Consider the following 142345-nt stretch of genomic DNA (forward strand, 5'->3'; position numbering starts at 1 on the left):
GCCAACCCAACAGTAGAGTGAATTTAGCCCACAGGACGTGATGGTACGTTTAGAGCAAGGAAAACGAAGCTAGTAAATGTTTATAGTTTCACTCCAGAAAAGATAGGCAGTGTTTACAAAAATATAAAAAGATGTTACAAACGAGACAATTACAATATATACAGGCAATTACAAAATAGCATGGATTAAAAGAAGGAACTTGCATATCTCAGTCAATGGCACGCCATGTGGGAGAGGGGGAGGGGAGTTACCAAGAATCAGGATTCAGTCCACAGCAGGGATGGTATATGCTGACTCCCCAGGTCTGAACATCAGCCTGAATGAGTCTTCTAGCTTTATAATTTTCCCTGGGTGACCTCACTGGGTGGGCGGGGCTCTGGAATGTACTCCCTTTTTCAAAAGTTACTAAAAACTCATAAGCGCTATAACTCTGGCTGCGAGGCTCATAAGATGACAGCAGGACTATCATTTTTCTTATTACGAAATTAGCTTTCTATTGATACCAAACGAGAACTATCTGCCAGCTAGGGGATGGCAGGAACCCTTTTCTCAGTTTCTGGTGAGCGTAGAAGTCACAAATCGTTGTGGTGAATAGCTTAATGGATGTAGATTCCAAAAATATAGGTTTCCTGCATATATGAATAATCCGTCCTATTATATTCAAGTTTGCAGGAACAAAGATTTCCAAAACCATGTGCTCTTGCACACGGCTGAGTAAACTGATCACCCGAGGGAGGGGGAAAGAGTGAGATAGAATTACACAGTGCTGGCAGGGAGAGAAAGAGGGGGTTGGATGCTGCAGCTTGTGTGTGTCCGGTACAAACCTAATGTGGGGGGGAAGGGCAGCGTGTGTGTCCCAGTAAATGCAGCGGAAGGTCCTGGAAGTGTACTCGAACCCCTGGAAAATGGTTCATATTCTCATGACACTGCAAATAAATGTGGATCTCATTTTTGCCTGTTATTGCCATTTGACTAATGCATTTCATTGCCAGGTACAATAGGTAACGTAGAATGGAAATAAAGAGTGAAAAAATACCATATGGTTTTTGTGGGTTCAATTTAGAAAATAAAAGGATTGGTGTTCAATCGTACGTCACCCAAATAAATGCTAGACGTGCAATATTCTTACTTATATTTGGCTGGTAAAGTCAATGGACTGGCTGCCTTATATGTTGGGAAGCGTTTCTGGTTACAAGGTCGAATTTACACATCAAGGTGTCATGGACTGTAGTTTATGGAGTGTGAACCTCCCGACCCAAACCCAGTCACGAGACCCTCAGTCAGTCTGTACATTGAGGTCATTACTCAGACTGTGGCATACGCATGTGTGAGTCTGACAGTAGGAAGGTCTACCTCAGAAGGACCAAGACCACCAACAGTACCGGAAAGATGTGTCCAAGTCTGTGATTGGTTCCAAGCGGAGTTCACAGAAATCGTGGAGCCAGACTAGGATTACACAAGAGTCAGAGATAGTTAAAATAAACCTTTAATGAACCAGAAGCATCGACTATTGGTCCGGCCTTACAGAATAGAGATACATTTCTTAATCTGTTGCAGCGCTCTTTGTACATCCTTATTTCTCAGACTGTATATCAAAGGGTTTAACATGGGGGTAACAACTGTGTAGAAGACAGACACCAGCTTGTCGGTTACCTCTGGGGATGAATACCTGGGCTTCATGTACATGAATGTAGCTGTCCCGTAGAAGATGACGACCACGGTAATGTGTGACACACACGTGGAGATGGCCTTGTGCTTTCGAGAACCGATTTTAACAAGAACTACGAAAATCTGCACGTAAGAAAAAAGAATAAGACATACGGGAATGATGAGTAAGATGGAGCTTCCTACCAAGGTTACGATGTTATTAACGGAGATGTCGCTGCAGGACAACTGGAGCAATGATGGAGCTTCACAGAAGAAGTGGTCGATGGTGACGGGGCCACAGAATCTCAACTGATACATAAAGTATATATCCGAGGAGGAGATGATACAACCCACGACCCAGGAGACACAGGTCATCCTGACACAAGACATCGTGTTCATAATCACGTTGTAATGTAAGGGGTGACAGATGGCAACATATCGGTCGTAAGCCATGAAGGCCAACAGGATGCACTCAGTTTCGCCCATAAACAGGTAGAAATAAACCTGAAGAAGGCAACCGGCGAAGGAGATGTTTTTGGAAGACGAGGCAATGTTCACCAACATCTTTGGAACGATAATTGAGGTGTAACAGATGTCCAGGATGGAAAGATTTGAAAGAAAGAAGTACATGGAGTGGTGAAGACGACGGTCTATTCTCACCGCCACAACGAGGAGGAAATTCCCAAGAACAGTCGACACGTAGAACAGTAAAAATAAGTGGAACAAAAGCACTTGTATCTCTGGATTTTCTGACAGTCCAAGGAGGATGAATTCATCGGTCCTGGTCTGGTTGACAATCTCCATACCAGTTAATGTCAGAAATGGAATGAAACACTTGAGAGATCAGAACCATGCAAGGACTGAGGTCTTTATTTTTTAAATTTATTTTTTTCCATCTTTATTTCCCAGATGACGACTCACCAACAGATCAAATTTCCCAACAATGGTCCAAGTTTTTTTTTTTTTTTTCAAAACAACGAAATCAAAATGATTTATTCCTACAATGTGGAACTGTGGAACATTTACAAGTAAGCTTGTTTTAAGAATTCCAAATTACAAAAAAAAAAAAAAAAACACAAAACAAGAAGAGCAGCAGGTTACATCCCCGATAGACGAAGTCATCGTTACACAACTCATCCTACGTACTGATTCAACTTTTCATCATGCCAATTAAAAAAAATGTAGATTTTTTTTAATGTTTTTGCTCAGTTTATAATTGTGGTCATTGGCTCCTTCTCTATTTTTAGACTTTCCCTTAATATATTGAAGCTATACTAAGAACCTGCATTTTTGGTAGATTGAAACCTCAAAGATTTAGGAAGGTTACATTGTGCTGAAGTTATAATAAAATTCCCCGAGGTTCACGAGCATCACTGCTCATAGTGAGATATGAGGCATTACGATTAAAAAGATTTTAGATGGGTGGAAAAAAATGCTCGGAAATAAAAATTCTTTGAAAAATAGAAGTTTTGATAGTTTATTAATATCAATTAACAAAATGCAAAGTGAATGAACAAAAGAGAAATCCAAGTTCCATCAACATTTAGCGACGCCTCGTCGACTCCATCGTTTATTCTCAGTCACTGGATCATAGTTTTTGAAGGAACTCGGCTGAAGATTGTGCCAAACATCTTGGAGACCGGACCCCAGATCTTCTGTGTATGAGGCTTGTGCAGATCCATCTGTCTCTTCATGAGATCCCAGACGGGATGATGCGAGATCAGGGATTCGGGGCTGGATGCCTCGTTAGTAATGACGTTGGCTGGATGTTGGGGGTCGTTGTCCGGCTGCAGAATAAATTTGGAGCTAATAAGACAACCCATGATGGTATGATATGACGGGTACAGTAAGTGTCACCAGGATTTCGCAGCATTGAGGAAAACAACAGAATGGCAGTCTTGAGGACCATACATGCAGTGGTTGGCCAAGGAAACTTAGTGTGGCAGATGAAGGACACGTCACTTCCTTTTCGAAATCAGACAATGTCCATCAATGCCATCTTCTCAGAACTGTCAGCAACAAGTGGGACCAGCTACATCTATGTATTGTTCTGAAAAGCCTTGCCAGAAGTGGTCAAACACCATAGTTTCAACAAGAAAACAAGACCATGAAGAGACAGAAGGATCCTCACAAGCCTCATTCACAGAAGATCTCCCAAGATGTTTGGCACAACCTCCTGCTGAGATCCTTTAAAAAGTAACAGAGAAGACGGATGATGGAGGCAACCGGTGCTCACCAGATATTGATAATGGAGCCGACGGACCTCACCAGATACTGATGATGGAGGCAACCGATGCTCACCAGATATTGATAATGCAGCCGACAGGACCTCACCAGATACTGATGATGGAGGCAACTGGTGCTCACCAGATATTGATAATGGAGCCGACGGACCTCACCAGATACTGATGATGGAGGCAACCGATGCGCTCACCAGATATTGATAATGGAGCCGACGGGACCTCACCAGATACTGATGATGGAGGCAACCGGTGCTCACCAGATATTGATAATGGAGCCGACGGGACCTCACCAGATACTGATGATGGAGGTAACCGATGCGCTCACCAGATATTGATAATGGAGCCGACGGGACCTCACCAGATACTGATGATGGAGGCAACCGATGCGCTCACAGATATTGATAATGGAGCCGACGAGACCTCACCAGATACTGATGATGGAGGCAACCGGTGCTCAGCAGATATTGATAATGGAGCCGACGAGACCTCACCAGATACTGATGATGGAGGTAACCGATGCGCTCACCAGATATTGATAATGGAGCCGACGGGACCTCACCAGATACTGATGATGGAGGCAACCGATGCGCTCACCAGATATTGATAATGGAGCCGACGGGACCTCACCAGATACTGATGATGGAGGCAACCGATGCGCTCACCAGATATTGATAATGGAGCCGACGAGACCTCACCAGATACTGATGATGGAGGCAACCGATGCGCTCACCAGATATTGATAATGGAGCCGACGGGACCTCACCAGATACTGATGATGGAGGCAACCGGTGCTCACCAGATATTGATAATGGAGCCGACGGGACCTCACCAGATACTGATGATGGAGGTAACCAATGCGCTCACCAGATATTGATAATGGAGCCGACGAGAGCTCACAGATACTGATGATGGAGGCAACCGGTGCTCACCAGATATTGATAATGGAGCCGACGAGACCTCACCAGATACTGATGATGGAGGTAACCGATGCGCTCACCAGATATTGATAATGGAGCCGACGAGACCTCACAGATACTGATGATGGAGGCAACCGGTGCTCAGCAGATTTTGATAATGGAACCGACGGGACCTCACCAGATACTGATGATGGAGGTAACCGATGCTCACCAGATACTGATGATGGAGGCAACCGATGCTCACCAGATATTGATAAAGGAACTGACGGGACATCACCAGATACTGATGATGGAGGCAACCGGTGCTCACCAGATACTGATGATGGAGGCAACCGATGCTCACCAGATATTGATAATGGAGCCGACGGGACCTCACCAGATACTGATGATGGAGGCAACCGGTGCTCACCAGATACTGATGATGGAGGCAACCGGTGCTCACCAGATACTGATGATGGAGGCAACCGGTGCTCACCAGATACTGATGATGGAAGCAACCGGTGCTCACCAGATATTGATGATGGAGGCAACCGGTGCTCACCAGATACTGATGATGGAGGCAACCGGTGCTCACCAGATACTGATGATGGAAGCAACCGATGCTCACCAGATATTGATAATGGAGCCGACGGGACCTCACCAGATACTGATGATGGAGGCAACCGATGCGCTCACCAGATATTGATAATGGAGCCGACGGGACCTCACCAGATACTGATGATGGAGGCAACCGGTGCTCACCAGATATTGATAATGGAGCCGACGAGACCTCACCAGATACTGATGATGGAGGTAACCGATGCGCTCACCAGATATTGATAATGGAGCCGACGAGACCTCACAGATACTGATGATGGAGGCAACCGGTGCTCAGCAGATTTTGATAATGGAACCGACGGGACCTCACCAGATACTGATGATGGAGGTAACCGATGCTCACCAGATACTGATGATGGAGGCAACCGATGCTCACCAGATATTGATAAAGGAACTGACGGGACATCACCAGATACTGATGATGGAGGCAACCGGTGCTCACCAGATACTGATGATGGAGGCAACCGATGCTCACCAGATATTGATAATGGAGCCGACGGGACCTCACCAGATACTGATGATGGAGGCAACCGGTGCTCACCAGATACTGATGATGGAGGCAACCGGTGCTCACCAGATACTGATGATGGAAGCAACCGGTGCTCACCAGATACTGATGATGGAGGCAACCGGTGCTCACCAGATACTGATGATGGAGGCAACCGGTGCTCACCAGATACTGATGATGGAAGCAACCGATGCTCACCAGATATTGATAATGGAGCCGACGGGACCTCACCAGATACTGATGATGGAGGCAATCGGTGCTCATCAGATACTGATGGGATTTACATTTCTCATTTGTTCATTCACTATGAAAATATTCTCACTTTGCAGCTTATTTCTCCACCTGGCTAAAACTTTTGCACAGCACTGTATACGCAGAACTCTTATTCTGACGAGTTACAAAAGAAATGGAGAAATGTCAGTACAAGGAATTAAAGAATCCACATACGAGAGACAACGTGCACAAATGAACAGTTACGATAGAATAAAATACCGGTCTTTTGTTTCTTGCAGAGACACATGGACCGGCTGAAGTTTGGGACAAGCCCTGGGTCACTAGTCACGAGTTTTATGTGGTATAGCTTCACTTTGAGCATTTATTATATATACTAACCATTTATCTTTAGGAGGTGATCGATCTTATATGTGCACTTTACTGACACCACCGACCCGATATAAACCCGCCAAAATTCAGATCAGTCGATTATCCTTTTTACAAGACTTACCATAATTTTACTACCTCACTTAATACTTGTTACAAAACAATATTTAATAATTCAAAATTTTTCCAAATTTCATTTTTTTTTTTGTATTTTTGAAAATAAAAGGTAAATAAAAAAAAAACCAAAAAGCCGCCTTTTAAATTCAAAGTTTAATGATGAAAATATTCACAATTTCCTTACTAATAAAAATCAGTAACAGGGTCATTCTTAATTATAAAAATTGCCATTTATTTAGAAATGGATGTTCTATAATAAATATGCTATATTTAAAAAAAAAAAAAAACAACAAAACTAATTCGAATATCAAAAATTTAAATGCTAAATGATGTAAGAATATATGCATTTTTCATATCAGCACCATTATATTTCTTTTTGATTACTATAACACTTAACATTTTTAGTGTAAAATGTCCCAATCTTTCACTACTTATTTAAAGTTTTCTAAATCCGTGAAAAAAAAAAATGTCAAAACCAAATTTTTTAAGTTTGCCATTGTAGATCTTAAAAATAACGAATGGTAAATATAAGAAAATAACAACGTTAGATGGCGGAGACTTGACTCACAGACTGCGTAGAATTTCCTGCAACTCCTCCAATGGGAAATTCTGTCCCTGTGTTTGGGGATTTTCTCCAGTAAACCGCGTCTTATATTACCTTTCTACCGACTGCACAAACATCCAGATTATTGCTGCAATTCCCAATATGGAAGAAAATGAGTTTCCAGAGATTTCGTTAAAAAAAATAAGCAAATAAGAAACAAGATCCCAGAAGAATTGTGAACGGAGATGGTTCCTAAAGGGCAGAAGACTCGCGCGAAAAGTTCTATTTGTTATCAAATATTTGTATTTGAACATACAAATTTTCAATTTTTTGAAGAAAAAAAAAACCCTCTTCCGGATCGTCTCTCAGCTACTTTAATGTCTCATCAGACAGATCATAAAAGTAAGATACCAAATCAACCTCTGCATCGCCCAATATTGGCCCATGAGGTGCATCAGACCTCTGTATCCCCCAATATTGGTACACAAAGTGCACCAAACCTCTGTGTCTACTTTGCTGCATGTACAGATTACTTCAGGGGTCTCCTTACCTGCATGTGCCCATCTCTTCAGGGGTCTCCTTTCTTGCATGTGCCCATCTCATCTGGGATCTTCTTTCTTGCATGTGCCCATCTCTTCAGGGGTCTCCTTACCTGTATGTGCCCATCTCTTCAGGGGTCTCCTTTCTTGTGTCGGGGTCGTAAACGACAATGAATCCTCATTCACCAGTCATTCCAAATCATTGTGCGAGCGCAAAACATCTGGTACCGATTAAGAATGACTCAGACACGCAGCTGATTCAGTCTAAGGCCTGTTTCACACTTCCGTTTTTGTGTCCGCCAAACGGATCCGTTTCCGTTTTTTTGACGGAAACTGATGCAAACGGATCCGTTTTTTTGACGGATCCGCGGTAACCGTAATGGAAGTCTATGGGACAAAAAAAACGGATCCTGCAAAAAATGGCGGATCCGTTTTTTTACGGAAAACAACGGATTTTGACGGATTTGAAAAAACGGAAGTGTGAAACAGGCCTTAGCTAATGTCCTGCATCCACACCTGTCAGGAGCAGTACAACAACTGGCTTTTATTTACAAATACACAATACTATATTGAGTGTTAGGGGAAGGCGTGCATTAGGCGGGGTTTATGCAGTATACATCTAGTGTCCAGTCTCTCTCTGATTCGTCAAAACGTCTCCCGATGGTTACTTCTTCTTCACATTCCTGAGTTATCTTTTTTAGGAGAAATGAAACTTAACTCTTTAGACACTGAATTTAAGTGAAAGTGAACACTGGCAGCCATCTTTAATAGTTACATTTGCATTAGCAAGCAATTAGGAAAAACTTATTGTTTCACAGTATAAAAATATAAAAGTTATATAAGAAAATATATTTTCACCTTGACAATCCCCCCTAAACACTAAGTTTTTCCCTTAATGAAAGATCCTTCGAGACTGTCCATGCGATGGGAAAAGGGGAGGTGGATTTCTTCATCCAGACACCTCAGAAGCTCTCCCCTAGCGAGAGGCCTCCAGGCAGCTGAACCCTTCACTAACCTCACATGGAGTTCTCCCGCTGTCCCTAAACTAAGTCTCTTAACATCATCTGAGAATGGGGGGTTTTGTCTACTCTCTTGAGGGGAATATACTTAGGGATCTCCCCTAGATCAGTACCATCGTACTCTGGTGGGTCTACTTCTTGATTGAGGAAGGTGCCAGTCGGAGTTGCTTTGGCAATAACCTTTTTATACAAGGGAATAACACAACAAAGAGTTATCGATCCAATTACAAGGAGGGCAATCAGTACTATACAAGCTTGTTGAAGGAATCCCTTGAGTCCACCCAACCAGCCGGAAAAGAAAGATGTGTCTACTCCAGCATTAGTTTTCAATTCTGCTGCTAACCCAGTTATCTTTTTAAGGGCTATCATGGTTTTTCCATTCACTCCAGAGTTCTGAGGGATATAGGTACAACACTCCTCTCCCACCATCCCACAAACTCCTCCTTTCTCAGCTAATATCATATCAAGGGCTAGTCGATTTTGGAGTGTCATTCTAGTGTTAGGGCCCAATTCTTCAACTATACCTTGGAAGGCATCTTGGCTGAAATTGACAAACCTTTGTTCACTGTAATATATGTAATTGATCCATTCAACATTTTTATTAATCTGCACCTGTGGGATTATAGAAGCAAAGCCAGCATAGATCTGGTTCTGGGCTTTAAATTGGTCAGGCACCCCCCTTGGCACTCCAGTAGCATCGATATATACTAGTGGATCTTCTTCATAACTCATATGGAGCTGATCGAGGCTTCTCCTTTTCCTGGTAGGTTCATCAGGTATCTTTGGATCCCAGGGTAGAATCTTGAACTGCATAGCTAGTTTAACAAGGGTGCATTGGCCTGTCCAGGCATTTGGCAACCTAGGACGGAGCTTACCATCTCCACATAACCAATAAATGTCATACATATATTGTGTATGTTTGATTAACAAGTCAGTATCTAGAGAACTATTCTCTTTGCAGAAACCTGTCTCGAAGATCCCTACTGGTGTACCTGTGGTGTCGTGGGAATTATAGCAGGTGTAATTGTCAGCTAATACAGTTACTTCTCCTGGGACCTTTAGTTTGGGTTCCTTATGAATTAGTGGGACGTAATCTGGGCAATCAGTGGGCTTCAAACCTTTCAACAAATTCATGACACAGGCAGTGGTGTTGTCATCAGGGAAAAGCAATGCATGTGTGTATAGGTGTGTATTCGCAGCAGCACAAGCAATACATCCTACAGAGATATTCTGGACTTTTACATTGTACCTCACCCATTCTAACCACAAATTTTTCCTTGGGGCTGTCTGTGTTTCTATGGAGAAAACCTCTTGCCAACTGAGACCTGGAATGGGGATCACTTCATTAACTACATTTTGCAAACGCTCACCTGGGCCTATTTTAGGTGTACTGGTAACGGGGGCCTTGGTTGGTCTGAAGCTAATATCCTGAAGCCGTATATGGCCTAAATACGCATAAGGTCCAGCACTAAATACATAATTATAATGCCTTCCTAGTACGAACGTCTGCAGATCAGCAGATTGAGGGCTTTCAAGATTTAGGAGAAGGCGGTGACAGCTTCTACCCCATTTACAGCCCCTAAATGGTTGCAGAAGGGCTGTTAGATGCATTCTCTCACGAAGACTCCTACCCGTCCCATCCTTGGGGAACATGGCTTCGCTAGGTTTATATCCCCAATCATTCCCCGTACTCCAGGCAGCATCTGTCCAATAATGACAATTATTGTTGTCTTGTCTGGTAACACACATATAGAACTGGATGATCCCCTCTACCACCCGTTCAGTCTCAAGGCACTTGACTACATCACAGAAATCAAATCGCCAGATATTCACCGGGGCTGTCAGGTTTACCCAGAGAATAAAGGGACCAGAATTCTTATTTACAATAGGGGCCGAAGAGGTAGGGGCGAGGATGGCCCCCAGTCCCAAGGTCAAAAACAACAGCAACATTTCCCTTCAGTCACTACTGTGACTAAACACTGGTTCGGTCTCTTTTACAGTGTGAAGCATGAATCCAGGTGCTCTTTCCTTCAAGTTTTACTGCAGTGGGGGTGACCAGGATCACCGTGTAGGGTCCTTCAAATCTCGGCTGGAGACAATCTCTGCGCACAAACTTTTTCACATACACCAGGTCTCCTGGCACAAAGTCATGGACCACGTCACCTGTGGATTCTGGAAGAGAAGCAGAAACTGTAGAGTGGGTGTTAGACAGTTCCTTAGACAATGCAATCACAAATTGTACAACTTTATCATTTGTCTCAGACAACTCTTGTGGCCTAATGTCTCCTATTTTAGGTGGAGCACCAAAAAGAATCTCAAAGGGAGTCAGGCCGTGTTTTCCCTGTGGGGTGTGTCTGATATGGTATAGGACCACGGGGAGCAAATCTGGCCATGGGAGTGGGTAGTCCTGGCTCATTTTAAGCAACTGGGTCTTAATTGTGGAGTTCATTCTCTCAACTTTGGCTGAACTGGAGGGGTGATAGGGGGTGTGCAGACCCAAATCTGTCCCTAACATGTGCCACAATTCCTCGTAGACATTGGCAGTGAAGGCTGGGCCTTGATCTGATTCAACAACTTCGGGAATTCCAAATCTGCACGAAATTTCAGTGATGAGCTTCTTTGCTGTAGTTTTGGCAGTCATGTTGGTCACTGAGTAGGCTTCGGGCCATCCTGAGAACATATCCACAGCCAGTAGGACGTACTCATACTTTCCTGACTTGGGCATCTGAATATGATCAACCTGGATTCTCTGCCAAGGGTAGTCTGGTTTGGCAAGATGCTGAAGTGGAACCTTGGCGGTGGCTGTTGGGTTACAGATGGCACAGACTGGGCAGGCTCTTGAGTAGGCTGTGACAGTGGTAGAGATTCCTGGGGCCCAGTAGAGCTTCTTGATACAGGCCAGAGCTTGGTTCTTTCCTCGATGAGTTGATCCATGAGCCCATGCTGCAACGGCTGGATACATTCTTTTGGGTAGACAGGGTTTCCCATCCACCTTATAGAGTCTAGGAAATTGGTATTGTCCGGCAGAACTACGATTCCCATGAATGGCTCCTGCAGCTTCCCACTGCTTCTTTTCTTCTTTAGAGGTCAACTTTTGTTCTTCCCACAATCTCTCTTCAGGTGGTCGGGCTGGCTTCCAGACAGATCCGGTGGCAGGGTATTCCATTTCCATGTCTTCTATCAACTCCCTCTTCTTTCTTCGGGCTTCGGACTTCTCAAAGTCTCGTTCTTCTTCGGCTTGGGTAGCTTCTTTGGTTGCCTGTTCTCTTGTTTGTGCTCTGGTAAGCACAGGCATCACAGGTGTATCAGTGCCTTCCCAACAGGGTTTTTCTGGTGCTGTTTCTTCTTCTTCCCACTTTGCTGAGACATTCTTTATGGCAGCAGCTTTGGCAGCTTGATCTGCTAAATGGTTTCCTCTAGTCTCCTTCGAATTGACTTTCCCGTGAGCTTTGACCTTGATCACCGCAATTTGTACAGGTAGCTCCAATGCCTTCATCAGGGCTTTAATCCTTAGTGCATGTTTAACAGGGGTTCCTGTAGCTGTAATGAACCCTCGGGACTTCCACAGGAATCCAAAATCGTGACAGATTCCATAGCCGTATCTTGAGTCAGTGTAGACATTGGCCGTCTTCCCTTCTGCTAGATAACATGCTTGTTGTAGGGCCACAAGTTTGGCTTCTTGAGCCGAAAGGTGAGGTGGCAAGGCTTCAGCCAGAAGGACTTCTGTTTCAGTGGTGACCGCATATCCAGTGTGGAACTTGCCATAAGAGTCTGCAAATCGAGATCCATCAGTCCATAGTTGCAAATCAGGGTTGAGAAGTTCTTGAGTTACCACATTTTGTGGTGCAGAGGCTTCTTGTTCCAGTGCTTTTATACAGTCATGCGGGTCATCAGGTGACCTCCCGTCTGGTAAGTCCTTATACCCGTCAGGGAACTCCCCCCTAGAATGTGGAAGCAAAGCGGCTGGGTTGATGGTAGTACATTTCTGGAAGGTGATGTTGGAGGGCAGAAGTAGAGAGCACTGAAGTCTGAGATGTCTTTGGCTCGTTAGATGCTTAGGAGATGTTTGTTGGAGGACAGCAGAGAGATCATGTCCAGCTTGAATGACCAAGTCATGACCAAGTGCTATGTCAGCAGACTTATCCAGAAGAATATGGGCTGCATGCACAGCCTTGAGACAGGAAGGAGCAGTTCTGGCAACAGGGTCTAGCCTGGCTGAGTAGTAGGCCAGAGGACGGAAACGATCAGCATGTTTCTGTGCCAGCACACCAGAGGCATGTCCTTCAGATTCTGAAACAAAGAGATGAAACGGCTGAGTGTAGTCAGGGAGACCCAGAGCAGGGGCGCTGACAACAGCTTCCTTGAGAGCCAGGAAACAGTCCTTTTGCTGAGCATAGATATACGGATTTTCAGCATGATCCCAGTCCGGTCCTCCAGTCTTGAGGCAATCATACAAAGGTTGCATGAGTCTTGAAGCATCCGGAATGCACTGTCTGCAGTAGGTAATGAGTCCTAAGAAAGACTGCATAGCAGAGTATGTCTTTGGATAAGGGATATCCTCGATTGCATGTTTTCTATCCTCGGTGAGGTGTCTCGAGCCTTGAGAGATGCAGTGTCCGAGGAAGACGACTTTCTCTTTGCACCACTGGACCTTGGCCTTTGAGACTTTGCAGTTGGCAGAATGAAGAAAAAGGAGCAAGGACTCAGAAGCAGCAAACAGATTCTCTTCAGTTCCACAGAGGAGTAGGTCATCAACATACTGGAGAAGCGTGACATGAAGATTCTGTAACACCCTCGGATCCAGGGTCATCTTCATAGCATGAGTGAACTGGTTAGGGGAGTTCTGGGCACCCTGTGGTGTCCTGGTCCAGGTCAGCTGAGATCCTTGAAACGTGAAGGCAAATAAAAACTGTGAGTCTTCATGAAGCGGGACACTGAAGAAAGCATTAGCCAGGTCAATAACGGTGAAGAGTGTTGCTGAAGTAGGCACTTGAGAAAGCAAGGTGTTTGGGTTGGGTACCACAGGAGTTTCCAAGATGGTGGCTGAATTGACTGCTCTGAGGTCCTGTACAAGTCTGTACTTCGGAGGGTCTCCAGGAGCTGTCTTCTTCTTCACTGGAAACAGGGGTGTGTTACAGGGTGAAACACATCTGATTAGCACTCCAGAATGTAAGAGGGAGGTAATCTGAACTCCAAGGCTCCGCTCTTGGGCAGCCTTAAGCGGATACTGAGGTAGTCTGGGGTATGGGTGCCCAGGTTTGAGGTGGACTTTTACTGGAGGCACTTTGAGCAGACCCACATCCTCAGGTCCAGTTGACCACAGAGTGGTAGGTAGATTGGGCAAATCCGGGGAAGGTGTCGTTTGCAGAGTCATCATCATCAGAGGGAAAGCCTTAAGGACACAACGATCTTCAGTGCCTTGTTGTGAGGCAGGATCTTGTAATTGCAATTCCATCCCTTGATCACCGAAGATGATGGTAGCGTGAAGCCTTTGAAGGAGGTCAGCTCCTAGAAGGTTGACGGGGCAGGTTTCAGACACCAGAAATTTGGCAAAGACACCAGAGAATGGGCCAGCTGGGACGGGAACAGTGAGTGGTGATGAGGTTTGTTGACCTTCAACTCCAATACATGTGAGGAAATCTGAAGACAGGGAGATTGTAGGAGGCAGCTGAGATGAAGAGATAACAGAGGTGGCCGCCCCAGTGTCCACTAAGAACTTGAGAGGTTGATTGTCCACTTCCAGGGTCACTGTACCACAAGACGAGGAAGTACAGGTGGCGGGAAAAGTGGGCACCGGTTGGCCTGAACTTCATGAGTGTGGAGGAGGAAGAGGTCTCTGAGGGTGCCCCCTGCGAGGACAACTTCTTCTCATATGACCAGGGCTGGCACACTCCCAACACAGAGGTCTCCCTTGGTCATCACGAACTGGTCTGTCCCTGTAGTTTTGGCCCTGGGACCCTCTCGGCCTCAAGCGTGGTGATCCATACCGATCCTGAGCCTGATACACCATAACAGGTACTTCTGAGGCTTCTGCCATATACATGGCTGGTTTCTTCTTGCCTTTGTCCTTCTGTGCTTCCTTCTCTGCTTCCTTTTCTGCTTCTTTTTCTTCCCTTTGAAGCATTTTCTGATAACTCTTCACAACAGTGAGGGCCTGTTTTAGGGGACCTTCAGGTAATTCGGGACGAAGCTTCATGACCTTATCCTTCAGTGGATCTTCCAGACCATCAATAAAAGCACGGACCAACAAGGCTGCCTGCGTCTTCACATGAGTTGAATAACCCAAGTCTTCAAACTGCATAGTTAGTCTGGCAGCGTATTTCTCCACAGCTTCACCAGATTCTTGTTGTATATCCTGTATTGATCCTGCTTCGTCACAGAGACGATCCTGGGCCCACTTTGTGAGTTGAGCGATAAACTCCTTTCCAGACTTGAACTTGTTGAGAGGTCCTGCTTTAGTGGGGTTCAATTCCTTCATGATGGTGGGGAGAAAATATTCGGAGGCTTTGATTGAGGTGATGCCTGATAGATCAGACCATGTAGCCCCGTAGATGCTCCTAGTCTGTTCCAGTTTCCTTACATACTGCATGGGAAATTTGTCCGGGTCAGGTAACTTGTTAACAATAGCATCAATTTGTACCGGAGTGAAGGGTTTGTATTTCAGCTTCAGCCCTTCTTCTTCTTCGTCATGTGTCACTGCCTCATCCTTCGGGGCAGTTGGGGGTGCTGTGGGTATTACCTCATCCAGGGGCTTTATACCTGTGTGCATCAGTGGTATCATGTATTCAGCTACCAAGGGCATGATGCCCTCTAATCCGGATTCATGGTAACAGACGATCCTAACTTCTTGTAAATCGAGATCTGGGGTTGATTGGAGACAATTCTTGATGACTTCAACGTGTTCCTTCATACAGGGGCCCAGTGGGTATCCAAAGAGTCCTGAAGATATCAATGGTATAGCCAAAGTTCTACGAGGAAGTGTATCTCTCCCTAGCCGTCCTGCAAAGATAAGCACTGTCTGTAAGGCGGTCTGCAATATTGTACGGCAATGCTCGGGTGTCCTGTAATCATATATAGGGCCTGCAGTGTGTAACACTATATCACAGGGCAAATTCCCTCCCTGGGTGGACATAGCGTCTCCTGGATGCAAGGGGCCATAATTGGTAAGGTAGGCCTGACACTCTTGGGTTATGGCTGGGCCTCCCTTTTTAGCTATCTGTTGGGCCAAACCACCTCTATGCGACATGGTAGAGTTAGCTGGGTTCACTATGGCTCCTACCTGGTGGGTAACTATGTCCCCATACCCCACTGAGAAAAGAACCTGGGAGCCCTGAGGTGTGATGTAATAGCGTGAATGACAGGGGAACCAGATTTCAGGGTCATGGGGCAACCTAGAGGATTTGTTGAGAGGGGTAGGTAGTGGGCTCCTTCCGGGCCGGGGGGATTCGAACGGACCTAATAGCAGTGGTGGGGCAGGGGGAATTGTAGCAACCTGATTGTCAGAATCTTCTGATCCCTCATCATCTCCGATAGCTTGGCGCCTCATACGCATTACGGACCGGAAAGCCGTACTGCCGGTCAGGGCATCAAGAGTGAAGGGACCTTGACCAGGTGTATTTACAAATATCACAGTGGGTTGCACCGGGAGACTAGGCCCAGAGGCCGGAACAGAAACAGGAACATTAGAGGTGGGAACAGCATCGGTCGGTGCCGGAGGTTTCTCAGGAAGTGGTGGTCCCTGATAGTACTCGCCGGAAAGTGTTACCAGCGGACATAGTGGCTGGGGAGGAATTCCGGGTGCACCAAGATGGCTGCCGGTGGAGGCGTGGCATGCCCCACTTCCGTCCATGGTCTGGGCAGAACCCCAAGGACGGCCCGCCCCACACACACGGCAGGTTTCCACCCAGGTTGGATTCTGCACGCCACAAACAGGACACACCCACGCTTCTGGAGAGCTCGTCTTGTCGCCATTATAGGGCGGTGGTTGGGACTGCATTTTCATCATCAGTGGCACGGCGGCCATTTTACAATCTATAAGATCACAGTTCAAAGGCATTTTATAACCAAACACAGGTTCCGCATTGTCTGATCCTCCTTCCCCATCAATCTCTTTCCATCCTTCATTCTTCAAGCCTCGCGCAACTCGCAGATGAGCTTGTGCTTGTTCTAACAATCCTTTATCTTTCAACATGCCTCGTTTGTTCTCTATGAGATTATGCCACATAGCCGGCTGTAATCTCCCTGACGAGGGCAATCCTACATGCTTATACAATCTCTCAACATTCTTGACTGCCTTCTTGCCTTCCCGTGACGCTACTATTGCCTTGACCTCCACAGCATCCTCATCTAACTTGTGGGGCACAGACTTCTTCTGCTTTAAGATACGCAGCATGACTCTTACAGAATACTATGGTTCTCTGCAGAAAAACCACTGGCAGCGATATCAACACTGATGTTCCACAGTACGGAGCCTCACGTTCGACGTACTAGGAAAAGAGCCTCGCGCTCAATATTTCCTTTCCCTAACCTTGAACAGCAGTGATTAACAGATTATCCTGCCACGATATTCCAACAGTCGGGAGGCGGTCTCCTAGTGAGAGCCCTCCACAGAAATACAGGTGGTCCCTTCTCGGGACGTCTTAATTACCTAGCTGGTACAATATCACAGAGGCTGCGTCTCCTATCCCTTCCTCTAGGTTGCCCCACAATCTGCAACTAGCTCAATTTATCACTCCACTTCACTACTAGACAATAGTCACGGGTAGGGTGGTTGAATGGAGTACAATGACCGGTGGAGGAGGTGTGGTGTACACGAGGACGCGCAGAATGCGACGTCTCTCAGTTGCTGGTTCAGAGCGTGGCACAGGATCGCACTCAGTCTCACCACTCGACCGGTCACCCCTCAGACCCAAGGAGACCACAGACAAACCAATAACGGCTGAGACACTAGCAAGTGTGACACATACAGTGTATATGATCTCACTTACCGTGTTTTGGAGGGTGATCAGTCCTCGAGGTCAGCCACTACAGGTATCATCCACAGACATCCAGGCATGGGTCCAGAGGAGCCTCGGATCACTGTCCACGCCCCACGTTGGGCGCCAAATTGTCGGGGTCGTAAACGACAATGAATCCTCATTCACCAGTCATTCCAAATCATTGTGCGAGCGCAAAACATCTGGTACCGATTAAGAATGACTCAGACACGCAGCTGATTCAGTCTTAGCTAATGTCCTGCATCCACACCTGTCAGGAGCAGTACAACAACTGGCTTTTATTTACAAATACACAATACTATATTGAGTTTTAGGGGAAGGCGTGCATTAGGCGGGGTTTATGCAGTATACATCTAGTGTCCAGTCTCTCTCTGATTCGTCAAAACGTCTCCTGATGGTTACTTCTTCTTCACATTCCTGAGTTATCTTTTTTAGGAGAAATGAAACTTAACTTAACTCTTTAGACACTGAATTTAAGTGAAAGTGAACACTGGCAGCCATCTTTAATACAGTTACATTTGCATTAGCAAGCAATTAGGAAAAACTTATTGTTTCACAGTATAAAAATATAAAAGTTATATAAGAAAATATATTTTCACCTTGACACTTGCATGTGCCCATCTCATCTGGGATCTTCTTTCTTGCATGTGCCCATCTCTTCAGGGGTCTCCTTACCTGCATGTGCCCATCTCTTCAGGGGTCTCCTTACCTGCATGTGCCCATCTCATCTGGGATCTTCTTTCTTGCATGTGCCCATCTCTTCAGTGGTCTCCTTACCTGCATGTGCCCATCTCTTCAGGGGTCTCCTTTCTTGCATGTACCCATCTCTTCAGGGGTCTCCTTACCTGCATGTGCCCATCTGTTCAGTGGTCTCCTTACCTGCATGTGCCCATCTCTTCAGGGGTCTCCTTTCTTGCATGTGCCCATCTCATCTGGGATCTCCTTACCTGCATGTGCCCATCTCTTCAGGGGTCTCCTTACCTGCATGTGCCCATCTCTTCAGGGCTCTCCTTACCTGCATGTGCCCATCTCTTCAGGGCTCTCCTTACCTGCATGTGCCCATCTCTTCAGGGGTCTCCTTACCTGCATGTGCCCATCTCTTCAGGGGTCTCCTTACCTGCATGTGCCCATCTCTTCAGGGGTCTCCTTACCTGCATGTGCCCATCTCTTCAGGGGTCTCCTTACCTGCATGTGCCCATCTCTTCAGGGGTCTCCTTACCTGCATGTGCCCATCTCTTCAGGGGTCTCCTTACCTGCATGTGCCCATCTCTTCAGGGGTCTCCTTACCTGCATGTGCCCATCTCTTCAGGGGTCTCCTTACCTGCATGTGCCCATCTCTTCAGGGCTCTCCTTACCTGCATGTGCCCATCTCTTCAGGGGTCTCCTTACCTGCATGTGCCCATCTCTTCAGGGGTCTCCTTACCTGCATGTGCCCATCTCTTCAGGGGTCTCCTTACCTGCATGTGCCCATCTCTTCAGGGGTCTCCTTACCTGCATGTGCCCATCTCTTCAGGGGTCTCCTTCAGGGCTGTGGAGTCGGAGTCGGAGTCGTGGAGTCGGAGTCGGTGCTCATTTTGGTGGAGTCGGAGTCGGAGTTGGAGTCGGTATAAAATGGACCGACTCCGACTCCTAAAATATATAATAAATTGGGTACAGTAATTCAATGCAGGATGTGCTGAATATTTTTTCATAGGAGTTTGGGAAAGTTATGAAATGTCCTATAAATGGCTGTTCTATTCCTGATCTAAGGCTACATTCACACACAGCGTTTTTCCTGTGTTTTTTGAGGATACGTTTTTCAGCTGCAAAAGCTGATCATCTATTTAAAAAACCGCATCACCTGAAAGGTTTTTGAGCTCATAGATAATGTTTTCAATAGCAAAAGCAGATTAGAAATCTGCTCTATCCATTTATCCATATCTGTCTATCCATATCGTATCTGTACCAAAAAGAATGAAAACCGGGTAGTACACCAATATATATTCTGTTCTATCTAAATATCTTGATTATTGGATCATAAAAATGATTAAATGTCTGAGGTTCACATTGTACTACAATAAATTTTTCACTTAAATATAAGCAATATGTGTGGGAGTCGGAGTCGTGGAGTCGGAGTTGGAGTCGGTGTAAGGGAAATTGAGGAGTCGGAGTCGCAGGTTTGGCTTACCGACTCCACAGCCCTGGTCTCCTTACCTGCATGTGCCCATCTCTTCAGGGGTCTCCTTACCTGCATGTGCCCATCTCTTCAGGGGTCTCCTTACCTGCATGTGCCCATCTCTTCAGGGGTCTCCTTACCTGCATGTGCCCATCTCTTCAGGGGTCTCCTTACCTGCATGTGCCCATCTCTTCAGGGCTCTCCTTACCTGCATGTGCCCATCTCTTCAGGGGTCTCCTTGCCTGCATGTGCCCATCTCTTCAGGGGTCTCCTTACCTGCATGTGCCCATCTCTTCAGGGGTCTCCTTACCTGCATGTGCCCATCTCTTCAGGGGTCTCCTTTCTTGCATGTGCCCATTTATTTAGGGGTCTTCTTACCTGCATGTGTCCATCTCTTCAGGGGTCTGTAAAACACCTGGCTCCTGTTCTCTCTGAACACTCATATGTCCCCTTTGTGTTCACAAATGGTGGCTTCTGCTTTGCGAATCCTTTAGAAAATAGGGAACTTCCACAATCAAGCGGAACAGAATGAGAAGCTACTCAGGAACCTCATTAGATCCTCCCATAAGATCTCACAATTTCGGCTTTTGAACGACACCATTGGTTTTAACATATCTTGTACTGGAAAACGGGAAAAACATTGAAAGTGCGGTGAAATTGCAAAAAAAAAATGCAATTCCAAAGATGTTTTTTGACTAAATGCTGAAACTGCCCTGCCATTATGATTCTCCATGTCATTTCGTGTTCATAGACACCAAACATGTCTAGCTTCTTTTTTTATGTAAGTGGTGAAAAAAAAATCCAAACTTTGCTAAAAAAAATAAATAAAATTGCGCCACTTTCCGAGACCCGTAGCGTCTCTATTTTTCGTGGTCTGGGGTCGGGTCAGGGCTTATTTTTTGCACCCCGAGCTGGCGTTTTTAATGATATCAATTTTGTGCAGATACATTCTTTTGATCGCCCGGTATTGCATTTTAATGACCAAAAAATCGTAATTCTGACATTTTGACTTTTTCTTGTTACGCCATTGAACGACCAGAATAATCCTTTTTTATTGATCGTTCGGGTGATTCTGAACTCGGCGATACCAATAGGTCTATGTTTGATTTTTTTTTTATTGTTTTATTTTGAATGGGGCGAATGGGGGGTGATTTGAACTTATATTATTTTTATATTTTTAAAAACCTTTTTTTTTTTTACTTTTGGCATGCTTCAAAAGTCTCCATGGGAGCCTAGAAGCTGCCATAACCTGATCTGCTCTGCTACATACAGGCGATGATCAGATCGCCTGTATGTAGCAGAATTGCTGACTTGCTGCGCACGGGGTGGCGCTCATAGCAATCTGGCAGTGAGAACCAGAGATTTCCAGGAGACTTCTGGCTGTCATGCCAACTTATCAGTGACCCACAATCACGTGACTGAGGCCTCCGATGGGTGGGTTTCTGGCCCTATGGCCGGAAGCGCGAGTTAAATGCTGCTGTCAGAGTTTGACAGCAACATTTAACAGGTTAATAGCCGCGGGTGGATCGCGATTCCTCCCGCGGCTGTTAGCGGCACATGTCAGCTGTTCAAAACAACTGACATGTACCAGGAAAGATGTGGACTCGCCACCAGAGCCCACATCAAAAGGAGAGAGTCAAACATCAGTGTAAATTTACGCCCGATGTCGGAAAGGGGTCACAGTGCCTCAATAAAATACATTTTTAAGAATTTATCCATGAAAGATGAAGCTAGATATCTGTAATATATGGTTCAAGACGACAAATGGCGGACCTTTTGTTTATATACCTCATTATTGAGTCCTAGATCCATCTTCTTTTGTCTCTACATGGCCCCTACAGGACTAGGAGCAGATTAGGCTTTCATTACAATCTCTGTACAAAGTATAATTCTCGTGTTAACACCCCCACACTGCGAGAAAACACCGATATTACCTGCCCCGATACTAGCGCCGAACACCCTTTTTCCATTGGCTGCCGCACTTTGCTATAATCCATGCCGGATTTTTATAGCAACTCTACAAACTCCTTTTGACCTAACCACCCAAGGTCTAGTAAGTCTCTTCCTCAGGCGGTTGTGTCGTAGGACTATTCAGTAAGCTTTGCATCTGTCACCTTGTGATTTCCAGTTGGCTTCATCCTCCATTTTCTCCCAGTTGATTAATTATCTCTTCAGCAAACTCCTGCCTGTTTACCATATTGTAACGGGGATGGTGTATCCTCTGTGCCGTGGTACAAGGAGAGCCTGGAGGGACGTAACTACAGTGCCTTGCAAAAGTATACGGCCCCCTGGAACTTTTCAACCTTTTCCCACATATCTGATATACAAAAAACCACCCCGGCTAGATCAGCACTCTGGTATGAACTGGAAGCAAAGCAAAAGATACTAACATAACAGGGGACTGAACAAACTGCCACAAGCTGTAACATATGAGTGGGGCCCAGCGCTGCCCCCAGCAGGGAGTGCGCTGAACCCTTGCAACAAAGAAGAAAGCAAAAAAAGGCACAACCAAATTAGATACAAAGGATTAGCAAAAGAATGACTTAACTGAACCATGCAGATCAGGCCGGAGACAGAAGAACTCCAAATGCACAAGGAGAAAATCACCAGCAACTAACAAGGGCAGCCTGCTCAATTATATGCTCCCAGCCAGTAATCCCAGGTTCCCAATTATCGTCGTCAGGTGGGAAACCTCCGTCAACCCGGCCAGCTCCACCACTCCCAGTAACCACCAGAGGGAGCAGGGAGAGCTTCGGCTCAGAAGTCTGAGCAAGGGAATTCACAACAGCTCCCTCTGGTGGTCACTGCAGGTAGTGGAGCTGGCCGGGTTGAAAGTCTGCCACCTGATGATGATTGGAAATCAGGGATCACTGACTGACTGGATATAAGTGAGCAGGCTTCCCTCAGTGGGTGCTGGTGATTAGTTCTTCTTGTGCATCTTGAGGTCTGCTGTTTCCTGCCTGGTCCTGCATTTTTCAGCTAAGTTGTTCTTTTGCTAATCCTTTGCATCTGATCTGTTTTTGCTTCTTTCTGCATTGCTTGAGGGTTCAGCTTGCTCCCTGCTGGGGCTGTGCTGGACCCCACTCCATATGTTGCAGCTTGTGTCAGTTTGTTCAGTCCCCTATTATATTAGTCTCTTTTGCTTTGCTGCCAGTTCACACCAGAATGCTGATATAGTGGGGGAGAGGTCGTGAGACCTCAGTGTTTTTTGTACAATCAGATGTGTTGGATTTTTTAGGGTTTTTGCGTGATTGCAGACAGTGTTTTTTGTACATCAGACATGTTGCAGCAGGTTAAAATTGTCATCTCCCTGCTGCGCGGCGATCCCCAGGATTGGGCCTTTTCTCTGACACCTGGAAATCCTATTCTGGCTAATGTGGATCCGCTTTTTTAAGCCCTGGGGTTGTTGTATGATGAACCTAATGCTATTGATCAAGCTGAGAAAACCTTATTGGCATTAAACCAGGGTCAGGATTCTGCAGAGTTTTGTAAAAAAATTCTGAAAGTGGGCGGTCCTTACTAAATGGAATGATGCCCTAGCAGCTCTCTTTCGGAAAGGACTGGCAGCAACCGTAAAGGATGTTATGGTGGGATTTCCTGTCCCCTCTGGTCTTAACGACTCCATGTCATTGGCTATTCAAATTGATCGACGTTTACATGAACGTAAAACTACACGAGAGGCGGTGCTGCCTTTCGAACAAACTTCTGAACCCATGCAATGTGATAGGATATTGTCTAGGGCGCAACATCAGGAGTTTAGAAGGCATAATAAGTTGTGTTTTTTCTGAGGAGATGCCTCTCATACTACTTCTGTCTGCCCTAAACAAGAAAAACATTTTGCTCACTCATTTGCGGTGGACAGTGTACAACCTAATTTCCTTTTGGCGATTACCTTGATCTGCTCCTTGTCTACATTTTTCGCTAAGGCTTTTGTGGATTCAGGAGCAGCTTTGAATCGGATGGATTTTGACTTTGTGGTTTTCCTATGGTGCCCCTGTGGACTCCTATTCCATTAAGGGGTATTGATGCTACTCCTTTGGCGGAGAATAAACCCGTTTTGGACCCAGGTGATAATGCGGGTCGCCCCGGACCACCAAGAGAATTGCAAATTTTTGGTGTTGCACAATTTGCATGATACTATTGTTCTGGGTTTTCCTTGGTTGCAAACTCATAATCCTGTTTTGGATTGGAAATCTGTGTCTGTGGTGAGTTGGGGTTGTCAATGTGTTCTTAGTGACCCTCCACCTCTCCCCAGTCTCATGATATTCCTGACTATTTGGCTGATTTTTCTGATGTATTTAGTGAGAGTAAGTCTGCGTCTTTGCCTCCTCATAGGAGTTATGACTGTGCAATTGAGTTAATGCCCGGTTGTAAATTTCCCAAGGGTCGGCTTTTCAACTTATTGGTACCTGAACATGATGCTATGCGATCTTATATCAAGGAGTCGTTGGAGAAGGGTCATATCAGACCATCCTCTTCACCTTTAGGTGCTGTTTTTTTGTGGCCAAGAAAGATGGCTCATTAAGGCCTTGTTTTGACTATTGTTCCCTTAACAAAATCACTGTTAAATATCAGTACCAGTTACCCCTGATTTCTGATTTATTTTTAAGAGTTAAAAGTGCCTGCTGGTTTACCAAGCTTGACCTCAGAGGGCATATAATCTTATTCGCATCAAGCACGGGGATGAATGGAAGATGGCGTTTAATACCCCGAAGGGACATTTTGAGTACCTGGTGATTCCTTTTGGGCTCACTAACGCCCCTTCCGTCTTCCAATCTTTTATGAACGATATTTTCCGGGACTTTGTGGATAAGTTTTTGATCATCTATCTGGATGATATTTTGATCTTTTCCAGTGATTGGGATTCTCATGTGGAACATGTCCGGACTGTGTTCTGGATTTTGAGGGAAAATACTCTGTATGTTAAGGGGTCAAAATGTCTTTTTGGGGTACAGAGGATTTCGTTTTTGGGATTCATTTTGTCCCCGTCTACTATTGAAATGGACCCGGCCAAGGTATAGGCCATTTATGATTGGGTTCAGCCCACTCCTCTGAAGGCTCTCCAGAAGTTTTTGGGGTTTGGTAATTTCTACCGTAAATTTATAAGTAATTTTTCTGGTATTGTTAAACCACAGACGGATTTGACCAAAAAGGGCGCTGATGTGGTGAATTGGCCTCCAGAGGCTGTGTCAGCATTTCAGGAGCTTAAGCGGAGATTCACTTCTTCTCCGGTTCTACGGCAACCTGATGTTTCACTTCCATTTCAGGTGGAGATAGATGCTTCTGAGATTAATGCAGGAGCCGTTTTGTCGCAAAGAGATCCGGTAACCTCTAAGATGAATCCCTGTGCCTTCTTTTCTCTAACATTTTCCACATCTGAAAGTTACTATGACGTGGGGAATCGGGAATTGTTGGCCATGAAGTGGGAATTTGAGGAGTGGAGACATTGGTTGGAGGGAGCTAGACATCGTTGTGGTCCTCTGGGTGATCTGTAACAGATTGTCTAAGATGGTCCATCTTGTACCACTCCCAAAGTTGCCATTTTCTTCTGAGTTGGTGCCCTTGTTTTTACAACAGGTGGTTCGCTTGCATGGGATGCCTGAGAATATTGTGTCAGACAGAGGAGTCCAGTTTGTTTCCAGATTTTGGAAAGCTTTTTGTTCCAAACTGGGAATTCAGTTGTCATTCTCCTCTGCATTTCATCCTCAGACCAATGGGCAGACTGAGAGGACAAACCAGACTTTGGAATCCTATTTGAGATGTTTCATATCTGCTGATCAAGATGACTGGGTCTCATTTTTGCCCTTGGCCGAAATCGCGCTAAATAATAGGGTTAGTTCTGCCACTTTGATGTCTCCTTTTTTCTGTAATTTTGGGTTTCATCCTCGATTTTCTTCGGGGCAGGTGGAAGCTTCGGCCTGCCCAAGCGTGGGTTCTGTGGTCGAGAGAATGCAGCAGATTTGGGACCAAGTAGTGGATAAGTTGTCCCACTCAGGTAAAGACCCAACGATTTTCCAACCGGCATAGGACCATTGGTCGCCGGTTTTTAAGTGGGTGATATGGTTTGGTTGTCCTCAAAAAATATTCCTATGAGGGTTGCGTCTCCAAAATTCAAGCCAAGGTTCATTGGACCTTATAAGATTTTGGAAATCCTTAACCATGTTTCTTTCCGTTTGGCTCTTCCAGTTACGTTTAAGATTCATAACATTTTTCATAAATCTTTGTTGAAAAGGTTTGTGGAGCCAGTAGTTCCCATGGCGGCGCCCCCTGACCCGGTATTAGTTAAGGGTAATTTGGAGTATTAAGTAGAGAAGATATTGGATTCTCGTCTGGCTAGGAGACTCCAGTACTTAGTCAAGTGGAAGGGTTATGACCAGGAGGATAATTCTTGGGTCCCTGCTTCTGACATTGATGCCGAGAGATTGATTCGTGCTTTTTACCGGGCCCATCCTGATCGGCCTGGTGGCGTGGATGAGTGTTCGGTGACCCCTCCTCAAGGGGGGGTACTGTTGTGAACTCTCTGGATCTAATGTCTGAGTCAGGGCTCCCTCTGGTGGTCACTGCGGGTAGTGGAGCTGGCCGGGTTGAATGTCTGCCACCTGATGACGATTGGAAATCAGGGATCACTGACTGGCTGGATATAAGTGAGCATGCTTCCCTCAGTGGGTGCTGGTGATTAGTTCTTCTTGTGCATCTTGAGGTCTGCTGTTTCCTGCCTGGTCCTGCATTTTTCAGCTAAGTTGTTCTTTTGCTAATCCTTTGGACCTGATGTTTTTGCTTCTTTCTGCATTGTATGACAGTTTAGATTGCTCCCTGCTGGGGCTGTGCTGGACCCCGCTCCATATGTTGCAGCTTGTGTCAGTTTGTTCAGTCCCCTGTTATATTAGTCTCTTTTGCTTTGCTGCCAGTTCACACCAGAATGCGGATATAGTGGGGGAGAGGCCGCGAGACCTCAGTGTTTTTTGTACAATCAGATGTGTTGGATTTTTTAGGGTTTTTGCGTGATTGCAGACAGTGTCTTGTCTTTCCTGTCCTATGCAGACAGTTTGGGCCCCATCTCATTTGCTCAGTCTATTTTCTGCCTGTGTCCGTACTTCATCTTGTCTTACTGACAATATATGTTTGGGGGCTATTTCTTTGGGGTTCTACTCCGGGGCAGTTAGATTTCACCTTTCTTGCTTTAGGCTTAGTTCTCCAGCTGTGCCGAGGCGTCTAGGGCATCGTAGGTACGCTCCACGGCTATTGTTAGTGGTGTTGTTAGGACTAGGGGTCTGCAATCTGCTCAGTGACCAACCTTTCTGGTTTCCTGGTGGCCGCGCCTATTTTTGCCATCCTCCTCGGTGACCTATCCATAACACAAGAGGCCCATGATCACTCTGGATGAACTGCAGAGATCTACAGCTGAGGTGGAACAGTCTGTCTATTGGACAACAATCAGTTGTACACTGCACAAATCTGGCCTTTATGGAAGAGTGGCAAGAAGAAAGCCATTTCTCAAAGATATCCATAAAAAGTGTAATTTAAAGTTTGCAACAAGCCACCTGGGAGACACACCAAACATGTGGAAGAAGGTGCTCTGGTTAGATGAAACCAAAATCAAACTTTTTGGCAACAATGCCAAACTATATGTTTGGCGTAAAGGCAACACAGCTCATCACCCTGAACACACCATCCCCACTGTCAAACATGGTGGTGGCAGCATCATGGTTTGGTCTTGCTTTTCTTCAGCAGGGACAGGGAAGATGGCAAAATTGATGGGAAGATGGATGGAGCCAAATACAGGACTATTCTTGAAGAAAACCTGTTGGAGTCTGCAAAAAACCTGAGACTGACTGAGATTTGTTTTCCAACAAGACAATGATCCCAAACATAAAGCAAAATCTACAATGGAATGGTTCACAAACAAACGTATCCAGGTGTTAGAATGGCCAAGTCACAGTCCAGACCTGAATCCAATCGAGAATCTGTGGAAAGAGCTGAAAACTGCTGTTCACAAACGATCTCCATCCAACCTCACTGAGCTCGAGCTGTTTGCCAAGGAAGAATGGGCAAGAATTTCAGTCTCTCGATGTACAAAACTGATAGAGACATACCCCAAGCGACTTGCAGCTGTAATCGCACCAAAAGGTGGCGCAACAAAGTATTAAGTTAAAGAGGACAAATAATATTGCACGCCCCACTTTTCAGTTTTGGAATTTCCACAAAAATTTAAAATCACCAATAAATTTTGTTCAACTTCACAATTGTGTCCCACTTGTTGTTGATTCATCACCAAAAATTTATACTTGGCATCTTTATGTTTGAAGCATGATATGTGGGAAAAGGATGAAAAGTTCCAGGGGGCCGAATGCTTTCGCAAGGCACTGTAGGTGAGCACCTGACTCTTCACTAGAGCCCCTGATGGTGAGGTTAGGCTTGACTCCCGATGAATGCCAGATGCTATTCCAGGACAGGACACAGATGCACGACAGCTGACCCCAAGGGTACAGCTGATACAGGCAGGCATGGCAGGAACACAGAGACCACGAATGCGGGCTGGCATGCAGATGAACACTGGCAGGTGCAGAGTGGACTGGCTGGAATACAGTTTAGCATAGCAGGTGCAGAGTGTACCGGCTGGTATACATATGAGCACTGGCAGGTGTGGAGTCGACTGGATGGTATGCAGATGAGCACTGGCGGGTGCGGGCTGGTCAGCTGGAATGCAGATGAGCACCGGCAGGTGCAGAGTGGACTGGATGGTATGCAGATGAGCACTGGCAAGTGCGGGCTGGACCAGCTGGTATGCAAATGAGCACTTGCAAGTGAAGGCTGGTATGGCTAAAATACAGATAGGCAAGCAAGTCTAGGGAGACATGTACTGGACAGGTAGACTGACAGCTGGGTACTAGGGAACCTGACAACTAGCAACCATGCTAAGGACAGACTAATCACATTGCTCAGGCACCTCCAAGCTGGAATAGATACCTTAAATAGTAAGTGTCCCCCAGCTATTGGCTGAGGACACTAAGATGGCGTGCATGATCTCTTTATGAGTGCACATGAGCCCTAAGCACAGTGCCTGGGGATCTGCGCTATGTGTGCATGCCCAGGGTATCTGCCGCTAAGAAAGGAGGAAGTGCAGGAAGGGGGCTGCAGCGGTGAGTGGGCCGGCATCCCTGCTGGGGAAGAGAAGCACACAGGGATGCATCAACCATTCATCTGCTGGAAGCATAATCTGTTTTAAGATAATAGCATAAAACCCAGCACTTAACCATTTGAATGTTTCAGGTCATAGACTGACTATAGATTTGCATTTCCTCCATATATCCACACTCACAACTCTGTCTTTTGACATTTTCTGCTCCGCCTGTCTACCTGTCATCTTGCCTGTTCTGCTACTCTGGTCCTCACTGATCCATGTTCCATCCGTCAAGTTCTGCCTGCTGTGCCATCGTTTTTGATTCGTGTCGCTTTACCTGACCTGTGGCTTAGAGAATCCATCGCACTAGGTAAGCCCTCAGATCAGTCGTTCCTTTTTATGGTTTTTCTTCAGTAATGGTTTCTTCGTTGGCCTTTGCCCATAAAGCTCTGCTTGGTTTAATGTGCGGTGTATGGTACTTGTTGAGACCATGACCCCATACTGTTTCAGGTTGCCATTCAGATCTTTGGATGTTCAACGTGTTTTTGCCACCATTCGCACCAACCTTTGAAGACATCTCATCGATTGTCCTCTTTCCCCAAAGTCCAGGGAGGTTCTTGATGGTTTGATGCTTGGAAAACTTCTTAATAACATTGCGCACTTTTGAAACTGGGATACCAAGGTCTTTGGAGATGGCCTTATATCTTCGGAAGACTTGTGTTTGCTAATAGCCGTTCTGATGTCCTCAGACAGCTCCTTTGTCTTCACCATTGTGACAAAGGAACAGGACCTACCATGTGGCCTTATAAAACACTGAAGTCATCATTCATTGGCTAATTCATGTCACATGGGCTCCGACGATCACAGGTGATTCTCATTTGTGGATTACCACGGGCGAGCCAAAACGTGTTTCCATACCAGTTAAAGGGGCCGATACCAGCGTCACAGCACGCTGTGGGGTTTTTTCTATTTTTCCTTCCCATTGTATTTTGTATTAGATTGTTATCATTTGCTCTTTTGTATTTAACACGAGTGCTCGATACAAAAAGAATCTGTTTCACTTGATTCATTTTTTTCCCTTGATTCATCTATCTCCATAAATATAGTCTCCCTTCTGCCACTGATCTAACACTAACATAACTCCACTATCTAATCCTTCCACTCCTGTCTTCAAGACTTCTCTTGTGCTGCATCCGTTCCCTGGGATGCGCTACCCCAGGCAATCATATTAAATTTTATCGTCCATAGGTTTAGACATTAACTAAAATCAATTCTTTGTTAGGCAGACCCATCACCTTCACCAATCTTTTGGTTTTCCCCTTTCTATAGGAATCTGATTTATTCTTTCGATTTGTTTTCATATTATATTTAGGATGGCAGAAAACATCTCCATGTAAAATTGTTCTTCGACTCCCAAGTTCTCTAGTGTGGACGTGTAATTATTTGGATTCGTAGATGGGAATAAAGAAAAAAAGGTTGCCATAAAAATTGTAGAAAAATTGCCGGTGTCTGAATTACAAGCAAGAACTGAAAAACCCCAAACTTCCTTATAGACAGAAGTTACGGCCAGATTCAGACGAGTTCTCTGCAAGCAAGAGTCGACCCCTGTAATGTAATATTCCTTGAATTCAGCATCCAGTAGCTCACAACTCCATGAAACCTAAGCCTCATCACAAGCATCAGCATCCCAAACAAGGGCAACTTCTGCCACTGCTTCTAGGTTGTCAGGCCTTCACCGGATGCGGCCAATATGTGGATACAACCTAAAATAATGCACTAACATTGCAATCTTTGGTTCCATCTACGGGACTTTTGCAAATCTTATATGATGGATTGGATATAATACATGTATGTCGGCACAAAAGCTCCTTTCCGAACCTCAGCTTGGACAGCTGTAACCAGTATGTGATGGGGATTCTGGAAATACTGGGGCTTACTGGTTTTATAGTAAAAGTCCAGTTTTTTTTTTCGCCTTCCTTTGATCCATTGTTAGTTCTTCTTATAGACTCATTGTCGTGTTTCCTTTCTTCTACTCCTCTAATAATCATTATTACTGTCCAATTTTAATTGTCAGTCCGGTCTTCTGCTCCAATAGTTCTCCTATTACATTTCAAGATGTTCAGAAAGACTTTCTAATTCCTCTTTTTATCGTCTGTTTTAGCCCCTTTACAATTCTCCTTAAAGTTTTTCCCCTCTCTCTAATCCCGAAGTCTTCTGCGGTCATGATAATTTAATGATGCTTGAAAAAAAAAAAAACTGGGGAAAAGAGCCGACACTTCAACCTACATTGAATTAGGACCTCTTGCAGTGACCAGGTAATTACAGCAGCTCTTCACTCAGAATCAGACACCAAGGCTGGGATGTTTACCCCGAGGAGGAAAACTCCACTTCCAAGGCAAGAGCTTCCTCTGATGAAAGCACTGATCGCAGACCAGCTGGGGCCAGTAGCCAGTGATGAATATTGGGGTTTACATCAATCCAATCTTTATGGGAGATACATTTTTGGCATCGTAGCGAAAGGACGAAAATAATGCATTCACTCACATCGCCATAAAGCCAGCCAAACACATCCATCTTAATACTGATCTGATGGATGATGCTATCCATGCCATGTTTTTTCATCTCTATAAAAAGGCAAAACCTTAAACTTCTAAAACTTCTCCATTTCTGGAAGACCTAGTTTGCTGTGAGACTGTTCCATAAAGACAATGTTATGAGCAATCGCAGAGAGACCCAGCAAGATTTGCACCAAACCACAGCTGCCCCAGTTAGGCGAGCCTTAAAGGGCCAGGATACTTTTCACCCACCTCTCAGTAAAAATGGAGGGGGACTTGGGCAGAGCTCTTCCCAGGTCCGCTGTCGCTGGGCAGCTGGTGACACAGCTAAAGCCTAGCTGAGATCAGGTAGATAAGCTCTGCGAGAAACTCTGGGACTGTAGTACGAAGGGAAAGCAAAACGAACACTAAGATGAATCCTGAAAGAGAGCAACCGGGCTGGGGCAAGGTTATATGGCCGTCTGATGCTGGAGGAACTGATCAGGTGATGACTACCGCTTCCTGATAACAGGGTAAGGTTGACAGAGTACCCTCTGATGGCCAGCAGGACAAAGGTGGCGTTAAAGTAGTGTCCACCATGTTCCCTTTGTGTACATTTGGTTTTCATCCAGATTTCAAGGTGTCTTTCAGAATCTGATGTATTTTTCCTTTGGACCCTCTTGTTTCCTCCACATCTGAAAAAAACATATTTAGTGATACATTTACACCCTTACGCCCTATAAAATGGTTTCCAATATGTTCATACCATCGGCCAAATGGGCCAAGTATTCAGAATAAAATGGAGTCCATTTAATATCTGGAAAAGGAATTCAAATAAACTTGGAACAAAAGGAAGCACATACAGCTCACAAGAAGTTATCTTTTATTGATTTTTTTTTGTTTTTTTCATTGCTTACAAATACTTTCTAAAATAAAGAATATGTAGCGTGTATAAATTTTCATACACATCTATGTACAGGACATTCCAAAGCCTTACAATGATTTTTTTTTTTAAATTTGATTTTTGTAAAATTTTACATAAATGACTTATTCTTATTGTCTGAAAAAATAGGATTTATTCTATAAAAAAAAAAAAAAAAAATTTCCTGCCTCCTCCTCCTGCGCTGAATCCTATCATCTGATTACAACAGTCCCTTTATACAGAAAATGTCACTTTAAAAACATTCACAAAAAAGAAAAAAAAAAAAGAAAAAATAATAAAAAAAAAGGCCAATAAATCACAGCGGGTCGGATCTTCCCTGACAAATCCCATTCTTATTGCATTTGCGTAAAATAATAACATTTTTCAAAACCATCTATCTTCTTTGCCGTGCTAACAGCATACCCTGTATATAAACTATAGAATCTCATATCCGTGTATATATATTACTTCAAATATATTATTTGATTTTTTTTTCCATTTTTGTATCCATATACATAGTGCGAATCTAAAAAAATCCAACTGGATTACCAACAGCCATTGAAAAATTGGAGGCTTCCAATGTAATTAGAGCCGATGCCCCTCCCCCCGAGCGCCAATCTCGAGCCGGTCTTGATCAATTGGTGGTCGAACCCATCGATGAACACTTACCCTGAGTATCATCTCGCCATATAAGAGCCCCAGTGGGCACGGCTGTTGGCCGGTATCTACATGGTAATATGGACGTGATCGTCCCCAAAGATTGAGAGCAGATCACATTGGAGGTTTAGGCTTTCCCCAGTTTTCGGCAAGATGTCAACGATCCAACGGTAAAGTCTTCGCTACCGGCAAAATGATGCAACCATCTCCCCAGACACGATAACCAGCTATGCACGAACATCATTTGCGTTATCTGGAATATTTACGTAAAAAGCTAAAAAGTTGTTAAAATTAAAAAAAAAAACAAAACTGACGTTGAGTCATCGGGGTGGTATTAATGAAGCGCAGGTAACGCTACTGGCAGGGGAGTGGGCTAGAGAGGTTTTATGCCTTCAGCTCATTATTCATCAGATACTGTGACCAATCGTTACCTACACAAGAAAGTTATCAATTCTGGAAGAAAAAAAATCTAAAGTGCAAAAAGTCCCCCCCCCCCCTAAGATTCTGGGTTGTGCAAATTATCTCTGGAGACTCTCAGATAGGAAATGTTTAAGTAACCTTTGACAGAAACGTACAGGACAGTGTTACGAATTCTCCAGCAAGAACCCAATAATTGCCTAAAAAAGATTTAAAAAAATGGCAAAAGTCTCCCAAAAAAGACATATTCCGACAGGAGCCCAATCATGTTCCTCCTCAGGACGCTCTATACATCCTATATGATGATCCTGCTGACACAGGATAAGTGGGGATTTTACTAAGAGGGGTATCTTCTATGCCATCCTTAAAACAGAAACTCGCTGGACAATGAAAACGAAATGCATTAAATGACTCAATTTGGGGCATCCACTTTCTCCGAACCACAAATTGAAAAACGATGCCAGCTGCCACAAAACCACCATTTTCTGGCATAACGTTATATCTGATTGAGACTAATAAGTAAAAAACAAAATCCAATTTTGACCAAGACCAAGCATTTTCACCACTATTGCTACTTTTGTTTCTGTAAAAAACTGTGGAAACAGCTTACTAATGCTCTCATAAAAACTTTAAAATGAGCCCCGTATGCCAATACTTTCATCCCAGATCCCATTGCAAAATTTCCTGCTTAAATCTGGTACGAAACTTTACTTTGACCTGCAAATCATGCAGCTCACAGTAAAAGCTTTATCAACCTAAAACAATTACTGTGGCCAGCCGGATATAACTCTCAGGCCTAAAGCTAGAACCAAAAAACAAAATCTCAAGCCAATAAATATAAAGGGCTACTGATGGCATAGATTAATTTCATATAGAATACCATATAGGTATTCTATATGAGGCGCCTGACGAAACCAAGGACAGTGAAACGCACGTCGGGGCTTCATCGCATCCCACGGGCGACTCTGCATATATCCAGGATCATGTAACAAGGTACTTATCCTTACATATATCAGACTCTCTGACGCCATTAGCTCATGCCTTGTATTGATGTATATAGCAATTAGTTAGATGCAATCTGATAACTGTTTATAACTTTATTCTTAAATCACAGGTCCTGTTCAGGGCATGCTTAGATACCACTGTTTATTAAGATTGACCATCCAATAACATTTTGGCCCTTATATCTTTTTGGGATCTTTTTATCTGATGCTTGGTCCATTTTACAATTAGGCTAAGGCTGTGTTCACACAGTGTTTTTTTCGCGGATTTACCAAAAAATCCACTAAAAAAAAAGCTTCCCATTCATTTTAATGCATTCGTGCATATTGATGCATTTTTTACCGCGAAAAAATGCTTTGCGGCAAAAAAACGCAGCATGCTCATTAACTTTGCGGAAAATTCCTCATTTCTGGCAATTTTGTGTCTGGGGACGCGCGGCAAAAACGCGCTTTTTCTGGGAAGGCGTCCTGTTTTTATGCAGAAATTTTTTGCATACGTGTGCACATAGCCTTAGTGTTGTTTCTATTATTTCCCTGGCTCTGTGCAGACTTCAGCCCTAATACGCTTTTTCTGTCTGGCATTATATTTACCATCTCTTTATTTTGCCATTATTTTTTAGCTGCTATATTCCATCTACCTCATTGTAAATACCTTGTATTTGTCTATAATAAATGTGTAATAAAATTTGTTATTGTTTATAAATCCTCTCTTTATTGTGGCATATTTCTATTCCACCTATATGGTATTCTATATGAAATTAATCTATGCCATTAGTAGCCCTATATATTTATTGGCTTGAGATTTTGTTTTTTGGCTCACAGTAAAAGCTTGCAGGTTACAAACCTTGTGCACTAAAACAGCATACACTGGGTTACCAATGAAGGGGTGAGATGGAACCCCATTACTGTACCTAAATTACTGCACGACTAGAACATATCGTGTAAATACTTTCCTTCAGTCATGTCACTGTGCTGACTCATATGCTTTGTGGAGATCTGTAGGACTGTGCACTGATTGAGATATAGGTCTTGTTTCTACAGTGACTTACACTAACTTATGTACCAGACAGCTGGCCCATGTCAGTGTTCTGAATCAGCCCAAAATATCTATCTTCTTTCTGAAGGGATGAAAAAACTGGCTCAGTGGTCACATATGAACTTCAATTAATCAAAAGACTATGGATATTATCATAGCAGGAAGTAGTTCCACATTCACTATTGGGTGCCCACATGGACTGTCAGACACCAAAAGGGCAGGGGGCAGTTAGGACATGCAAAACTAAGAAGCCTGAGAGTTAACAGGAAATCAGCTTAATTTTCGCTAACATAATCATAGGGATATCAGACTGAGAAAAGTCTGTTCATAGATTCATCAATTGTTTTCTATGGATTTAGTGTTATTGACACCACGGGAACAGCTCATAAAATCGGCTATTTCCTATTTGTGAAGGCAACATTATTTACTGTACATGATAATGAGACATAGGAGGACAGGGAAAGCAGGTGAAAATCAGCGGGTAACGTTACACACCACGATCAGACACTATAAAAACTCACTAAGAGGGGTCCCTTGGACTTTCCCTTCACCTCCTGAATACAAGGTCTCAGTCAGTAGGCATCAGCCCTTGAGACCTTTAGGATCACTATGGCTTTCCATTACATACAAAGCTTACCTTGACTCGGGAGCAAAAATAATCACAGTGTTTTTGGAAATCTGCAGAAGGCTTCACATGAGCTGAGCCTGGGGCTGAGCGCAGCTCATGTCGTAAGTGCTTATATATTAACCAAAGTGTGATTTGAACATCGTTTCTGATCTTGATGCCCAGTTGTTTATGATGGTCAGGCCGGTCGGGACACAGCATGCGCCACTGCATAGGACATGGTAAACAAGATGATCTTTCTAACCCTATAGACAAAATTCTCCATACAGAGCATGGCGGTCAAGCCCCTCTGTAAGTCACGTGGTGGTAAGGCAGGTCCAGCTCACACCATGTGCACCTCCATATCTCCTATGGTGGCCTGCCTGTTTCGATTCACTCCACACGATAGCTTTGGCTTTTCCGATAACATATTTGACAAACCTACCGAGTTTCCATGTGGGGGAACCTGTTGGGCACTGAGTTTAGGTAGTTTAATATTATTGCTTAGGTTGGGGACCCCATGCCTCCCATAGTGCATACACTAAAACAAGGGAGTGTAAAACTATTAGGTCGATGACCTGGGACATATTGCTTCAGTCTTTGGAAATCTGGTCTTAAATTTTTGTAAAAAATAAAAAATCAAACACTCGTATTATTTACAGTATTAAGTGCAAACACGTCATGATTAATTAGGGTTGACGAGAACCCTACAACGTACCCGGTAAGATCTCCCAACGTTAAAAATATCTATGTCCCTTTGCAAGGGTTTACCTTACATAAAAGGTAAAATATCTGTCCATGGTTATTGGAGATGGCTTCTTCCCAGAACATGATGCGGAGTCACCGTACCACAAGGCAGGAAACGCACAGTTTGGAGGGTCCGATGCAATCATCATGGCAGAACGCGCCGCAGCCCTTACACATAATCATTGCTTTCAGCCGACAGTAGCATTTGGGAGGAGACATTTCCATGCTGCTGTCGTTGGTGTAAGTCTGGACAGAGATGGGTTGTTCACAACCACCAGAGCTTACACTCTGACTGGAAGGGATTGTTGTCACCGTTACGGAGAAGGACACAACATTGTCAGCATTTGCTGGACTGAAATCTCCGCCTGTGGGGATGGAGGACCTACTCAGGCCCTCCGGTGATGTGGAGATGTTGATTGTGCCACCATAGCCGGATCCGAGCAGACCAGCAGAATTCCCACAAGTCCTTGATGACTGCAGTAACTCGGGATGGGGGGAAGCGGGTGAAGAATGGATTCTGAACATATCACTGGCATTGTGCTTCAACTTCACCCCCAAAACATTGGCCATTTTGGCCTGGGCAGCTTGTATCAGATCTCGGGCAATATCGGACTCGTTGTAAATGTTGCCTTTTGTAACGATCTGAACAGTCTCCTTCACATCAAATGTTGGGAGGAATTCATTGCTTGTCATTATTTGGGGTTCGGTATTAGGAGAAGCTCGAGCTTTGGATGTGACTAATGGAGAGGGACAATCCTCGGGTTCAACGTCATCCTCTCCGCTCTGTGTAATCGGCTCCACTTTAGTCTCCCTGTCACCCACCTGTTCAGAGTCAGTCACCGAGGTACTGACTGTGCTGTCTGAAGGACCATGTCTACACACCTCCGATACCCTCCCGTATGTTGAGATGTTGAGCAGATAATGGCCAGACATGGCTGGCTTGGATGTTCGTCTTCCAAGAAAACCGAGCATGAACCTCTGAGAAATATTTTCTCTTTGGGAGAAGCTTGGGGCTATGCTGAACTCTGTCGGATTGGCATTCTCTTGCCAAACCTTCTTGACCAGGGTCTGTAACACCTGCTCCTGGCTGGAGGCACGCTCCTCAGGACCTTGCATTTGATTGCTACCAGAGCTTGTCAAGTCTTTTCCTGAAAATAGTTCCCATATCCTTTGACCTGTAGGATGTTGCCGGTTGTGGCACAAGAATCTCTCCAATTGCTGAGCAGCCGTATTGGATAGTCGTTCTGTTTCCTCCCTTTCACAAGACTCCAAGCCTTCGATCACACCCTGCGGTCTTTCGGCTGACGTCACTTCCACTTTTGTTAGAGGCCTGGGCATGATTTGCTCCAATGGAACGTTCTTTCCTTGCAGAAGCTTAGTAACTAGTGGGTTATTTGCGGGAATGCTGGAGCTTAACTTGCCGAGCTGCCCAACACCCAGCCGTAACGGTTTAACACTTGGGTTGTGTGCTTGGCTGGACGGTACCTTGTCAATCCCATGGGACGTGGAGGGTGTCCTCGACTTTATGAAGGAAAGTGGCTGAATTAGGGCCATATTTTTAGCAGAAAAAGGTTGTGAGGCAAGGTTGTGTTGGCCGGCTTCTTCATTGTGTGTTCTCATTGTGCTTTGCATTGATGGGACGCCTGTGCCTTCAAGAGATGCAACCCTGCCAGTTTTGAGTGTGGCTCCACCGGTCATGGTCTTTAAAGCTGCAGAAGCTCGCATGGATTGATCTGGTGTTGGGGGTTCCTGAGTTAACATCCGATTGCTGATTGACCGGTCCCTTTCTGTACTTTCGGCGAGACTTCTTGTAGTTTCGGTGGCTTTGAGTTGATGGGAAGTAGCTGTGAATCCGGGTTGTACACTGGGTTTTTGCAGTAACTGTGCTCTTGCTGGACTGTCAGCTTGTGCCTGCACTGGCTTCTGGACCTCCCTTTGATTTTGGTTATCGGTTGTAGAGGATGCAGTTCCCCTTTCACTTCCCCCGCTTCCAGTATTTCCCAAGTCCAGTACTCTGTTCCCGATTTCCCCTCTAGGCCCACCTCCGGGTCCAGGTCCGGGGATGGAACCTCCATGGGCAGCAACAGCTGCTGCTCTCTGTGCACGGGCCAGGCGAGCCTTCGCCTTGATGTCGGCAAGTGTGCGGGCTCCGGTTCTGCCAGGACTGGTACCGGTGGTGAGAAAGGTGGGCCTGGGAGAGACCTGGCTGCTAAGAAATGGCTTTGAGGAGAGCCATGCCACTGGGATCTAGACCGCAAAAGAAAGCAAGCAAAGGGTTACTTTACGATACCAGAAAAAAAAATAACAAAAACGTCAAGTCGCAATGTCTTCTAAACCAACCGGAACAATAAGGAGATAAGAAGGGGTAGTGGGACACAGCTGCAGTATCGAGCACAACCACAAACATGCGGAGGGCGCTGTGCGCTGTACACAGGAAGCAGGAGAGCACAAGACTCCTCACTCCACTAATCTTCACGGTGCCGTACCTGCATCCTCAAACCTCAGATACCAATGGCTTAGGACTGGGACTTCAGCTTTAGGGGGCACTAGACCGTTTTATTATTTTCTGGCCTAAGCATTTTTAGCATATTTTTTCCCAAGGAGCATTGTTCTAAAGGATCCACCCCCACTAGATCTCCACAAGATCTCACAAGCTAGATCTCCACAAGGAGAATTAGTTCATCTACACTCAGAACCCAAAAATACTTGTTGGGAATGACTAAAATCTGTTCCTGATCCACGATTCTGTTCTCACCTTGAGCGGCGGCACCTTCGGTTCGGGTGCAGGCTGCTGCGTCTCGGCGGGAGGCTTACATAAGGCACGAAATGACTGCTGGGACTGGAGGGGCTCCATCATACGTGGACTTTTCTCAGGAGCAGCCGGACTGTCCTCTCCGACCTCTAGGCGTCTCTTGGCCCCCGTGTTGATGGTGGCTGCCTTCTCTGGTGACTCTTCAGGTGGACTGTCCTTACTGGTCACTGCTTCTGGTGACTTTGTGGCGGCCGGGCTCATTGGTTGTTGGCTCCTAGGCTCCTCGTTTTTGGGCTCACAGGTGGATGGAGCCTCTGTAGAGACTTCAGTTTTCGCCTTGGCTTCTTTGTTTCCGTCTTGAGGTGCCATCAGATCAGTGACGCCCACGTTCTTCATCTCAGGCTCTCTGATGGCTTCTGTAACCTCAGGGATCTCAGTGTTGTCCTGGTGGTCTTCAGACTTCGCAGGCCGCTGCTCTTCTACGATGGGACCATGTGAGGGGTCTTCAGCAGGATCCACTTTGATGTGTATGATGGGTGGTGGGGTATGGTCCTCGATCTCGTTGTCTTCGGAAGTCATCTTGCAAAGATCCTCCTCAGTCAGACCAGAGCTTCAAATGACAAAGCCAATGGACAGATGGTTAGAACAGCATACAGTAAAGTGTGAAGTGGTGGGTGGGGTTTACAGCTAACAAGCCCCTCCCCTGCAGAACCCATGTATATCACATCAGTCTCTAAACCAGCAATATCCACATTCCACCTCCAGCCAGATTCCACCGCGTAATCTAAAAATCCTAACATCCATCTCATTCCTGCGTCCAAGACTCTGGCATGCTGTCCAGTGAATGGAAACAATGTGGAGGATGACTTACTTCTCCCCATAGTATCTCTCGTAAAACTGCTCCTTCCAGGACTCCACCTTCTTCTCCTTCTCGATCTCCTGTCGAATCCTCACCTGCATCTCTGGTGTAAATTCACCTGCCAGGAAAAATACAAGGAGAGACTGCTCATCCAGGAAAGAGACAGTCCAGGAGACTGCCAAGGGTATAGACACTACTCACCCAGGAGAGACAGCACAGGAGAGTGTTGGGGGTATAGACACTGCTGACCCAGGAGGGAGACAGTGCAGGAGAGTGCTGAGGTATAGAGACTGATGACCCATGAGAGACAGTGCAGGATAGTGCTGGGTATAGACACTGCTGACCAAGGAGGGAGACAGTGCAGGAGAGTGCTGGGGTATAGAGACTGCTCACCCAGGAGAGAGACCATGCAGGAGAGTGCTGGGGTATAGTCACTGCTGACCCAGGAGGGAGACAGTGCAGGAGAGTGCTGGGGTATAGAGACTGCTCACCCAGGAGAGAGACAATGCAGGAGAGTGCTGGGGTATAGAGACTGCTGACCCAGGAAAGAGACAGTGCGGGAGAGTGCTGGGGTATAGACACTGCTGACCCAGGAAAGAGACAGTGCGGGAGAGTGCTGGGGTATAGACACTGCTGACCCAGGAGAGAGACAGTGAAGGAGAGTGCTGGGGTATAGAGACTGCTCACCCATTGAGAGTGCAGGAGCATACTGGGGGTATAGAGATTGCTGACCCAGGAGAGAGACAGTGCAGGAGAGTGCTGGGGTATAGACTGCTGACCCAGGAGAGAGACAGTGCAGGAGGGTGCTGGGGTATAGAGACTGCTGACCCATGAGAGAGACCATGGGTATAGAGACTGCTCACCCATTGAGAGTGCAGGAGAGTGCTGGGGTATAGAGACTGCTCATCCAGGAGAGAGACAGTGCAGGAGAATGCTGGGGTATAGAGACTGCTGACCCAGGAGAGAGACAGTGCAGGAGAGTGCTGGGGTATAGAGACTGCTCACCCAGGAGAGACAGTGCAGGAGAGTGCTGGGGTATAGAGACTGCTGACCCAGGAGAGACCATGCAGGAGAGTGCTGGGGTATAGAGACTGCTGACCCAGGAGAGAGAGACAGTGCAAGAGAGTGCTGGGGTACAGAGACTGCTGACCCAGGAGAGAGACCGTGCAGGAGTGCTGAGGTATAGAGACTGCTGACCCATGAGAGAGACAGTGAAGGAGAATGCTGGGGTATAGAGACTGCTCACCCACTGAGAGTGCAGGAGCGTGCTGGGGGTATAGAGACTGCTGAGCCAGGAGAGAGACAGTGCAGGAGGATGCTGGGGTATAGAGACTGCTGACCCAGGAGAGAGACAGTGCAAGAGAATAGAGACTGCTGACCCAGGAGAGAGACCGTACAGGAGAGTGCTGGGGGTATAGAGACTGCTCACCCAGGAGAGAGACCGCGCAGGAGAGTGCTGGGGTATAGAGACTGCTGACCCAGGAGAGAGACAGTGCAGGAGTGTTCTGGAGTATAGACACTGATCACACAGGAGAGTGACAGTGCTGGAGAGTGCTGGGGTATAGAGACTGCTCACGCAGGAGAGAGACAGTGCTGGAGAGTGCTGGGGTATAGACACTGCTGACCCAGGAGAGAGACCATGCAGGAGAGTGCTGGGGTATTGAGACTGCTCACCCAGGAGAGAGACAGTGCAGGAGCGTGCTGGTGTATAGACACTGCTCACCCAGGAGAGAGACAGTGCAGGAGAGTGCTGGGGTGTAGAGACTGCTCATCCAGGAGAGAGAGAGTCCAGGAAACTGCCAGGGGTATAGACACTACTCACCCAGGAGAGACAATGAAGGAGAGTGCTGGGGTATAGAGACTGCTCACCCAGGACAGCGACAGTGCAGGAGAGTGCTGGGATATAGACAATGCTGACCCAGGAGAGACAGTGCAGGAGAGTGCTGGGGGTATAGAGATTGTGTACCCAGGAGAGAGACAGTGCAGGAGTGCTGGGGGTATAGAGACTGCTGACACAGGAGAGAGACCATGCAGGAGAGTGCTGGGGTATAGAGACTGCTCACCCAGGAGAGAGACAGTGCAGGAGCGTGCTGGGGTATAGACACTGCTCACCCAGGAGAGAGACTGTGCAGGAGAGTGCTGGGGTATAGAGACTGCTGACCCAGGAGAGAGACAGTGCAGGAGAGTGCTGAGGTATAGAGACTGCTCACCCAGGAGAGAGACCATGCAGGAGAGTGCTGGGTATAGACACTGCTGAACCAGGAGGGAGACAGTGCAGGAGAGTGCTGGGGTATAGAGACTGCTCACCCAGGAGAGAGACAGTGCAGGAGAGTGCTGGAGTATAGACTGCTCACCCATTGAAACAGTGCAGGAGCGTGCTGGGGGTATAGAAACTGCTGACCCAGGAGAGAGACCATGCAGGAGAATGCTGGGGTATAGAGACTGCTCACCCAGGAGACAGAGACAGTGCAAGAGTGTGCTGGGGTACAGACACTGCTGACCCAGGAAAGAGACAGCACAGGAGAGTGCTGGTTATAGACTGCTGACCCATGAGACAGACAGTGCAGTAGAGTGCTGGGGTATAGAGACTGCTCACCAAGGAGAGAGACAGTTCAGGAGAGTGTTCGGGTATAGAGACTGCTCACCAAGGAGAGAGCCAGTGCAGGAGAGTGCTGGGGTACAGAGACAGCTCACCCAGGAGAGTGACAGTGCTGGGGCAAGTATATTAGAGCGCTCCGTATGTTCTCACCCTCGGACAGACGTTCTTTCCAGCTCTGAGATGCTGAAGTAAAAAACTCATTATTAAGAGCAGAACTGTTCAGTCTCAGCAGTCCGTCAGGTCCGGCCTACGAGGAGAAAACAAGAATGACTCCTCCCACCCATAGAAACCCTTCCCTGAAGAATGACTCCTCCCACCCATAAGAACCCTCCCCAGAAGAATGACTCCTCCCACCCATAAGAATCCTCCCCTGAAGAATAACTTCTCCCACCCATAAGAATAACCCTCCCCTGAAGAATAACTTCTCCCACCCATAAGAATAACCCTCCCCTGAAGAATAACTTCTCCCACCCATAAGAATAACCTTCCCCTGCAGAATGACTCCTCCCACCCATAAGAACCCTCCCCTGAAGAATGACTCCTCCCAAAGCTCCATGTAAACAGAGGCAACGCCACATAATGTGATGACATCACACGGCCATATCAGTTACAGTGGGGGAAATAAGTATTTGATCCCTTGCTGATTTTTTACGTTTGCCCACTGACAGAGACATGAACAGTCTATAATTTTAAGGGTCGGTTAATTTTAACATTGAGAGATAGAATATCAAAAATAAAATCCAGAAAATCACATTGTATAAATTATATAAATGTATTTGCGTTTTGCAGTGAGAAATAAGTATTTGATCTCTCAGGCAAACAAGACTTAATACTTGGTGGTAAAACCCTTGTTGGCAAGCCCAGCAGTCAGACGTGTTTTGTAGTTGATGAGGTTTGCGCACATGTCAGGAGGAATTTTACTCCACTCCTCTTTGAAGATCACCTCTAAGTCATTAAAAATTTGAGGCTGTCGCTGGGCAGCTCGGAGCTTCAACTCCCTCCATAAGTTTTCTATGGGATTAAGGTCTGGACACTGGCTAGGCTGTTATGAATGGGTCACCGAGGAGGAAAAAATAAACAACAAGCTAAGTCTCAGAAAACCAGAGAAGTTGGTAACTATGCAGATTGCAGATCCCTGAACTTAACCGCACAACTAGCAGCAGTCGTGGAGCGTGCCTACGATGGTCCTAGACGCCTCGTCACAACCGGAGAACTACATAAGCCTAAAGCAGGAAAAGAGGAAAACTAACTGCCCCAGAGCAGACCCCAAAGGAAAGACAGTCCCCACATGTATTGACGGTGAAACAAGATGAAATTACAAACAAAGGCAGGAAAATAGGCTGAGCAAACGATGGGGCCCGACTAACTAGAAAGGACAGGAAAGGAAAGACACTGTCTGCAATCTGCCAAAAAAAACCTACCAAAATATTGTCCAACACGTCTGATAGCAAAATTAACCCTGAAGTCACTAGAATTCTAAACCTATATCAGCACTCTGAAATATTCTGAGACAGAGCAAAAAGAGGCCAATCCAATAAGGAACAAAAAGCAGATTGGCAAATACGGATTAATAGGAGTGGAAATTCAGCATAGACCCAGCAGGAGCAGGCTGATTACACAAAAAACTGAATTGACCAACAAGCACAAGTGTGAACAATAGCAAAAAACAAACTTAACTTGAGAAGACTGGAAGAGAGCTGAAGTCCAGGACCTGAGAAGCAGACTGAATCACCAACACCCGGATAGGGCGTCGGTTGTCTTATATCCAGTCTGATACTCCAGAGATCCAATCGTTATCTTCCTCATCAGGTGGCAGATCACTACCACTTAAACCAACAGCACTACCTCCTGTCACCACCAGAGGGAGAACGGAAGGGGAACTCTCAACTGGTGGAGCAGAAAATGAGTTCATGACACTAGGCCACTCCATGACCTTAATGTGCTTCTTTTTGAGCCATTCCTTTGTTGCCTTAGCTGTATGTTTCGGGTCATTGTCTTGCTGGAAGACTCAGCTACGACCCATGTTTAATGTCCTGGCAGAGGGAAGGAGGTTGTCACTCAGGATTTTACAGTACATGGCTCAATCCATTCTTCCATTGATGCGGTGACGTAGTCCTATGCCCTTAGCAGAGAAACACCCCCAGAACATAATGTTTCCACCTCCATGCTTGACAGTGGGGACGGTGTTCTTTGGGTCATAGGCAGCATTTCTCTTCCTCCAAACACAGCGAGTTGAGTTACTGCCAAAGAGCTCAATTTTTGTCTCATCTGACCACAGCACCTTCTCCCAATCACTCACAGAATCATCCCGGTGTTCATTGGCAAACTTCAGATGGGCCTGCACGTGTGCCTTTTTGAGCAGGGGGACTTGCGGGCACTGCAGTCTTTTAAACCTTTGCGGCGTAATGTGTTAGCAATGGTTTTCTTGGTGACTGTGGTCCCAGCTGCCTTGAGATCATTAACAAGTCCCCCCTTGTAGTTTTAGGCTGATCTCTCACATTCCTCATGATCAAGGATACCCCACGAGGTGAGATTTTGCATGGTGCCCCAGATCGATGTCGATTGACAGTCATTTTGTGTTTTTTCCATTTTCTTACTATTGCACCATCAGTTGTGTCCTTCTTGCCCAGAGTCTTACTTATGGTTTTGTAGCCCATTCCAGCTTTGTACAGGTCTATGATCTTGTCCCTGACATCCTTAGAAAGCTCTTTGGTCTTGCCCATGTTGTAGAGGTTAGAGTCTGACTGATTGAGTCTGTGAACAGCAGTTTTATAAAGGTGACTATGTAAGACAGCTGTCTCTAATGAAGGTAACGAGTTGCTTAGGAGCGTCTAACTGGTCTGTAGGAGCCAGAACTCTTAATGGTTGGTAGGGGATCAAATACTTATTTCCCCCACTGTATACACAGACAGCGCCATCTAGTGTGATGACATCACACCGCCATATCATGTATATAGTGAGACAGCATCACCTGGTATGATGACATGATATCACACTGCCAGTGGATACATAAAGTCTACACACCCCTAGAGAAATGTTAGGGTTTTGTCATGTACTAGAATCTTACCAAGAAGAATCATTTCAGAACTTTTCCCCCATTAATGTCGCCATAATCTGTACAAATCCATTGACAAATAGACTGAAATCATTTGAAGGGGAAAATAAAAATAACAAAACTACAATAACGTGATTGCATAAGTGTGCAAACCCTTCTACAATTGGGGATGTGGTTGTGGTCAGAATCAGCCGATGCCGTTTCCCCCATGATACATAGTAGTCAGCGCTCATCCGCCGTCATGTACAGTGATTCTGATTAGCCCCAGAGAAAGTGTCGCTGCTCCAGGAGAATTCTGACATTTTCTGGTCTGTAAACAGCTGACAACACAGCAAAGGATCTGAGTGTGGAAAGTGATCAGTAGGAGATGAAGAAACGTTTCCCAGATAGAGCCTTTTCTTAGAAAGAAAAAGATACAAGCCAGCTAATGACAAAACCTCCATCACATCTGTCAGAAGCCTGTAAGGAACATGTTCTGATGTACGAGACCATGGTAGAACTATGCAGCCATAATTCCAAAGGGTGCAAAGTCCACATTGCGCAGCACCAGATCACCATCCCCACAGTGAGGCATGGTGGAAGCAACATTGTGCTCTGGGGCGGTTTATTGGCAGTCCCCGGGCAGATTCCCGCGGACCACAGCTGTTTGATGGCCACCAGCCCATTTACGTCCTCTTGCTCTGTGAGCACGCACATGCATCGCTCAGTACTGAACACGGAGGCGCATGCGGTGAAAGATTATGCCCTAACATCACTGCCAGGACGTCACTTTGAGTTAGCGAGCGATTCATACAGCCCACAGTATAAATATCCAAAAGGCCCTTGACAGAAAAAAAAAAAAAAAGTCCACTCGCCTGGTGTAGGGCGTACAGATTTATGCAACATTATTTTACTTTATTCATTTTTTCACCAGGAAAGATTTCATTCTGTCTCTTTGTGGATTTGTACAGATTATGGGAGACAATAAAGGTGGTAAAAAAAAAAAACTTTTCAGAACTTTTGTCTTATTTTTATATGACAAAAGCCTGGAGTTTTATCAGGGCGTGAAGACTTTATATATCCACAACATACAATGCGACAGCGCCATCTAGTGCGCCAACACCATACTGCCATATCGCCAGCCTGTGCCATATATAAAGGCTGCAGTTCTGTCCCCAGGTCTCCCACGGGCAGGGTCCCTGTGGATGCTGGCGTCTTACCGGACGGTCCATCTCAGGTAACAGTCGGAGCAGCCGCTGCTGGCCGTCCCCCGGCAGCAGGGACAACGTGTGCTTATTAATCAGCGCCCGCAGGTTCGTGTTCACCAGAATCGATTCCGGCGTCTCCACATCGATCTCCGCTGCTCGCGTCCTCCGCAAGTGTTCTGCAATACAAAAAAGCGATACGGGGAACTGAAGCAGAGCTTCTCCTGGCGGCCCTACAGAGCCCCTCGCCTCGCATGACGGCCCTACATGGCCCCTCGCCTCGCATGACGGCCCTACATAGCCCCTCGCCTCGCATGACGGCCCTACAGAGCCCCTCGCCTCGCATGACGGCCCTACAGAGCCCCTCGCCTCGCATGACGGCCCTACAGAGCCCCTCGCCTCGCATGACGGCCCTACAGAGCCCCTCGCCTCGCATGATGGCCCTACAGAGCCCCTCGCCTCGCATGATGGCCCTACAGAGCCCCTCGCATGATGGCCCTACAGAGCCCCTCGCCTCGCATGAAGGCCCTACAGAGCCCCTCGCCTCGCATGACGGCCCTACAGAGCCCCTCGCCTCGCATGACGGCCCTACAGAGCCCCTCGCCTCGCATGACGGCCCTACAGAGCCCCTCGCCTCGCATGACGGCCCTACAGAGCCCCTCGCCTCGCATGACGGCCCTACAGAGCCCCTCGCCTCGCATGACGGCCCTACAGAGCCCCTCGCCTTGCATGAAGACCCTACAGAGCCCCTCGCCTGATGGCCCTACAGAGCCCCTCGCCTCGCATGACGGCCCTACAGAGCCCCTCGCCTCGCATGACGGCCCTACAGAGCCCCTCGCCTCGCATGACGGCCCTACAGAGCCCCTCGCCTCGCATGACGGCCCTACAGAGCCCCTCGCCTCGCATAACGGCCCCACAGAGCCCCTTTTCTCCTTGACAGCCCTACATAGCCCCTCGCATGACGGCCCTACAGAGCCCCCTCGCCTCGCATGACGGTCCTACAGAGCCCCTCGCCTCCCATGACGGCCCTACAGAGCCCCTCGCCTCCCATGACGGCCCTACAGAGCCCCTCGCCTCCCATGACGGCCCTACAGAGCCCCCTCACCTCGCATGACGGCCCTACAGAGCCCCTCGCCTCGCATGACGGCCCTACAGAGCCCCTCACCTCCCATGACGGCCCTACAGAGCCCCTCGCCTTGCATGACTGCCCAACAGTGCCTCTCACCTCACCTAGCGGCCCTACAGAGCTCTTGCCTCGCCCGGCGGCCCTACAGAGCCTCTCGCCTTGCCCGGCAGCCCTACAGAGCCTCTCGCCTCGCCCGGCAGCCCTACAGAGCTTTTTACCTCGCCTGGCAGCCATACAGAACCCTTGCCCGACGGTCCTACAGAGCATCTCCCTTGCCCAACGGTCCTACAGAGCCTCTCCCTTGCCCGAAGGTCCTACAGAGCCTCTCCCTTGCCCGACGGTCCTACAGAGCCTCTCCCTTGCCCGACGGTCCTACAGAGCCTCTCCCTTGCCCGACGGTCCTACAGAGCCTCTCCCTTGCCCGACGGTCCTACAGAGCCTCTCCCTTGCCCAACGGTCCTACAGAGCCTCTTCCTCGATCGACGGCCCTCGCACCGTAGCACAGCGATGAGTACGTACTGTGAGCCGCTGCTGGTTTTGCTGGGGTGATGTTGCTGACAGTTTTCACACTTTTCAGCATGAGGTGTGGAGTGGACGGAACCGCGATCCCAGATCTCCGCTGCTGCCGCTTCTTCTGCTGCTGCTGCATGAGCGCCTGCGGGAAAGATGGGGTGTACTGTATTATATACACCACGTCCAGGTGGGATATAATGGAGGACATGGGGGACATCTTGACTATCGGAATAAACCCTTAAAACAGGTAACAGGACATTTTCTCGGTGTGGCTCGGCCGCCTCTCCTCGCACATGCGGTGTGCACAAGGACGAGGCGTGGGGTCAAGCACATTGAGGAGGTCTCGGGTGGAGCTCAATCTGCAGTTGATCACATCCTCAAGCCCCTCGCTCCAATCGGAGGAAGAAAGGCCGGATGGAAACCAAATGTGTTTTAGCCACATGGAATTATCAAAAACTGGATCCATTCTTATGGGACGACGGTGCGAAACCTCCTTCATAAACGCACAGGTTACCATCACTTATCACAACCTCAGAGGGAGGGGAACGCTGTTCTTGGAAACCTCGGTTTATCACTCCGGCAGATTGCGAGGCTCGCAAAACGAGAGGTCAGCACCGATCAAGGGTCTGTGTCCCAGTGATTGGGAAAAAAACGATGAACTGGACTGATGGAAGGTGGTTCAGAGGCGAAACGTGCACAGAGGCAAAACGTGCACAGAAGCGAAACCTTCAGATATGAAAAATGGAGCGTGGTGATACATGCGGTACTGCAGGTGAGGACAGATGTAGCACGGGTCTGAAGCCTCAGCGACTGCACAAGCCATTGGAAGGCATATGCACGACATCAAACTACGAACCGCACTTTTGGCTACAGGTGTCCACGGACAGCGCCACCACAGACCATCATGGGGCAGAGCAAGACAGCAATGGCAGCTGGGATGCAAGCCTCTACTCTTCAGCACTGAGTCCTACTTTGATCACTAGAGATCGGTCTGGAAACCAGAGCGCCATGAGAAGGCCTTCGTGGCGGAACGTTACACCAGTCCTACGCCTGGGATTATAGTATGGGAGACGCATAATGTCCAGAAGCCGGACCCCCCCAGTCTCTGGTCTCTAACAGCTTGACTTGGTGGTGGACCCAGAGGTGCAGCCAATTCTCCATCTCCCTAGGAGCTGCCTCTGTGAGAAGCCTGTGATTGCATGGAAGCTGCCAGCAGCGAATCTTGATGATTTGACCAAGTGTATCCAGAGGGAGAACCTTCCTCAGACAACAATAACCTCAGTGATAGTGGCCGAGGCCGGAGGTGCCGGGATTTCAGCATGTGGCTCAGACTACAGAGTTGAGCTCCTGCCCCGGGGTGAACGGTGAGCGACTACTCCACTTGCTCCAATACTGCTCTTACCCTGAATATGGATGATGAGCGTGACACATGTGGAAACCCAACCAAATGTGAAGACATAAATGCCCCCCCCCCCACCGTTACCTGTTTCAGGGCCTTCTTGCTGAGCTTCTGAGATGGAGAGATGACTTTACCCGCAGGGATGGGGGGTGATGGACAGCTCGACTGGGGGGATGATGGCTGGGAAAGGCGAGATGTAACTACAAAAACAAATGAGAACAGAACAAGGTGTTATGTCGCCAGCGAGGCACTGGATGAGGTACAAGAAAATGCAAGAGTATGGCGGAGCAATGAGCTACGGAAGAGAGTGGAGAACTACAAATCCCAGGACAATAAAGAGGTGAATAAAAACAACTACTATAATACTGCCAACTATATACAGTTGTGCTGTATATGAATGATAACACCAAAACTTTTTCTCCACTCACTAGCGGTGCGGCTGTTTCAAGATGCACAATAAGGAGGCACTTGAAGAAGAATGGGCTGCATGGTCGAGTCGCCAGAAGAAAGCCATTACTGCACAAATGCCACAAAGTATCTCGCCTACAATACATAAAACCGCACAGAGACAAGCCTCAAAACTTCTGGAAAAAGGTAATTTGGAGTGATGATACCAAAACTGAACTTTTTGGACACAACCATAAACGTTACATTTGGAGAGAGGTCAACAAGGCCTATGATGAATGGAACACCATTCCTACTGTAAAGCATGGAGGTGGATCGCTGATGTTTTGAAGATGTGTGAGGTACAAAGGCACAGGAAACTTGGCCAGAACTGGAGGAAAGATGAATGCAGCACATTATCAGCAAATACCGGAGGCAAATTTGCAATCATCAGCCCGGAAGCTGCACATGGGACGCACTTGGACGTTCCAACATGACAATGACCCAAAGTAAAAGGCAAAGTCAACCTGTCATTGGCTACAGCAAAACAAAGTGAAGGTTCTAGAGTGGCCATCTCAGTCTCCTGACCTCAATATCATTGAGCCAGTCTGGGGAGATCTCAAGCGCGCAGTTCATGCTAGACAGCCCAGGAATTTACAGGAACTGGAGGCTTTTTGCCAAGAAGAGTGGGCAGCTTTACCATCTGAGAAAATAAAGAACCTCATACACAGCTACCACAAAAGACTTCAAGCAGTCATTGATGTTAGAGGGGGCAATACACGGTATTAAGAAATGGGGGATGTGAACTTATGATCAACATCATTTGGCTTTCTTCTGGCGACTCGACCATGCAGCCCATTTTTCTTCAAGTGCCTCCTTATTGTGCATCTTGAAACAGCCACACGGCTAGTTTTCAGTGAGTCCGGTATTTCAGCTGATGTTATTTGTGGGATTTTCTTTGCATCCCCAACAATTTTCCTGGCAGTTGTCACAGGTGAAGATGTTACCTTTAGTAGCCACTCAAACCCATTAGTGTCAACTTCTGTGCATGTTATCAGGCCAAAATCACAAGGGTATGTGAACTTTTGATCAGGGTAATTTGGATGTTTTGGGTTGTCATTATGATTTAAAAAGAGAAAACACAGTAATCTGACAATAAATGGCTTCAACCAACCACTAACCATGAGTGGAGAAAACATTTTGTTGTTATCATTCATATTTTCAGAAAAAAGGCCAAGAAAGCAAAAATTCTGCTGGGGTATGTAGACTTTTGAGCACAACTGTAAAAAAAATAAACTAATATAATACTGCCCCTACGTACAAGAATATAACTACTATAATACTGCCCCTATATACAAGAATATAACTACTATAATACTGCTCCTATGTACAAGAATATAACTACTATAATACTGCTCCTATGTACAAGAACATAACTACTATAATACTGCCCCCTATGTACAAGAATATAACTACTATAATACTGCTCCTATGTACAAGAATATAACTACTATAATACTGCCCCTATGTACAAGAATATAACTACTATAATACTGCTCCTATGTACAAGAATATAACTACTATAATACTGCTCCTATGTACAAGAATATAACTACTATAATACTGCCCCTATGTACAAGAACATAACTACTATAATACTGCCCCTATGTACAAGAACATAACTACTATAATACTGCCCCTATGTACAAGAATATAACTACTATAATACTGCTCCTATGTACAAGAATATAACTACTATAATACTGCCCCCTATGTACAAGAATATAACTACTATAATACTGCTCCTATGTACAAGAATATAACTACTATAATACTGCCCCCTATATACAAGAATATAACTACTATAATACTGCTCCTATGTACAAGAACATAACTACTATAATACTGCCCCCTATGTACAAAAATATAACTACTATAATACTGCTCCCTATGTACAAGAATATAACTACTATAATACTGCCTCTATGTACAAGAATATAACTACTATAATACTGCTCCTATGTACAAGAATATAACTACTATAATACTGCCCCCTATGTACAGGAATATAACTACTATAATATTGCCCCCTATGTACAGGAATATAACTACTATAATACTGCCCGTCTGTACAAGAATACAGCTACTATAATACTGCTCCTATGTACAAGAATATAACTACTATAATACTGCCTCTATGTACAAGAATATAACTACTATAATACTGCCCCTATGTACAAGAATATAACTACTATAATACTGCTCCTATGTACAAGAATATAACTACTATAATACTGCTCCTATGTACAAGAATATAACTACTATAATACTGCTCCTATGTACAAGAATATAACTATTATAATACTGCTCCTATGTACAAGAACATAACTACTATAATACTGCTCCTGTGTACAAGAATATAACTACTATAATACTGCTCCTATGTACAAGAATATAACTACTATAATACTGCTCCTATGTACAAGAATATAACTACTATAATACTGCTCCTATGTACAAGAATATAACTACTATAATACTGCTCCTATGTACAAGAATATAACAATTATAATACTGCTCCTATGTACAAGAACATAACTACTATAATACTGCCCCTATGTACAAGAGTATAACTACTATAATACTGCCCTCTATGTGCAAGAATATAACTACTATAATACTGCTCCTATGTACAAGAATATAACTACTATAATACTGCCCTCTATGTGCAAGAATATAACTACTATAATACTGCTCCTATGTACAAGAATATAACTACTATAATACTGCCCCCTATGTACAGGAATATAACTACTATAATACTGCCCCCTATGTACAGGAATATAACTACTATAATACTGCCCGTCTGTACAAGAATACAGCTACTATAATACTGCTCCTATGTACAAGAATATAGCTACTATAATACTGCCCCTATGTACAAGAATACAGCTACTATAATACTGCTCCTATGTACAAGAATATAACTACTATAACACTGCCCCCCATGTACAAGAATATAACTACTATAGTACTGCCCCTATGTACAAGAACATAACTACTATAATACTGCCACCTATGTACAAGGATATAGCTACTATAATACTGCTCCTATGTACAATAATATAGCTACTATAATACTGCTCCCTATGTACAAGAATATAACTACTATAATACTGCCCCTATGTACAAGAACATAACTACTATAATACTGCCACCTATGTACAAGAATATAACTACTATCATACTGCTCCTATGTACAAGAATATAACTACTATCATACTGCTCCTATGTACAAGAATATAACTACTATAATACTGCCCTCTATGTACAAGAATATAGCTACTATAATACTGCTCCTATGTACAAGAATATAGCTACTATAATACTGCTCCTATGCACAAGAATATAACTACTATAATACTGCTCCTATGTACAATAATATAACTACTATAATACTGCTCCTATGTAGAATAATATAGCTACTATAATACTGCTCCTATGTACAAGAATATAACTACTATAATACTGCTCCTATGTACAAGAATATAGCTACTATAATACTGCTCCTATGTACAAGAATATAGCTACTATAATACTGCTCCTATGTACAAGAATATAACTACTATAATACTGCTCCTATGTACAAGAATATAACTACTATAATACTGCTCCTATGTACAAGAATATAACTACTATAATACTGCTCCTATGTACAATAATATAGCTACTATAATACTGCTCCTATGTACAAGAATATAACTACTATAATACTGCCCCTATGTAAAAGAATATAGCTACTATAATACTGCTCCTATGTACAAGAATATAACTACTATAATACTGCTCCTATGTACAAGAATATAACTACTATAATACTGCCCCTATGTACAAGAATATAACTACTATAATACTGTCCCCTATATACAAGAATATAACTACTATAATACTGCCCCTATGTACAAGAATATAACTACTATAATACTGCCCCTATGTACAAGAATATAACTACTATAATACTGCCCCTATGCACAAGAATATAACTACTATAATACTGCTCCTATGTACAAGAATATAACTACTATAATACTGCCCCTATGTACAAGAATATAACTACTATAATACTGCTCCTATGAACAAGAATATAGCTACTATAATACTGCTCCTATGTCCAAGAATATAGCTACTATAATACTGCTCCTATGTACAAGAATATAACTACTATAATACTGCTCCTATCCACAAGAATATAGCTACTATAATACTGCTCCTATGTACAAGAACATAACTACTATAATACTGCCACCTATGTACAAGAATATAACTACTATCATACTGCTCCTATGTACAAGAATATAACTACTATAATACTGCCCCTATGTACAAGAATAGAGCTACTATAATACTGCCCCTATGTACAAGAATACAACTACTATAATACTGCTCCTATGCACAAGAACATAACTACTATAATACTGCCACCTATGTACAAGAATATAACTACTATAATACTGCTCCTATGTACAACATAACTACTATAATACTGCCACCTATGTACAAGAATATAACTACTATAATACAGCTCCTATGTACAATAATATAACTACTATAATACTGCTCCTATGTACAACAATATAACTGCTATAATACTGCTCCTACGTACAATAATATAGCTAATGAAATACTGCTCCCTATGTACAAGACTATAACTACTATAATACTGCTCCTATGTACAATAATATAGCTACTATAACACTGCTCCCTATGTACAATAATATAGCTACTATAATACTGCTCCCTATGTACAAGAATAAAACTACTATAATACTGCCCCTATGTACAAGAATATAACTACTATAATACTGCCCCTATGTACAAGAACATAACTAATATAACACTGCCACCTATGTACAATATAACTACTATAATACTGCTCCTATGTACAAGAATATAACTACTATAATACTGCTCCTATGTACAATAATATAGCTACTGTAATACTGCTCCCTATGTACAAGAGTATAACTACTATAATACTGCCTCTATGTACAAGAATATAACTACTATAATACTGCCACCTATGTACAAGAGTATAACCACTATAATACTGCTCCTATGTACAACATAACTACTATAATACTGCCACCTATGTACAAGAATATAACTACTATAATACTGCCCCCTATGTAAAAGAATATAACTACTATAATACAGCTCCTATGTACAAGAATATAACTACTATAATACTGCTCCTATGTACAAGAATATAACTACTATAATACTGCTCCTATGTACAATAATATAGCTACTATAATACTGCTCCTATGTACAAGAATATAACTACTATAATACTGCCCCTATGTAAAAGAATATAGCTACTATAATACTGCTCCTATGTACAAGAATATAACTACTATAATACTGCTCCTATGTACAAGAATATAACTACTATAATACTGCCCCTATGTACAAGAATATAACTACTATAATACTGTCCCCTATATACAAGAATATAACTACTATAATACTGCCCCTATGTACAAGAATATAACTACTATAATACTGCCCCTATGTACAAGAATATAACTACTATAATACTGCCCCTATGCACAAGAATATAACTACTATAATACTGCTCCTATGTACAAGAATATAACTACTATAATACTGCCCCTATGTACAAGAATATAACTACTATAATACTGCTCCTATGAACAAGAATATAGCTACTATAATACTGCTCCTATGTCCAAGAATATAGCTACTATAATACTGCTCCTATGTACAAGAATATAACTACTATAATACTGCTCCTATCCACAAGAATATAGCTACTATAATACTGCTCCTATGTACAAGAACATAACTACTATAATACTGCCACCTATGTACAAGAATATAACTACTATCATACTGCTCCTATGTACAAGAATATAACTACTATAATACTGCCCCTATGTACAAGAATAGAGCTACTATAATACTGCCCCTATGTACAAGAATACAACTACTATAATACTGCTCCTATGCACAAGAACATAACTACTATAATACTGCCACCTATGTACAAGAATATAACTACTATAATACTGCTCCTATGTACAACATAACTACTATAATACTGCCACCTATGTACAAGAATATAACTACTATAATACAGCTCCTATGTACAATAATATAACTACTATAATACTGCTCCTATGTACAACAATATAACTGCTATAATACTGCTCCTACGTACAATAATATAGCTAATGAAATACTGCTCCCTATGTACAAGACTATAACTACTATAATACTGCTCCTATGTACAATAATATAGCTACTATAACACTGCTCCCTATGTACAATAATATAGCTACTATAATACTGCTCCCTATGTACAAGAATAAAACTACTATAATACTGCCCCTATGTACAAGAATATAACTACTATAATACTGCCCCTATGTACAAGAACATAACTAATATAACACTGCCACCTATGTACAATATAACTACTATAATACTGCTCCTATGTACAAGAATATAACTACTATAATACTGCTCCTATGTACAATAATATAGCTACTGTAATACTGCTCCCTATGTACAAGAGTATAACTACTATAATACTGCCTCTATGTACAAGAATATAACTACTATAATACTGCCACCTATGTACAAGAGTATAACCACTATAATACTGCTCCTATGTACAACATAACTACTATAATACTGCCACCTATGTACAAGAATATAACTACTATAATACTGCCCCCTATGTAAAAGAATATAACTACTATAATACAGCTCCTATGTACAAGAATATAACTACTATAATACTGCTCCTATGTACAACAATATAACTGCTATAATACTGCTCCTACGTACAATAATATAGCTACTGAAATACTGCTCCCTATGAACAAGAATATAACTACTATAATACTGCTACTATGTACAATAATATAGCTACTATAATACTGCTCCTATGTACAAGAATATAGCTACTATAATACTGCTCCTATGTACAATAATATAGCTACTATAATACTGCTCCCTATGTACAAGAATATAACTACTATAATACTGCCCCTATGTAAAAGAACATAACTACTATAATACTGCCACCTATGTACAAGAATATAACTACTATAATACTGCCCCCTATATACAAGAATATAGCTACTATAATACTGCTCCTATGTACAAGAATATAACTACTATAATACTGCTCCTATGTACAAGAATATAGCTACTATAATACTGCTCCTATGTACAATAATATAGCTACTATAATACTGCCTCCTATGTACAAGAATATAACTACTATAATACTGCCCCCTATATACAAGAATATAACTACTATAATACTGCTCCTATGTACAAGAATATAACTACTATAATACTGCTCCTATGTACAAGAACATAACTAGTATAATACTGCCCCCTAGGTACAAGAATATAACTACTATAATACTGCTCCTACGTACAAGAATATAATTACTATAATACTGCTCCTACGTACAAGAATATAACTACTATAATACTGCCCCTATGTACAAGAATATAACTACTATAATACTGCTCCTATGTACAAGAATATAACTACTATAATACTGCCCCTATGTACAAGAACATAACTACTATAATACTGCCCCTATGTACAAGAATATAACTACTATAATACTGCTCCTATGTACAAGAATATAACTACTATAATACTGCCCCCTATGTACAAGAATATAACTACTATAATACTGCTCCTATGTACAAGAATATAACTACTATAATACTGCCCCCTATGTACAAGAATATAACTACTATAATACTGCTCCTATGTACAAGAACATAACTACTATAATACTGCCCCTATGTACAAGAATATAACTACTATAATACTGCTCCTATGTACAAGAATATAACTACTATAATACTGCCTCTATGTACAAGAATATAACTACTATAATACTGCTCCTATGTACAAGAATATAACTATTATAATACTGCTCCTATGTACAAGAACATAACTACTATAATACTGCCCCTATGTACAAGAGTATAACTACTATAATACTGCCCTCTATGTGCAAGAATATAACTACTATAATACTGCTCCTATGTACAAGAATATAACTACTATAATACTGCCCTCTATGTGCAAGAATATAACTACTATAATACTGCTCCTATGTACAAAAATATAACTACTATAATACTGCCCCCTATGTACAGGAATATAACTACTATAATACTGCCCCCTATGTACAGGAATGTAACTACTATAATACTGCCCGTATGTACAATACAGCTACTATAATACTGCTCCTATGTACAATAATATAGCTACTATAATACTGCCTCCTATGTACAAGAATATAACTACTATAATACTGCCCCCTATATACAAGAATATAACTACTATAATACTGCTCCTATGTACAAGAATATAACTACTATAATACTGCTCCTATGTACAAGAACATAACTAGTATAATACTGCCCCCTAGGTACAAGAATATAACTACTATAATACTGCTCCTACGTACAAGAATATAATTACTATAATACTGCTCCTACGTACAAGAATATAACTACTATAATACTGCCCCTATGTACAAGAATATAACTACTATAATACTGCTCCTATGTACAAGAATATAACTACTATAATACTGCCCCTATGTACAAGAACATAACTACTATAATACTGCCCCTATGTACAAGAATATAACTACTATAATACTGCTCCTATGTACAAGAATATAACTACTATAATACTGCCCCCTATGTACAAGAATATAACTACTATAATACTGCTCCTATGTACAAGAATATAACTACTATAATACTGCCCCCTATGTACAAGAATATAACTACTATAATACTGCTCCTATGTACAAGAACATAACTACTATAATACTGCCCCTATGTACAAGAATATAACTACTATAATACTGCTCCTATGTACAAGAATATAACTACTATAATACTGCCTCTATGTACAAGAATATAACTACTATAATACTGCTCCTATGTACAAGAATATAACTATTATAATACTGCTCCTATGTACAAGAACATAACTACTATAATACTGCCCCTATGTACAAGAGTATAACTACTATAATACTGCCCTCTATGTGCAAGAATATAACTACTATAATACTGCTCCTATGTACAAGAATATAACTACTATAATACTGCCCTCTATGTGCAAGAATATAACTACTATAATACTGCTCCTATGTACAAGAATATAACTACTATAATACTGCCCCCTATGTACAGGAATATAACTACTATAATACTGCCCCCTATGTACAGGAATGTAACTACTATAATACTGCCCGTATGTACAATACAGCTACTATAATACTGCTCCTATGTACAATAATATAGCTACTATAATACTGCTCCCTATGTACAAGAATATAACTACTATAATACTGCCCCTATGTACAAGAATATAACTACTATAATACTGCCCCTATGTACAAGAATACAGCTACTATAATACTGCTCCTATGTACAAGAATATAGCTACTATAATACTGCCCCTATGTACAAGAATACAGCTACTATAATACTGCTCCTATGTACAAGAATATAACTACTATAATACTGCTCCTATGTACAAGAATATAACTACTATAATACTGCCCCCTATGTACAAGAATATAACTACTATAATACTGCTCCTATGTACAAGAATATAACTACTATAATACTGCCCCCTATATACAAGAATATAACTACTATAATACTGCTCCTATGTACAAGAACATAACTACTATAATACTGCTCCTATGTACAAGAATATAACTACTATAATACTGCCTCTATGTACAAGAATATAACTAATATAATACTGCTCCTATGTACAAGAATATAACTATTATAATACTGCTCCTATGTACAAGAACATAACTACTATAATACTGCCCCTATGTACAAGAGTATAACTACTATAATACTGCCCTCTATGTGCAAGAATATAACTACTATAATACTGCTCCCATGTACAAGAATATAACTACTATAATACTGCTCCTATGTACAAGAATATAACTACTATAATACTGCCCCTATGTACAAGAATACAGCTACTATAATACTGCTCCTATGTACAAGAATATAACTACTATAATACTGCTCCTATGTACAAGAATATAACTACTATAACACTGCCCCTATGTACAAGAATATAACTACTATAGTACTGCTCCTATGTACAAGAATATAGCTACTATAATACTCCTCCTATGTACAAGAATATAGCTACTATAATACTGCTCCTATGCACAAGAATATAACTACTATAATACTGCTCCTATGTACAATAATATAACTACTATAATACTGCTCCTATGCACAATAATATAGCTACTATAATACTGCTCCTATGTACAAGAATATAACTACTATAATACTGCTCCTATGTACAAGAATATAGCTACTATAATACTGCTCCTATGTACAAGAATATAGCTACTATAATACTGCTCCTATGTACAAGAATATAACTACTATAATACTGCTCCTATGTACAAGAATATAGCTACTATAATACTGCTCCTATGTACAAGAATACAGCTACTATAATACTGCTCCTATGTACAAGAATATAGCTACTATAATACTGCCCTTATGTACAAGAATACAGCTACTATAATACTGCTCCTATGTACAATAATATAGCTACTATAATACTGCTCCCTATGTACAAGAATATAACTACTATAATACTGCCCCTATGTACAAGAATATAACTACTATAATACTGCCCCTATGTACAAGAATACAGCTACTATAATACTGCTCCTATGTACAAGAATATAGCTACTATAATACTGCCCCTATGTACAAGAATACAGCTACTATAATACTGCTCCTATGTACAAGAAAATAACTACTATAATACTGCTCCTATGTACAAGAATATAACTACTATAATACTGCCCCCTATGTACAAGAATATAACTACTGTACATAGGAGCAGTATTATAGTAGTTATATTCTTGTACATAGGGGGCAGTATTATAGTAGTTATATTCTTGTACATAGGAGCAGTATTATAGTAGTTATATTCTTGTACATAGGAGCAGTATTATAAGAATATAACTACTATAATACTGCCCCCTATATACAAGAATATAACTACTATAATACTGCTCCTATGTACAAGAACATAACTACTATAATACTGCCCCTATGTACAAGTGTATAACTACTATAATACTGCCCTCTATGTGCAAGAATATAACTACTATAATACTGCCCCTATGTACAAGAATACAGCTACTATAATACTGCTCCTATGTACAAGAATATAACTACTATAATACTGCTCCTATGTACAAGAATATAACTACTATAACACTGCCCCCTATGTACAAGAATATAACTACTATAATACTGCCACCTATGTACAAGAATATAGCTACTATAATACTGCCACCTATGTACAAGAATATAGCTACTATAATACTGCTCCTATGCACAAGAATATAACTACTATAATACTGCTCCTATGTACAATAATATAACTACTATAATACTGCTCCTATGTACAATAATATAGCTACTATAATACTGCTCCTGTGTACAAGAATATAACTACTATAATACTGCTCCTATGTACAAGAATATAGCTACTATAATACTGCTCCTATGTACAAGAATATAGCTACTATAATACTGCTCCTATGTACAAGAATATAACTACTATAATACTGCTCCTATGTACAAGAATATAACTACTATAATACTGCTCCTATGTACAATAATATAGCTACTATAATACTGCTCCTATGTACAAGAATATAACTACTATAATACTGCCCCTATGTACAAGAATATAGCTACTATAATACTGCTCCTATGTACAAGAATATAACTACTATAATACTGCCCCTATGTACAAGAATATAACTACTATAATACTGCCCCTATGTACAAGAAAATAACTACTATAATACTGCCCCTATGTACAAGAATATAACTACTATAATACTGCTCCTATGTACAAGAATATAACTACTATAATACTGTTCCTATGTACAAGAATATAGCTACTATAATACTGCTCCTATGTACAAGAATATAACTACTATAATACTGCTCCTATGTACAAGAATATAGCTACTATAATACTGCTCCTATGTACAAGAACATAACTACTATAATACTGCCCTCTATGTACAAGAATAGAGCTACTATAATACTACCCCTATGTACAAGAATACAACTACTATAATACTGCTCCTATGCACAAGAACATAACTACTATAATACTGCCACCTATGTACAAGAATATAACTACTATAATACTGCTCCTATGTACAACATAACTACTATAATACTGCCACCTATGTACAAGAATATAACTACTATAATACAGCTCCTATGTACAAGAATATAACTACTATAATACAGCTCCTATGTACAAGAATAGAGCTACTATAATACTGCCCCTATGTACAAGAATACAACTACTCTAATACTGCTCCTATGCACAAGAACATAACTACTATAATACTGCCACCTATGTACAAGAATATAACTACTATAATACTGCTCCTATGTACAACATAACTACTATAATACTGCCACCTATGTACAAGAATATAACTACTATAATACAACTCCTATGTACAAGAATATAACTACTATAATACTGCTCCTATGTACAACAATATAACTGCTATAATACTGCTCCTACGTACAATAATATAGCTAATGAAATACTGCTCCTATGTACAATAATATAGATACTATAATACTGCTCCCTATGTACAATAATATAGCTACTATAATACTGCTCCCTATGTACAATAATATAACTACTATAATACTGCCCCTATGTACAAGAACATAACTACTATAATACTGCCACCTATGTACAAGAATATAACTACTATAATACTGCCCCTATGTACAAGAACATAACTACTATAACACTGCCACCTATGTACAATATAACTACTATAATATGGCTCCTATGTACAAGAATATAACTACTATAATACTGCTCCTATGTACAAGAATATAGCTACTATAATACTGCTCCTATGTACAATAATATAGCTACTGTAATACTGCTCCCTATGTACAAGAGTATAACTACTATAATACTGCCCCTATGTACAAGAACATAACTACTATAATACTGCCCTCTATGTACAAGAATAGAGCTACTATAATACTGCCCCTATGTACAAGAATACAACTACTATAATACTGCTCCTATGCACAAGAACATAACTACTATAATACTGCCACCTATGTACAAGAATATAACTACTATAATACTGCCCCCTATGTACAAGAATATAACTACTATAATACAGCTCCTATGTACAAGAATATAACTACTATAATACTGCTCCTATGTACAACAATATAACTGCTATAATACTGCTCCTACGTACAATAATATAGCTACTGAAATACTGCTCCCAATGTACAAGAATATAACTACTATAATACTGCTACTATGTACAATAATATAGCTACTATAATACTGCTCCTATGTACAAGAATATAGCTACTATAATACTGCTCCTATGTACAATAATATAGCTACTATAATACTGCTCCCTATGTACAAGAATATAACTACTATAATACTGCCCCTATGTACAAGAACATAACTACTATAATAGTGCCACCTATGTACAAGAATATAACTACTATAATACTGCCCCTATATACAAGAATATAGCTACTATAATACTGCTCCTATGTACAAGAATATAACTACTATAATACTGCTCCTATGTACAAGAATATAGCTACTATAATACTGCTCCTATGTACAATAATATAACTACTATAATACTGCCCCTATGTACAAGAATATAACTACTATAATACTGCTCCCTATGTACAAGAATATAACTACTATAATACTGCCCCTATGTTCAAGAATATAACTACTATAATACTGCTCCTATGAACAAGAACATAGCTACTATAATACTGCTCCTATGTACAAGAATATAGCTACTATAATACTGCTCCTATGTACAAGAATATAACTACTATAATACTGCTCCTATGTACAAGAATATAGCTACTATAATACTGCTCCTATGTACAAGAACATAACTACTATAATACTGCCCTCTATGTACAAGAATAGAGCTACTATAATACTGCCCCAATGTACAAGAATACAACTACTATAATACTGCTCCTATGCACAAGAACATAACTACTATAATACTGCCACCTATGTACAAGAATATAACTACTATAATACTGCTCCTATGTACAACATAACTACTATAATACTGCCACCTATGTACAAGAATATAACTACTATAATACAGCTCCTATGTACAAGAATATAGCTACTATAATACTGCTCCTATGTACAATAATATAGCTACTGTAATACTGCTCCCTATGTACAAGAGTATAACTACTATAATACTGCCCCTATGTACAAGAACATAACTACTATAATACTGCCCTCTATGTACAAGAATAGAGCTACTATAATACTGCCCCTATGTACAAGAATACAACTACTATAATACTGCTCCTATGCACAAGAACATAACTACTATAATACTGCCACCTATGTACAAGAATATAACTACTATAATACTGCCCCCTATGTACAAGAATATAACTACTATAATACAGCTCCTATGTACAAGAATATAACTACTATAATACTGCTCCTATGTACAACAATATAACTGCTATAATACTGCTCCTACGTACAATAATATAGCTACTGAAATACTGCTCCCAATGTACAAGAATATAACTACTATAATACTGCTACTATGTACAATAATATAGCTACTATAATACTGCTCCTATGTACAAGAATATAGCTACTATAATACTGCCCCCTATGTACAAGAATATAACTACTATAATACTGCCCCTACGTACAATAATATAGCTACTGAAATACTGCTCCCAATGTACAAGAATATAACTACTATAATACTGCTACTATGTACAATAATATAGCTACTATAATACTGCTCCTATGTACAAGAATATAGCTACTATAATACTGCCCCCTATGTACAAGAATATAACTACTATAATACTGCCCTCTATGTACAAGAATATAGCTACTATAATACTGCCCCCTATGTACAAGAATATAACTGCTATAATGGTTGTGATGGTGTGATATGTTATGTGGATGTCATTTTTTGTATATTCCTAATTTTAACAATTCCAGTTATTTTCATAGTGTTTTTCTTATTACATTGTATGTCTACAGCCTCACTGTATCTGTCTCTTGATGACCCCCTGTAGTGCATTAATCCCTAAGGCCTTTTGTTCTCCTCTGGGAGGTAACTTGTTTGACTACCCCTGGACAAGGAAGGGGGTGGGGGAAAGAACAGCAGCTGGACAAGTCAGTTCCGGTAGAGACAAGATGGTGAAAAGGCTGCATTTCAGAGAGAAGGACCCATTATTATCCTCTGGTGCTAGTGTGTTTTGGAATCTCGTTTCCCTGGACTTTTTATCCTGATACTGGACTGCATTCTTATTCTGGATTATCTTATCCTTTGTGTGGTGGACTGAATATGGACCTTTTCGTATTTTTGCCTGAATAAAGGTCTTGGAATTGTTCACTCTTCGCTTGCTCTGTTGATTGTGTGATACCAGAGAAGGACCCCGTGACAACTGGTGGCAGCGGTGGGATCAACAGAGCGTCACCCAATGGAGAACCACCCACAGAGTGAGTACAGAAATTGGACTGTGTGCAGTTTACAGGAGAGAGCCAGAGACCTGGGCCTGAACTACCAGGGACTGACTAAAGACGCCTTAGTCGATCTACTGGTGGGCGCTAGCACGGCCACCTCCTCCCAGATGTCTGAAGGACGAGCACTGGAGACAGGGATCCCCATCCAGAAAAGCCAGTGGTTGGTGTGGTATGAAGAAGAGATGGCGGTTCTGGGCCCCGGCGTCTCTCAGGAGTACAAGGAGGAGGCTGCCCACCGGGCACAGCGGAGACAGGAAGCAATGGAGCTTGAAAAAGGGAGTAACGCAATGTGGAGTGTAACCCCAACAATCCGGGAGCCTGTACGGATCACCCGGACAGAGTTTAAGCCATTTGATGAGGCTTCTGGAGATGTGGAGGGGTTCTTCAAAGACTTTGAGCAGCAGTGTGCAGTGATGGAGGTGCCCCACTCTAGCTGGATGCGTTTGTTAGTGGGGCTCCTGAACGGAAGCATGGCGGAGGCTTACCGAACCATTGATGCACTGCGGAATCGGGATTATAACATTGTAAAGCGGACTATCCTGGATTACCATGCTATCACCCCGGACTCATATAGGGCCAAGTTCCGAGACCTCCCATGCACCACGGGGCGATCGTTTAGGATGTATGCACATAAGATGTCCGAGGCATGTCGGAGATGGCTGGAAGCAGCAAACGCCTTTACTGTGGAAGATGTTATACAGGCGTTCCTTATAGAACAATTTCTTGCCAAGTGCCCTGCAGAGGTACGGGAATGGGTCCGGGAGCACATGCCAGGTACTGTGGATAGAGCTGCAGCCCTGGCCGATGAAGCCCTTACTATCCGGCCGCAATGGAGGAGGCTTCTGGACAATGAACCACGGCCTGCTCCCGCGCCCCGTCCCCCTCCAATTATATCTGCCCTTCCACCTAGTCACAAGCCGATGACAATCACGCCTCACAATCGTAGGCCCCAACAGTTCCGACCACGACCTGGGGGTATCACAGAGAGGAGGTGTTATGGGTGTGGGCAACCTGGACATTTGCAGTCTGGCTGTCCCTCCAGGATTCGGAGGGAGCCCCAGGCAGCCCCACCTCGTCCAGTGCATCTTGTACATTCCACCACACCTGAGGAAGTGCTACCACCACCCCCACCAGAGTGGACTACCGACCACGGCACCATAGATACCCCTCCTGGAGTGTACGGTCTCTGGCCTCTGTCCTTTAGCTACTCAGAGCAACGGCAACGCCACCTGCAGGATGTCTTTATTGATGGATACAAAGTGTCAGGATTTAGAGACACGGGGGCATTCTTGACTATCGCTGACCCCCGTGTGGTTCGACCCGAGGCAATTTACCAGGGTCCGGGAATTCCCATTGTCCTGGCGGGCGGCCCGCAAATATATACAGCGAGCTTCTGTGCGTTTGGATTATGGATGTGGAGAAAAACTGTGTTGGATTGGAGTTATGGGAGGACTTCCTGCAGATATCCTCCTTGGGAACGACATTGGGGAGTTACAGTGCCAATTTGTGGGAGCAGTCACCCGACTACAGGCCCTTCAAGCACTACATCATCCGGACCCCACCGGGGAGCAACCACCCCGAACCGCATCAGAGGTGGTAAGCAATACGTTCGCTGCTACTACATTGGGAGAGTCTTGGGACAGAGAGGAGTTTAGGAGAGAAATAGAGGGTGACACTACCTTAGCAGCCCTTAGGCGAAAGGCAGAAACTGGGCACATGGGAGATAATGGGGATGGCTTCACTCGAGAAAACGGACTGTATTATTGTGTAACAAAGGGCAGTGACCAGGGCAACCCTGACGCAACGACCAGGCAACTCATTGTCCCTCAGAAGTACAGGGCATAGCTACTTCAACTGGCCCATGACATCCCCTTGGCTGGGCATCAAGGGAGAAAAAGGACTGAAAAGAGACTCACCCAAAGTTTTTACTGGCCGGGCGTCTCGCAGTCGGTAGCCCATTATTGCCACACCTGCGATGTGTGCCAGCGAATGCGGCATCCAGGAGCTCGACATAAGGTACCCCTGCAATCCCTGCCCATAATTGAGGAACCATTTCAACGTGTAGCCGTCGACATCATAGGTCCTCTGGCCCACCCAAGCCGGTCGGGGAAAAAATATATCCTGACCGTGGTGGATTATGCCACTAGGTATCCTGAAGCTGTGGCCCTGTCCAGTATTACAGCAGTAAAGGTAGCCGAGGCCCTTGTTACCATCTTTACCCGGGTAGGGTTTCCTAGTGAAATATTGTCGGATCAAGGCACTCAGTTCATGTCAGATCTGGTCCAGTCCCTATGGCATACCTGTGGTGTTCGAGCCATTCGCACCACCCCATACCACCCGCAGACCAACGGACTATGTGAACGCTTTAATGGAACCCTAAAAAATATGCTGAGGGCTTTTGTTGACGTTGAAAAAGACTGGGAAAAGTATCTGCCACATCTCCTCTTCGCCTATCGGGAGGTTCCCCAAGAGTCCACAGGGTTCTCTCCCTTCGAACTACTGTTTAGCCGGAAGGTCCGTGGGCCTCTCATGCTTCTGAAAGAACATTTGGAGGGAGACATCTCAGATACCGGAATGCCCATCGTTCCCTATGTTCTAGAGCTCAGAGACCGTCTCGCCCAGCTAGCTACCTTCGCTAAAGAACATCAGCGAATGGCCTAGTCCAGACAAAAAACCTGGTATGACGTACCAGGAAGTGGAGAAGTGGGCAGCAACTAACAGAATGGTTTTTAACAGGGAGAAATGCAAAGTACTACATCTGGGCAATAAAAATGAAAAAAGCATATATAGAATGGGAGGAATAGGGCTAAGTGACAGCACATGTGAAAAAGACTTGGGTATACTAATAGATCACAGACTGAATATGAGTCAACAGTGTGATGCAGCAGCAAAAAAGGCAAATGCAATTCTAGGATGTATTAACAGAAGCATACAGTCTAGATCACGTGAAGTCATTATTTCCCTCTACTCCTCTTTGGTCAGACCTCATCTGGAATATTGTGTCCAGTTTTGGGCACCACATTTTAAAAAAGACATCAACAAACTGGAGCAAGTTCAGAAAAGAGCAACCAGAATGGTGACCGGTCTGCAAACCCTGTCTTATGAGGAAAGGTTGCAGGATTTGGGAATGTTTAGTTTGCAAAAGAGAAGACTGAGAGGAGACTTAATAGCTGTCTACAAATATCTAAAGGGCTGTCACATTGTAGAAGGATCAACTTTATTCTCATTTGCACAAGGAAAGACTAGAAGCAATGGGATGAAACTGAATGGGAGGAGACACAGATTAGATATTAGAAAAAACTTTTTGACAGTTAGAGTGATCAATGAGTGGAACAGGCTGCCATGAGAAGTGGTGAGTTCTCCTTCAATGGAAGTCTTCAAACAGAGGCTGGACAGACATCTGACTGGGATGATTTAGCGAATCCTGCTTTGAGCAGGGGGTTGGACCAGATGGCCCAGGAGGTCCCTTCTAACTCTACGATTCTATGATTCTAATGCCAGGAACCGGGAATTTATGGAAGGACAGCAAGTGCTCATGATTACTGCTTCCCCTGCCAACAAGCTTCAAGCAGTGTGGGAAGGCCCTTATCAGGTTGTCAAGAAAATTATTGACACTATGTTATTGCCCTGGACTCTAGTGGTCGACGACAGAAAACCGTCCACATTAACATGCTGAAAGACTACCACGACCGATCTCTGCCTGTTCTAGCTGTCTGCCACCCCCCTAGTGATACCGCCGCCGACGAGTATCTCCCAGATCTCCTCCAGGTTGCCCAAGCGGGAGGATCACTGGAACAAGTGCCCCTGGGCTCCCATTTATCGGATATACAAAAGGACGATATTGTCGCCGTACTAAGGCCGAGGGCTGCTGCTTTCTCCTCAAAGCCGGGGAAGACTACTCTCACCAGTCACCATGTGGAAACCCCCGGACAACGCCCCATCCAGCAGGCTGCCTACCGGGTTCCAGAGGCTGTTCAAGGCATGATAAAGAACGAACTGGAGGAGATGAAACGACTGGGAGTTATTCAGCCATCTCACAGTTCTTGGGCCTCTCCTGTCGTCCTGGTCCCCAAGAAGGATGGTACAACACGATTCTGCGTTGATTACAGACGACTAAATGATGCCACCAAGAGTGATGCTTATCCCATGCCCAGGATTGATGATCTATTGGATCGTCTGGCCAGTGCCCAATTTGTGACCATGTTAGACTTGAGCAAGGGGTACTGGCAGATACCCCTAACGGAGGACGCTCGGGAGCGCTCAGCCTTCATTACTCCATTTGGGCTTTATGAGTTCCTGGGAATGCCCTTTTGGATGAAAACTGCCCCCACTACTTTCCAGAGACTGGTGGATCGACTGTTACAACAATGTCAGGACTTTGCCTGTGCTTGCTTAGACGACATTGCCATTTTTAGCACAACCTGGGAGGAACATCTTAAACACTTGGGTATAGTGCTGGACTGTATCCTTACTGCTGGACTGACCATTCGCCCTGATAAGTGCCAAATAGGGATGGCTGAGGTGAAGTACCTCGGGCATAGAGTAGGGGGTGGGACACTAAGGCCTGAGCCTGCCAAGGTGGAAGCCATTAGCAACTGGTGTAGACCCCAGACTAAAAAGCAGGTACTTGCGTTTTTAGGAACTGCTGGTTACTATCGCAAATTTGTTTCTAATTTCAGCACCTTGGCCAAGCCCCTAACCGACCTGACCCGCAAGAACATGCCTAGGAATGTGACGTGGACGACGGCATGCGAGGATGCCTTTTCAGCGTTAAAGACTGCCCTCGTCACTGCTCCTGTCTTGGCTGCCCCGGATTATAAACGCAGGTTCCTCGTGCAGACAGATGCATCCACCTTTGGGATTGGGGCAGTACTTAGCCAAGTGAACGCCGCCGGAGAAGAACATCCTGTTGCTTTTGCCAGTCGGAAACTACTGGATCGGGAAGTTGCCTATGCCACTATTGAAAAGGAGTGCCTTGCCATCGTATGGGCGCTAAAAAAATTGCAGCCCTACTTGTATGGCAGAGACTTTACGATTGTTACAGACCACAACCCCCTCACATGGCTGAATCGCGTATCAGGGGACAATGGAAGATTGCTGCGGTGGAGCTTGTCCTTACAACCCTACAGCTTCTCCATCCTATACAAGCGAGGAAGCCAACACCAGAACGCTGATGGACTGTCTTGACAAGAAGAACCATAGGCTCCCCAGGCCGACCTACCCCTGCCACTGTACAAGGAACTATAAATAACTGAGCAATGTGGACTAAAGTGAGCAGGCCAGAGGTCTGTGTAGACCTCATGGCGTGCTCACTTATTATGGGGGGGGGAGAGGTTGTGATGGTGTGATATGCTATGTGGATGTCATTTTTTGTATATTCCTAATTTTAACAATTCCAGTTATTTTCATAGTGTTTTTCTTATTACATTGTAAGTCTACAGCCTCACTGTATCTGTCTCTTGATGACCCCCTGTAGTGCATTAATCCCTAAGGCCTTTTGTTCTCCTCTGGGAGGTAACTTGTTTGACTACCCCTGGACAAGGAAGGGGGTGGGGGGAAGAACGGCAGCTGGACAACAAGTCAGTTCCGGTAGAGACAAGATGGTGAAAAGGCTGCATTTCAGAGAGAAGGATCCATTATTATCCTCTGGTGCTAGAGTGTTTTGGAATCTCGTTTCCCTGGACATTTTATCCTGATACTGGACTGCATTCTTATTCTGGACAATCTTATCCTTTGTTTGGTGGACTGAATATGGACCTTTTCGTATTTTTGCCTGAATAAAGGTCTTGGAATTGTTCACTCTTCGCTTGCTCTGTTGATTGTGTGATACCAGAGAAGGACCCCGTGACAATACTGCTCCTATGTACAAGAACATAACTACTATAATACTGCCCCTATGTACAACAATATAACTACTATAATACTGCTCCTAAATACAAGAATATAACTACTATAATACTGCCCCTATGTACAGGAATATAACTACTATAATACTGCCCCTATGTACAACAATATAACTACTATAATACTGCTCCTAAATACAAGAACATAACTACTATAATAATCTTACTAATATTATTTGCACTCCTTCATCTCCTTCTTTCAATTGTGCCCTTTGGAATCCACGGTCTGTATGCAACAAGCTTCCTTTCCTACACAATTACTTTCTGAAAAACTCTCTGAATCTGTTGGCCCTCACGGAAACCTGGATTCAGGATTCTGACACTGTCTCTCCTGCTGCCATTTCCCATGGTGGCTTACAATTCTCCCATTCCCCGAGACCGACAAACAGACCTGGTGGTGGAGTCGGCATACTCCTGTCCCCACAATGCACTTTCCAGGTCATCCCCCCAGTTCCATCACTCTCATTCCCTTCTTTTGAAGTCCACACCATCAGGCTCTTTCGTCCCCTCTCCCTCAGAGTAGCGGTCATATACCGGCCCCCAGGCTCACCCACCCACTTCCTGGACCATTTCTCTGCCTGGCTGCCGCACTTCATGTCCTCAGAACTACCAACCCTTATCCTGGGAGACTTCAACATCCCCACTAACAGCCCCACTTCCACATCTGCATCCCAGCTTCTATCACTAACCACTTCTCTAGGCCTCTCTCAGCTCTCAACCTCTGAAACACACAAAGACGGTAACACCCTGGACCTGGTTTTCGCCCGGCTCTGCTCAATCTCCTACATAGATAACTCACCGCTTCCCCTCTCTGACCACTACATTCTCTCCTTTACACTCACAAATCCTCACTCACCCCAGCACCCTCCTACCTACCATTCAGTCAGAAATCTACAAGCCATTAACCCTCATACACTTTCAGACTCCCTACACTCATCACTGTCCCCAATCTCTTCTTTGTCCTGTCCTGATCTGGCTGTACATCACTTCAATGACACTCTTAGAAGCACCCTTGACCAAGTAGCTCCCCTCACACTCAGAACCTCCAAACACAGAGTGAAACAGCCCTGGCTCACATCGCAAACCCGATTTCTCCAGCGATGCTCCAGGAGTGCTGAACGCTTATGGAGGAAAACACGCACACCAGAAGACTTCATACACTTCAAATTTATTTTAAGGACATATAACTCTGCCCTTAACCTCGCCAAACAGACCTACTTCACCACCCTGATCTCCTCACTATCCAACAACCCCAAGAAACTTAAATCATAGAATCTTAGAGTTGGAAGGGACCTCCTGGGCCATCTGGTCCAACCCCCTGCTCAAAGCAGGATTCGCTAAATCATCCCAGTCAGATGTCTGTCCAGCCTCTGTTTGAAGACTTCCATTGAAGGAGAACTCACCACTTCTCGTGGCAGCCTGTTCCACTCATTGATCACTCTAACTGTCAAAAAGTTTTTTCTAATATCTAATGTGTCTCCTCCCATTCAGTTTCATCCCATTGCTTCTAGTCTTTCCTTGTGCAAATGAGAATAAAGTTGATCCTTCTACAATGTGACAGCCCTTTAGATATTTGTAGACAGCTATTAAGTCTCCTCTCAGTCTTCTCTTTTGCAAACTAAACATTCCCAAATCCTGCAACCTTTCCTCATAAGACAGGGTTTGCAGACCGGTCACCATTCTGGTCGCTCTTTTCTGAACTTGCTCCAGTTTGTTGATGTCTTTTTTAAAATGTGGTGCCCAAAACTGGACACAATATTCCAGATGAGGTCTGACCAAAGAGGAGTAGAGGGAAATAATGACTTCACGTGATCTAGACTGTATGCTTCTGTTAATACATCCTAGAATTGCATTTGCCTTTTTTGCTGCTGCATCACACTGTTGACTCATATTCAGTCTGTGATCTATTAGTATACCCAAGTCTTTTTCACATGTGCTGTCACTTAGCCCTATTCCTCCCATTCTATATATGCTTTTTTCATTTTTATTGCCCAGATGTAGTACTTTGCATTTCTCCCTGTTAAAAACCATTCTGTTAGTTGCTGCCCACTGCTCCAGTTTATTTAAATCTTTTTGAATCCTCTCTCTCTCTTCTCTAGTATTAGCTATCCCTCCTAGCTTTGTGTCATCAGCAAATTTAATCAGTTTACCCTCAATTCCTTCATCTAAATCGTTGATAAAGATGTTGAACAATACAGGGCCCAGGACAGAGCCCTGTGGTACCCCACTTGAGACATTCTTCCAACTGGATGTGCAGCCATTTACGACCACTCTTTGTGTCCGATCACTAAGCCAGTTATGAATCCACCTAACAGTTGCCTTGTCCATTCCATACTTAGTCATTTTTTCAATAAGGATTGTATGAGAGACTTTGTCAAATGCTTTGCTGAAGTCAAGATATACTATATCTACAGCATTTCCTTGATCCACCCAATCAGTGATACCATCATAGAAGGAAATTAAGTTAGTCTGACATGACTTATTAGTTACAAACCCATGCTGACTCTGTTTAATCACTTCATTCTTATCCAGGTACTGACATACATGTTGTTTAATAATTTGTTCAAAGATCTTTCCTGGTATAGAAGTCAGACTCACCGGCCTATAGTTGCCTGGGTCCACCTTCTTCCCCTTTTTGAAGATAGGAACAACATTTGCTCTTCTCCAGTCTTCTGGCACTTCTCCTGTTCTCCAAGAATTTTCAAAGATTATGGAGAGGGGTTCGAAAATTTCTTCTGCTATCTCCTTCAGTACTCTGGGGTGTAATTCATCTGAACCTGGAGACTTGAATTCATTTAGGTTAGCTAAGTGTTTCCTCACTATCTTTCTGTTTATAGATATCCTGGATTCTTCTATTCCCTTAATAGGACAGTGAATAACAGTTGATGTTACATTTCCTTTCTGAGAGAAAACAGATGCAAAATAGGAATTTAAAAGTTCAGCCTTCTCAACATCCTGTCTTACCATTTCATCATTTTCATCCTGTAAAAATCCTATAGCATCTTTGACTTTTCTTTTACTTTTGACATATCCCCAAAATCCTTTATTATTGCTTTTGACATCTCTTGCAAGCCTCAATTCATTTTCAGCTTTAGCTAATCTGATTTGTGCCCTGCAGGTTCTGCAGACAGCATTATATTCTTCTTTAGATATGCCTCCCTCTTTCCATTTTATAAACATTTTTTTCTTCCTTTTTAGCATGTGCTTAAGTTCTGTGTTCATCCATTCTGGTTTCCTTAAATGCTTCCTATTTTTCCCTCTTTTCGGAATTGTTAACAACTGTGCTTTGAGAATTTCATTTTTCAAGATTTCCCATCCTTCCTGGACATTTTTGTCTTTAAGGATATCCAGCCATTGGATCCCTCCAATTCTCTTTCTGAATCCTTTAAAATCTGCCTTTCTGAAATCTAACCTTGATGTCTGAGTCTTCACAGGTCTTCCGCCTCTAGTTATCCAAAATTCTAAAATAGCATGGTCGCTACCTCCTAGGGTCCCAGCCACTTTTACCTCCTCAACCATTTCCTCCCTGTTTATAAGAATTAGATCCAAGGTAGCAGTTCCCCTTGTTTTCTCCCTTACCTTTTGGAAGATAAAGTTGTCAGCAAGAGAGGATAAGAATTTCCTTGACCTGTTAGTTTTGCCTGAGAGAGATTCCCAACAAATGTCTGGATAGTTGAAATCTCCCATGACCACTATGTCATATTTTTTGGAGAACTTGGCCATTTGATGCATAAAGAGTTCATCCATATCTTCAGCTTGCACAGGCGGCCTGTAGTAAATGCCTACAATGGTGTCCTTTCCATTGTTCTGTCCTTGTATTCTTACCCAAACAGTTTCCACAGAACTCCCAGTCTCTGAAGCTTCAATCTCTGTGCAGATATACGCGTTTCTAACATACAATGCGACACCCCCTCCTCGTTTATCAAGTCTGTTTCTTGCAAATAAGTTGTATCCTTCTAGTCTTGTATTCCAATCATGTGTATTGTCCCACCAAGTTTCAGTGATTCCAATGACATCATATTTCTTTTCCTGTGTTAGTAGTTCCAATTCTCCTTGTTTGTTGCCCATGCTTTGTGCATTAGTATAGAAACATTTTAGTTTGTGATTGGTTTCTCTTTCCCCAATGTTTTTATTTAGATTATTTCGTCTTTGTTCTTCCTTTCCACTTCTAATAGCAGAGTTCTCAATAGCATTTGTCAGGTGTATGGCTTTTTCTGGTCTTTTGCTTCCCTTCCCATGTTGTTCTAGTTTAAAGCTCTCCTTACAAGTGTAGCAAGGCGACTTCCAAATACATGCTTTCCAGTCTTCGTAAGGTGCACCCCATCTCTAGCAAGTAGTCCATCGTATAAGTAGTTCACTCCGTGATCCAGAAATCCAAATCGTTGCTGACGGCACCATCGACGTAGCCAGTTGTTCACCTGCAGAATCTTATTCCACCTCCTTGTTCCATGGCCATCCACTGGGAGGATGGAAGAGAAGACCACCTGCGCTCCCAGTTCTTTCACTTTCTTGCCTAAGTCTTCAAAGTCTCTGCAGATGGTTTCCAGGTCGTTTCTTGCGGTGTCATTTGTCCCCACATGTAGTAGCAGGAATGGGTAGTCATCTGTAGGTCTGAAGAGTCCTGATATCCTGTCAGACACATCTTTAATTTTTGCACCTGGAAGACAGCACATTTCTCTTGAAGTTATATCCGGTCTGCAGATAGCGGCCTCTGTTCCTCTCAGCAGGGAATCCCCCATGACCACCACTCTCCGTTTCTTCTTCACAACATTTTTCTTTCTCCATCCAGGAGGACTCTGAAGGCGTAAAAGGTTGCTGTTTGTGGGCAAAGTCTTATCCTGATGTATTTCTTCATCGTTTTCCTGCGTGAGAGCCTGGTACTGGTTTCTGAGCAGTATGGGTGCTGACTGCCTCCTGATCCTCCTGCTTCTCTGGGTCACATGTCTCCATTCCTCTGTTTCTTCATGTGCACTTCGAATTTCTTCTCTTTCTGTAACATGAAGAGATAATTCTGCTCTGTCCAAGAAGTCTTCACCTTCCTTAATAATCTTCAACGTAGCTAACCTCTCTTCGAGATTTTGCAACTTTTCCTCCAACAGGGACACAAGCTTGCATTTGTGGCATGTGAAGTTTGGCTTTTCCACTGGTAAATCTGTGAACATGTAGAAAGAAATGCAGCTCACCAAATGGCTCCTGGCCTCTTCCATCTTGAGATTTCTTAAAAACGATGAAAGATGAGCCAACTTTTTGACACCTTTCACTCCCTCCTCAGGCCAAAAGCACAAGCCCCTATCACAGACATTTGCGCTGATGACCTTGCCTCCCACTTTATAGAGAAAATAGACAATATCCGTCAGGAAATCCGCTCCCAATCACCAAATTCAGTGACTCCCATCCCTCCCTGCATTTCCCCTGGCTCACTCTCCACATTCGATCCCATCACAGAAGAAGAAGTCTCCAGGCTCCTCTCCTCTTCTCGTCCGACTACATGCACAACCGACCCCATTCCCTCACATCTCCTCCAGTCTCTCTCCCCAGTCGTCACAACTCACCTAACTACAATCTTTAATCTCTCCCTCTCCTCTGGCATTTTCCCCTCCTCCTTCAAACACTCTATCATTACTCCATTACTAAAGAAACCCACCCTCGACCCATCCTGCACAAACAACTACAGACCAGTCTCCAATCTCCCCTTCATCTCTAAACTCTTGGAGCGCCTGATATACTCACGCCTTACCCGTTACCTCTCCACTCACTCCCTCCTAGACCCTTCACAGTCCGGTTTCCGCCCCCTACATTCGACAGAAACTACACTCATCAAAGTGACCAATGACCTTCTGACAGCAAAACGTAATGGGGACCACTCTCTGCTCATTCTTCTCGACCTTTCTGCAGCTTTCGACACTGTTGACCATCCTCTCCTACTCTCTAGGCTGCAGTCACTAGGCATTAAGGACACTGCTCTCTCCTGGTTCTCTTCCTATCTCTCTGACCGCTCCTTCAGTGTTCTGTTCTCTGGCTCCACGTCATCTCCTCTTCCTCTCACTGTTGGGGTACCTCAGGGCTCAGTCCTTGGCCCCCTTCTCTTCTCTCTCTATACGGCCCCAATTGGACAGACCATCAGCAGATTTGGCTTTCAGTACCATCTTTATGCTGATGACACACAACTGTACACATCATCCCCTGACCTTACCTCCGCTGTACTACAGAACGCCACTGACTGTCTGTCTGCAGTCTCCAACATCATGTCTGCTCTCTATCTGAAACTCAACCTCTCCAAAACTGAACTTCTTCTGCTCCCACCATCTACTAACCTCCCTAAATCTGACATTTCCCTCTCCGTGGGTGGCACCATAATAACACCCCGACAGCAGGCACGCTGTCTGGGTGTTATGTTCGACTCCGATCTCTCCTTCACCTCCCATATACAATCTCTTGCCCGCTCATGCCGCTTACACCTAAAGAACATCTCTAGAATCCGCCCTTTTCTCACCATGGAAACAACAAAAACTCTCACTGTCGCCCTGATCCACTCCCGCCTGGACTACTGTAATGCTCTATTAATTGGCCTCCCTCTCACTCGACTCTCCCCTCTCCAGTCTATCCTTAATGCAGCAGCCAGGGTTGTCCATCTGGCTAATCGTTACCAGACGCGTCCGCTCTTCGCCAGTCGTTACACTGGCTGCCAATTCATTACAGGGTACAATTCAAAGTACTTGTTCTCACCCACAAAGCTCTCCACAGTGCGGCACCCCCTTACATCTCCTCCCTCATTTCTGTCTATCGGCCTAACCGACCGCTGCGCTCTGCAAATGACTTTCGACTAACCTCTGCCCTAATCCGCACCTCCCACTCCCGACTCCAAGACTTCTCCCGTGCTGCGCCAATCCTCTGGAATGCTCTACCCCAAGATATTAGGATCATCCACAATTTGCATAGTTTTAGGCGCTCGCTCAAAACGCATTTGTTCAGAGCGGCCTATCACATTCAGTAATCAAAGTCATATTATGTTTGTGTGTGTGTAGCCCATTCACTATCTCCATCTAACCCCCACCCCCTGAAGATGGCTGGACCGTCATTGTAAATACATCATTGTAAATACAAACCTGTGCTTTGTATCTCCCCCACCTCATTGTAGATTGTAAGCTCCACAAGCAGGGTCGTCTTATTTCGCTTTAATTATTGTATTGTTAACGTTGTTACTTATGACTGTTGTGTTTGAAACTGTTCAACTGTAAAGCGCTGCGGAATATGTTGGCGCTATATAAAGATTATTATTATTATTATTATTATTACTATAATACTGTCACCTATGTACAAGAATATAACTATAATACTGCTCCTATGTACAAGAATATAACTACTATAATACTGCTCCTATGTACAAGAATATAACTACTATAATACTGCTCCCTATGTACAAGAATATAACTATAATACTGCTCCTATGTACAAGAATATAACTACTGTAATACTGCCCCTATGTACAATAATATAACTACTATAATACTTCCCCTATGTATAAGAATATAACTACTATAATACTGCCCCTATGTACAAGAATATAACTACTATAATACTGCCTGTATGTACAAGAATATAACTACTGTAATACTGCCTGTATGTACAAGAATATAACTACTGTAATACTGCCCCTATGTACAATAATATAACTACTATAATACTTCCCCTATGTATAAGAATATAACTACTATAATACTGCCCCTATGTACAAGAATATAACTACTATAATACTGCCCCCATGTACAAGAATATAACTACTACAATACTGCCTGTATGTACAAGAATATAACTACTGTAATACTGCCCCTATGTACAATAATATAACTACTATAATACTTCCCCTATGTATAAGAATATAACTACTATAATACTGCCCCTATGTACAAGAATATAACTACTATAATACTGCTCCTATGTACAAGAATATAACTACTATAATACTGCCTCCTATGTACAAGAATATAACTACTATAATACTGCCTCCTATGTACAAGAATATAACTACTATAATACTGCTCCTATGTACAAGAATATAACTACTATAATACTGCCTCCTATATACAAGAATATACCTACTATAATACTGCCCCTATGTATAAGAATATAGCTACTATAATACTGCCCCTATGTAAAAGAATATAACTACTATAATACTGTCCCTATGTACAAGAATATAACTACTATAATACTGTCCCTATGTACAAGAATATAACTACTATAATACTGCTCCTATGTACAAGAATATAACTACTATAATACTGCTCCTATGTACCAGAATATAACTAATATAATACTGCCCCTATGTACAAGAATATACCTACTATAATACTGCCCCTATGTATAAGAATATTGCTACTATAATACTGCCCCTATGTACAAGAATATAACTACTATAATACTGTCCCTATGTACAAGAATATAACTACTATAATACTGTCCCTATGTACAAGAACATAACAACTATAATACTGCCCCCTATATACAAGAATATAACTACTATAATACTGCTCCCTATGTACAGGAATATAACTACTATAATACTGCTCCTAAGTACAAGAATATAACTACTATAATAGTACCCCAATGTACAAGAATATAACTACTATAATACTGCTCCTATGTACAAGAATATAACTACTATAATAATGTCCCTATGTACAAGAATATAACTACTATAATACTGCGCCTATGTACAAGAATATAACTACTATAATACTGCCCCCTATGTACAAGAATATAACTACTATAATACTGCCCCTATGTACAGGAATATAACTACTATAATACTACCCCTATGTACAAGAATATAACTACTATAATACTGCCCCTATGTACAAGAATATAACTACTATAATACTGCCCCTATGTACAAGAATATAACTACTATAATACTGCTCCTATGTACAAGAATATAACTACTATAATACTGCCCCTATGTACAAGAATATAACTACTATAATACTGATCCCTATGTACAAGAATATAACTACTATAATACTGCCCCTATGTACAAGAATATAACTACTATAATACTGCCCCCTATGTACAAGAATATAACTACTATAATACTGCTCCTATGTACAAGAATATAACTACTATAATACTGTCCCTATGTACAAGAATATAACTACTATAATACTGCGCCTATGTACAAGAATATAACTACTATAATACTGCCCCCTATGTACAAGAATATAACTACTATAATACTGCCCCTATGTACAGGAATATAACTACTATAATACTACCCCTATGTACAAGAATATAACTACTATAATACTTCCCCTATGTACAAGAATATAACTACTATAATACTGCCCCTATGTACAAGAATATAACTACTATAATACTGCTCCTATGTACAAGAATATAACTACTATAATACTGCCCCTATGTACAAGAATATAACTACTATAATACTGCTCCTATGTACAAGAATATAACTACTATAATACTGCTCCTATGTACAAGAATATAACTACTATAATACTGCTCCTATGTACAAGAATATAACTACTATAATACTACCCCCTATGTACAAGAATATAACTACTATAATACTGCTCCTATGTACAAGAATATAACTACTATAATACTGCCCCTATGTACAAGAATATAACTACTATAATACTGCTCCTATGTACAAGAATATAACTACTATAATACTGCCCCTATGTACAAGAATATAACTACTATAATACTGCCCCCTATGTACAAGAATATAACTACTATAATACTGCTCCTATGTACAAGAATATAACTACTATAATACTGCTCCTATGTACAAGAATATAACTGCTATAATACTGCCCCTATGTACAAGAATATAACTACTATAATACTGCCTCCTATGTACAAGAATATAACTGCTATAATACACACATGCACACAGCTGTCAGTTACATATGATGACACGTACACTGTAGCACATGTACGGTCGTGGATGATGGGAGTGCTCGTCATGTAGCTGTCGATACTCCCATCAGTCCTGGATGTCAGTGACGGGGTCTCCGCTCTTTTCATCCTCCGCTCGGTGGTTAGAAAGCTGGGTGACACCTTGTAGATCGCCCCATAGGGGGTGAGCTCAGCTTTCCCGCACCCTAGGAGGGCAGACTTGCTGACTTGCAGCCTATCAGGGTGTGTAGCAGAGCTGAGTGTTGGCAGCAGGTGCAGCGTGGCACTCTTACCTGGTGGCTGCTGGTCCATCCTCCGCTGTGGGGGGCAGATATTTGGGGGGCTCCTCCGGACGCTCTCGGACCCTTGTGATTTGAATATACGTTGACTCTTTCTGCTCTTATAAGGAAGTGGTGGTTTCCAGATCGGCTTCCTGTTTCACACACGTATGTGCATGATGTCATGTGTAGAGGCCGCGGGGGGCCGAGACCCGGACAATCCCCCACCGGAGGCCATACGCCTCTGACAACGATTGCAGTGGCTTTGTTACAATGTATCAGTGCAGGCAGATCTCTCCAGCACTGGACTGCAGAACACAGCTCACGTCTGCACTGACACACTGTTACGGCAGCTCTGACATCTGCAGGCGGGAGAGTCACATGCTCCTTACCTTTCCTCTTCCAGCAGCTCCTCCTCCGCTCCTTACTGGTTGCACTGGTGCTGCTACTGGAGCAGCTGCTCCCCGAGCTCCGAGAGTCCGACTGAGCGTCACTGCTGTCATCCGAGCAGTCCGAGAAATCCCGCACCACATCCGAGACATCCTTCTGTAACAGACGAGACAGTCACTGCACCACCTGGCAGAACAGCGAGCGCAGCTCTGGAGTATAATACAGGAGGTAACTCAGGATCAGTAATGTATGTACACAGTGACTGCAGCAGCAGAATAGTGAGTGCAGCTCTGGAGTATAATACAGGATGTAACTCAGGATCAGTAATGTAATGTATGTACACAGTGACTGCACCAGCAGAATAGTGAGCGCAGCTCTGGGGTATAATACAGGATGTAACTCAGGATCAGTAATGTAATGTATGTACACAGTAACTGCACCAGCAGAATAGTAAGTGCAGCTCTGGAGTATAATACAGGATGTAACTCAGGATCAGTAATGTAATGTATGTACACAGTGACTACACCAGCAGAATAGTGAGTGAAGCTCTGGAGTATAATACAGGATGTAGCTCAGGATCAGTAATGTAATGTATGTACACAGTGACTGCACCAGCAGAATAGTGAGTGCAGCTCTGGGGTATAATACAGGATGTAACTCAGGATCAGTAATGTAATGTATGTACACAGTGACTACACCAGCAGAATAGTGAGTGCAGCTCTAGAGGATAATACAGGATGTAACTCCGGATCAGTAATGTAATGTATGTACACAGTGACTGCACCAGCAGAATAGTGAGTGCAGCTCTGGGGTATAATACAGGAGGTAACTCAGGATCAGTAATGTAATGTATGTACACAGTGACTTCACCAGCAGAATAGTGAGTGCAGCTCTGGAGTATAATACAGGAAGTTACTCAGGATCAGTAATGTAATGTATGTACACAGTGTCTGCACCAGCAGAATAGTGAGGGCAGCTCTGGAGTATAATACAGGATGTAACTCAGGATCAGTAATGTAATGGATTGTGATGGTGTGATATGCTATATGGATATCATTTTGTGTATATTGCTATTTCACTGATTTGCATAGTGTTAATCTTGATGCCTTGTATGTCTGCAGCCTGACTTTTATCTATGACTCTTGATGACCCCCTGTAGTGTCATAATCCCCCAGGCACCTTTTGTCAAGTCTGGGCGGCCTGAAAACTGCCAAATCAGTTTGACTCTGCCTGGACATAATGAGGGGGCTGGGGAGGACAGGGGCTGGGCTAGTCAGTTGCTGTGTGCAGAGCATGGTGTGAAGACAGGACTTTGGAGGGAAAGAAGAATATATGGAACATGTTATCACTGTCAGCTGGATTTTGGACTCTCATCTCCCTGGACATGTTATACTGTTACTGAACTGCATTCAGATTCTGGACTATCTATTCTTTGTGGGGTGGACTGAATATGGACCTTTCATATTTTTGCCTAAATAAATGTCTTGGAATTGTTCACTCTCCTCTTGCTCTGTTGATTGTGTGATACCAGAGAAGGACCCCGTGACAACTGGTTGGCAGCGGTGGGATCAACAGAGCTAGAGATTAGAACCACCCACAGAGTGAGTACAGAAATTGGACTGTATCCAGTTTACAGGAGAGAGCCAGAGACCTGGGCCTGAACTGCCAGGGACTGACTAAAGAAGCCTTAATTGACCTACTGGTGGGTGCTAGTCAGACCACCTACTCCCATATGTCTGAAGGACAAGCACTGGAGACAGGGATCCCCACCCCCAAAAGCCAGTGGTTGGTGTGGTACGAAGAAGAGATGGCGGTTCTGGGCCCCGGCGTCTCTCAGGGGGGGCTGGCCTGGCACCAGGTAAAGTTGGTACAGCCAGGGCCGCACCTCCGTCGGCGAGTGCTGGGGCTTCTGGACCCCCCACGTACGGATCTGCTAAGTCTGGATCGCTAGTGGGGGTCCAGAAGCCAAGGAAGGGCGAACAGAACATCAAGCAGCAGCTGAGGCGGTGCAAAGTGCTGGTCGCTCCCATGTCGGCGCCTGTGGTGAGAGCGGGGTCTCCAGCACGTCGACCCAAAAAGGGGTCCGTGCAGGGGGCTCCGCCGCCGCTGGGCGACGAGGGGGAGTGGCCAGCCTTGCCTGTCTCAAGTGGTGGGCATAGGGTGGCGGCGGTGGTCCGTGAGGGGGGCGTGGCCTCCCCGAGTGTTGCCCGGCCTGCAAAGGCTGTGGCGTGAGGGGGGGGCATGTCCTCCTCGGCCGTCGTCCCACCCGCTGCGTCTGCGTCGCCCAGGGGGGGCGTGGCCTCGCAAGGGGTTGCTGCTCTGCCCGTGGTGGCTGTGACTGGCGGGGGGGCGTGGCCGCAGCGGTCGCGGCTCCGCCCGCTGTGCTCGCGTCACCCGTGGGGGCCGTGGCTCTGCCTGGGGTGGCTGCGACCGGCGGGGGGGGGCGTGGTCACAGCGGGCCCGCTGCCCTCTGTCCCACCCACCCTTCCAAGTAATGCTGTGCTGCCCCCAAAAGCTGGCGGAGAGTTGTCGGGGTCCCCGGCCCACCTACCTTCATCTGAGGGTATGGGGACTCTGGCGCTCCCTGGCAAGCGGGGGTGGAGAAAAGTGCAGGGCAGGGAGCGGTGCCAGTGGCCGTCCCTGCCCAGAGCAAGGAAAACTCAGGAAAAGAAAAAAAAATGGAGCTGAAACCAGGAGCTGCTGTTGCTCCTAGGCCCAGCCAGGTAAGTGTGCATGATGTCATCAGCACTGAGGCATTTAAAGGGGCAGCGGCGCTCCTGGACAGGAGCTGGAGTAGCTCCCAGCAAGAGAGCTCAGGGCCCCCAGCAGGCAAAGAGAGGAACTGCACTGGTTCGGGAAATGTAAAAAATGTAAATAATGTTGCTATGCTCACCAATTGTGCGAGTGAGAGTGAGTATGAAAGTGGAGTGGACATATTTGAGGAGATGTTTGCTGAAGTGAATGGTGATATGAGTGACATGGATGAGGGAGTGAGTGCGGGTGTGAATGTGGGTGAGTGTGCTGGAGTGAATGCAAATAATAAAAGAGTGAATGGGAGAGTGAGTGGGAGGACGAATGAGGGTGCTGGCACAAGTGGTGGTAGTGGTGGGAGGGCTGGCCCGTCTGCCCCCCTGGCCGCAAGACCCCAACATAGTTATGCGGGGGCCGCGGCTGGGGGTCGGGGTGGTCCTCGGGGTGGTCCTGGGGGGGGGGGGGTCTCCTCGCCTCCGGGCTTCAGGGACTGCGCTTTGCACCACCGTTTCCTGGAGGCCCTCAAAAAAGGAGAAAGATCGATAGTGGTAGAGGGGAGGACAGTGGACTTGTCTTTCTGGATAGAGAGACACGGCCTTGCTGCCTTCCAAAACCAAAGGGAGGGAGGGACTGTTTGGTCTCTCCCCACAGCCGGGCAGGGGCCGCAAAGGAGGAATGTGGTCCGTCTAAGGTGGGGGGGCAGTGAAGCTTTGTCACCTAGAAGCAAGGTGGTGGAGCTCCTGCTTAAGATGGGCTTCGGGGCGAATGACATCTTTGCCCTGATACATCCTTCGGCATCCCGCTTCTTCGACGTCAGCTTTGTGCGGCCAGAGGGGCTTGAGCTCTTCTGGTCTAACTATGAGCTGGTGCGGGAAGAGCCCGGATGGCGAGACTTCGTTGCGCAAGCGGTGTCTCGCCAAAATTCCGTCAAGCGAGTGACCGTGGTCACTTGTAACGAGTCACTTGCCGGCGTGGACATTATGACGTGCCTTTCCCGTTACGGGGAAGTCACCGAGGTCCCCAAAAAGAACAGGGACGAATTCGGCATCTGGTCGGGGGGCTGGACCTTCATGATTAAACTGAAGGTTTCCGGCGGCACGGTCACCCACATCCCTTCCTCGGCGTTCCTGGGAAGGGACAGGATCCTGGTCTTCTACCAGGGGCAACCGAAGGTCTGCCACAAGTGCAGCGACCCCACTCACTTCAGCGCTAGCTGCAAGGTACAGAAATGTGCCTTGTGTGGTGGGGTAGGTCATCTGGCCGCCTCGTGTAAAGACATTCAGTGTCACTTGTGTGGTGACCTAGGTCACCCTCTCAGCCGCTGCCCTCGCTCCTTTTCTAATGCCGCTGCAGGCCCGGCAGGAGGAGTCCGTGAGGGAGAAACCTCTGGCGGCGCTCCTGCAGCTGTGGCAGGTGGTGGCGGAGGGGAAGGGGTTGAGGGACCGGTGAGGAAGGGCAATGCCAAGGTGAGGGGCCCCGCGTATGTGCGGAGGCAAGAAAAACGCCATGGGGGTGGGGGGCAGGTGAAGTCTCGGGCAACCGGGTCGATGCCTGCTCCTCCCTCCAGGCCCGTGGCAAAAGCCTCTGAGGTCCTGAGGGAGAGTGTGGTGAGAGAGGAGATCAGGAGGATGGAGAGGGAGGATAAAGCGGCTGACTCGGACGGGTCCTCACAGTATGAAAGTGTTGATGAGGAGGTCCAGGAGCAGCCTACAGCAGCGAGTGGCAAAAGCAAACGTGTCAATCGTAACAAATCGGGGGGGAAGAAGGCTGGCAAGCCTTCAAAATCTCCCCTGCCCCCGACCACCAGGGTGCGCACGGAAGGGCCCGCTGACCCCCCTCTGATTGATCTCTCCAACCGGTTCAGTGTCCTCGGAGGCTCGGATGATGGGCCGCAAGACGAGGATGCTGGGCCGGGGGTACCACCGGAGGGTCCTTCGGGGGATGGTGGGGTCCGTCCCTCGGGGGGCAGTGTTCCTCCTGGGGGGGGGGCAGACCTGGAACCCGGGGGCGAGGACACCGGGGGGGGGGTGGGATGGACACAACGGGAGCTTCCCTGAAAAGGAAGGTGTCCGACCCCTCCCCAGGTGGAAGTGATAGCAGTGGTAAGAAGTTGGCCATCCAACTTGATCACCCATGATGGCGGAACTCGCCCCGTTGACGCTGGCATCTATTAATGTTGCCAGCATAAAGTCAGATGCGGCTCGCTTCACGGCCTTTGATTTTTTCTCCCGGATTGAGGCAGAAATTTTATTCTTGCAAGAGACCAGACTAACAGACATGGGGGCCATCTATAAAGCACAGAGGGAGTGGAGGTGCGGGCCCTCATACTGGTCTCTTGCGGCCGAGCCGTATAGCGGGGTGGCAGTCCTTTTTAAGACTGCAGCTGTTGAATGCCGACGGGTTACGGAGTTGGAAATGGGGAGGTGCCTGATCCTAGATGTCTTCATGAGGGGACAAGAGCTCCGGCTCATCAACATCTACGGCCCGCAGTCCAAGTGGGACCGCAAATGTCTCTTCCTGAGGATCAAGCCCTTTCTTTTTACGAGCCGGCAGGTGGTCTTCGGTGGGGACTTCAACACCATTACGAGGTCCCGTGACCGGGGGGGTCCCGGAGATCGCCTGGCTTATGATAGCGTCGCGTTGAATAGCATAGCCAGTGAAGCTCGCCTGGTGGATGTCCACATCCGGCACACCCCGGGTCACGGAGGTTTCACCTACAATAGGGGTAGCTGTAGGTCTAGAATAGACAGGTTTTTTTTGAAGGAGGACGCCATCTTTTCTGCTGTGTCCGCCGTTGAGGTGGAGTTCTCCGATCACTGTCTAATTTTCTTTTCTCTGAATGTTGCAGAGACTCATCGGATGGGAAGAGGGCTGTGGAAGCTCAATTCGTCCCTGCTGGAAGAAGCGGAGGTGAGACAATCCTTCGAGGATTTTCTTCAGAGCCAGGTACCGCTGTTGGATCTCTGTAGTAGTAAGTCAGAGTGGTGGGAGATCTTCAAAAAGCGGGTGGCGGGGTTCTTCCGTCAGCTCTCGAGCCTCAGGAGTCTGAACAGGCACCGCTTGTACCAGGCCCTGGGGAGGAAACTCGAGCAGCTTGTCTCGACTGGAGGTGACCGTGAGGAAATCTCCAGAGTGAAATCTTTGCTCAAGAGGTGTCAGTATGATAGACACACATCTTTAGTTTTTGAGAGGGACTTCGGGAAGTACCGCTCGCCCGACCCTTACAGAAACTGTAAGATGTCAGTGAATTGTAAGATGGTGACAGGACTGATCGACAGTACGGGGTCCCTGAACAGATCCAAATCAGGGATCCTGGAGGTGGTCAGATCCTTCTACTCACACCTCTTGGAATAGAAGGATCTGGATCGGGACAGGATGTCGGCTTTCCTGGCTGAAACCGTCCCTGAGCCAGGGGGTGATCCCTCTCTTGGTGTTTTGGCAGAGGAAATCAGGGAAGAGGAAGTGAGACTGGCCATTGATGGGCTTCGGCCCAAGAAATCGCCAGGTCCGGATGGCTTAACATCCGAGTTCTATAAGACTTTTAGGGACTCCTTGGTCCCCCTCTTGACAGGGGTATTTAATGAGTGTCTCTCCTCGGGCACTCTTCCCGACTCAATGAGGAAGTCAGCCCTCATTATTCTGTCAAAGGGTAAGGATCCATCCCGTATCGAGAATTGGCGTCCCATAGCGCTTCTCGATACGGACCGGAAGGTTCTGGCCAAGGTGCTGTTTAATCGGCTGGTGAAGTTTGCACCCCGGCTCCTTTCAGGGGCCCAGCATTGCTCTGTTCCAGGCCGCAGTACTTTTAGTGCTGTGCTCGGTGTCCGAGAGGCAGTGGAGCAGGGTAGGGCAGGTCACTGGAAGGGGTACCTGCTGTCATTAGATCAAGCAAAAGCCTTTGACCGGGTCAACCACGAGTACCTCTGGTCCGTCCTTTTGAGGTATGGTCTGCCTGGGAGGTTTGTAAAATGGTTAGAGGTCTTGTACCAAGGGGCTGAGACTTTTCCGCTGGTGAACGGTTGGTCAGGTCGCCCTTTTGAGGTGGGTTCTGGGGTCCGTCAGGGCTGTCCGCTGAGCCCGCTTTTATATGTGTTCGCGATCGATCCCTTCCTAAGGAGGGTAGATCGTGGACCGTTGGCGGGAGTCGGGATGGACCAGGCGGGCTCTGGGTCCTCTCTGAGGGTGGTGGCGTATGCCGATGATGTTTCACTTTTCGTGTCCTCGGGAGGGGAGGCGGATTGGGTCATGTCGGAGGTAGTGCGCTACTCGGAGGCATCCGGGTCCATGATCAACCGGGATAAATGTGAAAGTCTCTGGCTGGGAGGGGGAGATCCCAGGTTTGGTCTCCCGGGCACCATTCCAGGGCCCCAGGCCACCGCCAAAATTCTAGGCATCGAATTTGGCCCCGGGGATTACCCCCAGCAAAATTGGGAGGGCAGACTTAAGATCGCCGCCCAAAAGGTGGACCAATGGAAGGGTTGGTCTTTAACCCTGAGGGAAAGGGTTGCCCTGGCTAAAGGCTTTCTGCTACCTTTATTAATATACCTGGGCAGTGTGTGCATCTTGCCGGAACCTCTCTGGACACGGGTCTATAGCCTGTTCTTCCAATTGTTATGGGGGAATAGGCTTAACCTAATCAAGAGGGAGGTTACATACCGTACGAGGAGACTAGGCGGGTTGGGTATGGTCAACCCGGTGGTGTTTCTAGTAAACACCTTTCTTAAGACTAACATCTCCAACCTCTGGCTAGAGAGGGCTCCTCCGTGGGTATTCTCCTGCAAGTGTTGGCTTTGGCCTTTCTTCCAGGAATGGGAGACAGGAGGGCAGGTGAAGGACCTACGCACACCTCATGGGCATCTCCCGGCTTACGCTACCCCGGTTCTGAAGGTGATCCGCCGGTGGGGTCTGGGAATGTGGGAAATCAGGACCATGTCGAGGCAATGCCTTGACAGGAGGGTCCTGTTGACCCATTTCCAGAAGCCCCTGGCCCTTAAGGATTGCCCAGGCCGGGATCTGGAGGTCGGGCTGGGGCTTTTAAATTCTAAGCGGATCCCCATGAAGTTTTGGAACTTGTAGAAGGATCAACTTTATTCTCATTTGCACAAGGAAAGACTAGAAGCAATGGGATGAAACTGAATGGGAGGAGACACAGATTAGATATTAGAAAAAACTTTTTGACAGTTAGAGTGATCAATGAGTGGAACAGGCTGCCACGAGAAGTGGTGAGTTCTCCTTCAATGGAAGTCTTCAAACAGTGGCTGGACAGACATCTGACTGGGATGATTTAGCGAATCCTGCTTTGAGCAGGGGGTTGGACCAGATGGCCCAGGAGGTCCCTTCCAACTCTACGATTCTATGACCTGGCGTTGCTTCCACGGGAGGCTGTATGTAAAGGATAACTTGAAGTGCAGGAAATCCAATGATCGGGGTTGTCCCCGTGAGGAGTGTGGCGACGTGCTGGAAAGCATGGAGCACTTCCTGCTTCAGTGTCCCTTTAATGCAGAGGTTTACAACAGGGTGGGTGCTTCCATACGCTGGCCGCGGCTGGCGTCCCTCTCCTACGCTGAGTGGGTTTATGGAGCGTTCAGATCCCTGGGTGGCCGGGACCCGTGCACTTTATTCCTTGTCAGTGTAGTGGTTAGGTTCTACACTTGGAATGCACGGTGCCTAGTTTCGACGCAGAAAAAAACCCTCCCAAGGGATGAGGTGGTAGGAAACATCTTGGGTGACCTGGTGAAGCTCCACTCCTTGGAGTTCGAAAGGTTGGGTGTGAGGAAGGCCTCTTGGCTTTGGAGAGGCCTCTCCTTTTAAAAACGCACTCAAGGGAGAGCTAGCTCCGTGTGAATGAGGGTAGGGATAGCATAAGTTTCACTGGGTGTGCTAGGGACAGAAGTAGGGGCAGATAGGGACAGGCATTGAGGGACAGATAGAGAGTTAGTTATGATAAGTTAGGTAGAGTAGGGACAGGGAGGGACAGGCACTGAGGGACAGATAGAGAGTTAGTTATATTAAGTTAGGTGGAGTAGGGGCAGGAAGGGACAGATAGGGACAGTTTCTTTAGGGACAGAAGCAGGGACAGTCTTAGTTGTTGAGGGACAGGGTGAATGAGTTAGTGAGGGACGGGGCCTCGAGAACTCCTTTTCCTGGTGGTGGGCTAAAGCATGCCACTCTAGTCTTTTGTTTTGGAAACATAGAGCATTGATGGATATTGGGCTTGCAGGCACTGAACTTGGGCCTGTAAGAAAAGTTTTGAAGGGTATGGTGTATTTAGTAATGATGAATAAGGATGTTATGACATTATATTTAATTGGTGTATTATGTGTTATATTGTATTGTATGTTATTATGTGTATGTGTTATTATTTTCTTTTAGTTAGAGGGCATGGGAGGGTATAGTGAGGTTGGGAGGGGGGTGAATGGGGGAGGTGAGAGTGGAAAAAACCAAAGGAGCCCAAGTCAAAGGGAAGTGGCAAGTGGAGATGGACCATGGAGGAAAAAGGCATGCTGGAGCACATCAGAGGCAAATGGTGGAGGGTTGTTTTTCTTGAGGGGCATAAAACTTTCGTGCTCCTCAAGTAGATGTGATAAGGCCACGAACTTTTATGGACCTTGTGGAGTGATAGGCCATGGACGTATATGGACCTGTGGTGAGGAAAAAAGGTGGGGGGGGGAAATGAAAAAATGAAAAAAAATATAAAAAAAATATATTAATAAAAAATTAAAAAAAAAAAAAAAAAATTTGTGAAAAAAAAAAAAAAGGATAGGGGTGTTAAGCTCGGTGGGGGGTTTTCTTGCCAAGTTAATGGCTAAAGTTATTTTTGAGGCAGTATGGGCGAGAAGTATTTCTTTTGTTATTTGTATATAGGTATGGGTGGGAAGCGTGAAAGGGGTATGCATGAGGATGAATGGATTATATCTGGGGTTTTATTTTTATTTTTAAATTGTATAGTGTTGGTGGAGAGTTCCTGCTGGGGGCCTTCCAAGCTGGAAAGCTTGAGGACCACAAAGGACATTGCAAGTTTTGCACAGGCGTTGTATGTTTCTGTATGGTTTTGTCTTGGTTTTTAGTTCTGGAATGTTGTTTTTGTCTGTCTAATGTATTATGTATTGTGTTTTGATATTTTTATAATAAAAAGAGCTACAGGATGTAACTCAGGATCAGTAATGTAATGTATGTACACAGTGACTGCACCAGCAGAATAGTGAGTGCAGCTCTGGGGTATAATACAGGATGTAACTCAGGATCAGTAATGTAATGTATGTACACAGTGACTGCACCAGCAGAATAGTGAGTGCAGCTCTGGAGTATAATACAGGATGTAACTCAGGATCAGTAATGTAATGTATGTACACAGTGATTGCACCAGCAGAATAGTGAGTGCAGCTCTGGAGTATAATACAGGATGTAACTCAGGAACAGTAATGTATGTACACAGTGACTCCACCAGCAGAATAGTGAGTGCAGCTCTGGGGTATAATACAGGATGTAACTCAGGATCAGTAATGTAATGTATGTACACAGTGATTGCACCAGCAGAATAGTGAGTGCAGCTCTGGAGTATAATACAGGATGTAACTCAGGATCAGTAATGTATGTACACAGTGACTGCACCAGCAGAATAGTGAGTGCAGCTCTGGGGTATAATACAGGATGTAACTCAGGATCAGTAAAGTATGTACACAGGGATTGCACCAGCAGAATAGTGAGTCCAGCTCTGGAGTATAATACAGGAGGTAACTCAGGATCAGTAATGTAATATATGTACACAGTTACTGCCCCAGCAGAATAGTGAGTGCAGCTCTGGAGTATAATACAGGAGGTAACTCAGGATCAGTAATGTAATATATGTACACAGTGACTGCACCAGCAGAATAGTGAGTGCAGCTCTGGAGTATAATACAGGAGATAACTCAGGATCAGTAATGTATGTACACAGTGACTGCACCAGCAGAATAGTGAGTGCAGCTCTGGAGTATAATACAGGAGGTAACTCAGGATCAGTAATGTAATGTATGTACACAGTGACTGCACCAGCAGAATAGTGAGTGCAGCTCTGGGGTATTATACAGGATGTAACTCGGGATCAGTAATGTATGTACACAGTGACTGCACCAGCAGAATAGTGAGTGCAGCTCTGGAGTATAATACAGGATGTAACTCAGGATCAGTAATGTAATGTATGTACACAGTGACTGCACCAGCAGAATAGTGAGTGCAGCTCTGGGGTATAATACAGGATGTAACTCAGGATCAGTAATGTAATGTATGTACACAGTGACTGCACCAGCAGAATAGTGAGTGCAGCTCTGGGGTATAATACAGGATGTAACTCAGGATCAGTAATGTAATGTATGTACACAGTGACTGCACCAGCAGAATAGTGAGTGCAGCTCTGGAGTATAATACAGGATGTAACTCAGGATCAGTAATGTAATGTATGTACACAGTGACTGCACCAGCAGAATAGTGAGTGCAGCTCTGGAGTATAATACAGGATGTAACTCAGGATCAGTAATGTAATGTATGTACACAGTGACTGCACCAGCAGAATAGTGAGTGCAGCTCTGGGGTATAATACAGGATGTAACTCAGGATCAGTAATGTAATGTATGTACACAGTGACTGCACCAGCAGAATAGTGAGTGCAGCTCTGGAGTATAATACAGGATGTAACTCAGGATCAGTAATGTAATGTATGTACACAGTGACTGCACCAGCAGAATAGTGAGTGCAGCTCTGGAGTATAATACAGGATGTAACTCAGAATCAGTAATGTAATGTATGTACACAGTGACTGCACCAGCAGAATAGTGAGTGCAGCTCTGGGGTATAATACAGGATGTAACTCAGGATCAGTAATGTAATGTATGTACACAGTGACTACACCAGCAGAATAGTGAGTGCAGCTCTGGGGTATAATACAGGATGTAACTCAGGATCAGTAATGTAATGTATGTACACAGTGACTGCACCAGCAGAATAGTGAGTGCAGCTCTGGGGTATAATACAGGATGTAACTCAGGATCAGTAATGTAATGTATGTACACAGTGACTGCACCAGCAGAATAGTGAGTGCAGCTCTGGAGTATAATACAGGATGTAACTCAGGATCAGTAATGTAATGTATGTACACAGTGACTGCACCAGCAGAACAGTACGATTGTTGTCATTGGTCCCAACCTTACAGGTAGTCTTCTATAGATCTTACCTTCAGTGTGTAGACCCCCATCCTGCCCGGGACCTTGTAGAACATGCCCTCCTCACCACGGGAGTTAGTGTGTAGCATGGCGTTTAGACAGGCCAGGGGAGACGTGCCGCTGTAATAGACAGTCACAAACATGAAGCTGTAGAATCAGCGGAGTGCGGCACTCACCAATAGTGGCATGATCCTCCAGACTGACCTGATCTCCTTCAGTCCTTCTCGCTGGATCACCTGCAGGATCTCTTTGTGGCTCATAGGCGTGTTGTGGTACTTCTCTAACACCTGACGATGGAAAGATGAAAACAGTCAGCGCAGCCAAGTGACCCCCCGTGCCGCACTCATTATACTCTGCTACAAGCAGAAATCTACATCTTTTCTCATTACACCCACAAACCTAAATTATATCTGACACCAACATAATAACAAGTATTTGTGACGTGTAAAGGAAATGATAAATGGCTTTAAAAATTATTTTAAAAATATATATATGAACATTGTGAGGTGCACTAGTATTCAGCCCCCCCCCCCCGTTATCTGATGCCCCTATATAAAATTCTGAGTGACCAGTCGCCTCCAGAAGTCACATTATTAGTACATTGTGTCCTCCTGGGTGTGAGCTCTCCTTGGTATAACTACAGCTGTTCTGTGAAGGCCTCAGAGGTTTGTGTGCGAACATCAGGGATCAAACACCATCATGAAAACCAAGGAGCCCACCAGACAGGTCAGGGATAAAGTTGTGGAAAAGAGGAAAGCAGGATTAGGTTATAAATAATAGCCCAAGCTCTGAACATCTCACAGAGCAATGTGCAATCCATCATCCAAGAATGGGAGTAGTATGGCTCAACTGCAGACCAACCAAGACATGGCGTCCACCAACCCGACATCCCAAGCAAGTAGAGAACTAATGAGAGAAGCAGCCAAGAGGCCCAGGGTCACTGGAGGAGCTGAAGAGATCCACCGCACAGGTGGGAGAATCTGTCCACAGAACAACTACTAGTCATATACGCCACAAATCTGGCCTTTATGGAAGAGTGGCAAAAAGAAGACATTTAAGTACTGTTTACAATTTGCAAAAATCCATGTAGGGGACACAGCGAGCACGTGGCAGAAGGGGCTCTGGTCAGATGAGACCAAAGGAGAACTTTATGGGCTAAATGTAAAATGCTATGTGTGGTGGAAAACTAACACTGTACATCACCCTGAAAACACCATCCCCACTGACACACATGGTGGTGGCAGCACCCTGCTGTGAGGAAGCTTTTCTCAAGCAGGGGCGGGGAAGCTGGCCAGAGGTGATTGAAAGATAGATGGAGCTAGATGCAGGTCAGTTCTGGTGGAAAATGAGGATGAGTGACCTCATGGAGATCAACATCCAACACTGCGAGACACCATCACATGTTTGTCAACGCAGTGATTCTAGATCAATGCCCCCATCCCTTATGGGGAATATGCAAAAACATGCAAAACATAAGCCGCGGAGACACCATCACATGTTTCTCAATGCAAGCAATGACTAGCCAGGTCTTTCCCCGGGAAGGAACAACCACGGGAAGGGCAGTCTCCAATGAAGGAAACCACCTATGCCAAAACATGGTATCCATCCACAGACAGCTGTTTCGGGGCATTGCTCCTACTAGCCAGGTTCCTACTCCACACTGATGAGGGGCAATACCCCGAAACAGCTGTCTGTGGATGGATACCATGTTTTGGCATAGGTGGTTTCCTTCATTGGAGACTGCCCTTCCCGTGGTTGTTCCTTCCCGGGGAAAGACCTGGCTAGTCATTGCTTGCGTTGAGAAAGATGTGATGGTGTCTCCACGGCTTCTGTTTTGCATGTTTTTACAAAATCAGATCCATCACAGATTTTCCATAAAGCAAGCATAGTCCATGCGGTTTATTCAACATCATAAACCCACAGCAATATGCAACAGCATATAAACAGCAGAGCGTCCATTATAGCTTCACTCTGTAAGCCCTGTGGTCACACAGGTTGTACCATGTCCAGGATACAGGCTCTCTCAGCCTCACTTATCTCACCCACGTCCGGGTCTCCTCATGGCTGCTTCATCTTACCGCAGACGTTCATTCCCTCCCCTGGGAGCTCTCAGACACGTGCAGCCATTCACCACAGCCCGTCCACTGGCTGTTAACCAGGAAGCTCCATCTCAGCGGGACCTTCCACACTGGACCAATCGGGTCCCAGCATTCACCCCATGTGACCTACCCTGGCCACCTCATATGGTCCGTAGCCACGCCCACCGGGTCACATGTCTATGACCTCCTCACAGGTCCTTCACACACACATATACACTTTACAACAGCGTTATTAAACACTCCCCCTGGGTGGGTTTGTAGGTAACTAGTCCCTGACACATTGAACCAGCACCTCAGCAGTATCACTGCTGATTAACACACACATAAACCTCCATCTCAAGGCCACCCACCTTGAGATACACAACGGTCATTCAGTATCTTGCCATTCATCCACTCTCCTGGGACATCCATACAGCGCCTCCTAGTGGACATAGTGGTCACTACACCACATCAGGTGTCTTACAGACGCTTCTCCATTACTAAGCTGTCACCGGACAATACAAAGGTGACATCAACCCCATTTGCCACCGCTACAGGGCACGTGGGAAGAGTCGGGTAAAGTGCCATGACTGGTGCATCTTTAGATGCGCCAATTGTGGAGCGGCTGTGGGCTGCTATTTTTAGGCTGGTGAGGGCCAAAATCCATGGGCCTTGCCAGTCTGAGAATACAAGGCCGCAGCTGTCTGCTGTTTCCTTGGCTGGTTAACAAAAATAGATGGACCCCACGCTATTTTTTTTGGAGGTGATACCACGATTTTTGCTAGCCAGACTACTGTGGCCTGGTATTATCAGGTTGATAAGGTTCATGAATATTGGATCCTTACCAGCCTGAAATAACAGGCCGCACTGTCTGCTTTACTCTGGCTGGTTAACAAAAATAGATGGACCCCACGCTATTTTTTTAAAATGATTATTTATTAAAAAAGCAGGGGACCTGTCTCTGTGCTCTCCTCCACTTCCTGTGTCATGTACTTCCGGCTGTGCCACAAGATTCACCATTATGTAAATTAGTACACGTGCAGTAAGCTGTGTTCCTGCACTTAATACACATGTGACTAGGAATATAATGCGGTTTTACCGCATCTAATGAAAGTCTATGGGTAATTTAAACAGCAGAGACGGAGCGCCTCCACTACATAAATAGACATGCTGCGGTCTGGAGAGATGCTCCGCGTGTCCGTCTCTGTGGGTGAGCCGCGGCATGGGTGCACACAGGGTGGGCATGGGATTTCTTTTAATCCCATCCACTATGCTGTAACATCTGGATGCCGCAGGTTGGACATTGCAGTTGTACGCAGCGTCCAACCTGCAGCGTTTACTGACCGTGTGAACCTACCCCAATATATCTGCAAACACTAAATCACTTTTTCCTTCCCAGAAGCCAACTTTCAATTACCTTTATTTCAAGTGACAAAAAAATGCATCAATAACGCAGGTGACCTGCCAGTGACCTCAGATGCAGATTTGGTGCATGAAATCCTGAGCCATTCCTGATGGTGTGCACATACCCCAACGTGCAGTGCAGCAGTGATGGGGGTTATGCACACTTCTGCCCTCCCGCCGGCCCCTCACCCTCCTATGGTGCAGGAGCAGCAGGCGGCCATGTACATTACGGAGAGCAGGGAGATGATATTAATAGAGGCTGCTGACTAATCCCGGCTCTCCGGCCCTAATCCTGCGTCGTGCAGATGACATATTCCCTAGAAGCCAGCACTGCGGTTACCACGAAACACTGCAGACAATTATCCTGGAAATTGTGGCCTCTGGGAGATGAACCAGCGCCCGAGATCTGAGCGCAGCAGCGGCCGAGAGCGAGCGTCATCCATCACCCGCCAGAATCTCGTCCACTTCTACATTTCATCCTTCTGATGTAGAGAAGGTCTGAGACTGACGCACATTTTGTTTTTCACATTTTGCCTCTTCAGTTTTTTCACTCTTTTAGTTGTTGTTTCTATGGTTACTGATGGACAATTATAAACATTCCGTACACTGTTACATTTTAATGACAATCCTTGAAGCTTCTTTGATACCTCAATATTGACGGCAGCGCTGCCCCTTATTCCCCGCACTCCCGCCCCTAATATCTCCGCACTCCTGCCCCTTATTCCCCGCACTCCCGCCCCTAATATCTCCGCACTCCTGCCCCTTATTCCCCGCACTCCCGCCCCTAATATCTCCGCACTCCTGCCCCTTATTCCCCGCACTCCCGCCCCTAATATCTCCGCACTCCTGCCCCTTATTCCCCGCACTCCCGCCCCTAATATCTTCGCACTCCTGCCCCTTATTCCCCGCGCTCCCGCCCCTTATATCTCCGCACTCCCGCCCCTTATTCCCCGCGCTCTCGCCCCTTATTCTCCGCGCTCTCGCCCCTCATTCCCCGCGCTCCCGCCCCTTATTCTCCGCGCTCCCGCCCCTCATTCTCCCCACTCCCGCCCCTTATTCTCCGCACTCCCGCCCCTTATTCTCCGCGCTCCCGCCTCTTATTCCCCGCGCTCCCGCCCCTTATTCCGCACTCCCGCCCCTTATTCCCCGCGCTCCCGCCCCTTATTCCCCGCGCTCCCGTCCCTTATTCCCCGCCCCTTATTCCCCGCGCTCCCGCCCCTTATTCCCCGCGCTCCCTGCCCCTTACATCTCCGCGCTCCCGACCCTTATTCCCTGCACTCCAGCCCCTTATTCCCCGCACTCCCGCCCCTTATTCCCCGCACTCCCGCCCCTTATTCCCCGCACTCCCGCCCCTTATTCTCCGCACTCCCGCCCCTTATTCCCCGCACTCCCGCCCCTTATTCCCCGCACTCCCGCCCCTTATTCCCCGCACTCCCGCCCCTTATTCCCCGCACTCCCGCCCCTTATTCTCCGCACTCCCGCCCCTTATTCTCCGCGCTCCCGCCCCTTATTCCCCGCGCTCCCGCCCCTTATTCCCCGCGCTCCCGCCCCTTATTCCCCGCGCTCCCGCCCCTTATTCCCCGCGCTCCCGCCCCTTATTCCTCGCGCTCCCGCCCCTTATTCCCCGCACTCCCGCCCCTTATTCCCCGCACTCCCGCCCCTTGTTCCCCGCGCTCCCGCCCCTTATTCCCCGCGCTCCCGCCCCTTATTCCCCGCGCTCCCGCCCCTTATTCCCCGCGCTCCCGCCCCTTATTCTCCGCGCTCCCGCCCCTTATTCTCCGCGCTCCCGCCCCTTATATCTCTGCGCTCCCACCCCTTACTCCCTGACCCTTACATCTCCGCGTTCCCGACCCTTATTCCCCGCACTCCCGACCCTTATTCCCCACTCCTGCCCCTTATATCTCCGCGCTCCCGCCCCTTATTCCCCGCACTCCCGCCCCTTATATCTCTGCGCTCCTGCCCCTTACTCCCTGACGCTTACATCTCCGCGCTTCCGACCCTTATTCCCCGCACTCCCGCCCCTTATTCCCCGCGCTCCCGCCCCTTACTCCCCGCGCTCTCGCCCCTTATATCTCCGCGCTCCCTCCCCTTATATCTCCGCGCTCCCGTCCCTTACTCCCTGACCCTTACATCGCGCTCCCGACCCTTATTCCCTGTACTCCCGCCCCTTATATCTCCGCGCTCCCGCCCCTTATATCTCCATGCTCCCGCCCCTTACTCCCCGCACTCCCGCCCCTTATATCTCCGCGATCCCGCCCCTTATATCTCCGCACTCCCGCCCCTTACTCCCTGACCCTTACATCTCCGCACTCCCGCCCCTTATATCTCTGCGCTCCCACCCCTTACATCTCCGTGCTCCCGACCCTTATTCCCTGCACTCCCACCCCTTATATCTCCGCGCTCCCGCCCCTTATATCGCCGCGCTCCCGCCCCTTATATCGCCGCGCTCCCGCCCCTTATATCGCCGCGCTCCCGCCCCTTATATCGCCGCGCTCCCGCCCCTTATATCTCCGCGCTCCCGCCCCTTATATCTCCGCGCTCCCGCCCCTTATATCTCCGCGCTCCCGCCCCTTATATCTCCGCGCTCCCGCCCCTTATATCTCCGCGCTCCCGCCCCTTACTCCCTGACCCTTACATCTCCGCACTCCCGACCCTTATTCCCCACGCTCCCGACCCTTATTCCCTGACCCTTACATCTCCGCACTCCCGCCCCTTATATCTCCACGCTCCCGCCCCTTATATCTCCGCGCTCCCGCCCCTTATTCCCCGCACATCTTTGCACTCCCGTCCCTTACTCCCTGACCCTTACATCTCTGCGCTCCCGCCCCTTATATCTCCGCGCTCCCGCCCCTTACTCCCTAACCCTTACATCTCCGCGCTCCCGCCCCTTACATCTCCGCGCTCCCGCCCCTTACATCTCCGCGCTCCCGCCCCTTACATCTCCGCGCTCCCGCCCCTTAATCCCTGACCCTTACATCTCCGCGCTCCCGCCCCTTACTCCTCCGCGCTCCCGCCCCTTACTCCTCCGCGCTCCCGCCCCTTACTCCTCTGCGCTCCCGCCCCTTACTCCTCTGCGCTCCCATCTCTTATTCCCCGGCAGCTGGATATCGGCCTCTGGCAGATCTTGACGGATGGCCGCCCGCTCGTCTCATCAGAGTTCGGAGTTATCACAAGTTCTGGGTTTTGTCGCTTTTTCAGGACGGACCTCCAGGTTCTCACTGAGATCTGGAGGGTTTCGCGGCCATGGACACAAAATGTCAATATTCTGTACCCAGAGTCACTTCGCTCTCACTTTTGCCTTGTGATTTGATCCCATGAATAAAGAATAATCCTCCTCCAAGCACAACTTCTCCCATCATCCTGGACAACGGGAGAATGATGCTTGGTGCTGGTGCCAGCTTTCTGCCGACGTTCTTCACCAGTTCACCTTTTCTGACACCTGTAGCTCTTGGCTCAGATCGCTCAACTCAACAGCATTGTAGGAGAAAAATGGTCAGCTGCATTATTACCGGAAACAGCGCCACTCTTGTCCATGGCGAGTCAGGTGACGCAGGTTTTCAAGAGATGATGAAGGCTTAATGGTGGTCTTCAGTAATACAGGGCTAACACTGCCAGACATGAGAGTCTTAGCTAGTGATCATGATGACATCTGATAGGGAATGGTAGGTTGAGGGGGTTAATAGTGGCCAATTTGGTAGTATTGGATGGAAAGGGTTAATGGCCACATCTTTGGAAATCTTGGCTGGCAAAGTGTTAGTAGTGACGTTCCAGGTGGTGTTGTTGGGTGATGGTATTGAGGAGATAATGGTAACATCTCTAGCGGTCTGTGGTGGTGGTATTTAAGAATTCTAGAGTAGTAAGGATATAATTACATACTTGGTGGTCTTCGGTGGTGATGAGGTTAATAAGGACATCCTCTGAAGGGAGGGGGGATACCGGCGGCATCCCTGGAGAGGAGGGATACGGGCGACATCCCTAGAGAGCTCCGGTGGAGAGGAGGGATACGGGCGACATCCCCGGAGAGCTCCGGTGGAGAGGAGGGATACGGGCGACATCCCCGGAGAGCTCCGGTGGAGAGGAGGGATACGGGCGACATCCCCGGAGAACTCCGGTGGACAGGAGGGATACGGGCGACATCCCCGGAGAACTCCGGTGGACAGGAGGGATACGGGAGACATCCCCGGAGAACTCCGGTGGAGAGGAGGGATACGGGCGACATCCCCAGAGAGCTCCGGTGGAGAGGAGGGATACGGGCGACATCCCCAGAGAGCTCCGGTGGAGAGGAGGGATACGGGCGACATCCCCGGAGAGCTCCGGTGGAGAGGAGGGATACGGGCGACATCCCTAGAGAGCTCCGGTGGAGAGGAGGGATACGGGCGACATCCCTGGAGAGCTCCGGTGGAGAGGAGGGATACGGGCGACATCCCTAGAGAGCTCCAGTGGAGAGGAGGGATACGGCCGACATCCCTGGACAGCTCCGGTGGAGAGGAGGGATACGGGCGACATCCCTGGACAGCTCCGGTGGAGAGGAGGGATACGGGCGACATCCCTGGCCTGCTCCGGTGGACGGGAGGGATACAGGCGACATCCCTGGAGAGCTCCAGTGGAGAGGAGGGATACGGGCAACATCCCTGGAGAGCTTCGGTGGAGAGGAGGGATACGGGCGACATCCCTGGAGAGCTTCGGTGGAGAGGAGGGATACGGGCGACATCCCTGGAGAGCTTCGGTGGAGAGGACAGATACGGGCGACATCCCTGGAGAGCGCCGGTGGAGAGGAGGGATACGGGCGACATCCCTAGAGAGCTCCAGTGAGGAGGAATGATACTGGCGGCATCCCTGGAGAGCTTCGGTGGAGGAGGGATACGGGCGACATCCCTGGAGAGCTTCGGTGGAGAGGAGGGATACGGGCGACATCCCTGGAGAGCTTCGGTGGAGAGGACAGATACGGGCGACATCCCTAGAGAGCGCCGGTGGAGAAGGGGTTACATCCATACCCAATATACATAATATAGACGTGACATATGGCGGTCTGTGGTGACACGTCTCTGCCGTCTAATCCGTCCACCTCGCCCTATGTAATCCCGGCTGCTGGTCTGTCTGCTATCTCAGACCCGTAAGGAGCCGCACTACTGCCGCTGTGACACACACGGGGACGATGGCGCCTCTCGGAGGTGGGACAGTGCGGGGCTGGTTGCGTAGACGCAGCATTAATGGGGCAATGATCCAGACAGAGGCCGTCACTGCCGCCAACAGGGTCCCGGACAGGACGGCTGCAGTCATCACCGATCCTGACTGCCAATCAGCTCCTAGCAGGCGCCACACAGGCTGCTTGCTGATGGTTTCCATGAGGCAGGAACTCTTATTTCCTCCACAGCCACATCCATGACTGAATGGGACCACGAACAAGAAGAGTGAAAGAGATGTGATGGTGCTGCCGTACCTGGCACTGCCACACTCCGGCATGGCGCTGGTACCGAGGACACGGACTGGCGGGAAAGAGGGAGAGGGATTCACCGCCATGAGGTCACTCCCCCCCCCCAAGGTCAACATTGAGACAGAGATACCAGCCTCTACCTTTAGGGGGCAGACTGCACTCCGCACACGATGTACACAGGCAGCATGGAGCCAGCATCGACCACCTGCCCCGAGCACTAGGGGTTAATACTGAGCCTGAAACTGCACACGGTGACGCTAGGGTTAAAAATGATCCCGACACTGTACACAGAGATACTAGGGATTAAAACTGAAACTGTATACAGGCACAGTAAGGGTTAATACTGAGTCTGTCACCGTATACTGGCACACTAGGGGGTTAATACTGAGCCTGTCACTGTATACAGGCACACTGGGGGTTAATACTGAGCCTGTCACTGTATACGGGGACACTGGGGGTTAATACTGAGCCTGTCACTGTATATGGGGGAGTGATGAACAGTAAAGTTCAGCGATTTCAACAGAACTATGAAAGGTTAAACCTGAACCTGGAGGAAACAAGAGCACAAGGGGTTAATATGAGTTAGAGAAGGGTTAATGCTAGAAAAATTGCAGGATCACTATTAACTCTCTGTGTGCTCCGTATACGGCCCCGGGATCACTATTAACCCTCTGTGTGCCCAGTAGACGTCCCCGAGATCACTATTAACCCTCTGTGTGCTCCGTATACGGCCCCGGGATCACTATTAACCCTCTGTGCCCAGTAGACGTCCCAGAGATCACTATTAACCCTCTGTGTGCTCCGTATACGGCCCCGGGATCACTATTAACCCTCTGTGTGCCCCGTATACGGCCCTGGGATCACTATTAACCCTCTGTGTGCCCAGTAGACGTACCCGAGATCACTATTAACCCTCTGTGTGCTCCGTATACGGCCCCGGGATCACTATTAACCCTCTGTGTGCTCCGTATACGGTCCCAAGATCACTATTAACCCTCTGTGTGCTCCGTATACGGCCCCGGGATCACTATTAACCCTCTGTGTGCTCCATATACGGCCCCAAGATCACTATTAACCCTCTGTGTGCTCCGTATACGGCCCCGGGATCACTATTAACCCTCTGTGTGCCCCGTATACGACCCCGGGATCACTATTAACCCTCTGTGTGCCCCGTATACGGCCCCGGGATCACTATTAACCCTCTGTGTCCCCCGTATACGGCCACAGGATCACTATTAAGCCTCCATGTGCTCCGCATATGGCTCCAGATCACTATTAACCCTCTGTGTGCCCCGTATACGGCCCTGGGATCACTATTAACCCTCTGTGTGCCCCGTATACGGCCCCGGGATCACTATTAACCCTCTGTGTGCCCCGTATACGGCCCCGGGATCACTATTAACCCTTTGTGTGCTCCATATACGGCTCCAAGATCACTATTAACCCTTTGTGTGCCCCGTATACGGCCCTGGGATCACTATTAACCCTATGTGTGACCCGTATACGGCCCCGGGATCACTATTAACCCTCTGTGTGCTCCGTATACGGCTCCAAGATCACTATTAACCCTTTGTGTGCCCCGTATACGGCCCCGGGATCACTATTAATCCTCTGTGTGCCCAGTATACGGCCCCGGAATCACTATTAACCCTCTGTGTGCTCCGTATACGGCTCCAAGATCACTATTAACCCTTTGTGTGCCCCGTATACGGCCCCGGGATCACTAGTAGGCTGTGTGCACACGCTGCGGATTTTGCTGCGGTTCCGCAGCGGTTTTGGCAGCAGTTTTTGCTGCGGTGTACAGTACAATGATTCCCTATGGGAATCAAAAACCGCAATGCAGACGGTGCGGAATTTTCCGCGCGGATTATCTGCGGTTTTCAATCCGCAGAAAGAATTGACATGTCAATTCTTTCTGCGGATTCCCCTGCGGTTTGCCATCTCCTCCATTGAGGAGATGAAAAACCGCAGGGCCAAACCGCAGAGCAATCCGCAGGTAAAACCGCAGGTCTTTTGACCTGCAGATTTTACAAAATCCGAGCGGATGAATCCGCACCTAATCCGCAGCGTGTGCACACAGCCTTAACCCTCTGTGTGCTCCGTATACGGCCCCGGGATCACTATTAACCCTCTGTGTGCTCCGTATACGGCCCCAGGATCACTACTAACCCTCTGTGTGCTCCGTATACGGCCCCGGGATCACTATTAACCCTCTGTGTGCCCAGTATACGGCCACAGGATTACTATTAACCCTCCGTGTGCTCCGCATACGGCTCCAGGATCACTATTAACCCTCTGTGTGCCCCGTATACGGCCCCGGGATCACTATTAACCCTCTGTGTTCCCCGTATACGGCTCCAAAATCACTATTAACACTCTGTGTGCCCCGTATACGGCCCCGGGATCACTATTAACCCTCTGTGTGCCCCGTATACGGCCCCGGGATCACTATTAACCCTTTGTGTGCTCCATATACGGCTCCAAGATCACTATTAACCCTTTGTGTGCCCCGTATACGGCCCTGGGATCACTATTAACCCTATGTGTGACCCGTATACGGCCCCGGGATCACTATTAACCCTCTGTGTGCTCCGTATACGGCTCCAAGATCACTATTAACCCTTTGTGTGCCCCGTATACGGCCCCGGGATCACTATTAATCCTCTGTGTGCCCAGTATACGGCCCCGGAATCACTATTAACCCTCTGTGTGCTCCGTATACGGCTCCAAGATCACTATTAACCCTTTGTGTGCCCCGTATACGGCCCCGGGATCACTAGTAGGCTGTGTGCACACGCTGCGGATTTTGCTGCGGTTCCGCAGCGGTTTTGGCAGCAGTTTTTGCTGCGGTGTACAGTACAATGATTCCCTATGGGAATCAAAAACCGCAGTGCAGACGGTGCGGAATTTTCCGCGCGGATTATCTGCGGTTTTCAATCCGCAGAAAGAATTGACATGTCAATTCTTTCTGCGGATTCCCCTGCGGTTTGCCATCTCCTCCATTGAGGAGATGAAAAACCGCAGGGCCAAACCGCAGAGCAATCCGCAGGTAAAACCGCAGGTCTTTTGACCTGCAGATTTTACAAAATCCGAGCGGATGAATCCGCACCTAATCCGCAGCGTGTGCACACAGCCTTAACCCTCTGTGTGCTCCGTATACGGCCCCGGGATCACTATTAACCCTCTGTGTGCTCCGTATACGGCCCCAGGATCACTACTAACCCTCTGTGTGCTCCGTATACGGCCCCGGGATCACTATTAACCCTCTGTGTGCCCAGTATACGGCCACAGGATTACTATTAACCCTCCGTGTGCTCCGCATACGGCTCCAGGATCACTATTAACCCTCTGTGTGCCCCGTATACGGCCCCGGGATCACTATTAACCCTCTGTGTTCCCCGTATACGGCTCCAAAATCACTATTAACACTCTGTGTGCTCCGTATACGGCCCCGGGATCACTATTAACCCTCTGTGTGCTCCGCATACGGCTCCAGGATCACTATTAACCCTCTGTGTGCTCCGCATACGGCCCCGGGATCACTATTAACCCTCTGTGTGCTCCGTATACGGCCCCGGGATCACTATTAACCCTCTGTGTGCTCCGTATACGGCCCCGGGATCACTATTAACCCTCTGTGTGCCCAGTATACGGCCACAGGATTACTATTATCCCTCCGTGTGCTCCGCATACGGCTCCAGGATCACTATTAACCCTCTGTGTGCCCCGTATACGGCCCCGGGATCACTATTAACCCTCTGTGTGCCCCGTATACGGCTCCAAGATCACTATTAACACTCTGTGTGCTCCGTATACGGCCCCGGGATCACTATTAACCCTCTGTGTGCTCCATATACGGCCCCGGGATCACTATTAACCCTCTGTGTGCCCAGTATACGGCTCCAAGATCACTATTAACCCTCCATGTGCTCCGCATACGGCTCCAGGATCACTATTAACCCTCCGTGTGCTCTGCATACGGCCACAGGATCACTATTAACCCTCCATGTGCTCCGCATACGGCTCCAGGATCACTATTAACCCTCTGTGTGCCCCGTATACGGCCCTGGGATCACTATTAACCCTCTGTGTGCCCCGTATACGGCTCCAAGATCACTATTAACCCTCTGTGTGCTCCGCATACGGCTCCAGGATCACTATTAACCCTCTGTGTGCCCCGTATACGGCCCCGGGATCACTATTAACCCTCTGTGTGCCCCGTATACGGCTCCAGGATCACTATTAACCCTCTGTGTGCCCCGTATACGGCCCCGGGATCACTATTAACCCTCTGTGTGCCCCGTATACGGCTCCAGGATCACTATTAACCCTCTGTGTGCCCCGTATACGGCTCCAGGATCACTATTAACCCTCTGTGTGCTCCGTATACGGCTCCAAGATCACTATTAACCCTCTGTGTGCCCCGTATACGGCTCCAAGATCACTATTAACCCTCTGTGTGCTCCGCATACGGCTCCAGGATCACTATTAACCCTCTGTGTGCCCCGTATACGGCCCCGGGATCACTATTAACCCTCTGTGTGCCCCGTATACGGCTCCAGGATCACTATTAACCCTCTGTGTGCCCCGTATACGGCTCCAGGATCACTATTAACCCTCTGTGTGCTCCGTATACGGCTCCAGGATCACTATTAACCCTCTGTACACATTAACCCCTCCGCGGTCGGTGCTCTCTGCCGGAGCCCGGACACCTGTGGCGTCTCCAGCTCTCTCTCACCGTCCTGGCGGCCTCTGCCCACGTCCTGCCCTTCTTCTTCCGTCGCCTCCTCCTCCTCTTCCTCCGGGCCGCGTCCCTCATGGTGTGTCCGGTTCTCCCCGGGACGGGCCGCGCTCACTGCCCCGCAACTGCCATGTTGTCGGGGCCGTTACAGTACAGAGAGGTCATGTGACCCTGAGTGACGTCACCTACTGTACAGCGGCGGCTGTCAAATGGCAGAGGAGGAGCTGACATGTGGAGAGGCGGGGCGGCCAGAGGAGGCGGGGTCACAGAGATGGCAGAGCAGGTGCCACTACTACTGCGCATGTGCAATGACCGTCTGTAAGAACAGAGTGTACCGAGAGGAGACTGCAGGAACGGAGGACGCGTGAGAGGAGGTCACAGACCGCAACTGCTCCTGCATTATACCCCAGAGCTGCACTCACTATTCTGCTGGTGCAGTCACTGTGTACATACATTACATTACTGATCCTGAGTTACATCCTGTATTATACCCCAGAGCTGCACTCACTATTCTGCTGGTGCAGTCACTGTGTACATACATTACATTACTGATCCTGAGTTACCTCCTGTATTATACCCCAGAGCTGCACTCACTATTCTGCTGGTGCAGTCACTGTGTACATACATTACATTACTAATCCTGAGTTACATCCTGTATTATACTCCAGAGCTGCACTCACTATTCTGCTGGTGCAGTCACTATGTACATACATTACATTACTAATCCTGAGTTACATCCTGTATTATACTCCAGAGCAGCACTCACTATTCTGCTGGTGCAGTCACTGTGTACATACATTACATTACTGATCCTGAGTTACATCCTGTATTATACCCCAGAGCTGCACTCACTATTCTGCTGGTGCAGTCACTGTCTACATACATTACATTACTGATCCTGAGTTACATCCTGTATTATACCCCAGAGCTGCACTCACTATTCTGCTGGTGCAGTCACTATGTACATACATTACATTACTAATCCTGAGTTACATCCTGTATTATACTCCAGAGCAGCACTCACTATTCTGCTGGTGCAGTCACTGTGTACATACATTACATTACTGATCCTGAGTTACATCCTGTATTATACCCCAGAGCTGCACTCACTATTCTGCTGGTGCAGTCACTGTGTACATACATTACATTACTAATCCTGAGTTACATCCTGTATTATACCCCAGAGCTGCACTCACTATTCTGCTGGTGCAGTCACTATGTACATACATTACATTACTAATCCTGAGTTACATCCTGTATTATACTCCAGAGCAGCACTCACTATTCTGCTGGTGCAGTCACTGTGTACATACATTACATTACTGATCCTGAGTTACATCCTGTATTATACCCCAGAGCTGCACTCACTATTCTGCTGGTGCAGTCACTGTGTACATACATTACATTACTAATCCTGAGTTACATCCTGTATTATACCCCAGAGCTGCACTCACTATTCTGCTGGTGCAGTCACTGTGTACATACATTACATTACTAATCCTGAGTTACATCCTGTATTATACCCCAGAGCTGCACTCACTATTCTGCTGGTGCAGTCACTGTGTACATACATTACATTACTGATCCCGAGTTACCTCCTGTATTATACTCCAGAGCTGCCCTCACTATTCTGCTGGTGCAGTCACTGTGTACATACATTACATTACTGATCCTGAGTTACATCCTGTATTATACCCCAGAGCTGCACTCACTATTCTGCTGGTGCAGTCACTGTGTACATACATTACATTACTAATCCTGAGTTACACCCTGTATTATACTCCAGAGCTGCACTCACTATTCTGCTGGTGCAGTCACTGTGTACATACATTACATTACTAATCCTGAGTTACATCCTGTATTATACTCCAGAGCAGCACTCACTATTCTGCTGGTGCAGTCACTGTGTACATACATTACATTACTAATCCTGAGTTACATCCTGTATTATACCCCAGAGCTGCACTCACTATTCTGCTGGTGCAGTCACTGTGTACATACATTACATTACTGATCCCGAGTTACCTCCTGTATTATACTCCAGAGCTGCCCTCACTATTCTGCTGGTGCAGTCACTGTGTACATACATTACATTACTGATCCTGAGTTACATCCTGTATTATACCCCAGAGCTGCACTCACTATTCTGCTGGTGCAGTCACTGTGTACATACATTACATTACTAATCCTGAGTTACACCCTGTATTATACTCCAGAGCTGCACTCACTATTCTGCTGGTGCAGTCACTGTGTACATACATTACATTACTAATCCTGAGTTACATCCTGTATTATACTCCAGAGCAGCACTCACTATTCTGCTGGTGCAGTCACTGTGTACATACATTACATTACTGATCCCGAGTTACCTCCTGTATTATACTCCAGAGCTGCCCTCACTATTCTGCTGGTGCAGTCACTGTGTACATACATTACATTACTGATCCTGAGTTACATCCTGTATTATACCCCAGAGCTGCACTCACTATTCTGCTGGTGCAGTCACTGTGTACATACATTACATTACTAATCCTGAGTTACACCCTGTATTATACTCCAGAGCTGCACTCACTATTCTGCTGGTGCAGTCACTGTGTACATACATTACATTACTAATCCTGAGTTACATCCTGTATTATACTCCAGAGCAGCACTCACTATTCTGCTGGTGCAGTCACTGTGTACATACATTACATTACTAATCCTGAGTTACATCCTGTATTATACCCCAGAGCTGCACTCACTATTCTGCTGGTGCAGTCACTGTGTACATACATTACATTACTGATCCCGAGTTACCTCCTGTATTATACTCCAGAGCTGCCCTCACTATTCTGCTGGTGCAGTCACTGTGTACATACATTACATTACTGATCCTGAGTTACATCCTGTATTATACCCCAGAGCTGCACTCACTATTCTGCTGGTGCAGTCACTGTGTACATACATTACATTACTAATCCTGAGTTACACCCTGTATTATACTCCAGAGCTGCACTCACTATTCTGCTGGTGCAGTCACTGTGTACATACATTACATTACTAATCCTGAGTTACATCCTGTATTATACTCCAGAGCAGCACTCACTATTCTGCTGGTGCAGTCACTGTGTACATACATTACATTACTGATCCCGAGTTACCTCCTGTATTATACTCCAGAGCTGCCCTCACTATTCTGCTGGTGCAGTCACTGTGTACATACATTACATTACTGATCCTGAGTTACATCCTGTATTATACCCCAGAGCTGCACTCACTATTCTGCTGGTGCAGTCACTGTGTACATACATTACATTACTAATCCTGAGTTACACCCTGTATTATACTCCAGAGCTGCACTCACTATTCTGCTGGTGCAGTCACTGTGTACATACATTACATTACTAATCCTGAGTTACACCCTGTATTATACTCCAGAGCAGCACTCACTATTCTGCTGGTGCAGTCACTATGTACATACATTACATTACTAATCCTGAGTTACATCCTGTATTATACTCCAGAGCAGCACTCACTATTCTGCTGGTGCAGTCACTGTGTACATACATTACATTACTAATCCTGAGTTACATCCTGTATTATACCCCAGAGCTGCACTCACTATTCTGCTGGTGCAGTCACTGTGTACATACATTACTGATCCCGAGTTACCTCCTGTATTATACTCCAGAGCTGCCCTCACTATTCTGCTGGTGCAGTCACTGTGTACATACATTACATTACTGATCCTGAGTTACATCCTGTATTATACCCCAGAGCTGCACTCACTATTCTGCTGGTGCAGTCACTGTGTACATACATTACATTACTAATCCTGAGTTACACCCTGTATTATACTCCAGAGCTGCACTCACTATTCTGCTGGTGCAGTCACTGTGTACATACATTACATTACTGATCCTGAGTTACACCCTGTATTATACTCCAGAGCTGCACTCACTATTCTGCTGGTGCAGTCACTGTGTACATACATTACATTACTAATCCTGAGTTACATCCTGTATTATACTCCAGAGCTGCACTCACTATTCTGCTGGTGCAGTCACTGTGTACATACATTACATTACTGATCCTGAGTTACATCCTGTATTATACTCCAGAGCTGCACTCACTATTCTGCTGGTGCAGTCACTGTGTACATACATTACATTACTAATCCTGAGTTACATCCTGTATTATACTCCAGAGCTGCACTCACTATTCTGCTGGTGCAGTCACTGTGTACATACATTACATTACTGATCCTGAGTTACCTCCTGTATTATACTCCAGAGCTGCACTCACTATTCTGCTGGTGCAGTCACTGTGTACATACATTACATTACTGATCCTGAGTTACATCCTGTATTATACTCCAGAGCTGCACTCACTATTCTGCTGGTGCAGTCACTGTGTACATACATTACATTACTGATCCTGAGTTACATCCTGTATTATACTCCAGAGCTGCACTCACTATTCTGCTGGTGCAGTCACTGTGTACATACATTACATTACTAATCCTGAGTTACATCCTGTATTATACTCCAGAGCTGCACTCACTATTCTGCTGGTGCAGTCACTGTGTACATACATTACATTACTGACCCTGAGTTACCTCCTGTATTATACTCCAGAGCTGCACTCACTATTCTGCTGGTGCAGTCACTGTGTACATACATTACATTACTGATCCTGAGTTACCTCCTGTATTATACTCCAGAGCTGCACTCACTATTCTGCTGGTGCAGTCACTGTGTACATACATTACATTACTGATCCTGAGTTACATCCTGTATTATACTCCAGAGCTGCACTCACTATTCTGCTGGTGCAGTCACTGTGTACATACATTACATTACTGATCCTGAGTTACATCCTGTATTATACTCCAGAGCTGCACTCACTATTCTGCTGGTGCAGTCACTGTGTACATACATTACATTACTAATCCTGAGTTACATCCTGTATTATACTCCAGAGCTGCACTCACTATTCTGCTGGTGCAGTCACTGTGTACATACATTACATTACTGATCCTGAGTTACATCCTGTATTATACTCCAGAGCTGCACTCACTATTCTGCTGGTGCAGTCACTGTGTACATACATTACATTACTGATCCTGAGTTACATCCTGTATTATACTCCAGAGCTGCACTCACTATTCTGCTGGTGCAGTCACTGTGTACATACATTACATTACTAATCCTGAGTTACATCCTGTATTATACCCCAGAGCTGCACTCACTATTCTGCTGGTGCAGTCACTGTGTACATACATTACATTACTAATCCTGAGTTACATCCTGTATTATACCCCAGAGCTGCACTCACTATTCTGCTGGTGCAGTCACTGTGTACATACATTACATTACTAATCCTGAGTTACATCCTGTATTATACCCCAGAGCTGCACTCACTATTCTGCTGGTGCAGTCACTGTGTACATACATTACATTACTAATCCTGAGTTACCTCCTGTATTATACTCCAGAGCTGCACTCGCTATTCTGCTGGTGCAGTCACTGTGTACATACATTACATTACTAATCCTGAGTTACATCCTGTATTATACCCCAGAGCTGCACTCACTATTCTGCTGGTGCAGTCACTGTGTACATACATTACATTATTGATCCTGACTTACATCCTGTATTATACCCCAGAGCTGCACTCACTATTCTGCTGGTGCAGTCACTGTGTACATACATTACATTACTAATCCTGAGTTACATCCTGTATTATACTCCAGAGCAGCACTCACTATTCTGCTGGTGCAGTCACTGTGTACATACATTACATTACTGATCCTGAGTTACATCCTGTATTATACCCCAGAGCTGCACTCACTATTCTGCTGGTGCAGTCACTGTGTACATACATTACATTACTGATCCTGAGTTACATCCTGTATTATACCCCAGAGCTGCACTCACTATTCTGCTGGTGCAGTCACTGTGTACATACATTACATTACTAATCCTGAGTTACATCCTGTATTATACTCCAGAGCTGCACTCACTATTCTGCTGGTGCAGTCACTGTGTACATACATTACATTACTGACCCTGAGTTACCTCCTGTATTATACTCCAGAGCTGCACTCACTATTCTGCTGGTGCAGTCACTGTGTACATACATTACATTACTGATCCTGAGTTACCTCCTGTATTATACTCCAGAGCTGCACTCACTATTCTGCTGGTGCAGTCACTGTGTACATACATTACATTACTGATCCTGAGTTACATCCTGTATTATACTCCAGAGCTGCACTCACTATTCTGCTGGTGCAGTCACTGTGTACATACATTACATTACTGATCCTGAGTTACATCCTGTATTATACTCCAGAGCTGCACTCACTATTCTGCTGGTGCAGTCACTGTGTACATACATTACATTACTAATCCTGAGTTACATCCTGTATTATACTCCAGAGCTGCACTCACTATTCTGCTGGTGCAGTCACTGTGTACATACATTACATTACTGATCCTGAGTTACATCCTGTATTATACTCCAGAGCTGCACTCACTATTCTGCTGGTGCAGTCACTGTGTACATACATTACATTACTGATCCTGAGTTACATCCTGTATTATACTCCAGAGCTGCACTCACTATTCTGCTGGTGCAGTCACTGTGTACATACATTACATTACTAATCCTGAGTTACATCCTGTATTATACCCCAGAGCTGCACTCACTATTCTGCTGGTGCTGTCACTGTGTACATACATTACATTACTAATCCTGAGTTACCTCCTGTATTATACTCCAGAGCTGCACTCGCTATTCTGCTGGTGCAGTCACTGTGTACATACATTACATTACTAATCCTGAGTTACATCCTGTATTATACCCCAGAGCTGCACTCACTATTCTGCTGGTGCAGTCACTGTGTACATACATTACATTATTGATCCTGACTTACATCCTGTATTATACCCCAGAGCTGCACTCACTATTCTGCTGGTGCAGTCACTGTGTACATACATTACATTACTAATCCTGAGTTACATCCTGTATTATACTCCAGAGCAGCACTCACTATTCTGCTGGTGCAGTCACTGTGTACATACATTACATTACTGATCCTGAGTTACATCCTGTATTATACCCCAGAGCTGCACTCACTATTCTGCTGGTGCAGTCACTGTGTACATACATTACATTACTGATCCTGAGTTACATCCTGTATTATACCCCAGAGCTGCACTCACTATTCTGCTGGTGCAGTCACTGTGTACATACATTACATTACTAATCCTGAGTTACATCCTGTATTATACTCCAGAGCTGCACTCACTATTCTGCTGGTGCAGTCACTGTGTACATACATTACATTACTAATCCTGAGTTACATCCTGTATTATACTCCAGAGCAGCACTCACTATTCTGCTGGTGCAGTCACTGTGTACATACATTACATTACTAATCCTGAGTTACATCCTGTATTATACTCCAGAGCAGCACTCACTATTCTGCTGGTGCAGTCACTGTGTACATACATTACATTACTGATCCTGAGTTACATCCTGTATTATACCCCAGAGCTGCACTCACTATTCTGCTGGTGCAGTCACTGTGTACATACATTACATTACTAATCCTGAGTTACATCCTGTATTATACTCCAGAGCTGCACTCACTATTCTGCTGGTGCAGTCACTGTGTACATACATTACATTACTAATCCTGAGTTACATCCTGTATTATACTCCAGAGCAGCACTCACTATTCTGCTGGTGCAGTCACTGTGTACATACATTACATTACTAATCCTGAGTTACATCCTGTATTATACTCCAGAGCTGCACTCACTATTCTGCTGGTGCAGTCACTGTGTACATACATTACATTACTGATCCTGAGTTACATCCTGTATTATACCCCAGAGCTGCACTCACTATTCTGCTGGTGCAGTCACTGTGTACATACATTACATTACTGATCCTGAGTTACATCCTGTATTATACCCCAGAGCTGCACTCACTATTCTGCTGGTGCAGTCACTGTGTACATACATTACATTACTGATCCTGAGTTACATCCTGTATTATACCCCAGAGCTGCACTCACTATTCTGCTGGTGCAGTCACTGTGTACATACATTACATTACTAATCCTGAGTTACATCCTGTATTATACTCCAGAGCAGCACTCACTATTCTGCTGGTGCAGTCACTGTGTACATACATTACATTACTGATCCTGAGTTACATCCTGTATTATACCCCAGAGCTGCACTCACTATTCTGCTGGTGCAGTCACTGTGTACATACATTACATTACTAATCCTGAGTTACATCCTGTATTATACTCCAGAGCTGCACTCACTATTCTGCTGGTGCAGTCACTGTGTACATACATTACATTACTGATCCTGAGTTACATCCTGTATTATACCCCAGAGCTGCACTCACTATTCTGCTGGTGCAGTCACTGTGTACATACATTACATTACTAATCCTGAGTTACATCCTGTATTATACTCCAGAGCAGCACTCACTATTCTGCTGGTGCAGTCACTGTGTACATACATTACATTACTAATCCTGAGTTACATCCTGTATTATACTCCAGAGCTGCACTCACTATTCTGCTGGTGCAGTCACTGTGTACATACATTACATTACTGATCCTGAGTTACATCCTGTATTATACCCCAGAGCTGCACTCGCTATTCTGCTGGAGCTGTCACTGTGTACACTACATTACTGATCCTGAGTTACATCCTGTATTATGCCCCAGAGCTGCACTCGCTATTCTGCTGGTGCAGTCACTGTGTACATACATTACATTACTGATCCTGAATTACTTCCTGTATTATACCCCAGAGCTGCACTCACTATTCTGCTGGTGCAGTCACTGTGTACATACATTACATTACTGATCCTGAGTTACATCCTGTATTATACCCCAGAGCTGCACTCACTATTCTGCTGGTGCAGTCACTGTGTACATACATTACATTACTGATCCTGAGTTACATCCTGTATTATACCCCAGAGCTGCACTCACTATTCTGCTGGTGCAGTCACTGTGTACATACATTACATTACTGATCCTGACTTACATCCTGTATTATACCCCAGAGCTGCACTCACTATTCTGCTGGTGCAGTCACTGTGTACATACATTACTGATCCTGAGTTACATCCTGTATTATACCCCAGAGCTGCACTCACTATTCTGCTGGTGCAGTCACTGTGTACATACATTACATTACTGATCCTGAGTTACATCCTGTATTATACCCCAGAGCTGCACTCACTATTCTGCTGGTGCAGTCACTGTGTACATACATTACATTACTGATCCTGAGTTACATCCTGTATTATACCCCAGAGCTGCACTCGCTATTCTGCTGGAGCTGTCACTGTGTACACTACATTACTGATCCTGAGTTACATCCTGTATTATGCCCCAGAGCTGCACTCGCTATTCTGCAGGTGCAGTCACTGTGTACATACATTACATTACTGATCCTGAGTTACTTCCTGTATTATACCCCAGAGCTGCACTCACTATTCTGCTGGTGCAGTCACTGTGTACATACATTACATTACTGATCCTGAGTTACATCCTGTATTATACCCCAGAGCTGCACTCACTATTCTGCTGGTGCAGTCACTGTGTACATACATTACATTACTAATCCTGAGTTACATCCTGTATTATACTCCAGAGCAGCACTCACTATTCTGCTGGTGCAGTCACTGTGTACATACATTACATTACTGATCCTGACTTACATCCTGTATTATACCCCAGAGCTGCACTCACTATTCTGCTGGTGCAGTCACTGTGTACATACATTACATTACTAATCCTGAGTTACATCCTGTATTATACTCCAGAGCAGCACTCACTATTCTGCTGGTGCAGTCACTGTGTACATACATTACATTACTGATCCTGAGTTACATCCTGTATTATACCCCAGAGCTGCACTCACTATTCTGCTGGTGCAGTCACTGTGTACATACATTACATTACTGATCCTGAGTTACATCCTGTATTATACCCCAGAGCTGCACTCACTATTCTGCTGGTGCAGTCACTGTGTACATACATTACATTACTAATCCTGAGTTACATCCTGTATTATACTCCAGAGCTGCACTCACTATTCTGCTGGTGCAGTCACTGTGTACATACATTACATTACTAATCCTGAGTTACATCCTGTATTATACTCCAGAGCTGCACTCACTATTCTGCTGGTGCAGTCACTGTGTACATACATTACATTACTAATCCTGAGTTACATCCTGTATTATACTCCAGAGCAGCACTCACTATTCTGCTGGTGCAGTCACTGTGTACATACATTACATTACTAATCCTGAGTTACATCCTGTATTATACTCCAGAGCAGCACTCACTATTCTGCTGGTGCAGTCACTGTGTACATACATTACATTACTGATCCTGAGTTACATCCTGTATTATACCCCAGAGCTGCACTCACTATTCTGCTGGTGCAGTCACTGTGTACATACATTACATTACTAATCCTGAGTTACATCCTGTATTATACTCCAGAGCTGCACTCACTATTCTGCTGGTGCAGTCACTGTGTACATACATTACATTACTAATCCTGAGTTACATCCTGTATTATACTCCAGAGCAGCACTCACTATTCTGCTGGTGCAGTCACTGTGTACATACATTACATTACTAATCCTGAGTTACATCCTGTATTATACTCCAGAGCTGCACTCACTATTCTGCTGGTGCAGTCACTGTGTACATACATTACATTACTGATCCTGAGTTACATCCTGTATTATACCCCAGAGCTGCACTCACTATTCTGCTGGTGCAGTCACTGTGTACATACATTACATTACTGATCCTGAGTTACATCCTGTATTATACCCCAGAGCTGCACTCACTATTCTGCTGGTGCAGTCACTGTGTACATACATTACATTACTGATCCTGAGTTACATCCTGTATTATACCCCAGAGCTGCATTCACTATTCTGCTGGTGCAGTCACTGTGTACATACATTACATTACTAATCCTGAGTTACATCCTGTATTATACTCCAGAGCAGCACTCACTATTCTGCTGGTGCAGTCACTGTGTACATACATTACATTACTGATCCTGAGTTACATCCTGTATTATACCCCAGAGCTGCACTCACTATTCTGCTGGTGCAGTCACTGTGTACATACATTACATTACTAATCCTGAGTTACATCCTGTATTATACTCCAGAGCTGCACTCACTATTCTGCTGGTGCAGTCACTGTGTACATACATTACATTACTGATCCTGAGTTACATCCTGTATTATACCCCAGAGCTGCACTCACTATTCTGCTCGTGCAGTCACTGTGTACATACATTACATTACTAATCCTGAGTTACATCCTGTATTATACTCCAGAGCAGCACTCACTATTCTGCTGGTGCAGTCACTGTGTACATACATTACATTACTAATCCTGAGTTACATCCTGTATTATACTCCAGAGATGCACTCACTATTCTGCTGGTGCAGTCACTGTGTACATACATTACATTACTGATCCTGAGTTACATCCTGTATTATACCCCAGAGCTGCACTCGCTATTCTGCTGGAGCTGTCACTGTGTACACTACATTACTGATCCTGAGTTACATCCTGTATTATGCCCCAGAGCTGCACTCGCTATTCTGCTGGTGCAGTCACTGTGTACATACATTACATTACTGATCCTGAGTTACTTCCTGTATTATACCCCAGAGCTGCACTCACTATTCTGCTGGTGCAGTCACTGTGTACATACATTACATTACTGATCCTGAGTTACATCCTGTATTATACCCCAGAGCTGCACTCACTATTCTGCTGGTGCAGTCACTGTGTACATACATTACATTACTGATCCTGAGTTACATCCTGTATTATACCCCAGAGCTGCACTCACTATTCTGCTGGTGCAGTCACTGTGTACATACATTACATTACTGATCCTGACTTACATCCTGTATTATACCCCAGAGCTGCACTCACTATTCTGCTGGTGCAGTCACTGTGTACATACATTACTGATCCTGAGTTACATCCTGTATTATACCCCAGAGCTGCACTCACTATTCTGCTGGTGCAGTCACTGTGTACATACATTACATTACTGATCCTGAGTTACATCCTGTATTATACCCCAGAGCTGCACTCACTATTCTGCTGGTGCAGTCACTGTATACATACATTACATTACTGATCCTGAGTTACATCCTGTATTATACCCCAGAGCTGCACTCACTATTCTGCTGGAGCTGTCACTGTGTACACTACATTACTGATCCTGAGTTACATCCTGTAATATTCCCCAGAGCTGCACTCACTATTCTGCTGGTGCAGTCACTGTGTACATACATTACATTACTGATCCTGAGTTACATCCTGTATTATACCCCAGAGCTGCACTCGCTATTCTGCTGGAGCTGTCACTGTGTACACTACATTACTGATCCTGAGTTACATCCTGTATTATGCCCCAGAGCTGCACTCGCTATTCTGCTGGTGCAGTCACTGTGTACATACATTACATTACTGATCCTGAGTTACTTCCTGTATTATACCCCAGAGCTGCACTCACTATTCTGCTGGTGCAGTCACTGTGTACATACATTACATTACTGATCCTGAGTTACATCCTGTATTATACCCCAGAGCTGCACTCACTATTCTGCTGGTGCAGTCACTGTGTACATACATTACATTACTGATCCTGAGTTACATCCTGTATTATACCCCAGAGCTGCACTCACTATTCTGCTGGTGCAGTCACTGTGTACATACATTACATTACTGATCCTGACTTACATCCTGTATTATACCCCAGAGCTGCACTCACTATTCTGCTGGAGCTGTCACTGTGTACACTACATTACTGATCCTGAGTTACATCCTGTAATATTCCCCAGAGCTGCACTCACTATTCTCCTGGTGCAGTCACTGTGTACATACATTACATTACTGATCCTGAGTTACATCCTGTATTATACCCAAGAGCTGCACTCACTATTCTGCTGGAGCTGTCACTGTGTACACTACATTACTGATCCTGAGTTACTTCCTGTAATATTCCCCAGAGCTGCACTCACTATTCTGCTGGTGCAGTCACTGTGTACATACATTACATTACTGATCCTGAGTTACATCCTGTATTATACCCCAGAGCTGCACTCACTATTCTGCTGGAGCTGTCACTGTGTACACTACATTACTGATCCTGAGTTACATCCTGTATTATGCCCCAGAGCTGCACTCGCTATTCTGCTGGTGCAGTCACTGTGTACATACATTACATTACTGATCCTGAGTTACCTCCTGTATTATACCCCAGAGCTGCACTCACTATTCTGCTGGTGCAGTCACTGTGTACATACATTACATTACTGATCCTGAGTTACATCCTGTATTATACCCCAGAGCTGCACTCACTATTCTGCTGGTGCAGTCACTGTGTACATACATTACATTACTGATCCTGAGTTACATCCTGTATTATACCCCAGAGCTGCACTCACTATTCTGCTGGTGCAGTCACTGTGTACATACATTACATTACTAATCCTGAGTTACATCCTGTATTATACTCCAGAGCAGCACTCACTATTCTGCTGGTGCAGTCACTGTGTACATACATTACATTACTAATCCTGAGTTACATCCTGTATTATACTCCAGAGCTGCACTCACTATTCTGCTGGTGCAGTCACTGTGTACATACATTACATTACTGATCCTGAGTTACATCCTGTATTATACCCCAGAGCTGCACTCGCTATTCTGCTGGAGCTGTCACTGTGTACACTACATTACTGATCCTGAGTTACATCCTGTATTATGCCCCAGAGCTGCACTCGCTATTCTGCTGGTGCAGTCACTGTGTACATACATTACATTACTGATCCTGAGTTACTTCCTGTATTATACCCCAGAGCTGCACTCACTATTCTGCTGGTGCAGTCACTGTGTACATACATTACATTACTGATCCTGAGTTACATCCTGTATTATACCCCAGAGCTGCACTCACTATTCTGCTGGTGCAGTCACTGTGTACATACATTACATTACTGATCCTGACTTACATCCTGTATTATACCCCAGAGCTGCACTCACTATTCTGCTGGTGCAGTCACTGTGTACATACATTACATTACTGATCCTGACTTACATCCTGTATTATACCCCAGAGCTGCACTCACTATTCTGCTGGAGCTGTCACTGTGTACACTACATTACTGATCCTGAGTTACATCCTGTAATATTCCCCAGAGCTGCACTCACTATTCTGCTTGTGCAGTCACTGTGTACATACATTACATTACTGATCCTGAGTTACATCCTGTATTATACCCCAGAGCTGCACTCGCTATTCTGCTGGAGCTGTCACTGTGTACACTACATTACTGATCCTGAGTTACATCCTGTATTATGCCCCAGAGCTGCACTCGCTATTCTGCTGGTGCAGTCACTGTGTACATACATTACATTACTGATCCTGAGTTACTTCCTGTATTATACCCCAGAGCTGCACTCACTATTCTGCTGGTGCAGTCACTGTGTACATACATTACATTACTGATCCTGAGTTACATCCTGTATTATACCCCAGAGCTGCACTCACTATTCTGCTGGTGCAGTCACTGTGTACATACATTACATTACTGATCCTGAGTTACATCCTGTATTATACCCCAGAGCTGCACTCACTATTCTGCTGGTGCAGTCACTGTGTACATACATTACATTACTGATCCTGACTTACATCCTGTATTATACCCCAGAGCTGCACTCACTATTCTGCTGGAGCTGTCACTGTGTACACTACATTACTGATCCTGAGTTACATCCTGTAATATTCCCCAGAGCTGCACTCACTATTCTGCTGGTGCAGTCACTGTGTACATACATTACATTACTGATCCTGAGTTACCTCCTGTATTATACCCCAGAGCTGCACTCAATATTCTGCTGGAGCTGTCACTGTGTACACTACATTACTGATCCTGAGTTACTTCCTGTAATATTCCCCAGAGCTGCACTCACTATTCTGCTGGTGCAGTCACTGTGTACATACATTACATTACTGATCCTGAGTTACATCCTGTATTATACCCCAGAGCTGCACTCACTATTCTGCTGGAGATGTCACTGTGTACACTACATTACTGATCCTGAGTTACATCCTGTATTATGCCCCAGAGCTGCACTCGCTATTCTGCTGGTGCAGTCACTGTGTACATACATTACATTACTGATCCTGAGTTACCTCCTGTATTATACCCCAGAGCTGCACTCACTATTCTGCTGGTGCAGTCACTGTGTACATACATTACATTACTGATCCTGAGTTACATCCTGTATTATACCCCAGAGCTGCACTCACTATTCTGCTGGTGCAGTCACTGTGTACATACATTACATTACTGATCCTGAGTTACATCCTGTATTATACCCCAGAGCTGCACTCACTATTCTGCTGGTGCAGTCACTGTGTACATACATTACATTACTGATCCTGAGTTACCTCCTGTATTATACTCCAGAGCTGCACTCACTATTCTGCTGGTGCAGTCACTGTGTACATACATTACATTACTGATCCTGAGTTACATCCTGTATTATACTCCAGAGCTGCACTCACTATTCTGCTGGTGCAGTCACTGTGTACATACATTACATTACTGACCCTGAGTTACCTCCTGTATTATACTCCAGAGCTGCACTCACTATTCTGCTCGTGCAGTCACTGTGTACATACATTACATTACTGATCCTGAGTTACATCCTGTATTATACTCCAGAGCTGCACTCACTATTCTGCTGGTGCAGTCACTGTGTACATACATTACATTACTGATCCTGAGTTACCTCCTGTATTATACTCCAGAGCTGCACTCACTATTCTGCTGGTGCAGTCACTGTGTACATACATTACATTACTGATCCTGAGTTACATCCTGTATTATACTCCAGAGTTGCACTCACTATTCTGCTGGTGCAGTCACGGTGTACATACATTACATTACTGACCCTGAGTTACCTCCTGTATTATACTCCAGAGCTGCACTCACTATTCTGCTCGTGCAGTCACTGTGTACATACATTACATTACTGATCCTGAGTTACATCCTGTATTATACTCCAGAGCTGCACTCACTATTCTGCTCGTGCAGTCACTGTGTACATACATTACATTACTGATCCTGAGTTACATCCTGTATTATACTCCAGAGCAGCACTCACTATTCTGCTGGAGCTGTCACTGTGTACACTACATTACTGATACTGAGTTACATCCTGTAATATTCCCCAGAGCTGCACTCACTATTCTGCTGGTGCAGTCACTGTGTACATACATTACATTACTGATCCTGAGTTACCTCCTGTATTATACCCCAGAGCTGCACTCACTATTCTGCTGGTGCAGTCACTGTGTACATACATTACATTACTGACCCTGAGTTACCTCCTGTATTATACTCCAGAGCTGCACTCACTATTCTGCTCGTGCAGTCACTGTGTACATACATTACATTACTGATCCTGAGTTACATCCTGTATTATACTCCAGAGCTGCACTCACTATTCTGCTGGTGCAGTCACTGTGTACATACATTACATTACTGATCCTGAGTTACCTCCTGTATTATACTCCAGAGCTGCACTCACTATTCTGCTGGTGCAGTCACTGTGTACATACATTACATTACTGATCCTGAGTTACATCCTGTATTATACTCCAGAGCTGCACTCACTATTCTGCTGGTGCAGTCACTGTGTACATACATTACATTACTGACCCTGAGTTACCTCCTGTATTATACTCCAGAGCTGCACTCACTATTCTGCTCGTGCAGTCACTGTGTACATACATTACATTACTGATCCTGAGTTACATCCTGTATTATACTCCAGAGCTGCACTCACTATTCTGCTGGTGCAGTCACTGTGTACATACATTACATTACTGATCCTGAGTTACCTCCTGTATTATACTCCAGAGCTGCACTCACTATTCTGCTGGTGCAGTCACTGTGTACATACATTACATTACTGACCCTGAGTTACCTCCTGTATTATACTCCAGAGCTGCACTCACTATTCTGCTCGTGCAGTCACTGTGTACATACATTACATTACTGATCCTGAGTTACATCCTGTATTATACTCCAGAGCTGCACTCACTATTCTGCTCGTGCAGTCACTGTGTACATACATTACATTACTGATCCTGAGTTACATCCTGTATTATACTCCAGAGCAGCACTCACTATTCTGCTGGAGCTGTCACTGTGTACACTATATTACTGATCCTGAGTTACATCCTGTAATATTCCCCAGAGCTGCACTCACTATTCTGCTGGTGCAGTCACTGTGTACATACATTACATTACTGATCCTGAGTTACCTCCTGTATTATACCCCAGAGCTGCACTCACTATTCTGCTGGTGCAGTCACAGTGTACATACATTACATTACTGATCCTGAGTTACATCCTGTATTATACCCCAGAGCTGCACTCACTATTCTGCTGGTGCAGTCACTGTGTACATACATTACATTACTGATCCTGAGTTACCTCCTGTATTATACTCCAGAGCTGCACTCACTATTCTGCTGGTGCAGTCACTGTGTACATACATTACATTACTGATCCTGAGTTACATCCTGTATTATACCCCAGAGCTGCACTCACTATCCTGCTGGAGCTGTCACTGTGTACACTACATTACTGATCCTGAGTTACATCCTGTATTATGCCCCAGAGCTGCACTCGCTATTCTGCTGGTGCAGTCACTGTGTACATACATTACATTACTGATCCTGAGTTACCTCCTGTATTATACCCCAGAGCTGCACTCACTATTCTGCTGGAGCTGTCACTGTGTACACTACATTACTGATCCTGAGTTACATCCTGTAATATTCCCCAGAGCTGCACTCACTATTCTCCTCGTGCAGTCACTGTGTACATACATTACATTACTGATCCTGAGTTACATCCTGTATTATACCCCAGAGCTGCACTCACTATTCTGCTGGAGCTGTCACTGTGTACACTACATTACTGATCCTGAGTTACATCCTGTATTATGCCCCAGAGCTGCACTCGCTATTCTGCTGGTGCAGTCACTGTGTACATACATTACATTACTGATCCTGAGTTACCTCCTGTATTATACCCCAGAGCTGCACTCACTATTCTGCTGGTGCAGTCACTGTGTACATACATTACATTACTGATCCTGAGTTACATCCTGTATTATACCCCAGAGCTGCACTCAGTATTCTGCTGGTGCAGTCACTGTGTACATACATTACATTACTGATCCTGAGTTACATCCTGTATTATACCCCAGAGCTGCACTCACTATTCTGCTGGTGCAGTCACTGTGTACATACATTACATTACTGATCCTGAGTTACCTCCTGTATTATACTCCAGAGCTGCACTCACTATTCTGCTGGTGCAGTCACTGTGTACATACATTACATTACGATCCTGAGTTACATCCTGTATTATACTCCAGAGCTGCACTCACTATTCTGCTGGTGCAGTCACTGTGTACATACATTACATTACTGATCCTGAGTTACATCCTGTATTATACCCCAGAGCTGCACTCAGTATTCTGCTGGTGCAGTCACTGTGTACATACATTACATTACTGATCCTGAGTTACATCCTTTATTATGCTCCAGAGCTGCACTCACTTTTCTGCTGGTGCAGTCACTGTGTACATACATTACATTACTGACCCTGAGTTACCTCCTGTATTATACTCCAGAGCTGCACTCACTATTCTGCTCGTGCAGTCACTGTGTACATACATTACATTACTGATCCTGAGTTACATCCTATATTATACTCCAGAGCTGCACTCACTATTCTGCTGGTGCAGTCACTGTGTACATACATTACATTACTGATCCTGAGTTACCTCCTGTATTATACTCCAGAGCTGCACTCACTATTCTGCTGGTGCAGTCACTGTGTGCATACATTACATTACTGATCCTGAGTTACATCCTGTATTATACTCCAGAGCTGCACTCACTATTCTGCTGGTGCAGTCACTGTGTACATACATTACATTACTGACCCTGAGTTACCTCCTGTATTATACTCCAGAGCTGCACTCACTATTCTGCTCGTGCAGTCACTGTGTACATACATTACATTACTGATCCTGAGTTACCTCCTGTATTATACTCCAGAGCTGCACTCACTATTCTGCTGGTGCAGTCACTGTGTACATACATTACATTACTGATCCAGAGTTACCTCCTGTATTATACTCCAGAGCTGCACTCACTATTCTGCTGGTGCAGTCACTGTGTACATACATTACATTACTGATCCTGAGTTACATCCTGTATTATACTCCAGAGCTGCACTCACTATTCTGCTGGTGCAGTCACTGTGTACATACATTACTGACCCTGAGTTACCTCCTGTATTATACTCCAGCTCTGCACTCACTATTCTGCTCGTGCAGTCACTGTGTACATACATTATATTACTGATCCTGAGTTACCTCCTGTATTATACTCCAGAGCTGCACTCTCTATTCTGGTCGTGCAGTCACTTTGTACATACATTACATTACTGATCCTGAGTTACATCCTGTATTATACCCCAGAGCTGCACTCGCTATTCTGCTGGAGCTGTCACTGTGTACACTACATTACTGATCCTGAGTTACATCCTGTATTATGCCCCAGAGCTGCACTCGCTATTCTGCTGGTGCAGTCACTGTGTACATACATTACATTACTGATCCTGAGTTACTTCCTGTATTATACCCCAGAGCTGCACTCACTATTCTGCTGGTGCAGTCACTGTGTACATACATTACATTACTGATCCTGAGTTACCTCCTGTATTATACCCCAGAGCTGCACTCACTATTCTGCTGGTGCAGTCACTGTGTACATACATTACATTACTGATCCTGAGTTACATCCTGTATTATACCCCAGAGCTGCACTCACTATTCTGCTGGTGCAGTCACTGTGTACATACATTACATTACTGATCCTGACTTACATCCTGTATTATACCCCAGAGCTGCACTCACTATTCTGCTGGAGCTGTCACTGTGTTCACTACATTACTGATCCTGAGTTACATCCTGTAATATTCCCCAGAGCTGCACTCACTATTCTGCTGGTGCAGTCACTGTGTACATACATTACATTACTGATCCTGAGTTACCTCCTGTATTATACCCCAGAGCTGCACTCAATATTCTGCTGGAGCTGTCACTGTGTACACTACATTACTGATCCTGAGTTACTTCCTGTAATATTCCCCAGAGCTGCACTCACTATTCTGCTGGTGCAGTCACTGTGTACATACATTACATTACTGATCCTGAGTTACATCCTGTATTATACCCCAGAGCTGCACTCACTATTCTGCTGGAGATGTCACTGTGTACACTACATTACTGATCCTGAGTTACATCCTGTATTATGCCCCAGAGCTGCACTCGCTATTCTGCTGGTGCAGTCACTGTGTACATACATTACATTACTGATCCTGAGTTACCTCCTGTATTATACCCCAGAGCTGCACTCACTATTCTGCTGGTGCAGTCACTGTGTACATACATTACATTACTGATCCTGAGTTACATCCTGTATTATACCCCAGAGCTGCACTCACTATTCTGCTGGTGCAGTCACTGTGTACATACATTACATTACTGATCCTGAGTTACATCCTGTATTATACCCCAGAGCTGCACTCACTATTCTGCTGGTGCAGTCACTGTGTACATACATTACATTACTGACCCTGAGTTACCTCCTGTATTATACTCCAGAGCTGCACTCACTATTCTGCTCGTGCAGTCACTGTGTACATACATTACATTACTGATCCTGAGTTACATCCTGTATTATACTCCAGAGCTGCACTCACTATTCTGCTGGTGCAGTCACTGTGTACATACATTACATTACTGATCCTGAGTTACCTCCTGTATTATACTCCAGAGCTGCACTCACTATTCTGCTGGTGCAGTCACTGTGTACATACATTACATTACTGATCCTGAGTTACATCCTGTATTATACTCCAGAGTTGCACTCACTATTCTGCTGGTGCAGTCACGGTGTACATACATTACATTACTGACCCTGAGTTACCTCCTGTATTATACTCCAGAGCTGCACTCACTATTCTGCTCGTGCAGTCACTGTGTACATACATTACATTACTGATCCTGAGTTACATCCTGTATTATACTCCAGAGCTGCACTCACTATTCTGCTCGTGCAGTCACTGTGTACATACATTACATTACTGATCCTGAGTTACATCCTGTATTATACTCCAGAGCAGCACTCACTATTCTGCTGGAGCTGTCACTGTGTACACTACATTACTGATCCTGAGTTACATCCTGTAATATTCCCCAGAGCTGCACTCACTATTCTGCTGGTGCAGTCACTGTGTACATACATTACATTACTGATCCTGAGTTACCTCCTGTATTATACCCCAGAGCTGCACTCACTATTCTGCTGGTGCAGTCACTGTGTACATACATTACATTACTGACCCTGAGTTACCTCCTGTATTATACTCCAGAGCTGCACTCACTATTCTGCTCGTGCAGTCACTGTGTACATACATTACATTACTGATCCTGAGTTACATCCTGTATTATACTCCAGAGCTGCACTCACTATTCTGCTGGTGCAGTCACTGTGTACATACATTACATTACTGATCCTGAGTTACCTCCTGTATTATACTCCAGAGCTGCACTCACTATTCTGCTGGTGCAGTCACTGTGTACATACATTACGTTACTGATCCTGAGTTACATCCTGTATTATACTCCAGAGCTGCACTCACTATTCTGCTGGTGCAGTCACTGTGTACATACATTACATTACTGACCCTGAGTTACCTCCTGTATTATACTCCAGAGCTGCACTCACTATTCTGCTCGTGCAGTCACTGTGTACATACATTACATTACTGATCCTGAGTTACATCCTGTATTATACTCCAGAGCTGCACTCACTATTCTGCTGGTGCAGTCACTGTGTACATACATTACATTACTGATCCTGAGTTACCTCCTGTATTATACCCCAGAGCTGCACTCACTATTCTGCTGGTGCAGTCACAGTGTACATACATTACATTACTGATCCTGAGTTACATCCTGTATTATACCCCAGAGCTGCACTCACTATTCTGCTGGTGCAGTCACTGTGTACATACATTACATTACTGATCCTGAGTTACCTCCTGTATTATACTCCAGAGCTGCACTCACTATTCTGCTGGTGCAGTCACTGTGTACATACATTACATTACTGATCCTGAGTTACATCCTGTATTATACCCCAGAGCTGCACTCACTATCCTGCTGGAGCTGTCACTGTGTACACTACATTACTGATCCTGAGTTACATCCTGTATTATGCCCCAGAGCTGCACTCGCTATTCTGCTGGTGCAGTCACTGTGTACATACATTACATTACTGATCCTGAGTTACCTCCTGTATTATACCCCAGAGCTGCACTCACTATTCTGCTGGAGCTGTCACTGTGTACACCACATTACTGATCCTGAGTTACATCCTGTAATATTCCCCAGAGCTGCACTCACTATTCTCCTCGTGCAGTCACTGTGTACATACATTACATTACTGATCCTGAGTTACATCCTGTATTATACCCCAGAGCTGCACTCACTATTCTGCTGGAGCTGTCACTGTGTACACTACATTACTGATCCTGAGTTACATCCTGTATTATGCCCCAGAGCTGCACTCGCTATTCTGCTGGTGCAGTCACTGTGTACATACATTACATTACTGATCCTGAGTTACCTCCTGTATTATACCCCAGAGCTGCACTCACTATTCTGCTGGTGCAGTCACTGTGTACATACATTACATTACTGATCCTGAGTTACATCCTGTATTATACCCCAGAGCTGCACTCAGTATTCTGCTGGTGCAGTCACTGTGTACATACATTACATTACTGATCCTGAGTTACATCCTGTATTATACCCCAGAGCTGCACTCACTATTCTGCTGGTGCAGTCACTGTGTACATACATTACATTACTGATCCTGAGTTACCTCCTGTATTATACTCCAGAGCTGCACTCACTATTCTGCTGGTGCAGTCACTGTGTACATACATTACATTACTGATCCTGAGTTACATCCTGTATTATACTCCAGAGCTGCACTCACTATTCTGCTGGTGCAGTCACTGTGTACATACATTACATTACTGATCCTGAGTTACATCCTGTATTATACCCCAGAGCTGCACTCAGTATTCTGCTGGTGCAGTCACTGTGTACATACATTACATTACTGATCCTGAGTTACATCCTTTATTATGCTCCAGAGCTGCACTCACTTTTCTGCTGGTGCAGTCACTGTGTACATACATTACATTACTGACCCTGAGTTACCTCCTGTATTATACTCCAGAGCTGCACTCACTATTCTGCTCGTGCAGTCACTGTGTACATACATTACATTACTGATCCTGAGTTACATCCTATATTATACTCCAGAGCTGCACTCACTATTCTGCTGGTGCAGTCACTGTGTACATACATTACATTACTGATCCTGAGTTACCTCCTGTATTATACTCCAGAGCTGCACTCACTATTCTGCTGGTGCAGTCACTGTGTGCATACATTACATTACTGATCCTGAGTTACCTCCTGTATTATACTCCAGAGCTGCACTCACTATTCTGCTCGTGCAGTCACTGTGTACATACATTATATTACTGATCCTGAGTTACCTCCTGTATTATACTCCAGAGCTGCACTCACTATTCTGCTCGTGCAGTCACTGTGTACATACATTATATTACTGATCCTGAGTTACCTCCTGTATTATACTCCAGAGCTGCACTCTCTATTCTGCTCGTGCAGTCACTGTGTACATACATTACATTACTGATCCTGAGTTACATCCTGTATTATACTCCAGAGCTGCACTCTCTATTCTGCTCGTGCAGTCACTGTGTACATACATTACATTACTGATCCTGAGTTACATCCTGTATTATACTCCAGAGCTGCACTCACTATTCTGCTCGTGCAGTCACTGTGTACATACATTACATTTGTGATGGTGTGATATGTTATGTGGATGTCATTTTTTGTATATTCCTATTTTTAACAATTCCAGTTATTTTCATAGTGTTTTTCTTATTACATTGTATGTCTACAGCCTCACTGTATCTGTCTCTTGATGACCCCCTGTAGTGCATTAATCCCTAAGGCCTTTTGTTCTCCTCTGGGAGGCAACTTGTTTGACTACCCCTGGACAAGGAAGGGGGTGGGGGGAAGAACGACAGCTGGACAAGTCAGTTCCGGTATAGACAAGATGGTGAAAAGGCTGCATTTCAGAGAGAAGGACCCATTTTATCCTCTGGTGCTAGTGTGTTGTGGAATCTCGTTTCCCTGAACATTTTATCCTGATACTGGACTGCATTCTTATTCTGGACTATCTTATCCTTTGTGTGGTGGACTGAATATGGACCTTTTCGTATTTTTGCCTGAATAAAGGTCTTGGAATTGTTCACTCTTCGCTTGCTCTGTTGATTGTGTGATACCAGAGAAGGACCCCGTGACAACTGGTGGCAGCGGTGGGATCAACAGAGCGTCACCCAATGGAGAACCACCCACAGAGTGAGTACAGAAATTGGACTGTATGCAGTTTACAGGAGAGAGCCAGAGACCTGGGCCTGAACTACCAGGGACTGACTATAGAGGCCTTAATCGATCTACTGGTGGGCGCTAGACCGGCCACCTCCTCCCAGATGTCTGAAGGACGAGCACTGGAGACAGGGATCCCCATCCAGAAAAGCCAGTGGTTGGTGTGGTATGAAGAAGAGATGGCGGTTCTGGGCCCCGGCGTCTCTCAGGAGTACAAGGAGGAGGCTGCCCACCGGGCACAGCGGAGACAGGAAGCAATGGAGCTTGAAAAAGGGAGTAACGCAATGTGGAGTGTAACCCCAACAATCCGGGAGCCTGTACGGGTCACCCGGACAGAGTTTAAGCCATTTGATGAGGCTTCTGGAGATGTGGAGGGGTTCTTCAAAGACTTTGAGCAGCAGTGTGCTGTGATGGAGGTGCCCCACTCTAGCTGGATGCGTTTGTTAGTGGGGCTCCTGAACGGAAGCATGGCGGAGGCTTACCGAACCATTGATGCACTGCGGAATCGGGATTATAACATTGTAAAGTGGACTATCCTGGATTACCATGCTATCACCCCGGACTCATATAGGGCCAAGTTCCGAGACCTCCCATGCACCACGGGGCGATCGTTTAGGATGTATGCACATAAGATGTCCGAGGCATGTCGGAGATGGCTGGAAGCAGCAAACGCCTTTACTGTGGAAGATGTTATACAGGCGTTCCTTATAGAACAATTTCTTGCCAAGTGCCCTGCAGAGGTACGGGAATGGGTCCGGGAGCGCACGCCGTGTACCGTGGATAGAGCTGCAGCCGTGGCCGATGAAGCCCTTACTATCCGGCCGCAATGGAGGAGGCTTCTGGACAATGAACCACGGCCTGCTCCCGCGCCCCGTCCCCCTCCAATTATATCTGCCCTTCCACCTAGTCGCAAGCCGATGACAATCACGCCTCACAATCCTAGGCCCCAACAGTTCCGACCACGACCTGGGGGTATCACAGAGAGGAGGTGTTATGGGTGTGGGCAACCTGGACATTTGCAGTCTGGCTGTCCCTCCAGGATTCGGAGGGAGCCCTACACAGCCCCACCTCGTCCAGTGCATCTTGTACATTCCACCGCACCTGAGGAAGAGCTACCACCACCCCCACCAGAGTGGACCACCGACCACGGCACCGTAGATACCCCTCCTGGAGTGTACGGACTCCGGCCTCTGTCCTTTAGCTACTCAGAGCAACGGCAACGCCACCTGCAGGATGTCTTAATTGATGGATACAAAGTGTCAGGATTTAGAGACACGGGGGCATTCCTGACTATCGCTGACCCCCGTGTGGTTCGACCCGAGGCAATTTACCAGGGTCCGGGAATTCCCATTGTCCTGGCGGGCGGCCCGCAAATATATACAGCGAGCTTCTGTGCGTTTGGATTATGGATGTGGAGAAAAACTGTGTTGGATTGGAGTTATGGGAGGACTTCCTGCAGATATCCTCCTTGGGAACGACATTGGGGAGTTACAGTGCCAATTTGTGGGAGCAGTCACCCGACTACAGGCCCTTCAAGCACTGCATCATCCGGACCCCACCGGGGAGCAACCACCACGAACCGCATCAGAGTCGGTAAGCAATACTTTCGCTGCTACTACATTGGGAGAGTCTTGGGACAGAGAGGAGTTTAGGAGAGAAATAGAGGGTGACACTACCTTAGCAGCCCTTAGGCGAAAGGCAGAAACTGGGCACATGGGAGATAATGGGGATGGCTTCACTCGAGAAAACGGACTGTATTATCGTGTAACGAAGGGCAGTGACCAGGGCAACCCTGACGCAACGACCAGGCAACTCATTGTCCCTCAGAAGTACAGGGCACAGCTACTCCAACTGGCCCATGACATCCCCTTGGCTGGGCATCAAGGGAGAAAAAGGACTGAAAAGAGACTCACCCAAAGTTTTTACTGGCCGGCTGTCTCGCAGTCGGTAGCCCATTATTGCCGCACCTGCGATGTGTGCCAGCGAATGCGGCATCCAGGAGCTCGACATAAGGTACCGCTGCAATCCCTGCCCATAATTGAGGAACCATTTCAACATGTAGCCGTCGACATCATAGGTCCTCTGGCCCACCCCAGCAGGTCAGGGAAAAAATATATCCTGACCGTGGTGGACTATGCCACTAGGTATCCTGAAGCTGTGGCCCTGTCCAGTATTACAGCAGTAAAGGTAGCCGAGGCCCTTGTTACCATCTTTACCCGGGTAGGGTTTCCTAGTGAAATATTGTCGGATCAAGGCACTCAGTTCATGTCAGATCTGGTCCAGTCCCTATGGCATACCTGTGGTGTTCGAGCCATTCGCACCACCCCATACCACCCGCAGACCATCGGACTATGTGAACGCTTTAATGGAACCCTAAAAAATATACTGAGGGCTTTTGTTGACTGTGATGTACAATGTCTGCAAGATATGTTTTCTGTTGCAGTGTCACTCCCTCCTTTACAGCCTGTGTTCACACAAGTAATAGGAGACCCCCCTGCTGTTACAACCATTTGGCTCCTCTTCTCTCAGCTGAAAGAGAAAAAGTGCGGGAAAAAACTCTTTGTTTGAAATCAGGAGTTAGAAGTAAACCTTTAAGAGCCTGCCCTGCGAAAACCGTACAAGGTAGAGATATGAAAATCATATTTTTGTAACCTGCGCGGTCCCAGCTCCACTACCGTGTCACTTCCGAAGTCCTAACATGTCGAGAACCTGAGATATGATTTGCTCCCAAATGGACGGTCATATCGCATAGATGTTTGATGTTTTCTTGATGGGCTCATTACGCTGGGAAACATGATACCACTGATGAGTCCATACCAGCTTCTCGCATAAAGTTATAGCAAATCTAAGTTTTGTAGCCAAATTATAACTGGGATGACAGAGGTGGGATCTACCCAGAATGCATCTCTCCGTGATGTCACAAAGCAAAGCCTATAAGGCATTCCCTTGGCAAAACCAGCTCAGAAGAGCTCCAATCCTCGTGCTGACAAGAACTCCAGATGAGTGGAGATGTGTGGCTCCGCCTTCTTTCTCAGCCGCATGGGTTTGCCTAATGAGTCATGAACAACCGTGAGTGTATCTCTGTTTTTAATCCCTTTATTTTATATCTGTACTGTACATAACTAATGTCTCCATTTTATAGCAACTTTCATCTGTAATCACTGTCCTCTTTCGGAAAATAAATGATTTAATATTTAGCCTGTCTCCATGCTCTAAGAATCGAACTATACGCCTTTGATAGATAATCGCTACTAATTCAAGGGGTTTGCCACGGACCCTCTTAATTTAACACTGTGAATTAAGTAACCGTGACTGGTGGCAGCACGTTCTGTACGGCTATTGCGGCTTGCTGGCAGTCTAGAAGGGTCTTATATTGCTGAATGAGGGGCTGCGGCCACAGCATTGATAATTCCCTTACTGCAGAAGCCTGATTGCCGGTTCACAACAGGCAGCCCGTCCGGCGACTAATTATCCTAGGTGCAGTTCCCTGACTGACCTGAGGGTAAGGGGGGAGCCGGAGAGCTACGAGTTCCAAAGTGGAACTGAGAACGTGGGATATACATAAATCCCCGCAGTACTTGGAAGATTGATAGCAGTGGTGGGGCATCCAAATTAAACTCCCCCTGCGGCAAATTGTCAGAGCGAGATTAGCTTGCTGGATATTTTTGGTCACATGGTGCCAGTGGTGGGATAACTAAGATAAGCCCCAACTGTGCCTGTGATAGCCATGTGCCGGCAGTGTGTCTCGTCCCTCTGTCCGCTGATACACCAGTGTCAGTGGTGGGACTGTGACATAGTGGTGACACAGGGTCCGCTGTCCGTCGCGTTTTGGTGGCAGCGGGACCCCCGTCAGTCGTCCGGAAGTGGCTAACGGCGGTGGGCTGTTCGTCACATATTGGTGGCAGAGCGGTGGGATAATCCTAGAGCATTAGTGATTTGGTTTGAGCAATCATTCCTCTCACTAAAAACCTGCACGGTTCCTGCGAGAATCCTGCATCATAGGTTTTGGAGAACAGACTCAGTGGTTACTAGTCCTGAGACATTAGTGTGTACTTGCAAGTATCCCCTCCCTTTCTCTCCGTTTTTCTTTTTCTATCTTTTATTTGGCAACCATGGCGGCAAAAGGAGAACACTGGTACAGACAGCAGAAAAAGGACAATCTTGCTGCAGTATGCACGTACCGAGGCATTGAAGCCACAAACAAAACCAAAGACCAACTGATGGCGGCTCTGGTGCAGCTGGACAACGACCAGAGCCCAGCGAACGCAGAAGCGGGCTCAAGTAACAATGGGGCTGCAGCAGAGGCTCCACTCATGAGCGCTGGCCCCACATTCAACCAGAACGGGGTGGACCCCTATCTGCAAATGGCCTTGGACGAACTCCCTGTCGAAGACAGTGAGGGTCGTCTGACACTGATCCGGCAATATCGGCAGGAGGCCCAGGCCGAACGCCAAGCACAGGCGGACAGAGCTGAGCGCCAAGCAGAAGCTCAGAGGGCCCATGAGCTGGAGATGCTCCAGCGGGGTTGGATTGCCCCCACAGCCCGAAGCAGTGAGCCCAGCAGCAGCATCCAGACTCCTAAACCCCGGCCAGAGCATTTTCCCGTGATGGAAAAGGACGGGGACTTGGACACCTTTCTGCGAGCCTTTGAGAAAGCCTGCAGACAGTACCAGCTGCCTAGAGACCAAAGGGCAAGGTGCTTGACCCCAGGGCTAAAAGGCAAAGCCCTGGAGGCATTTGCTTCTCTTCCGCCAGAAGCCGATGACGACTATGACGCCATAAAGCAGGCGCTGATCGCCAAATACCGGCTGACACCTGAGGTATACCGAAGGAAGTTCCGGCACCTCCAACGTGGCCCACACGATAGCTACAGTGATGTGGTGCAAGGACTCAGGACCCACTTTGACCAGTGGATCCATGGACTGTCCGTTGAATCCTTCGAGCAGCTACGGGACCTGATGATCAAAGACCAGTTCCTGCATCTCTGCCCAGCTGAGGTCCGACAGTTCATCCTGGACCGCGAACCAACGAACGCGGACAAAGCGGCGCAGATCGCCGACAACTACGAGGCCAATCGGAAGCCCGAGACGCGGAGGCCAGTCGCCACCAGCTGGAAAGGGGGTAAGCCTGCAACCAACCCCAGTGCCCCAGCTAGCCGTCCCTCCGGTGGCCCAGTCCCTGTTGCCAACAGCAGGCCGGCTACTGACAGTCGCCTGTGTCACCTCTGCAAGCGGCCTGGTCACTTCTCTTACACCTGTCCGGAAAAGCCGAAGAACCCCCCAGCCAAGGCCCCCGGGCCCAACGCCTCTGTTCTTTTGGTGGGAGGTGTGGTTGGGAGGGCTGACGACAACGTTCAACCTGTCCAGGTGGGGGCCCGTCTTGCTACAGGCCTCAAGGACACCGGGGCTGAACGAACCCTCATCCGTCCTGGACTGGCGGCCCCTGAAGAGTTTGTTGAGGGGAAAACCCTGACTGTCACCGGGATTGGAGGCACCCGTTGTCCCTTGCCAGTGGCCCGGGTATTTCTTGATTGGGGTGCTGGGAGCGGGTTGAGGGAGGTGGGAGTGTCTGAAAATTTGCCCACTGATGTTTTATTGGGGACTGACTTGGGGAGGATGGTTGCATACTACGTCCCTGACACCCTTCCCCAAACTGATAATAAGGGTAACGTTAACCCTGATGATGTTGATGATGGGAAACTGAATGTGTTACCTGCTAATGACTTGATGAGTAATGATGCAACTAACAACCATTCTTTCCCCAGGTATGATGCTGATGTGAATGTACCAAAGCAAACTGATAACCATTCTTCTCCTAGGAAGGATGATCTTGATGTATCTGTGCCGACTGAACCCGTTAACCCTTTCTTTGAAGCGGTAGATGTGTCCACAGGTACCGAAGTGCTCTGCCCGGTCACTCTGCGGAGTGAGACGGCTGAGGAACCCCTGGCAGGAGCAAGCAATGGTGCTCAAGGAAATGGGGAGGTGCATGGGGACCATGAGGAAGGTAATGCCATGCAGCTGACCAGTGCCACCGAGGAAGGTAACTGGCCCATACAGTGGAGCAAAAAAGTATTTAGTCAGTCAGCAATAGTGCAAGTTCCACCGCTTAAAAAGATGAGAGGCGTCTGTAATTTACATCATAGGTAGACCTCAACTATGGGAGACAAACTGAGAAAAAAAAATCCAGAAAATCACATTGTCTGTTTTTTTTCATTTTATTTGCATATTATGGTGGAAAATAAGTATTTGGTCAGAAACAAAATTTCATCTCAATACTTTGTGATATATCCTTTGTTGGCAATGACAGAGGTCAAACGTTTTCTGTAAGTCTTCACAAGGTTGCCACACACTGTTGTTGGTATGTTGGCCCATTCCTCCATGCAGATCTCCTCTAGAGCAGTGATGTTTTTGGCTTTTCGCTTGGCAACACGGACTTTCAACTCCCTCCAAAGGTTTTCTATAGGGTTGAGATCTGGAGACTGGCTAGGCCACTCCAGGACCTTGAAATGCTTCTTACGAAGCCACTCCTTCGTTGCCCTGGCGGTGTGCTTTGGATCATTGTCATGTTGAAAGACCCAGCCACGTTTCACATTCAATGCCCTTGCTGATGGAAGGAGGTTTGCACTCAAAATCTCACGATACATGGCCCCATTCATTCTTTCATGTACCCGGATCAGTCGTCCTGTCCCCTTTGCAGAGAAACAGCCCCAAAGCATGATGTTTCCACCACCATGCTTTACAGTAAGTATGGTGTTTGATGGATGCAACTCAGTATTCTTTTTCCTCCAAACACGACAAGTTGTGTTTCTACCAAACAGTTCCAGTTTGGTTTCATCAGACCATAGGACATTCTCCCAAAACTCCTCTGGATCATCCAAATGCTCTCTAGCAAACTTCAGACGGGCCCGGACATGTACAGGCTTAAGCAGTGGGACACATCTGGCACTGCAGGATCTGAGTCCATGGTGGCGTAGTGTGTTACTTATGGTAGGCCTTGTTACATTGGTCCCAGCTCTCTGCAGTTCATTCACTAGGTCCCCCCGCGTGGTTCTGGGATTTTTGCTCACCGTTCTTGTGATCATTCTGACCCCACGGGGTGGGATTTTGCGTGGAGCACCAGATCGAGGGAGATTATCAGTGGTCTTGTATGTCTTCCATTTTCTAATTATTGCTCCCACAGTTGATTTCTTCACTCCAAGCTGGTTGGCTATTGCAGATTCAGTCTTGCCAGCCTGGTGCAGGGCTACAATTTTGTTTCTGGTGTCCTTTGACAGCTCTTTGGTCTTCACCATAGTGGAGTTTGGAGTCAGACTGTTTGAGGGTGTGCACAGGTGTCTTTTTATACTGATAACAAGTTTAAACAGGTGCCATTACTACAGGTAATGAGTGGAGGAAAGAGGAGACTCTTAAAGAAGAAGTTACAGGTCTGTGAGAGCCAGAAATCTTGATTGCTTGTTTCTGACCAAATACTTATTTTCCACCATAATATGCAAATAAAATGAAAAAAAAACAGACAATGTGATTTTCTGGATTTTTTTTTCTCAGTTTGTCTCCCATAGTTGAGGTCTACCTATGATGTAAATTACAGACGCCTCTCATCTTTTTAAGTGGTGGAACTTGCACTATTGCTGACTGACTAAATACTTTTTTGCCCCACTGTAAGTAGCACTGCTCCTGAAGTGTTGGGGGTGGATGGGGAGGTAGAGCCCAGGGCAGCACCGGCTGGTGGGTCTGTAGAAATCCCTAGGGAGGCAGCATACATAGCAGCTGTCACACGCAGTCAGAGTGCCCAGATCGCAGGTAACGCACTGTCTTCGGGACCCTCTGCTGCTACAGGAGAGACTGAACCAGAGGTGAACCCAGAGTCGATTCCAAAGGGTCCCAGTAAAGAGGGGACCCTGACGTCACTTCTGGCAGCCTCCAGCATGGAGTTCCAGGCTGCTCTGCACTCAGATGCCAGCCTGGAGAAATTGAGAGGTCTCGCCAAGACGCCCACCTCCAAGTCTGATAAGGAGAGGGTGTTCTGGGAACGAGTAAGGTTGTACCGGGAGACAGTACCCGGAGATCCTAAAAAGGAGTGGTTGAGGGAAAGACAGTTGGTCGTCCCCTATCAGTTCAGAACTGAGTTGTTGCGGATTGCCCATGAGATTCCACTCGCTGGACACTTGGGGATCGGCAAAACAAAGGTACGGCTGTCTCAACACTTCTATTGGCCCAAGATGGGGACAGATTTAACACACTACTGCCGCTCCTGTGCCACCTGTCAAAAAGTGGGTAAGGCGGGGCCTGCTCTTAAGGCTCCCCTTATTCCTTTGCCGGTGATAGAGGAGCCTTTCCAGAGAATCGCGGTGGACATTATAGGACCGCTGTCCGTCCCCAGCAGCTCCGGAAAGCGATACATTCTCACCGTGGTAGACTACGCTACCCGGTACCCAGAGGCAGTAGCTCTGTCTTCAACCAGGGCAGATAAGGTTGCTGACGCACTGGCGACCATCTTTTCAAGGGTAGGATTTCCCAGGGAGATGCTTACCGATCAAGGGACTTAATTCATGTCTCGCCTCATGGAGGCTCTCTGTGAGAAAATGCAGGTGACGCACCTGGTATCGAGTGCGTATCACCAACAGACAAATGGTTTGTGTGAACGCTTCAATGGTACCCTCAAACAGATGCTCCGCATACTGGTTGAGACCCAAGGTTGTGACTGGGAGCGGTACCTCCCACACCTGCTGTTCGCTTACAGAGAAGTTCCACAGGCCTCGACCGGGTTCTCCCCCTTCGAGCTCCTGTACGGCAGGCGAGTCCGGGGACCCCTTGGGTTGATAAGAGAATCCTGGGAAGATGAGCCAAACCCCACAGAAGTGTTCATCGTGGATTATGTCATGCGCTTCCGTGACAAGATGCAGACCTTGACGCAGTTGGTGCATGACAACATGACGCAGGCTCAGGCTGACCAGAAGCGCTGGTACAACCAGAACCCCCAGGAGC

General features: G+C 45.7%; 2 protein-coding genes across 2 annotated transcripts; both read right to left on the minus strand.

Annotated features, from left to right (window-relative positions):
* Positions 1-1521: 1521 nt before the first annotated feature.
* Positions 1522-2451, minus strand: LOC141074329 (olfactory receptor 10A7-like). Its single transcript, XM_073561957.1, has one exon. The coding sequence runs from the start codon at positions 2449-2451 to the stop codon at positions 1522-1524; it is 930 nt and encodes a 309-aa protein (XP_073418058.1).
* A 29952-nt stretch (positions 2452-32403) lies between these two features.
* On the minus strand, positions 32404-108845 carry ASXL2 (ASXL transcriptional regulator 2). Its single transcript, XM_073561999.1, has 11 exons — positions 108608-108845; positions 95158-95240; positions 94965-95073; positions 83008-83161; positions 50493-50608; positions 49016-49151; positions 47386-47549; positions 43282-43378; positions 40545-40650; positions 39677-40283; positions 32404-39168 (listed from the first exon to the last, which is right to left on the minus strand). The coding sequence occupies exons 1-11, from the start codon at positions 108686-108688 to the stop codon at positions 37015-37017; spliced, it is 3807 nt and encodes a 1268-aa protein (XP_073418100.1). The 5' UTR covers positions 108689-108845; the 3' UTR covers positions 32404-37014.
* Between the last annotated feature and the right edge of the window lie 33500 nt (positions 108846-142345).

Source organism: Dendrobates tinctorius, unplaced genomic scaffold (assembly GCF_039654945.1).
Source record: "Dendrobates tinctorius isolate UK_male_01 unplaced genomic scaffold, ASM3965494v1 ptg000332l, whole genome shotgun sequence".
Classification (NCBI taxonomy): Eukaryota; Metazoa; Chordata; class Amphibia; order Anura; family Dendrobatidae; genus Dendrobates; species Dendrobates tinctorius.

Coding starts and splice junctions, on each gene's coding strand:
- ASXL2 (XM_073561999.1), bottom strand. CDS start 108,688: ATGAGGGACGCGGCCCGGAGGAAGAGGAGGAGGAGGCGACGGAAGAAG. Junction 95,074..95,157: donor GAAGGACTGAAGGAGATCAG/GTCAGTCTGGAG, acceptor TGTCTATTACAG/CGGCACGTCTCCCCTGGCCT. Junction 83,162..94,964: donor TGGGGGTCTACACACTGAAG/GTAAGATCTATA, acceptor CGTCTGTTACAG/AAGGATGTCTCGGATGTGGT.
- LOC141074329 (XM_073561957.1), bottom strand. CDS start 2,451: ATGGAGATTGTCAACCAGACCAGGACCGATGAATTCATCCTCCTTGGA.